Below are 139,314 nucleotides of genomic sequence, written 5' to 3' on the forward strand. Positions count from 1 at the left end.
ATTGGTCGGTCAAGAGAGCGAACGATGACCTGCTCATTACTTCTCGTGGTGACGGGGCTCCAGTGACAATTGGACGGCGGGAAGAGGTAGCGGGCGTGCAGCCTGGCAACGTGGAGCTCGTCCCGGTGACGGACTTCGCTGACGATGCCCAGGTCCGGAGAATCAGCGGTGGCGCTCAGCTCTCCGACAGGTGCTTGCGGGTGGCAGAGATTTGGCCGACGTTGGGTGGCAGAGCAAAGGACCAGCAGGCGGCGCAAGGAGGGCGCTCTCCCTTTATAGGGTTGCATGGAACCCTAGTGGCGCGCACACCGAGTGAGGCCGGTGGTGGCATCGGCCTTGCTTGGCCTGGGAGGCACGGGCCGCGATGGACAGAGATGACGAAAACAGGCGCACCTTCAATGCGTCTTGTGTGCCTGCTTCACCACACTAGATGATGAACCTATTTATGTGCTCCACTGTAGAAGTATCATCTTGGCCCGAGAACTTGGTGAAGTCAGGCTCCTTATAGCGGTGTGGGAACGGCAGCAGATCGTACGCCGGTGGATATGGCGTTCTGTACATGTACGTCTGCACCTTTGGCTTGAGCCCGAATTGATCTTGCATCACTTTGGCTATCTTGGAAGTCCAATCAACCTGCTGTGATTGTTGTCTGGCTTGCGGCAGGATGATGGGTTGCATAGGTTGCGCCTGGTAGTGGATGGCCGACGGGATCACTTGCTGAGCGATCGACATTGGCTGTAGTGGTGTAGACGGAATGATCGGCCGAGGGGCCGATATCTGACGCTGGTATGGGTTCTCCTGGTGAGGTATGTTAATAACCCCATCATACACGACTCCCGAGGACTCAGCCTTGTACGGACTTGTAGAATTCACCTTCCGATTGGCCTCCGGCGCGGCCTGCTGTGTCATTGGCTGAAGGGCCGATGCTGATGGACTCTGATGTATCATCGGCTGGGAAACCGATGTAGAGGTGCTCTACTGGTACTGCTGGATCATCGGCTGAGAAGCCAATGGTGTTGACATCTGTGTAGGATCCCTTGATGCTATGGTGAAAGATCCAGGTGGCATCTCGTAGCCTGTGGTTGGGTCCCACCCCAGTGACGATCCTGCTGCCTCCCATGGCACCGATGATGTCAACAGCGGCTGCATCGGAGGAACAGGTGTAGGCTAAAGTGGTGCTTGTGATGGAGAAGGTGGTGAACCACCGTAGCCCAAGGGCGGTGTAGCGTTGTATCGTCCACTTTGCATCTGCATCAGCTGAGGAGCCGATTGAAACACATCGGGTGTCACCGAAAGGCTTCCGAGCGGTGCACTAATAGGAGGAGCGTAGACTGGCCTGCGGTACCCCTGGGCCACGCCATTGGCCATAGAGCTGATGATCGTGTTATACACGGTGTTATTAATCACTTTGGATTGGTCAATGAGAGCTTGGCACACAGACTGGTGGATCATCTCAGACATCTTCCCCGAGTCCTCAGCGATGGTGATGTGACGAGGACTTGGGAGAGTGTTTTTCTTAATGGGTTCGCCATTCCTGGTACGGCTGTAGGACTAGAGGAATGCCTTCTTGAACTCTTCAATGGCCTTCACCATCTCAGCCCTATAGTCATCCTTGAGATCTGCCTCGGTGACTCTAATGACGTTGTCATCTGAAACTTTTGCAGCCTTTCCCTTAGTCATGTTGGATCTTCATTCTTGCTCCCACCGGGCGTGCCAAAAGTGTGTTGGTGCAAAAATTGAATAGTCGGCCCGATCCTCGCGTCAAACACACGACCCAGGAGAATCTTCTTAGCTCCTGTTTGGGTTATTGTCCTGGTGCGGTTCGCGCGGCGTGCCAGTCAATCTGACTTGTTGATTGACAAGGAAGAACATGTGTCAGATAACGAGAGCCGATTGGCTAGTGTTCCAATATGCTCTAAAGACGTATCGGCAGAGTGGCCGATAGGGTAAAGAGACGATTGGCCAAGAGATCGGCCGATAGTCATGTAGCAAACTGTAAAGGAAACTGTGAAAAGCGAGCTAAACAGCGCTACGTGAACAACACCTGGAATAGATCTAATTGGCTGTAGCACAATAAATTGATATGAAAAGTAAGGTAAAAGCCGATCGGACGTGTTCTAAGCTAGATAACTAGTGATAAAAACTAAAACAATAGGAAAACCTATAATTCTAGCAAGTATCAATAACTGGTGAATAAATCTAAACCAGACGATAGCGATGCGCCCGAAGTCAAAGCTTAGATGTTACTCGAGAAGCAGAACTTATGTTTTGGCTGGAGATCGAGTTGATGCAGTCCTGCCAATTCGCACGAACTCGTGAAAAAAGAAAAGAACTTAGCGAAGTCGCCGACTTGAAAGTAAATGCGTGAAATAGTAGATTTGTATTGATTTGATGTGTGGTTTTTTACAAGCCCCTCGGGGCACCTATTTATAGCCTATTACAATACACCTCCTGGTCGATCATGACTTGACTCTATCTCTAATTTAAAGTAATGAATCTTGAATCTTTACATACAAATTTGACTCGCATCGGAGTCGAACTCCACCTAGGCCTTCACGGGCCTATCCTGCTTCTATCCTCCAAGCGGCCTCCTTGGCCCATTCAAGCCCTTATCGACGCATCGGCCGAATCACTTTGGCCACCATCGGCCGATCCTTACTGATGCTATCGGCCATCACATATGGCTCCTATTGGTCAAATCCTTTAACCATTGCTTCTCATTCAATTTCATCGGCCATTTCCCTTTCTTCTTGACGCCGAGCCAGCATGTGTCAAAAACCGGCGTCAACAGTTGTATTCTTAGTTGCCGAGTGTTTTTTTACTGCACTCGGCACAGATGTTTTTTGCGGAGTACAATATGTTTGCCGAGTGCTGCTCTCGAAGCAATGCACTCGGCAAACCCCTAGGCACTCAGCATATATATTGTTTCCGGTAGTGCTGTAATAGGACCTGTTTTCTTTATTTCCTTTTAATTTGTTTCTTGAGCTGTACTTGTTACTTCTCTTCTTCCTTTATATATATATATATATATATATATATATATATATATATATATATATATATAAAAGCAGGAGGGGATTACCCCTCCTGTAAAACTGGCTGCTTTGGCAGCTCTCGTACGAATACAGATTTCAGGTTGGTGTCTCGGCGCCGTTGTTTCGTCGAAAAAAAAAATCTTGAATGAGGGACACGGTTTGCCGATGAATACTGCTGAAATCAACAAGCTGGCCAAGAGCTTTAAAAAGTGGTTGACTGTTGAAAGCTAAAGAAACAAAGCGCACTCAGTCAAAGACACAACTTCCACAAATTAAACATGAGCGCGAAGCAGTTCATCACGATGGAGACACACGACTGTGCGGACATGAAGCTGTTGATGCATGCGGTCTCCTGATCAAGTACCAGAAGGTGATGTACCATTACCTGCTACTGCTGGCGGAGGAGATGGTGCCGGCGGAGGGTTCTGCCATGAGACCTTGTACTCCAAATCTTCTTCCGTCTTGCAAGCGACCTCGCCGCCGTCAGGGATGCTTGGATAGCTGCGGAGGAAGGTAACCGGCCAGCAATAATAGGTCTTGTTGATGCTCTTCTCCGATAGCGCTGGCTTGTAGGTGGTCTCCACCACCACCATTACGGGGAAGCCGAGGCTTCCGTCGACGAGGTGCCTGTCGTAGAGGTAGTACAGCGATGCATTTTGTCCTTGCTGTGTGAGGCTTATCCACCTTCTGTATCTGTGCGAGCTGTGCGGCTGCAGCTCGAAGCTGACATTCCTCTCCGGATCCGGCTTGAACCAGGAGAGCTCCACCATCTCCACGAAGGACGCATTGGGGATGTCCATGATCCTGACGATGTTGATGTTGCCCTGGATCTGGCCGCGGCCGCTGGGGTTGAGGGCGTGGATGATGATCAACATCTGCACCTCTTTCGCTGGCTCGTACACACGCGTGGTGTTGTTATAATTCCACCACCATTCTATTGTCTGGACATAGCCGTAGCTCTGGAAGCCCATCTCCACAGGGCGGTGGACGAAGACGATCACCATCACCACCACTGCAACGGCGAGCACGGAGACCACAATGGCCACCAGTGAGCGCACCGTGGCTAGGAAGGGGAATGTAGTGTTCTCGCCAGCGCGGCATGCTGCCATTTTTTCTGTGTCGGTTCACGTAGGTAGGGTGGATGGACTTGTCCAGGGACCTGCCATATATACCCATAAACTACTGTCCGAATGTCCATTCCCTTTGATTAGATGACTCAGATTAATTATGACTTTGCTAATGGCCGAAGCTAGCTAATTGTTACTTTCTCTGTCCCAAATTATTAGTCCCACATTTTTTTTCTAGATATATATTTTTTACCTATGTATCTAGATGCGTAATAAAAAACTATGTATTTAGGAAAGTCAAAATGATTAATAATTTGGGAGATGACTAAAATTAGCACTACGCTGTTTGGATAGTACATGGGCTAATAGCTCTGGCAAACTTATTTATTCTGCACTTGGTTTCTACTGCTCCAGCTTGATTTTGCGTGCGTGCGGGAAACGGATTAGGTGGAACAGTTAGGGGTGTTTTTATATTTCTTGATATGATGGTTGCTATTAGCCCCAACTAGCTATGTTTGGCCAGCTAATAAATGGGCTACTGGTTAACAGTGGACTTTGGCTAACAATTAGGCCGCCTATTAACCTCTCATGTTAGGATCAGCCATGGCTAAGTTTTGCACACACACATGTACACACACCAATCTTCAAAATTTCAGCCGAACTCCACCATCTCCAACAGAGTTTTGGAATTTTGGAACCAGCAGAACTCCACCATCTCCAACAGAGTTTTGGTGGTACTAATATTTTTTTAGATTAAGGAAAATCATCCGGCCTCGGTCATCCACGAGTGAATGCATGCCTATAGCCAAACTTACACGATCTTAACAGAAACTTAGCGCTTTGGCTGCTCTAGAAGTACTCACTACTAGAAATACAACCTCTCGTCATCAGGCTTTGTACCCGTTCAATTTGGACCCGGTACTAAAGGTATCACTAGTACTAAAGGATTTAGTACCGGATGGACCGGATGGAGCCTCCATCCAGTACTAGAGGCTCTCCACCGTTCACAGAGCCAGTTTTCTCCCAACACACCCAACACTTTTCCTCCTCCTTATTCTCCCTCTGCTTCCTCCTCTCTCTCAATCTCCTCCTCTACTGCGGCATAGGTGGCTGGGCGGGTGGAGGCGGCCGGAGCGGCGGGGGTGGTGGCGGAAGGGGGGTGGCGGGGTGGCGGAGGAGGAGGGCCGGGGCGGCAAGGTGCGTGGCGGCGGAGGGGGCCTAGGCCGGCTGGGTGGCGGCGGAGGGGTGGCGGAGTGGGCCGGGGCTAGTGGGGAGGGACAGCTGTAACAAATGAGCTCAAATTAAACTTCATTAAGGTCAAGTGGAACCATTAGAGCCTAATGGAACCTTTGAACAGCAACACATCCAAGTAAAAAGACACTTTTGACCCTCACAAGCTAAACTAGTATTTGAGCCATAACTTGAATTTTTGTTTAAGAACTTCAAAATCTGTCCAACTAAGAGTTGTAGAACTCATATTCACTAGAAACTTTAGTATTTAACATTTGCTTTGAATCTGAACATAAAGCATTCAAAAACTCGATTTTCAATTCGGTGCCGATTTGTGCAAAACGTGAAAAACCCAAATTTTGGAGCCCTTTTTCTCTCATTTTCATATGTAATATAAAGCCAAACCTTTTATAAAATTTTTAGAAATACGAGCCATGAACAATTTTGATTAAAAGAGTTAGGCCAAAATCTACACAAAAGGGTTTCGAAAATGCAGTCAAACATAGCCAAATTGGTCAACCGGCGCGAAACTGAAATCTCGTCTAAAGTCTGAAATTCCAGACTTTTCACTGAACTTTGACTCGATTTATCTTCAAATCCGTTTGAGATCTGAACAAAACCTTTTGTAAAGTTTTAAGTCGAGTCGTAGATCTACAAGTTTGACAAAGGGATATTTGAATGTTTAGTTCAGAAATTTTGAACAAATCGCCCTCAAAACTGGCCCTTTCCCTGCCCTTTCCTTGTCTCGTGGTAGACTCGCCGGAACGCGACGCGACGCGCATCACGCCTGACGGCCACCGCGTGGCGTGCCTTCCCCGGCAAGCCGGCTTGCCGCTGCCCAACCGGCACAACGACAAGACAAAACAGAGCGCCGTCCTAGCCAACCGCCCGCCGAGGCCATCTCCCACCCCTGCCCGCGATCCCGACCAACCCCTACGCGTGCGCCACGCCATGGCTGCCCGTTGGTCAAGCCGCCTCTGCCAATCCATCGCCAGACAACGACTACACGAGCACCTCGCTCCGCCAACCGTTGGTCGTGGAAAAGCCGCGCTTGCGCGCTCCGTATCGCGTCGGCCTAATACGGGCGAGATTGCATCCCGCGACCTCCGCCCCGTGCACCAATGGCGTCACCACCCCATCTCCAGGTGCCAGCGCACCACCGCGTCCTCTGGCCCCAGCCTCCAGCGCCTCAAGCCTCGCCTCGTTGCTCCGCTCCCGCCCTGGCCCCATAAAGGGACCAGCGCCCCCGCCGGAGCCCCTTCTTCCCGTGCCATAACCTTCGCCGCCCCTGTTCCACTGTGCCGCCACCGAGCTCCTAGTGAACCCCCTGCTCCGCTGCTCCCCGCCCCTCGCCACCGCCACAGCCAGCTTCGTCGCACCCCCGCGGAGCTCCCAAGCCCGCTCGTTGGACTCCCGAAGCCGCCGGAGCACCGGAACGCCGTCCGCACCACCATCGCCGAGCCCGAGTCGCCGCCGTCCGCGTTCCGCCCCGGTGAGGTTTCCCCCAACGCCCGAGACCTCTCCAATCAACTCACGTTGAGGTTAAGCTCCTCCCGACCCATCCTTAGCTCGAAGACGCCGGCGCATCGCTAGGATTCCAATCGCCGCCGCCGTGCGCACCGTGGGGACAACATTGCGCCTCCCCCGTTCTTTCCAGGGTCTCCCGTGCAAAGTGCAGGGGCTCATTCGTAATAAGTGAAAAACCCGAGGGCTTAATCATGAGTTTGCACGGGAAAAGTCAGCCGAGGGCATATATGTGAAGTGGAAGGGTATGGTTGTGAATAAAAGAAAGTCAGAAGGGCCTATATGCAAATGTGTTTCGGTTAATTAATAAAAATCGGCAGAAAATAGGAGAAACATTGTAAATGCACCATAAATCGTAGAAACCTCAGAAAACTTCCAAACAAAATTTGATGGACTCAGTGAACTATCTACTTTCATAGAAAAATAATTTTGCACCTGTCACTGTAGATATTTTGCAGTTATGAATTAATCCTTGCATGTGCTAATTAATTCACCATAAATCACAGAAAAATGCTAAAAGGGTAAAACCAACTCTGTGAGGAGCACAGCCTAGCCTTTGAAGTCCCTGTTTCGCTTTATTAAGTGAAATCTGCACTAGAATCTTTCTTTTTGCACAGTAATTAATCCAGAGATGAGAAAACTGTGAAACTAGTTGGGTTGGTTCTGTTTTGGAGTATAGTTTGCAGGAAAAATTAAGCCCCTTACCAGAAACAGAAGGAAAAACCTTTTTCTTTTTAGAGAAAGATAACTAAGGATAATATATGGAAAATAGATGTCCTTGTCTGAAAATTATGAAAATTTCACCAAATCATGTAAGCCATTCTTGGAACACCCTGGTAAAGTTTCATGACCAGAGCATCTGTAAATTGCAATATAAAAATTATTAAGCCCTTTCTACCTTAGGGTGAGAAGGAGCTTTTAATTAATTTTGTATATCCTTAGTGAACCTCAAATTTTTACAGTAGCCCAGCAGTGACAAGGTTAGGGTGCTGGTGAAGTTTCACCCTCTTTCGTTGCTGTTTGGTTGGTTAATTAAAATTTGGAAGATGAACCGGTTAAAGGAAATAAAGAAAAGCCTTAATTAAAGAAAAGAAGAGATAAGGTATATTGGAAGAGCTACAGAAAAATATTTAGAAACAGGATAGTTTTCCGATCTTAAATAATTAATAAGTTAATAAATGTGTACACAATCACCGTATTGAAGCCGAGGGTTTTAATGGTATAAGCTTGCTTTCTACGCCAAGTGAGCTGTCTGTGATGATCTAGTGTTAACTAGTGTGCAATCAAGTTTACTTTGTAATAATGCACGAAATGTCATCCAGACTCTTGAATACAAGTTTTCATATCCTTGCATTGCATCTTGTAGAGCTGAACATTGCTGACGAGACGTACGAGCTACACCCGGCGACCGAGGACGACGTTGCCGCAGAGCTGCACCACGCCGAGGTTGAGCCCGTGACCGAGCAAACCGAAGACCCGCCTGCTAACCCCGAGTTTGAAGGCAAGCCCCGGAGCATAAATTCCTATGTTTTAACTACTTGCAATCTACTTGATTATCTTGCTTGTGCATTTACATTTTCTAGGAGTTGCAATGAAACCTTAGATGCATAAAGTTAGTACCCTTGATCTGAACACTAGTATGATAGGCCGAGTAGTTGCAATGCTTAATAGGACTCGGTAAAAGTCGAGTGATTTCCTGTCACTCGCAAGTTATAGGAGTTGATTGCTTCCTTTTTGCAACAACTATAAGGACGATGGACGGGACAGGGCTATTTGCATTATTTTGGTGGTCGGTGGATTGCCCCGTCTATCTAAATTAAAATGGACTAAGGTCGAGATGTGATAGTGTTCGTGATCAAGTGTTTAAAAATACTAATCTCATACCTAGTATGGGATAGGGAAGCCTAGTACCTGATTGAACCGGGGTGGACCTTTCCCCCGCTCTCCCTGGAACGTAGTTCCCATGGTGCATCATGTGGGTACAAGTGCAGCCTCGATACGGCGGAGTCCGGGACCGTTGGGGCATTGTATGCCAAGGGAAGTGGGATCTAGATAAACGCCGCGAATTGATGGGGACGGCATGATATATGTGAACCTGTTGGGTAGTAGAATATGTCGTGGGATTAGGTTCACCATGCATGGTTAAGAAATTCGAATCGATTCATCTGCCTCTCACAGTTTGGAACTACTTGATCGCTATGCTACACTGAGTAAGAATGGAAGATGATGATGTTAATATTGATGCTTGCTATTAATTGTTTGGAAAACCATGCTTGCTTAGTATAGTGCTAATGTAGACTGGATAATGAACTTAAAATTTGTGGCTAAAATATTGAAAGTAAGGACCTACACTAGTCGCTTTTGGCAAAAACAAACCCCTCTAGCCAATAAGCTTGCATGTCTAGGTGTTGGTGGAGTAGATACCACCCGTCGGGTAAGTCTTGTTGAGCGTAGTCGCTCAGCCTTGCTTGTGGCATATCTTTTCAGGTATTGATATTGATGAGTTCGCTGCAAGTGTTACTTGGCCTGCCCAGCTCCCTCCGGGTTGGACGGTCGAGTGGGATCCCTCCTCGGACGGCGAGGAAAGGGGTGATTGATGTCGTGATTAGCTTCATCATGATATCCTGCATCGATATCTAGTTATTGTTCATTTTAAATTCCGTTGTTTGAACACTCTCCAACTTTATGTTTGAATTTCGAACTCTGTTGTTGTAATAAATCAATGAACTTGTTTTAATTTGAATGGATTGTTGTAATCTTTGTAACTGCTCACCTTTGTGTGAGTTGCTTTTCTCGATCCTATCATGTGGTTTTATCGAAATGAATCCGACGGACGACCGAGTTGACTTGCTTAAAACACATGATCGCGTATTAGGAGACTTAAGTGTGTTTTAGTCGAGTTAATCCGGGCAGTTCCACCACAGCAACGGGTTGGTGGCAGAGGAGGATGGGGTCGGCGGGGTGGCCGTCGGCAGAGGGGGGCAGGGTCAGCAGGGGATTTTCATTTTCTTTATTTTTTAACACCCTCTAGTACTGGTTATTCCAAACTTTACTAGAGGACCCCCTCTAGTACCAATTGGCCAGTACCGGTTGCACAACCGGTACTAGAGGGGGGTTTCTAATTGGTACAAGAGGCACTTTTTCTAGTAGTGACTACACTTCATACTCAAAGTTCGCACGCCAAAGATAAATCTACTTTTAGGACCCCCTAACACCCAAGCACCCGAGTGAACATCCTGCTACTGAAGAATCCTTCTCCTGAAGTTCCAGCCATATTTGTTGAAGAACTCAAAGGTAGTGACTTCAAGCCTATTGTAGTTCTTCTTCAGATCAATTTTCTCTTCCTCCTTAGATAGCACCGCCCATGCTCTTGTCCAATAAGTCCCTCTAAAAATTACCTGCAAAAAGGAATTAGTGGTTGTGCCTTTAAATAGTAAATTATTTCTATTCAACCATATAGCCCAGCAAAGTGCAATAGCTCCTACAATCATCTGGCTTCTAACCTTCCGAGGATACCCTCTAGTCCAAGAACCCAACATATTAGGAACACTAACAGGCAATTGAATTCCAAACGAAAACAACATTGTACTCCAAATAAATCTGGCTAAATGGCAATCAAAGAAGAGGTGTTGCACTGTCTCTTATGAATTGCAAAAGCAACGCTTGGTACTTCCTTGCCATCTCCTCTTAGCAAGGTTGTCCTTTGTTAGAATCACACCTATTTTCAAATACCATAAGAAGATTTTGAACTTTAATGGTGATTTTAACTTCCAAGCTACACACAAGGATGGTATTCCTTCAGCTTGCATTATCTCTTTGTACATTGACTTCACTATGATGTCTTTGTTTTTATTCAGATTCCAAATAAATTCATCTTCCTGTTCCTCCATACCATGTGCTACTATCTCAGCCACTAACTTAGCCATTCATTTAATTTGTGGCATGTCAGTGCTCTTCTGAAAAAAAACATTCAGAAGGACAGATCCACAAACTTTGGCCACAGTGTCATCTTTCCTTCTAACTATATTATACAAAGATGTATATCTTTCCCTCAAGGTTTTCTTTCCAATCCATACATCTTCCCATAACCTAGTTTTCTTCCCATTGTGTACCTCAAACTTACCAATTGACAAGAATTAGTCCTTTATTTCCATGAGGCTAGCCCAAAAGTGTGAATCACCTCTTTCTTCATCACTTGGGATAGAGTATTATTAACTAAATAAAAATTTTCTTCTGAGTAACTTTTTCCATACTCCTTCCTCGTTTAGAAGTTTAAATAACCACTTGTTTAGCAAGCATCTATTTAGAACTTCCAGATTGGAAATACCCAAGCATCCTACATTCTTTGGTGCACAAAGAATACTCCACTTGGCCAGCCTATATTTCTTTTTGTGTTCATCACATTGCCAAAAGAATCTAGACCTATAATAATCCAATATTTTAAGAACACCTTCAGTACTAACCTTGGTAAGCTAGAGAGGACATTGGTAAGCTAGAGAGGACCCTTAGAAGCTATACCTAGAGTTTCATTCAAATTCATTGGCTACATTGTTGGGATTCGTGATTTAAGGTTGGACTGCCTAGACCAGTTTGACCGGTCAGGTAGACTGGTCTGACCGGTCTGCACAATCAAACCCTAAATCATGTCTTTTTGTTGTATGATCAATGTATCTACATTGGAATACCTCATGAACAAAAATTTCCACATCTTAAGTGATCTAGCTACTATGTTTGGTCTCTAGAACCATTGGTTCTACTCTGGGCCCAACCGGTCTAACCAGTTGCTCATATCGGTATGACCGGTCTAGTTCAGAGTTGCCCCAATTGTTTTTAGTCCTGGTTGTTCAGCACCATAGTGGCAAGGGGCCAGCTGATAGTGATGAGAGAAGCAGTGATGGTGATCCCAATGGTGGAAATGGTAATGGTGATGATAATAATGATGATGATGATGGAGATGATGGTGATAATGGTGATGAGAATGTGGGTGACATAGCTATGCCCACCATTCGTAGGCCAACCTAACCCATTCATAGAGGACCTACAAATTATTTTGGGTATGGGATGACTGAGATGGCAAAAACGCTAAGAAGATAGGATACATACAATGTGCCTAAGACTGCTCAAGAATATAGATTTTGGAATTCTTTCTGGCAGGACTTCTATACCACAGTCATTCTAAAGAATTCCAAAATCACTCATGAGGCACAGTGGGTAGATTGGGATTACATGAGGAAGAAAAATGATCCCATCTTCAATGAAGTCATGGAGGCTTGTGCTAGCAAAAGGATAAAAAAATCTCATGGGCTTCAAGCATAGCTGGAATAGGAAGATCATTGCCCAGTTCTATGCCACTATTTATTTTGGACATATTGCAAATGAGAGGGCAATGTTTTGGATGACAGAGGGTGAAAAGCATCATATCACTTATTCTGCCTTCACAGCATTGTTCAGAATCAAAGATGATGACACTCTTCCTAAGCTTCATGATGAAGGTGTTCTTGAGAATTCAAAAATGTATTTCATGTATCCCAAGAATAGGACAGGAGATTGGGGGAAGGTCAAGAGCCTTTACACCAACTATGCCATTCTTAACCGGCTATTAAGGAAGACCCTCACTCCTAGAGATGGGAATCCCTCACATGTAACTCTTTATAGAGGAACTTGATGGCAGTGTTGAAACTAGGGGAACCTCAATTTGATGTGGGTGACTTCATTTGGCTAGAAATCAAGAATTTAATAGAAAATCCTTAAAAGATTTGTAGCTACAGTCCCTACATCATATACATGATTGAGAAGGTGACCAAGAGCAAGTTTCCTAGAGATGTCAAGCACAAGCCTTTGAGACCTCCAGTGAGCAAGACTCCTACGATCCCATCTCCACCACCAGAAGAACCTAAACTGCAAGAACAAGGGGGCAGAAAGGCATGAGCAATAGCAATTTCAGCAGCCAGCTGGTGCCCAGGCAAAGACCGATTTGTGCCTGGGAAGCGCAGCCACTTGTAGAGGTAGCATGAGAAGCCCTCTTCTCCAATGAAGAAGTTTATAAACTTTCTGGTTGGCATGTGCAAAAGTTAGAGAGACATTGAGGTTGAACAACGGCGACGATGGATGGCTAGTAAAAAAGAGAGAGATTTGATTAAGATGATGCATAATCACATGAATCTTCAGCCTCCTCGCTCTCCCATTTCTCCTTCACCTCTAGAAGTTGAAATTCCATCAGTTGTGGCTAGGATTGGAGAATACATGGCACCTGGCTACTTTGACCAATATGGCAATATGTTTTATCTAGATATGGGAGGCTCAACCTCAACTCCTCCACCTTTTAAGCCACCTCCAGCCGGAGGATTTGATGCTTTTGTCTCAGATCTTGGTCCCAGCATTCATGGTGGTGCCTATCCCTTCTATCCAGGATCCGCTTTTATGCCTTTCACAGGATCTTCTTCTTTGGCAGTGGCTACTGGCACCATTCCAGGTCATCCTCCTGTAGCGGTACCTCTATCTCCTACAGACACAACCGAGTTTGCTGCATAGGCTATCTTTGGTCCTCCTCCTCCTCCATCTACTCAGGGTATGTCTGACATCACTCTTGCCCCTCTCGAAGATATCATATTGTCAGATTCTATATATCTTATGTCTCCTATGCCTTGGTTGGATTAAGGACTTCATTGGCCTGAGGACTCACCGAAGGATAGTAGAAGTGGATACGGAGATCAGTGACTTCAGTTGCACCTTCTCCAGGCCCTTTTATGGATGCTTGATGACAAAGGTTGAGAAGAAATGGATTAAAACTTCATCTTCAAGATTTAGTGTAGCTAAGCAGTTGTGACCGATATGACCGTTGGCCATTACTAGCCATTACAATCAGGACTAAAGATCCCCTTTAGTCCTGATTGTTATTACCAACTAGGACTAAAGCTCCCGTCTCGGTGGTCATTGGTGGTGGCTGTTTGACTTAGGACTAAAGGTCAAGGTGTGACAGCCTTAGTAATTAAGCAGCTAAATTAGGAAATCATCGAAGTGATTAAGAAACTAAATCAAAGAATCAACAAAGGGATTAAGGAATAAGTTAGAGCTAACTCTAAGTTGCTGAGAGTTAAGAACCCAAAAACACCTTAGATTTTGGCTAGATGTTAAAAATTTCTCCTATTGAGAATAACTTGTGAGGCCGATAGAAACCAACTTCATATAAAAACTTAAAATTTGAACAATATAAAGATAGTAGATCTTTTCAAAGTGAACAACCTTCATAATTAGTACCTTTCTTCATCTTGAGCAAAGGGTATTCCCAAAATCAAGTCGAAGTTCGGTCAAATTTCAAATCTGATTCAAAAATAGCTTTGACAGACTTCCACCAAGGACCCTACCATCCTATCTCCAACTTCGTTGAGCTTCTCCTTGTTGATCTTTATAAAAGTCATAGTGCATACCTTGTTTCCTTTTGAAATTTAAACCGCGTAGTTCGAACTTGGAGTGAGAATACACGTTAAACCTGACACCGTCACCACGATGCGCATCACGAGCATCATCATGCATATTTAATCATCATGAATATCTATTTGTGCATAGTCTACCATCATGAGCATCATTTGTGCATAGATGAACATTTTAACCACACATTAATAAGTGCCCAGAATTTTATTATTTATTAGTGAAAAATCAAATTTGTGAAGGAACCCCAATTTCTTCCATTCCACTATGCCCCAAAATATTTTATTCAAATACTATAAACCATTTAGTGATTTTAAAATATTTTTACTAAATTTTTCAAAGATGTTTGATTGGGTTAAAAATTCATTTAAAATTAAATTATAGCTATTTTGTTTTGATGATTGTGTGCAAACCATAAAATATTTTTGATTGATTCTTGTGGCATTGGATTCTTGGTCATTTCTTCTTTCCAACGAGTATTTTTGGAGAATTTTTGAACACCGTTAGCTAGGTCGTTTAAGGGGACAAAGTTGGCACGATGTTTTTCTTGGCCGGGCCCACACGTCAGCACCTTCTTCCATCTCCCTCCTCTGCCTGGGCGCCAGATGCACACGCAGCCCCAAGATCCCTGGTTGGCCGCCCCCTAGCCCCTGCTGGGCTCCTCCTCCGCCCATAGGCCGCCCAAACTCCTCCCACATGCCCTTCCCCTCTCTCCCACGCCTCCTATCGCCCCTGGTTGGGTAGCCCCTCCATTGAACTAGCATGGCTGCCACCAAGCGCAGCACCTCCGGCAACCCCCTCCCCTCCAATCCTTGCGCCCGGTGCTGTGTCACCTCGTCCGTGCTTATCCTCGACTCGCCCCGCCTATAAAACCCAAGCCCCTGCCTCCCCCGGACCGCACCACCCCCAATCCTCCATGGAGAGTACACCGAGCTTCAAAAATCCCCATCCTTTGCGGACCAAATTCGTCGTCGTTATTGAGTCTCAGCTCGATTCCTCACAGCCACACGATCCCCTCGACATCGTGCTTCCGTTTTGCTACCTCCCAGCCATTCTCCCTCGCCGGAGAGCCCTCTCCACGGGAGCCCGCGTCTGCCCCTTCCTATTGCCCGGGAGCTTCCTGCGCCGCCCCGTCTTCCTCGTCGCCACGCCGCTGGTGAGCACCTACTCGGCCCCGTGCGCCGCCCCTCTTCTTCCCCAAGCCGCCCATTCCTTTCCCCGCCGACGGCCCCCAAGTGCATGGGCATGTCGTGCCTGTTCCGTGCGCCTGTGATCTGTTGTTTGGGGGGGGGGCCTCATTGGAGAAGAAAAACGAAGTGTAGGGGGTTATGGGGAAGTTCCAGGAAGTTTTGCGCAATTAACCCGTAGATCCAGGAGCTAGATTGCAAGAATGTCTCGATTTTCTTTATTTTCTAGATCTAAAAAGGCTAAAACTTTGGAAATTCATAGTAAATTGTAGAAAACTCGCAAAATAGCAAATGAAGATGTTTTGGATTTCTTGTGAGTAGGACTATGCATTAGTTGTATAATATGATACATTTTAGTAGAAAATGTTTGCGGTAGATTTATATCTATGCTTTTTAGGGTTAAACTCATATCTGTAGTTATGTTGCTCTATTTGCTGTGAAATTTTTATGGTAGGCTATAAATGATGCTCTTTTGCTGTGGTAAAACTTTCATACCTATTGGTGCATGTATGACTGAGTTATTAATTTAACTTGTTTAATGCTTGTTAGGTGATTTATAAATATTAGGAGTGTTTAAAAATAGAAAATATGGTTCAACTACCTTTATATGATGTTTTTATATAATAATAACACATAATATGGCTATGTGTTTATAGAAAATGATGATCTTTAAAAATTATTTTGTTTTTACATGTTTTCTTGCATTAGTAATTAGTCTTTTTCATAGCAATTAAATTATAAAATCTGGGCATGTGAAATTTTTACAGTAACCATGTTTTGATAGCATATACCACTCATAAAAATTTTAGCCCCAAACTAGTTGTTCTCATATGGCACTAAAAATAATATATGTACATGTCATTCAATGGGAGTTAATAAAAGTTAATAACAAATAGACATATTTCTAAGCCATGAGATGCCACTTCAATTATACCAACTTTGTGAAATGTAGTTGAGCTATATGAATGTTTGTTTGAGCCTTTGAATGATTTATGTATGAAATCTCGGTTGGGAGAAACACGTGAAAACCAATAATATGCTTGCTATCCCTCTATAATAGGTTGTGTGATGTATAGTTAAATAACTCTAGGTGCCTATGTATTGCATGATCTTATGTTTGCCTTGAATGTTTTTACGTGATGCATCTTATGTGACCATTCTTCGTATTCATATACTTGCATCTTGCATCTCATCTAGATATGCTAGATAAACCACATAAAGGACGTGATGATGGAACCAAACCCGAAGACGGTGTATGGTGGAACTATCCCGAAGATGGAAGGACTAATAAAGTGCCAAGATGGGAGATGCTCGCCAAGCGAGTGTCGTCTAACAAACACTAACCTAGTGTTGGATTCCAGGCAAGCCCCGGAGCATAAATTCCTATGTTTAAATACTTGCAATATTTTGGTTGTTTTGATTGTGCATTTACGTTTCTAGGAATTGATTGAAACCGTAGATGCATGAATATAGTGCCCCTTGATTTGAACATTAGTATAAGAATGTCGAGTAGTTGCAATGCTTAATAGGACTCGGTAAAAGTCGAGTGATTTCCTGTCACTCGCTTGTTGTAGGAGTTGAATGATTTTCATTTCGTTGCAACTATAAGGACGATGGACGGGGCCGGGATTATGTTGGTACTCGGTGGTTTGCCCTGTCTATCTACTGGAAATTGGCTAAGGTCAAAAAAGTGGTGGTGTTCATGATCAAGTGTTTGAAAATACTAATCTCATACCTAGTATGGGATGGGGAAGCTTAGTACCTGATTGAATTAGGACGTGGCTTATACCCCTGCTGTCCTTGGAATGTCGTTCCCATGGTGCATCATGTGGGTGCAATGGCGGTCACAGTACGGCAAAGACCGAGACCGTGGAGCATTGCACACCAAAGGCAGTTTGGACCTAACACGTACTTAGGGGTCGATGGGGACGGCTGACAAGTGAAGTGACCCTTCGTGGTGCACGGATGTCGTGGGATTAGGTTCGCCATGCATGGTTAATAAATTCGAATCGATTCATCTGCCTCTCACAGTTTGGGACTGCTTGATCGCTATACTGCAATGAGTAATAAGTGGAACAGTATGATGATAATCTTGATGCTTGTACTTAAATTGTATTGATCACTATGCGTGATTAGAATAGTTAATCAACTAGAATGGTTAATCAACTAGAACCTGATGCTAAAACTTGAAAGTAAGGACCTACTTTAGATGCTTTTGGCAAAACAAACCCCTCAGCCAAAAAGCCTTGCATGTCTAGGAGTCGGTGGATTAGTTACCACCTGACGGGTAAGCCTTGTTGAGTATTAGTATACTCAGCTTTGCTTGTGGCTATCTTTTTCAGGTGTAGTTGCCGGTGTTGACTTGTTTAGGAACCGTCCTCGGTTGGCGAGGATGGTGATTGTTGATGTTATGATCGGCTTCGTCATGATGTCGTGTATCGACGTTTAGCTTCCACTCGCCTTTTATCTTTCGTTGTTGAACACTTGCAAGCTTTGTTTGGATTTTCAAAACTCTGATGTAATAATTGTTGAACTATGTTTAATGTGATGAAAATGTTGTAATCTCTGTGTAACCACTCACCTTCGTGTGAGCTTGCTTTCCCGATCCTATGTAAGTGGTTTATCGGATGAAATCCGACAGACGACCAAGTTAACTTGTTTAAGATGCATGATCGCGTGTTAGGCGACTTAATTGTATTTTAGCCGAGTTAACTTGGGCGGTTCCGCCACACAAAGCCCTTTAGTCCCGGGTCCAAAAATGATCGGAACTAAAAGTGCTGGATGGAAGGTCAATTCTCTACTTAGTGCAAGAGCCTCACTTCCGGACATGGGTCCCTATGATCCTTTATATACTCCAAATGTCTTATTGGCTTGCTAGACAGACTCATACTTGCCATGGCGATGTGTATCCCTCCTCTCAAAGGATGGAGCAGCAAGCACCTTGTAGTTGCGGCCATGATAGGAACCCTGGTCGTGGTCGCCATCGCCGCAGTCATCATCGTCGACCTCACTCCGCCTCAAGTCTTCTTCTCCATCGAAGATGCAAGCCTCCAGAATGGGTCGTACAAACAGCAAAAATTCTACAACTTCACTCTCTCTGCCAACAACACCAGCCGGCGCATGGAGGTGCATTATACCACCCTCAACACTGAGATATGGATAACCCCGTCTGATTGGTATTCAGCCGAGTTGAGCATGAGCGGGTTCACGCAGCAGCCACCGGACAACGTGACCAAGTTCGCCGGGTGGGCCGAGTTGTATCAGCTGGATAGCATGATGGCGTCGGCGCAGGGCAGCGGCGCGGGGAATTGGCCAAACTGCACCGTGGTGGTGATAGCCAAGGTGTTGTTCAAGGTCGGGCTGGCACGCACACGGCCGTACCACATCAGGGTGTCCTGCTTCCCCGTCAACTTCCGCGATAAGACTCGGTACGCCAATTGTACCTACTGATCTCTCCAGTTTAGGAAGGGGAGAAGAGCCGAGGCTTTCTTGGGAGGTTGCCGGAGGAGGAGCTGAGGAAGGATGGGGCGCGGCAAGATCGAAATCAAGCGGATCGAGAACTCTACCAACCGCCAAGTGACCTTCTCCAAGCGCCGCAACGGGATCCTCAAGAAGGCGCGGGAGATCAGCGTGCTCTGCGATGCCAAGGTCGGCATCGTCATCTTCTTCGCGATTTGCTGGGCGCTCGATCTGCCCCGCCCTCCGCCCTCCCAGCCTTGCGTCGCCCCTCTCACCCCTCCCCCGTGAACTTCCTCAATACGACTCGGTACGCCTCCCAAGCAAGTAGCTGAAGCAAACAGGCTGAAAGAAAGGCTTACCTTAAATTCTGTCAGTCTCTGTATGGCTGTTGTCTGGAGGGCTCCAGTACACCTTAGATCTGCTGTTGTTGGTGTTGTTAATGGACTCCTGATATCTGCTTCCGTTCATGTTCCAGTTCCATTTGGTCTCGAAATTAAAGATATATTCTTCATCATATCGGTAATGTCGCGCGGTTCTTGGTTTCAAGTACTGCCTGCATTTGTTTTTTCTTTTCCTTGTCATTTGGTCCGTCAGAACTAAGTTTGTTGAATTCCTTCTGAATAAGCTTGAGACGCTGGTCGTGCTTGTTTGTTGGTGTGCCTACGTGCCGCATAGTTTGTCGTAGCAAATACTTTCGGTTCCATATCGCCTGTGTACTACTGGACCGGGATGTTCTTCAATCTGTTATGACCCTGTATTCTGTTTTTATATAGATCCCATGTATGTATTCTGAATGCACAGCCCCTGCTGGGAAATTGGTTTCCCTACTGCGTGTCTGTGTTTACATGCATCTTCTAACTGTGGTTCCAATGGCCCGTCTAGGCCCATACAGGCCTATCAGGTGGACGGGCCGGCCGGCCTCCTGGATCAAAAAGGCCGGTACCCATCCCTTCTTGGCCCACAAGTCATGGAGGCGCGCGAGGAGGGGTATCGGTTTCACGATGATTAATAAAGAAAGGCCCAAGACACGTCACGCTGTGGAGGGGGACAAGGGAAGACACCGGCACACCGCACCGCATGCACCTCCACCACTTGCGTTGCCTTTGCCTTTGCTTTTCCCCGAGCTCGCCCGCCTAGGAGCTCCAGCAGCCGGTCCGCTCCGCCGCCGGTGCGGCAACCACGCCGCCGTCAGATCGCCTCGCGCGGCCACGCGGCCACCGGTCGTCCCCGCGATACACCGCCGCCGGTGCGCCGTGCGCGGCGGCGCTGTCCCGCCGCTCCTCCGCCTACCGTCCGCCTGCGCCACCACCAGCGCACCGGCAGCACCGCGAGCTGCTGCGCCGCCCCGACGTTGGTCCTTCCTGAGCCCGGTGTCGTCACCAGCGTCGCGGAGAAGCTAATTACCTGAAGCAATTTGTAGAAACAAATAGTACTGGTTCGTTCACTTATTTCTTTGCTCAAACTTAATTTCTGCTTAGAGTTTGTGCCTAAATTAGCTGCTTATTCTGCTGGTTGCATGCAGGAGATCGAGCTGCGGGCGTACGGCCGGATCGGAGGAGGACATATCAGCCGGGTTCCTGTTGGTTGTGTACTTGTGTTCCTGCCGGCGGAGAAGCAACCATGGCCAAGTTAGTGATCGGGCCACTGATCTCCATGGTGAAGGAGAAGGCATCCAGCTACCTGCTGGACCAATACAAGGTGATGGAAGGCATGGAGGAGCAGCGCAAGACCCTGGAGCGCAAGCTGCCAGCAATCCTGCACATCATCCAGGATGCGGAGGAGAAAGGAGCCTCCCGACCTGAAGTAGCTGTTGCTAAATCCGACCCGCCACCTCTTTTTATCAATATATGGTGGTAGTCATGTTTTCGAGAAAGAACAAGTTACAAGTCTACGTTGTTTTCGACAACTCTTGGGTACTCCCTTGATATATCAAAGTACACTTCACTGCGAGCATTACACCTTCCAGCATGTTTAGGACAGCAACAGCTTACAGGACACATACACCACCTAAGGTATCTTAATCTGTCGTCACATTGGTTCGAGAAACTTCCTGAAGGTATAAGCATTATGTATAATCTACAAACGTTGGACCTCTCTCATTGCATAGACCTTCGTCAACTTCCAAAGGATATGAAGTATATGGCAAACCTCCGACACCTCTATACCCATGGATGCATATCATTGACATGCATGCCTCCAGGACTTGGACAGATCACTTCTCTGCAGACTCTAACATATTTTGTTATTGGTGATGGCTTGGGATGTAGTACTATCGGAGAACTTCAAAACTTAAACCTTGGTGGAGAGTTAGAGTTAAGTGGTCTGCAAAATGTAACAGAAGTGCTTGCAAAAGCAGCCAATCTTGAAAAAAAGGAGAAACTCACACACTTATCTCTCAAGTGGAATGATGATGCCCGTGAGAAACCAGATTCTCATAATGAGGTGTTAGATGCCCTTAAACCTCATCACCGGCTAGAGATGCTAAGAATAAAGTCCTACAAAGGCACCAATTTACCGTCATGGATAACAGATCTTAGTCTGTTGCAGCACTTGACTGAGCTCCATCTACTTGGTTGTACGCTGTGCGAGGAATTTCCTCAATTCTGCCATTTCAAAGCCCTTGAAGTTCTGTATTTGGAAAAGTTGGACAAATTGCGAAGCCTATGCAGCCATATGGTGTGTACGCCATTTCCAGCACTGAAGCAACTCCGGTTACATGATTTGGAGAGCTTGGAGAGATGGGTCGCAATAGAAGGAAAAGAAGATGAATTAACCTTTCCTGTACTTGAGGAGATTGATATAAACAACTGTCCAAAGTTGACTAGCCTACCTGAAGCACCAAAGCTCAAGGTTCTGTATTTGCTGTGTGTCCGTGACACAGAAGCACTGCCTCAGATAGATTATAATTGGGATTCATCACAGAAACTGGAACTATCCTTGGGTGGCACAGAAGCCGCACCTCTGTCACATCTGAACATATCTGGCTGCAACTTTTTCTTCGTATCAAGCCAGTCACAGATAACACCTGGGGTCTGGAAATGGTTTGAACATCTTGTAGATTTAGAAATTGAAAACTGTGATGTGCTCATCTACTGGCCAGAAGAAGTGTTCCAAAGCTTGGTATCTTTGAAGGAGTTGTGGATTCATTCCTGCAACAAGCTAATAGGGCCCACACAAGCGAAAGGTGGCGAACCTACACAAACGACAGATCAACTCCTGCCACATCTAAACAGGATATTTATATGGAATTGTAAAAGCATGGCACAGCTCTTCATTCTTCCCCCATCTATCAGGTTTATTGATATTTGGGCATGCCCTAAGCTTGAGTTCATATGGGGAAACGAGGAGCATCTTGACACATATACATCGCTGGAACATTGCCGCGGCCCTGCATCCACCACTGGTACCCTAGAGCAATCGCCGTCTCCAATTATTCATCGTCCATGCCTCGTATATCTAACAATAAGAAGCTGTGATAGCCTGGTAACACTTCCAAATCTACCACCGTCCCTCAAACGTTTATACATCTACAGCTGTGAGAAGCTCTGCTCTGTGTCAGGAGACCTGTGTGCACTCGAGGAACTACATATTTTTAACTGCAATAAGTTACAGTCAGTCAATTCCTTGGGAGACCACCCATCATTAGAAACACTGTATCTTTATCTCTGCCGATGCCTTGCATCTTTAGGGTGTGATGGTGGTCGTGGGTGTTACTCTGCTCTTCAGTGCCGTGAGATCGAATACTGCCCAGCCATAGACATGAAGCAGTTTTACTAACGCCATCAAACAGCTGCTTGACAGCTTTGAATATGAAGACGTATCACACGTTCATTCAAGCAGCTCTGATGAAGGCACGACCTTTCACTTTCCTCTTATTCAATTTGTTTCCTTCAAATTTCCCTGCTTTGCATGCCCTCCTATTTTGTTGACTAACTGGTGTAACCCCACATATTGGTGTTGAGATCAGTTGATGCGGAATCACTGAAGTACTACTGAAACGAGATCCTGATCGGTCTCAGTTTTGGAGAGCAATTTGTGGTGAACGGAGGCAGTCCAAGGCTTCAAGAACTCATGGAGTCGTGCTGTACCATTCTGCACTGCCAGGGCCAAAACAACACAATTCCTTTATATAAGTTGGGTAAGTAAAAAACCATGCCTCTGTCTGTGTTAATCAAATCTCATTTAGCACATATATGGGGACGTGTTGTTAACTTGTTACCCCATGCTTTTCATTTTTTCTGTGCAGACATGACCCATTTGTCCTTAAAAAGCATAAAGGAGGGCACTCACATGTACACACGACCGCTATCTAGAGATCAGGAGAAGAAGGAAATCGTGGGGATGCAGATTTGCTTTCAACGGTCAAAACAGAGCTACAAATGATTAGTTGTAGTCGTGTGTGGTCCTTCCATCACGAGTCGGTTTTTTCTTTTGCGCTATAGAGAAGCCTTTCTTTTTCTTTGGCTATAGTGTTATAGTGTTGTGTTAGTTGTCCTCCTCCCCTCATGTTATTGATCCCGTTTGTATGTGTTGTGTTCTCTATGTCGTCTGTCCAAAGCTTTTTCAGTTGTTGTCTCTTTTACGGTTGCTTTGGTTCTTTTTTCCTTTCTATTAATATAACATGAAAATCCTCTTGCCATCTTTTTGAAAAAAAAAATCGTGGGGATGCTGCTTGATGAAGCTAGCAACATGGATCTCATGGTTCTTCCGATTGTTGGAATGGGTGGGATCGGCAAGACCACCTTTAATTTGTGCAACTCATTTTTTCGGCTGTCAGATGAGCATTCGACGCCTTTCCTTCATCTTCTAGTAAGTATATATCTAGGCGCATAGCAAAAATCATATATCTAGAAAAAATAACCTACAATGGAGGGATTACGTTGGAACATCAACCAAACAAATGGACGAACCTGTTTAATTATTTGGCCTCCAAGAATGCCATACGACCTGAATGAATAACTGAAGGCTAACAAGGCACTTATTGTTGTACATAGGAGCTGAGCTTGACTTAGATATATTTATTTGCAAACAGGTGTGAAATGTGATACAATAATTCAGAAAGCTAGACGTCGTGAGCCATGCGAGAGATAAGAAGAAGCTTCTCATTACGGTGCACATCCATCCCATACGACTGTGACATTTCGATGCCTGTCAACCCTGGCGGAAGCTCCCAGTTGAAGTGGTAGATGAGGTTGGCAAGAATGATTTCGAAAGTGGCGGTGGTGAAGTTTATACCCGGGCACATCCTTCGCCCAGACCCAAACAGCAAGAAACAGAAGTCGTTCCCCCGGAAGTCGGAAGCAGCATCCATGGCTTCTTCCATGAACCGCTCGGGCATGAACTCCTCTGCACTCTCCCAGTAGGTGGTGTCCCTGCATAGAGCCCACGCGTTGACGATTACACGTGTACCGGAGGGTATGGTATAGCCCTCCACATTGCATTCCGACTTTTTTATTTTTTGAACTTTTTTTTGAAAGATTCTTACAAATAGGTCCCTGGTGAAAACATTTCAAAATCTGGACCCTTAGCTTGGCGCCACCATCGTACACGTCTCGGCGCTAGCGGCTCTGGCGCCTAGGTCATTGCGCAGCTGGTGACGTGGATGCTGACATGGCGGGGACTTGGCACCAAGGTGGATGAGGCCAAGCTTCGTATTTCAACCACCTGCCTCCTTCCTACCCGAGCCTTCTTCCTCTTCTTTCTCCTCCCTCTCGGATTTTTTCTCTCCCCACTTCACCCTACATCACGAATCGGCCTATTGGATCTTGGAAACTTTGATTTGATCCGTGGATCTTCGAGAGCAAGGTATCCTCGCTCCCTCATAGTTTTTTTTCACGTCGATTCGGTATATATTAGTCGGAGTTTTGAACTTAGGGCTCATGCAACCGTAGGATGTCAAGGCGTGGAAAAGCTAGGAAATTAAGGTAACCTCAACGCACGTTGTTATGTTATGGGTTCATTGTTGTGGATCGAATGGGAAACCCTAGGTATAGGTTTAATGTTAATTGCTTTCGGTTCTTACAACGAAATGGACTAAATTGTAGTTATGGCGGGATGACCGGAAATGCCTTCGACCCATTGCCTCTGCCAAGTGGTGTTCCAGTGCCCATGTGCTTTTACAGCGATCCTTGCAAGGTAGCCAAGTCCGATGCAGAGGACACGTATAGGAAGAGGTATTGGTTGTGTTCCAATTTTGCGTTTGAGCCTACACTTCGTCAGCGCCGCATTAACAAGATGGTGAGAAATTGATGTTGTCTAATAATTATTTTGTTTCATATGACATCTTGCATGATTTTTTTATTTTCTAACAATTGCATTTGTTGCAAACCCCTCTACTGCTCTGTGATTTTGAGCAGTGGATTGACGCTGAGATCAAGCCTGAAGATAAGGAGGAGATGCAGGAAATGTTGCGGTGGGAGGTAGAGAAGAAGGAGACAATGGAGAACAGACGCAGAGAGGAGGCTGCAGAAAAGGAGCACAAGGAAAAGGAGAAAAAGAGGCATGCTGCTGCGAACAGGGAGGAGAGGGAGAAGAAGCTTGAGCGTGCACGCTGAGCGAAAGCAGCGATTGAGGAGAATCCCAATGCCCTGAGGAAGGGAAAGTGGCCTCGTTGCACATGGTAGTCTTCAGTACTTGCTAGTTCTATGGTTTATTCATGAATAATGTTATCTACTGTTGGACTTTTCATTGTGTTGTCATGTAATGGACTTTAAGTATGGACGATGATAAAAAGAAGTACCGACAGATGCTCATCACTGAATCAACACATGCCATCGAAATTTTGGCAGAATTTCCCCTATTTTTTTTACACAATCCATACATGTAAGTGAGATGAATTTTTAACCTCAATACAACATGTTCAAACATACAAATATATGCCACATTCATAATGAAAGTCCACAAAATGCATAATGAAAGTCCACAAAGTTCATAATGAAAGTCCACAATAGTACATATACACAATAGTTCATAATAAAAGTCCATATACACATTAGTTCATAATAATAGTCCATATACACAATAGTTCATAATGAAAGTCCACAAAGTCCATGTTATTACATAATAACATCTACCACAAACCTTCACTACCTCCTAGTCTTACCCTTACCCTTGTGACCAAGAGTGTCGGTGCCTGGAGTGTAAGGGGAAGGTGGACGACGTCTCCTAGTGCCTGCAAGCTGTGTAGGCTGAGTCAAGGGAGCGTCCTGGAGCTGAAACGGGCCAAGCTCTTTGTGCCTCTCGTCATCCTCATCCTTGTATGCAATGCCTTTGGCCTGTGTAGCTGCTTGGCTAGACGAACCTATGCCTCCTCTGCTTGAGGAAGGAACATGCATGTCTCGCATTGTGGCTGTCCTGCAACCACAATGAGCAGCCGCACGGCGTAGCCGACGTGATAGTCTCTATTGTACAAGAAATAGGTTAAGTGAAAGAATTTAACGTATTAATAACATATTTGAAAGCATATTTAGAATCTTATGTCTAGGAAGCTATGCGTCTCGTCGTCTCTGACTCTCGGACGAAACTGCTCAATGTCTTCAACCGAGGTTTTGAGGGTATGGCCCTGCAACAAAGTAAATGTACCATCACTAAATCACTAAGTCACTATCTACCTAAATCACTAAGTCAGTATCTACCTAAATCACTAAATCTACCTAAATCACTTAAGTCAACTAATCACTAAGTCACTTAACATAGAAAAATAAGGCAATTGACTTACCACTCTATCCAAGATTGGTCCTGCCTCCACTTGCCTTCCTACATAAGTACTTCGGTCGTACGTCGTGTCTTCATCGTCGAAGGACTCGATGTCGCCGTAGTCATCTTGTGTCCATTGTAGCCTCAGCCTGCAACGGCTCGCACCTTGGTACCAAGCTTGGTATCGCATGTACTCACTGTTTGTGTGCAGCTCGTTGTTCTCATCCACGTTGTCGTGGAACTCCTCCCATTGCTCAATGTAAGGCTGGTGGTATACATGTCACTCAAAAACCTTCCTATTCTTCTTATGATCCAACCTGCACGTCACGTAAGATGTTATAACTTGTCCATAGTCCTATAACCTGAGTTAATGTAAGGGACCATCATGAGATAATTGAAATAGCAAAACACTTACTTGTGTAACTCTACGCCAGTCGAGAATGGAGCCGTTGGCCAAATCTGTCTCATGCCAAATTAGCGTGCAACTCGATCAGGCTGGTGGAACTCGACGGCATAGAAACATATAAGAGGGCACCTCATCCTGTATAAGTCATCATCGCTCACACACATGGTGCTCAAAGGAAAAGTAAGTGCCCCCTCTCCTATGTACGGCTCCCACGACACCTGCAACATGTCCAAACAAGATGTTAGATGATATACTAAACCAATTGAAATCAGCATGGGAAATAAAATGTACTTACACTAGACACCGTGAGCGTGTCTAGCTCGTTTGTGAAATCACGGTACGCCCACTCCAACCTCATGTGTAGAACCCTAACCTGGTCCCAAAGGTACGCCCACGTAGGATGCTGTCTCGGAGGCTGACCTGGGAACCACTCACGGCGAGATAGAACCTCGGGACAGCCAACTGGTAGACGCGCCCACATCCACAACTGCTGTAGGTACACACATCCACCAAGTGACGCTGAGGACGAAGACCGACGACAAGCCTCGCACAGCTGCAGGTAGAGAAAACCCAACATTGCAGAGCCCCAGCTGTACTGACCCGCCTGGTGCCAGTCGGTGAGGCAATGGATCCACATCCACAATGTAGTGTCACCCGTGGCATCGGGGAAGAGAACGCATGCAAAGAGGTGTAGGATCCATGCCCTGCAGTAGTTCTCAACTGTTTGCTCATTTGCATCCTCGGGGCATTGTGCAAACTGTTGCCGGAGCCAGGAGATTAGAACACCAGAAGTGTGAGCACCTTGCTCGTCAACCTCATGCCCAAGGAAGGCTGCTACTCGTTCTCTCCAACCATCTGACCTGCACGGCCCAGTCACTGCGTCGCCGCGAATCGTCAAACCTAACATCTTCTAACAGTCCTCGAATGTAACTATCATCTCTCCGAAAGGCAAGTGAAAGGTATGAATCTCAGGCCGCCACCTACAGTTTAGACAAAGGAAGATTACATGTCAAATAGGCTAGGGCATGAACGATTGGCTATGAATGGACGCAATGATTGAAGATAGTACCTATCAACCAACGCTGTTGTGGCTGCTGAGTTGAACTTGGGCAACCCATGACGAACCTGAAATGAGATGAGATGACATCTAGGCCAGCAGCTTGCAGCAAAGGAGTGTACCGGTCGTCGTACCGCATGTCCAAGAACCCATCGTGGGTTCTAGAACCAAGGAGCGGAAGGTCATGCATGCAATGAAACAGAGTCTTCCGTTATTTCACGAACAACACATGTACGCTTATAAAAAATCAATCAACACGTACATATTATTACTACCCCCCGCTATGAGACATCCTCGATGGGTCTGGTCGTACATCGGGTCGAGCAGGTGGAGTTGCGCCATCCTACAAAAAATCAATGAAATATAAATTAAGTATGCAATGAAACATAAACTTAGAAATGTACAAATAATTAACACAATTGCAAGTATAAATTGAGACATGCATAATTAATTGAATGGATACGACATATATGAAATAATGAAAAGAACCACTAGTCGCACCTCACTAATCTGCCAATGGCACGTGTATGAACTGTGGTCCAGTCTACCGCACTTGCCGCACTTGTTCTGCTCGGGTCAGTAAGAAATGGGGTTGCCCTACCACGCCTCGCTCTTCCGGGTATTTGATCCATAACCATCATGTGCCTCGTCCTCTTTCTTGATCCACGCGTGTTCCAACAGTAAGCTGGATCCGCAATGTACTTTAGCCCATCATCAACATGAGGGACATGACTAGTATTCCAACAGATGCGCTCCTATTCTTTCTGCACTTCTGCTCCCATCTCCCTGTCAAATTGTATTACGGGTGTAGTTTAGCACTGAACAACATGGTTTTGTGGTGCTGGGATTGAATCATAGGAGTGCTATTTGTGTATCCGGAGCCAACTTTGACTGATCTGAATTTTGGTAAATTTTCATCCGAATTTGTTTAAAATCCAGTTGAATCCAGGCCCGAAATTTCCTGAATTTCCGAATTTCGTCCATTTCGGAAGGCTCCGAATTTTTTCAACTTTTGAATCCCAGAACCTTGGTTGAGAAGCGGAGAGATGGGAGACCTAGTTTTCATCTTCGTTGGCTCGTTGGAGGGGAATACTGCATCTGGAGGAATCGCGCGGAGGACAAGCTCATGGAAGGCCCCGCTTTCGATTACAGAGAAAATCTTCGTTGGTCCGTGGGATTTGATTACAGCGAAGTCGAAGCAAACATGTTTAACCGGTATCTGATTACGGGGGTGTTTGAATACGAGGCGTTAAACTTTAACAGTGTCACATCGGATGTTCGGATGCTAATTAGGAGAACTAAATATGAGCTAATTATAAAACTAATTGCAGAACCCTGTGTTAATTTGCGAGACGAATCTATTAAGCCTAATTAATCCATCATTAGCAAATGGTTACTGTAGCACCACATTGTCAAATCATGGACTAATTAGGCTTAATAGATTCGTCTCGCGAATTATACTCCATCTGTGCAATTAGTTTTGTAATTAGTCTATGTTTAATACTCCTAATTAGTATCCAAACATCCGATGTAACGGGTGTTAAACTTTAACAGCTGGTTGCCAAACGGGCCCTACATGGTACCAGATACAGAGCGATTTTTACTGAAACAAACATCACCTAGAGCTGATTATTATATTCATATACTGACAAAAAGTAGAATACTTCTCAGACAAGCCAGCCATTACAACAATAACAACACAACAACTGGATTACCGGCGTGTCACAATAACACACAACAAGAAGCTACGTACCACGAAGCAACAGAAACAGCACTCTTGCAAATTAAGGGGAATTCAACACCCCCAAGGAAACGGCGATGAAATTAAACCAGGCCCCGCCAGCAGAGCTTTGAGCACCTACACATATATAGCAGGTGCATGCAGCTCTCTATTACAGAAACAGTAGATCGAAAACGATGAGCAACCAAGCATCGAGCAGCAACACTGCTTACTTCTTCTCTCAATGCAAGCAGGAAGAGAAGGCAAGCTAGCGAGCTGATCAGCAGAGAAGTCGCCGGGATTCATTCATTCAGATGGCCGCCCGCGGTCGGCGTGCAGCGGCGCTCGCAGAAGTTTCCAGCAAAATACGGAACTTCAAGCGGGCCGGGGCTCCTAGATAGCATGTACATCTTTGATCCGACAGCAGCCCAGTCCCGCCCATGAACAACAAACAGTAGCAGCAGCTAGCGTATGAGGGTGGTGTGTGGTGGGGCCAAAGGCCAATCTTGCAAGACAGCAGGAAGGAGCGTAACATGCATGCCCGTGTGCAGTACTGCCGTGGGTGTTGAGCACTTTTTTTCTTGCTCCCGTTGTACTCATGGAAACATTTCAAAAGTATAGATTCAATATTTTGCATATTATTTAAACATTTCAAACATTTATGGAAACCACATTTTAGATAAACTGGTTCAATATTTTGCATAGTATTGTTGAAATAGTGTACCTTAAACGTTGAGCTAAATATATCTAAAATGATGAAACTAAGAAAATAAAGATGAAAAAAATATATACAGTCATGTGGGATCTCAATCCGTTAGAAAAATTTCGAAAAGGCTCATAATTTAATTGGAATTAAAATTAAATGCACCGTTAGAGAGATAAGTAAGTTGAAAAGTTCGAAATCAAAACTCACATCACCCAACAAGTAGCTGACACCTATCCGTCCTTTCAGCAGCTCCACCCACCTCGCGCCAGCATACTAGCACATGGTGGTCCCCAGCCACCTCTCGCCAGATCGCAGTGCCCGATGGGAGATCCGGCGATGCCGTTGCGTCGAAGGAGAGGGCGGAACCGACGAGGGTCGCCGGCGGCTCCCACCCCGGCCGAACGCGTCCTGACCGACTCCGGCAGGGGGCGGCAGGGCCTCCCGCAGGTGAGCGCTTCCATCCGTGGTCCGCAGCAGTAATGCCTGATTTTTCGCTTTCTTCTCCAGAATTCGTCGCATATACTTATATGTCATCGTTCTCTGATTTTTCGCTTTCTTCTCCGGAATTCGTCACATATACAAAGCTTTCACGATTTCGATGAGAGATTTGGTCATGTTTGTGGCCACGGAGACACAGTCTAGCTAGCGTAGTGAAAAGTGCCACTAGTGATTGCAATACGCACGGAAATTGGTTTTTTGTCTGTTCTTTCTCCATCTCAATCATCAATCAAATGGGGGTAGTTGTCCTGTACCTATCTTTCTCCATCTCAATCATCAATCAAGCAAAATGAAGATTCCCCATCACATCAAACTTGCGGTACATGCATGGAGTACTAAATGTAGACGAAATCAAAAACTAATTGCACAGTTTTGTTGTACTTTGCGAGACGAATCTTTTGAGCCTAATTAGTCAATATTTTGGACAATAATTCACAAATACAAACGAAACGCTACAGTGTCGCATTTATGGCAAAATGCCAATTTAGCACCTCCCAACTTGGGAAGTAAATAAGAGCCAAATGGGGTGGTTGTCTGTACGCCGGGTGGGCCGAGTTGGCCAAACTGCACAGTGGTGGTGGTAGCCAAGGTGTTGTTCAAGGTCGGGCTGGCACGCACACGGCCGTACCACATCAGGGTGTGTCCTGCTTCCCCGTCAACTTCCTCCAAAACTGTGGTGGGAGCCGCGTAATGGAGGAGGGTGGTGGGCCAAGCGACAGCTAGCTGTGGTGTGGTGGGCATCCAGCAGGCGCGCAGGGCCCAGCCGTGGCCCACTTTTATGCTGCCAAGAAAGATGCCTTTGTGATTATGCGCCGGGGTGAGAGAAGAAGACACGGCACCTAATACTTTCCTCACCTTTGCAGTGCCGTGGGCCCGCCACTTCCCTTCTGGCCCACATGTCATGGAGACACGTCAGGCTGTGGTGGACAAGGGAAGACACCGCACCGCACGCACCTCCACCACTTGCCTTCGCTTTTCCCACTTGTGCTGTGGGAAGACACCGCATGCACCTCCAGCTCGAGCTCGCCCGCCTAGCTAGGAGCTCCAGCATCCGGTCCGCTCCGCCGCCGGTGCAGCAACCACGCCGCCGTCAGACCGCCTCGCGTGGCCACCGGTCGTCCCCGCGATACACCGCCGCCGGTGCGCCGTGCGCGGCGGCGCTGTCCCGCCGCTCCTCCGCCTACCGTCCGCCTGCGCCACCACCAGCGCACCGGCAGCACCGCGAGCTGCCGCGCCGCCCCGACGTTGGTCCTTCCTGAGCCCGGTGTCGTCACCAGCGTCGCGGAGAAGCTAATTACCTGAAGCAATTTGTAGAAACGAATAGTACTGGTTCGTTCACTTATTTCTTTGCTCAAACTTAATTTCTGCTTAGAGTTTGTGCCTAAATTAGCTGCTTATTCTGCTGGTTGCATGCAGGAGATCGAGCTGCGGGCGTACGGCCGGATCGGAGGAGGAAATATCAGCCGGGTTCCTGTTGGTTGTGTACTTGTGTTCCTGCCGGCGGAGGCAACCATGGCCGAGTTAGTGATCGGGCCACTGATCTCCATGGTCAAGGAGAAGGCATCCAGCTACCTGCTCGACCAATACAAGGTGATGGAAGGCATGGCGGAGCAGCGCAAGACCCTGGAGCGCAAGCTCCCAGCAATCCTGCACATCATCCAGGATGCGGAGGAGAAAGGAGCCTCCCGACCTGAAGTAGCAGCTTGGCTCAAAGACCTCAAGACAGCAGCCTATGAGGCCAACGACGTCTTTGATGAGTTCAAGTATGAGGCGCTTCGGCGAGAAGCCAAGAAGAAGGGCCACCACAGCAAGCTTGGAGCAGAGGTAGCAAGACCATCGAGGCGCTTCAGCGAGGCGCTTCGGCGAGGCGCTCGTAATCCCATTGTATTCCGTTACAGGATGGGCAAGAAGCTACGCCGGATTGTGCAGACCATCGAGGCCCTAGTCACCGAGATGAATACATTTGGTTTCAGAAACTTGCAGCAAGCACAGCCATCAAGGCAGTGGCGACAGACAGATTCCATAATCATTGACTCCGACACAGATATTCTTAGCAGATCTAGAGATCGGGAGAAGAAGAAAATCGTGGGGATGCTCATTGATCAAGCTAGCAACATGGATCTCATGGTTCTTCCAATTGTTGGGATGGGTGGGATGGGCAAGACCACCTTTGTGCAACTCATTTACAATGACCCTGCAATCGAGAAGCACTTTGAGTTTCGGAGGTGGTGCTGCGTGTCAGATGATTTCGATGTCAGTACCATTGCAAGCAACATCTGCCAGACCAATGAGAAAGGTCGTGAAAAATCATTGCAGGAGCTCCAGAGTACAATAAGTGGGAAAAGGTACCTCATTGTGTTAGATGATGTCTGGAATCGGGATGCTGATAAGTGGGGAAAACTAAAGACCTGCCTTAAGCAGGGTGGCAAGGGCAGTGCAGTACTAACAACAACTCGTGATGCAGAAGTGGCTCGCATTATGACCATGGGTGTAGCTGAAGCCCATAATATCGAGAATCTGAGTGACGAGCATTTAAAGGAAATTGTCCAGAGCAGAGCATTCAGCTTGCAAAATCCAAATATGGAAGAGCAAGATGGCATTCTCAGTGGATTTGTTCGTCGATGTGTTGGATCTCCCTTGGCTGCCAAAGCCTTTGGCTCTATGTTGAGTAACAGGACTAGTATAACTGAATGGAAGGATGTATTAGCTAAAAGTGACATTTGTAGTGAGAAAACCGGAATTTTACCGATCCTCAAGCTCAGTTTTGATGACCTATCCTCAGATATGAAGCAGTGCTTTGCATTTTGTGCTTTATTTCCTAAAGATTATGAGATCCATGTGGACCTCTTGATTCGACTGTGGATGGCACATGACTTCATACCTTTGCAGGAGGATGACAATCCAGAAACCGTAGGAAAATATATTTTCGAGGAGCTAACTCGGAGGTCATTCTTTCAAGATGTCAAGCAAACACTTACATATGGCTCTTTTGGAAGTCTTCGTAGGTCATTCTTTCAAGATGTCAGGCAAACACTTTCACTTGGTGTCCTTGGAAGGTTGTCGCTTCGTAAGTCAACCATATGCAAGATACATGATCTCATGCATGACATTGCTCTATCTGTTCTGGGGAAAGAATGTGTCACTATAGTTGGTAAGCCGAGCATCAACAAGCTGATGCTAAATCCAACCCGCCACGTCTTCTTATCAACATATGATGCTACTACTACTTTCTGGAAAGAACAGGTTACAAGTCTACTAGATCATCTATTGAAGGAACAAACTGCAATGCTCCATACGTTGTTTTTTACACGTTATGATGCCCCCATTGATATATCAAAGTACACTTCACTGCGAGCATTACACCTTCCAGCATATATACCATGTTCAGGACAGGAACAACTTACAAGACACATACAACACCTAAGGTATCTTAATCTGTCGTGTCATGAGTTCGAGAAACTTCCTGAAGGTATAAGCATTATGTATAATCTACAAACGTTGGACCTCTCTCATTGCATAAAGCTTCGTCAACTTCCAAAGGATATGAAGTATATGGCAAACCTCCGACACCTCTATACCAATGGATGCGGATCATTGACATGCATGCCTCCAGGACTTGGACAGATCACTTCTCTGCAGACTCTAACATATTTTGTTATTGGTGATGGCTTGGGATGTAGTACTATCGGAGAACTTCAAAATTTAAACCTTGGTGGAGAGTTAGAGTTAAGTGGTCTGCAAAATGTAACAGAAGTGCTTGCAAAAGCAGCCAATCTTGAAAAAAAAGAAAAACTCACACACTTATCTCTCAAGTGGAATGATGATGCCCCTGAGAAACCAGATTCTCATAATGAGGTGTTAGATGCCCTTAAACCTCATCACCGGCTAGAGATGCTAAGAATAAAGTCCTACAAAGGCACCAATTTACCGTCATGGATAACAGATCTTAGTCTGTTGCAGCACTTGACTGAGCTCCATCTGATTGGTTGCACGCTGTGTGAGGAATTTCCTCAATTCTGCCATTTCAAAGCCCTTGAAGTTCTGTATTTGGAAAAGTTGAACAAATTGCGAAGCCTGTGCAGCCATATGGTGTCTACGCCATTTCCAGCACTGAAGCAACTCCTGTTATATGATTTGGAGAGCTTGGAGAGATGGGTCGCAATAGAAGGAAAAGAAGATGAATTAACCTTTCCTGTACTTGAGGAGATTGATATAAACAACTGTCCAAAGTTGACTAGCCTACCTGAAGCACCAAAGCTCAAGGTTCTGTATTTGGATGAAGGCAAGCCGCTGCTCTCCTTAGGAATATTTAAATCAAGGCACATGTCTTCAATTTCTAAGCTAGTGCTGCGTGTCCGTGACAGAAACTGGGATTCATCACAGCAACTGGAACTATCTTTGGGTGGCACAGAAACCGCACCTCTGTCACAACTGAGCATATTTGGCTGTAACTTTTTCTTCGTATCAAGCCAGTCACAGCTAACACCTGGGGTCTGGAAATGGTTTGAACATCTTGCGGATTTAAAAATTGAAAACTGTGATGTGCTCATCTACTGGCCAGAAGAAGTGTTCCAAAGCTTGGTATCTTTGAAGGAGTTGTGGATTGAGTCCTGCAACAAGCTAATAGGGCCCACACAAGCGAAAGGTGGCGAACCTACACAAACAACAGATCAAGTCCTGCCACATCTAAACATGATACGTATACACAGTTGTGAAAGCATGGCACAGCTCTTCATTCTTCCCCCATCTATCAGAATTATTCTTATTGACGAATGCCCTAAGCTTGAGTTCATATGGGGAAAGGAGGAGCATCTTGACACATATACATCGCTGGAACATTGCCGCGACCCTGCATCCACCACTGGTAACCTAGAGCAATCGCCGTCTCCAATTATTCGCCGTCCATGCCTTGTACATCTATATATAAGGAGTTGTGATAGCCTGGTAACACTTCCAAATCTACCACCGTCCCTCAAACATCTAATCATCGACAGCTGTGAGAAGCTCTGCTCTGTGTCAGGAGACCTGTGTGCACTCGAGGAGCTACATATTTATAAATGCAATAAGTTACAGTCAGTCAATTCCTTGGGAGACCACCCATCATTAGAAACACTGTATCTTAAGCGCTGCCGATGCCTTGCATCTTTAGGATGTGATGGTGGTCGTGGGAGTTACTCTGCTCTTCAGAGCCGTAAGATCGAAGACTGCCCAGCCATAGACATGAAGCAGTTTTACTAACGCCATCAAACAGCTGCTTGACAGCTTTGAATATGAAGACGTATCACACGTTCATTCAAGCAGCTCTGATGAAGGTACGACCTTTCACTTTCCTCTTATTCAATTTGTTTCCTTCAAATTTCCCTGCTTTGCATGCCCTCCTATTTCACTCATGTAACCCCACATGCATTTCATTTTTGCTGTGCAGACATGACCCATTTGTCCTTAAAAAGCATAAAGGAGGGCACTCACATGTACACACGACTGCCATCTGGAAGCTTCATTATTGCGAGCCTCTGCTAATGATGACAGGCCTGCAGTGGATGACAAAAACGACAAAGTTTGTTTTCACGGCACTACCAGCTGCTGGTAATGCTCTTGTCACTAATGTACAGTACTCCATTCTGTCATCCATGAAAGTCGTGGAGAATGGTCTATGATGTTACTCCATTCTGTCATCCACGTGAGCCGATGAAGCAGAAACAAATGATGATGATGATGGATGATATAGCTGCCGGGACCCACTGCAACCTCGTGCATCAATCATGACGATCTCTAACGGCAAAGGCATGCATCCAGTATGGCCTGATGAAGTAATTTAGTCTGCCAAATTTCTTTCTGCTCGTTGCGCATAGAAGGCGTATTTTCTTTTCCTTTTTTCCACCCGAGAAGGAAGAAGAAGAAGAAACTGCTGTGGCCAATTCAATCCGGATCATCAAAACAACAGCCCATTCCAGACTAGAAGAATTTGGTCACCAAATTCGGATGGAGGTAAAAAGTCACTAATTACCTGCAGCACCGAATAGTACTGGTTCGTTCATTTACTGTTTCCAAAAACTTTCTGCTGAGAGTTTGTGCATTGTAGTGACACTAAATTAGCTGCTTAATCTGCTGCTTAACTTTCTGCTGGTCCTCATTGTGATTCCTGTTGGTCGTGTTAATTCCTGCCGGTGGTGGAGAAGGTGATAGAAGGCATGGAGGAGCAGCGCAATGTTGCACATTATCAAGGATGCGGAGGAAAGAGGATCCTCCCGACCTGAAGTAGCAGCTTTGCTCAAAGACCTCAAGACAGCTGCCTATGAGGACAACCGCGTCTTTGATGAGTTCAAGTACGAGGCACTTCAGCGGGAAGCCAAGAAGAAGGGCCATCACAACAAGTCAAGAAGAAGGACCTACAATTTGAAACAGAGGGATTATATTGGAACATCAACCAAACAAATGGACAAAACCGTTTATTTAGCGTACAAGAATGCCATACGACCTGAATAATTGAAAGCTAACAAGGCACTTTATTGTTGTACATACATAACAGCTGAGCTTGACTTAGCTACATTTATTTGCAAACGGGTGTGAAATACGATACAGTAATTCAGAAATCTAGACGTCCATAGCCACCCGTGGGATAAGAAGAAGCTTCTCCTTTCGGTAGAGAGAGAGGAAGGGAGGATAGGAGAAAGAATAGGAGAAGAGAAAAGTAGAAATAGAAAAGGAAAAGAAGAGAGAAGGGGAAATAAAGAGTTGAGAAAAAAGAGAAGAATATAGAAAAAAACGAAAAAGAGAAATAAAAAGGATAAGGACGTTATAGGCATTTCATTCTTTTTATCCTTGTTACGTAGCCAGATGAAGCTATTTTACCCAATGTTTTTCTAACCAGACAAGCCCGAGCCAAAAAAACCGCTTCATCGGAAAAGCCACAGCCGCAGCTTTGCCAAACAAGCTCTTATAATAGCGGCCATCTTATCTTCATGCAAGAACTCATAGAGATTGTCGTAGTCATGGACGACCGGAAATGTGAATTGTCATAATCTAGAGCCAGTAATCAACCCAACCAAGGTCTTCAATCTGGAGTCAATTTTTTTTCTTCCAAATAGTGACTTCTTCAGTTCAATAATTCACGGTAAACCATGGGTTTTCAAAATCATGCATCTTGAAAGAAGAATTAAGGCGATGAATATTAGATTGATTATATGGGAGAATAGGCTACAACTATATATAGGCCTAGGGAGACAAGGCAGGGGCGGCTAGGGTTGGGAACCCTAGCCGCCACCCTAGGCACGCTAGGTCCGGCGGCGCCCACAGGTGAGCTGCTAGCCGGCCCACTAACACAGCAGGAGCCGCAAGCCCACTAGGATTAATACAATCTAACACCCTCCGCAGTCGGAACGTCGGCGTAGTGAACGTTCAGACTGGATCTAAACTCAGCAAACACTGAAGATGGCAATCCTTTGGTGAAGATGTCAGCGAACTGAGATGATGTCGGAACATGGAGAACGCGGACATCACCAAGAGAGACGCACTCCCGAACAAAATGCAAATCAATCTCCACATGTTTGGTGCGTTGATGATGTACGGGATTGGACGCCATATAGACTGAGCTGTTGGCCGGTCCTAGGCGGCTGGCTGCCCGAGCTCTACTGGCCGGCGCCTCCCTATGTAGGCCGAGCGGAGGCAGAGCTCAAGGAGCCGGTGTCGGGACTGCCTAACGAGGTGGTGACGAGGGTGGTAGCTGTCGAAGTCTTGGCCGTGGTGAGCTCCTCCAGGAGCAGATCGACGCGAGCCTCTAGGAAGGAGGAGAATGGGAGGGCGCGACGAAGATGCAGTCCGATGGAGGAGAAGCGCTCCCCGAGGCCGCGGATGAGGTTGAGGACGAGGGTGTGGTTGGAGACTGCCTCGCTGAGGTCACCGAGAGCATTGACCATGTTCTTCATGCGGCAGCAGTAGTCGGTGACGCTGAGATCGCCCTTGCAAAAAGTGCGAAACTCGGTTTCTAGAAGAAGAGCACGAGTCTCACGGTTACTGACGAACTAGTTCACCAGGGGAAGCCACACAACACGAGTAGTGGTGTGCGGGGAGACGGTGGCTTCCTCAAGGTCAGCAGAGATGGTGCCGGAGAGCCACGTGAGGACGACGCAATCCATCCGGACCCAGTTGGGATGGGTGCTGACGGTGTCGGTGAGGACGTGCCTAGAGAGCAAGTACTTGCTAAGGGTGAGGAGGAACTGGCTGTGCCACCACGTGTAGTTGCCGGTCTTGATGTCGAGGACGATGGTGATGAGGGCGTGGATGTTTTGGACGGCGACAGCCTGGACATGAAGCGCTAGGAGGGCCGTAGCTTCATGGTGGAGGAGGGCGCCGTCGATGTCGTCGCCGGGGCGGTGCTGGCCGGTGGCGCAATCCAACACCTCGCGCTCTTGGGCAGTGGTGGCGATGGCTTCCTGTTCCGCCGCGGCGGATGCCTCGCGGGCAGCCATAGCAGCGGCGACAGCGCGCTCGGCGGCCTCGACCCATGCGCAGGTGTCAGCAGCAGAGGTGGCAGCAGCCTCGCGCTCAGCCGCATTGCGCTCAGAGGCAGCGAGGACGATGGCAGCGGTGGCGGCTGCGCTAGGGGTGGTGGAGTGATCGCGGGAGAGGCTGAGAGAGTTGGCCATGAGAGAAGCGCGCGAGAAGCGGAAGCTGGTGACCTAGGATGAAAACCTACACTCGTAATACCATGAAAGAGGAACTGAGGCGATGAATATTAATTAGATTGATTATACGGAGCACAGGCTACAACCATATATAGGCCTAGGGAGACCAGGCAGGGGCAGCTCCAACCCTAGCCGCCACCCTAGGCGCTAGGGCCGGCGGCACCCACAGGCGGGCTGCCAGCCGGCCCACTAACACAGAGGGGCTGCAGGCCCACTAGGATTAATACAATCTAACACATCCCAATCTTAAGGAAGTGCACTAGTAGGTTCTTTTGTATCACTTTTGGATAGTCATCGAATTGCCGAACCTTTGAGCAGCGGATCGACCGCATTCCCTCATTCCCTCATGAAACTAAAAGGGAAATCCTGTTCTCATAGCTGGATAATAGCGCACGGCGACAGAAAAGCCAGCATTGTTTCTGATCTCATTCACGTATACAGCCAGTTGCTCGCTTGTGACCATGCCGCTGCATGAAGAATATGGACCGGATGTTTAGAGTAGTCAGTAAGCAGGGATCGATTTCCACTACTTTCCCCCACCGAAAATGCCGGATTTTGGGTGGATTTGGGGGTGGGGCGGCGGGGGGCGGCGCAAGGAGCTCGAGCTCGGGTGTGTCTGGAGGAGGAAGAAAGGAGGGAGGGAGGAGGAAGGGAGCCGGCGCGTGGATCTAGTGCTGGCCCTGCCGCGCCAGGCGGGCTGGCGCGGCGAACGCCCCGCCCACGTCAGCGCCCACCTGGCGCCGCGACTCGCCGCGCCAGCGTGGCAGGGGCCGCCGCGCCAGTGCATGCGGCGCGGCAGCGTGTTCCTGCTGCGCCAGGCGGTCTGACGTGGCCAAAAGGGTCACGCCGCGCAAATTAAACCCGGGTGAGGTTATTTTTAAAAATAAAGAAAAAAAGGGTTAAAAATAAAAAAAAAGTTCTCAGTAAGCAAACACTGCCTAAAGTAAGTTTACAGAGCTACATGCTGGGCATTTCAGACTGCTGGGCATTTCAGACTTGTTTAAACAGAGGTTAGTAGTCTTAGTAACGCTGCACACACGGGTAAAATAGTGTATATATGTAAACCAAACCAACGGCGTCGTCGGCAGTTTCCTGTGTAAGCAAGGGGGAAGATGACAGCTCGCCAAGAATTAGCAGCAGATGTCCCTCGTCAAAACTTCAAGCCAGTAGTCTGTAAAATAGAAAGAGATTTGTTCCACTTAGGCTGCTACGCCTACAACAATAACGACTGGGGAGCTAGGAAATAGCATCATGCTGATAAGCCCAACATCATTGGAATACAGTAACAGCAAACTGAAAACAAAAGAGGGTACATCATGGGCCAACTGAAAGTATGTTCTCCATAACATTTTCTTTAGAAAATCCTCAGCGATCAACACACACAACCAAATTATTACAGAATCTTAAGCTCAGTTGCTGATTAAAAAAATAAAAAGAGAAAATAATTATAAGCAATGTTTAATGTTGCTTATCCATCCATTTTTAATGAAAACTTTCCAAAGCTTCCATTGCTCTGCTATCGAACGGACGGTCACCCTTATGTCCTCACACCACGTTAATAAATCGCGATCAATATGTTCCCCCGAAGGTAACCTTCAAAGCGATGAACGCACATCACAAACGAGCAGCCGAGCACGAACAGAGGATGCTGAAACACCACATGGATCTCCACGACAACACCTTCAACAAGAACACAACGTCAACGACGCCATCGTCATTGGCCCAAGTATTGGGCTGGGTTTACACCCGAAGAATCAAAACATCACCATACGGGGGAGGTGCAAACAAAGTTGCCTCCAAGGAGGCAGTGGCACTCGCAAGTGTCACCGTCCATGCTTTCGCCCTGGCCTCCACCACGTCATGCTGGCAGCAGCCTGGGCAGAAATGCACTCACTGAGCTGCTGATGGTGCTGAGCACGTTCATAACTGCCATCCATCATTGTCGAGAGCTGCTGCCGCTGCGAACTCAGGCCCACAGCAAGGCCTAGATGCATGTGTCGCATCATGGCTGACACCACACTAAGCCCACCATGTCGCCAGACTGTCACAGCCGGATAAGGGCGCCGGTCGTCAGATCCGATCCGACCCTCAGCGCATGGAATCCACCACCTAGAGGCTACTTGTACATTCTCAACTCTACTTGTAAATTCTCAATGTGCTTTATCTTGCTCCAATCATCTCCTGACTCGCTGCATCTTTGCTTAAACCTCTTTGTGCATTGTGATAGTGTCAAGGTATGCAAAGAGGTCAGTCTCTCAATGCACGGAGGCAAAGTTTTCATCCAGTAGGTCTCTACTTTGAGCTCACGGAGAGATGCCATATCTCCCAACCATTCTGGCAAGGTTTCCATGTCCTCACAGTTCAGTATCTCTAGCTTCCTGAGGGATTTCCAGCCTAGAATGCACTTTGGCAAAGGTACAGGATCGATGCAACTGTCAACAGTTAATTCTTCAATGTCAAGCAGTTGAAGAGAATCGGAGTCAGAAGATATATCTTTGATGTACTTGATTTCCATTTTGGATGATAAAGCAGATGTTGCTAGCCCCATGACTTGGTAGAATGATGGCCAATTGAATAAAAATGGATATTGTTTAATTCCAGATATGATATACCTGGCACTCCAAGGAATTGATGGTTCGAATCTTACGTTCAAACAACAGTCTATCTCTAAATATTGAAGTCCAGGAAATATTGTGCGCTTGTAGGAGGATTCCCTGCCAGTATCACTGTGTCTTCCTTCCTGCTCTCTTTGAAATATGTTCTTATCATCCTTCTGCTCAATACAATGCGACGTCGATGTTTTCCACAGTAACTTCCCAACTCTTACTATTGTAACTCTTCTGAGATTTTTCACTGGCTGTGTGCTCAAGATGCATATTGATGATTTGTCATATAGGTTCAGGTCATTTGGCCTATTAATCACCGGGAAAGACGAGATATACAATTCTTCAAGAGATTGTAAATAATCTAGATGGAGGTGACCAGATTGAACATCGAAAAGCTCAATCTTACAAGATTTGGTAGCAAACGTAACCAGTTAGGAAAATCACCACCAACATAGTTCTTTATGCAAAGCCTTTTAAGGTTTTGATGAGGCCGGAGCTCTTCTAATGCGACCTTGTTGAACACTGGCCCACTCCACTCCAAACTTAAAAATTGGAGCTCCTCTTTTTGCGCCAATTCAATTATGTTTGCTTCTGAGCTTGATAGACCTTCGAGATGTTTAATATTAAGTTCAATAAGCTGGTGACTTGTAGTCTTTTGCAGAATAGCCATGTCGTCTGATGAACTGACGGCAAAACTAGGGCCCTGCTATTTTACAAAAACATAGAAAATCAAAAATAAAACATTCTGCTTTAGTCAAGATGGCATGCATACTATATAAAACTCTAGATGCAAACATGCAGCTTAGAGCATCTCCAATAGTCATCTAATAAATGTTTCCAGATAACTAGTTAATAGGGATATCCCGAGTTGCTTTTGCAGTCTTCTATAACCTCATCCCAATCCAACTACCGTGTTGGGAGAGTCACAACTCCTTTATTTGGAGAGTTGGGGTGAATTATTCGTTGAATAATTATTGGAAAAAAGGAAAGGTAAAGGGAGTGTGTTAGAGCCCTATTTTTTCACAAACTCTCCAAATATGGTAGTTGTATTGGAGAATAGGGATCTGCTGGAGATACTATGTAAACCATTGGACAATTGAATGCTGATGAGGCTTATGGAAACAGAGCCAGCCAAGGATCCCTACCTAACTCTACCAATCACGGGTATGCACAGCAGATATGCTGGCAACAGATCCTACCACGTACATAGCACAAAAATACAATTCTAAAAAATTTGATGTTCGTCTGGTATATCCCAAAAGTTGCTTGACTATTTTAATTTGGAACTTGCTTGGCTACTCCTTCCATCCCATATTATAGGTCATTTTGGCATTTATAGGTTTATGATTTTTTGCTGTGCACCTAGATATATATTATATCTAGAAGCTATGAATCTAAAATTGCCAAAACAACCAACAATTTGGGTAATTTGGGATGGAGGGAGTATTTTAATTTGGAGAATCAGGTCTACTATAAGTGCCACAATTAAGCAAGGTAGTGGCATATCAAACAATAAATTAAATATTTATGTTAGAAAGGAATTCCATTAATTCATTCATATATACGATATTCACTCCCTAGAATTAATGAAAATACATTAACAAATCACATGCCTGCATGATAGATTGAGCCTCTTGTTATGCAACCGTAATTTATAGTATACATTGTAGAACAAAACAGTAATAATTAAAAACAGTGCATATTACCTCATGTGCATCTACATGTTTGATGTGATTAATCTTGTCGTAGTCCTCTCCTAAACGGCTGCAGCATTCACGCAGTTTGTAATTGCACTTCTTAAGAGTTAATGTCTTCAAGGAGGTTACATCCTTGATGGAGTGAGGCAAATGCTGCAGTTTGGCAGAATAAACTTCTAGATGCTCCAGAGATGCCAGATCCCCCAACCAATCTGGGAGTGCCGCAAAATTACAACAACCGTCCAATATCCGCAAGCTCCTAAGGGAGTGGCAGCTCCGGATGATCTCCGGCAAGGTGATCAGATCACTGTCAGATTGAATAGTTAAATACCACAAGTCGGTGTTGTATTGGAGAAATTCTGAAGCGTCAGAAAAGCCAAAGATATTTGGTTTCACTTCAAGTCTAAAAAGGTGTGGAGATCCAACGAGTATCCCGGGTGATAGTTCTACCTTACTGCATGATGCAACTATACGCCCTATGTATCCTTGAAAAGCTGAACTGAGGGTCAACCTAGGGCATCCCGTAATAACGAGGTGTGCAAGGCGTGGAAATATTTCATCTCCTTGCACCTTCTGTTCATCATCATCCCAAGACATCTCTCCAGCAGACAGCTCCAAGTTCGTGGACAACACCTCCAAATTCTCCATCTTATCAATACAAAATTTCCTTAATTTCCTGAATGGGTCCCTGCCTCCATAAAAACTAGCATCCACTTCTCGAATATTAGGCATATCTGAAATGTGCAGTTCTTCAAGGTTTGCTAACTGTCCTAGTGAAGGGAGGCGTGCGCACCTTGGCATGCCCATCAGCACTATCTTCACAAGATTTGGAAGATAGAGATTTGGATCGCTCATCCAGCCACAAAATGTGGCATCTCGATAACCTTCTATTTGAAGTGTTAATAGGTTAGGATGAGGATGGAGTCTTTGGAGAACTGAAGAATCATCAGCTCTGGAGAATTTTATGCTTAGATTAAGATATACATTGTTAGGCCTATCGCCTGATCCAGATAAACCATTGCTGGAATAAGAGTTTGCGTCATGCGACCATACCAATCTCAGCGTGCGCAGCTTGTCATATGTAGCCAACTCTCCAAGGCCAACTTCATCAGCGCTATTCACCTTCTCAAGATTTGAAATAAATAGGTCTGTGATTCCAAAGTCTGTATTTTGACGGAGGAGGAGAAAATCACTTTCTTGCACTGCAAAATACATTCCCTGTGAAGGGAGAGACAGAGTTAGACTATTACCAAATACAACGAAAATATTTATGCATCCATTCTGTTCTAGATAAGAATTAGAAAATGTCCATTGTAAAAGAGGAGTAATGAAGCACAGCCAAGAGAAATTACCTCATTTATCTTGATGCATTGAATGTGAGGAATAGCCTCTAGGATTGCAGCTTTGTCTCTGTCCAAGAAATTCAGAGATGACAAAGTTAGCTTCGCCAAATGATCCATGCATCTCAATTCATCAAAACGGTCAAACACCTTGGAGCAATCAATTTCAAGCTCACGTACTGATTGAATGCCAGGCAGTTTCTGAAGATCATAGCTCTTACAGTTCGATATCTTGAGTTTTTGGATGGCTTGTGTCAATATGGGGGTTGATGACCACGTATCATTAGTCATGGATAAATCACTATTGTTGATGAATAACTCCTTGCTGTTGGGGATTCTTGGACATAGTTTCAGATTCTTGCAGTGTTTTATCTTCAGATAGCGAAGCGGAGGGAATTCTTCTTCGGCTGGACATAGTGTGGAAGAAGATACAGGAACGTGTGTCATCAGTGTTCTCTTTTTAGTCACTCCCAGTAATGTTTCCATCATGTTCCTTGCCATTACTGTAATCTTTAATTTCCCTTTTCCTCGGGAAGGATCAAGCCTCTTGAATTCTTCTAAAGGATCTAATTCCATGCCATGTATGTCTTCACAGCTTCTATTTGTTCTCAAAGACGAACCATTGGCAAAACAACAAGGTGCATCCGGATGCTAGTTTAACAAGCAACAGTCGCTTTAGGTTTCTGCATGGTGCTAAACATGCTTCCATAAGTTTAGGCATATTACAAATTGTAAGCTCCTCTAAGTTTGATAGATTTCCTAGAGGTGGAAGCTGGTCACACTCTACGAGACCAGACAATACCAGTTTCACCAGATTTGGGAGTGTAGAACATATCTCCCACATCCAACTAGGAAACATACTGTAATTATAGCCCCTTATAGTGAGATGCTTTAAAGCTGGATGAGGCTTCAAATTTTCTAGCACATCCATTGTCATTGCTTCGGGTTCCTCTGACCATTCTAGTAAGGACCACTCCAAACTCAAAGAAGCAAGCCGATGTCTCCTTCCCAGTTGCACCCCCTTTGCTTCCTCTGCAGACTTTACAACCTCAAGGCATTTGATATTTAGTTCACTGTTTGTAGAATGAAGGATATTCTGTAGAAGGATAATGTTGCTGCAATCACCACTGCTGCCACTTTCTGAGACCACAAAATCCGGTAGGGTTAGTAGGTCACTGGAGATGCCTTCCTTTGAGAACAGTGACATCCCTCCAACTGAAAGGTACTCAAGGCGATGCATGTTTTTCAATGTGTCATGCAGCATTTTCAGGCTCAACTCCTCACCAGAATAATCAGTGGAATGCTGTGTAGAGGAGCTTGGAGCTTCAGAATCTTTTCTTACATCAAATCCTGGTAACGCTGATAGGTTTAGGTACTCCAAATTTACAAAATTACCAAGAAAGCAGATAATTTTCGGAATGCAAGGACAGCCAGATAAATTCAGAAATCGGAGTTTATTTAGTCTGGCAGAAGATTCAGAAAGATCAATAAGCCTCGCACAATCAGATAAATCCAAAATCTCCAGGTTCAGGCAGCCATCGTTGCCGACACAAAATTCAGGAAGTGCCGCAAGGCAAGTACAACCAGACATATTAAGATAAAGAAGTCCCTTCATTCTCTTGAATGACAGGGTATGCAGTTGATTAAGCTGGCAGCAGGAGGACAGATTCAGATGTTCCAAATTTTTCAGTAGACTGAAAGAGTCTGGAAGCATCTCAAGCTTTGAACAACATGATAAGTTGAAGAACGAAAGCTTTGGCAGCTCTCCAAATTGTGAAGGTAGCTTTTGTAGGCTGGTACATCCTGATAGATCGAGGTGTTCCAAATTTTCCAGTAGACTGAAAGAGTCTGGAAGCATCTCAAGCTTTGAACAACATGATAAGTTCAAGAACGAAAGCTTTCGCAGCTCCCCAAATCGTGAAGGTAGCTTTTGTAGGCTGGTACATCCTGATAGATCAAGATGTTCCAGGACTTGGAGTTTGTTAATGGGACCTGGAAGTTCACTAAGATTCGAGCAGCCATGTAGATCCAAATAGTGAAGCTTCTGAAAGTCACAAATGGAAGTGGAACTATGGAGCTTTAATTTTTCAGAAAAGGAGCTATGGAGTTTTTTGAGGCTGGTATTTTCTGAAAGGTTTAAAAACTGCAGGTGGTGCAAGTTTTCCATAGAACTGGGTAGCTCGACAGTTTGCATGCGTGGGAAGTCCAATACACGCAGCCATTTAGTTTCTGAAAAGGCACCCTTCGAAGGCTCACATCCTGTGCAGCCACTAAAATGAGCAGCCCTTGCTTTGAGAGGCATATCTTTGCATTTTGGGTACTGACCTTTGAAATTCAACAACAACGTGTATCGATAGTTGTCCTCTTTACCAAAGCTTCTTTGTTTGCCATCACAGACGGCAACTTCCTCAATAGCAACTGACCTAGCAAGTTCATGAACTAAATCGTGCATTTTGAATAATACATTATGAGGGTTATTAAGCTTGGAGTATCTTGCAGAAATCTGAAAAGCAAATTTGCAGGTCGATTAGTAGTGCACTAGATATTTTCTTCAAGGACTCAACGGTAGGTCAAAACAAAAAAATAAATATAAATCAGCATGCCAATTTCACATTTAGAAACGAGATTGATCATTGCCACATCAGCCGTCCTGCATGGAGATGCTAGACCAGTCAAAGGGAGTGCAAGAGGTTTAAAATTGCAACGAATGAACATTATTTTCTCTCCAGTAGCAATTGTGTCAAGACAACCAAGTTGACGTTTCTTCTATCTGAAATAAAAGAACATTGCCGATTTATTTATTGCTATATCCAATTTATGGAACTTATATACCATTTAATTGATATCTTTTGGTAAAAATGAAACGCATAATATGCATCCACCTTTCAGCTTCAGAATTTTACTGGATAGAGATACATGATCTAGGCTATTAAGTAGCAACTCATAAAAGCTAAATCTTGTAACCAATGGTGGGTCAATAATGATCATTTTTGTATATATGTATCGACTGTTGTAAAAAAGTGAGTCCCTTTTCCTATGCAGTAACCTTCTGCTCCTAAAGAATGCCGGGTTTGTGTTTTTATTATTGCAATTACTATTCACTTGGTAACTTAACTCGCTATCTTGGCAATGTTGCAGAGCTTAAGACAAAAATACAGCACAGCCCTTTTTGCACAGATTCCATGACCTTATGCAGCGAAAACTCGACTTAAAACAAAACTTAGGCTATGTTACAAGTAGTTTGCAACCTCAGGGAGTTTACTTGTCATGTTTATTTGCTTGGTTGATTTCAGTAAGCATAAATCTGGCAACTTAAGAAGTAATGTTCGTGTCACTATATTTATCTTTTATATAACATTGACTCAAATATTTATAAGGTGTTAGAATTGAGGAACCAATACAACCATGTCCGAATTATTCATCGTAGGATCACTCCATGAATTTTACACCGCGATCGATATGCTTGTGCAAAATGAAGTGGATTATTCAAAACTAGAATTAGAGGATTTATGACTATCTCAATTCTTCAAACCAAAGATTATATTGAATAAGTAGTAGATGAACACCATATTCTGAAATAAGATTAAAATACTACTCCCTCCGTTCCTTAATAAGCCATATAGATTTCTAAAGAAAATTCCAAAATATAGGTACATATCAGCTCCCACGCCAGCTTCCCATGATATGTTAGGAAGCAATCAGATCGGGAGAGAGAAGATGGCCCGAGTTCCTTTTTTTTCTCGGTCTCACGTCCTTCCCCAAGGGCCATTCATGTACAAAAGCAACGGATTTTTTCCTCCCAGGCCGTGCATTAATATTTGTGCTAAAAACTATATGGCTTATATTAAGGAACAGAGGGAGTAATAAATCATGCGAGAAATGACAGCACAACTCGATACAAGGAAAAGAGTTAACTGTACCAAGCCTGTGTATATAATATAACTCACCGAGATAGAGTCACTTGTAGCCTCCAGGAATGACATCTGACAAAGTTCTTGTAGGTATTCCTCAGCACGATGTGTGGTCAGAACAAATCTCAGAGCAATCCACTTATGAATTAGTTCTCTCTTCTCTATGATGAAGCCTTTTGGGAAGGCAGAAAAGTATACAAAGCAAGGTCTCAGATAATATGGCATGTGGTAGTAACTAATCTTCAAGGATGGTAATATTAAAGTAGATGTTGTTCCAGTCGTTGGATCGCGTTCGTCTTCCCACAGGTCACTCTTCAGTGTTTCTTCCCATTTGTGCATCGGCATATCTAGCAGACGATCCCCAAGAGATTTGACTGCCAAAGGCACTCCACCACATTTCTCTACTATTTTCTCCCCCATATGTACCTTTGCCATTTCAGATTCTTTAATTCCATTTGGAAATGCCTTAGCTTTGAACAGCTTCCAGCAGTCATCGTACTGCAAGGCACCCAACTTGAATGGCAACTCACGATTCAGCCGCTTAGCAACCTGTTCACTTCGAGTGGTCACAATTATCTTTCTGCCCGGTGCACCACCTTTCAACATCGCTTCTATCTTTTCCAATTGTCCTGTGTTTTCTTCCCATAAGTCATCTAAAACAATAAGATACTTCTTTCCACGGAGGATCATCTCCACGCGCATCTGCACGGAGGACAGGTCATACTGGTTACTCTGTCCATCTACTTGGGAGATAATTGATCGACCAATCTTTTCATCGCTAAAACTTGTGGAGACATAAACCCAAATCTGGATATCAAAATCTCTCTTAGTTGTATTGTCGTCAAAAACCATTTGGGCGAGAGTGGTTTTACCCAGACCACCAAAGCCATATATAGGGATGATGGTGTGCTTGCAATCTTCTTGCAGCAACTTCATCAACTCTACCTTATCCTGGTCCCTCCCAAGTATACCTTCTACAAGGCAAGGGCCTGTAGCCCGCATCTGGATCACATCCTGGTCGTCAGAGCTTGTGTCCACCATCAAGTCGAACCGCCTCAGCTTTTCTATGTTGTCCAATCTTTGTTTCATGTCCTTCAACTTGCTAGCCATGCTTCGCCGCAACATCAGAGGAATGGAGATCTCCTGCAAATCCATGTCGTGAATTAGAAAAGGGACGAGAAATGGAAATGGACATATCGACATCAAACACACTCGAGACCTACCGTTGTAGATTTGTTATTCTGAGAGCCATCTTTATTACTCAGGATATCACCTTCCAATTCCATAATAATGTCCTCCATGTCATAGGCTGCTGCCTTTAGCTCCCTCATCCAGACGCAGACGTCACCATCTTTGTTCAACCGCTTCTCCACCCTAACCATGCTATTTTGGATGGTATCCACAGTATCCTTGAGGCCTTTGAGCTCGTCACCTAGCTTCAGCTGCGAGGCGATCGCCTCCCAGATGGCACTACCTAGCATGCCGCCGACCTGCTTCAATGCAGCCGAGGCAAGAAACTCCCCTACCCCCACCATGTGGCTGAAGGGGACGCCAATCACACAGTGTGATGAGTGCTTGACGTCAGGCCGTGTGAGGAACAGTCCAAGAGAAAAACTGGAGAAGACACAGCGAGAAATTGTCAGAGTCTCTGTTTTTGACCTGAAAATCACAACCCTTGCAGCAAACTCTGTATCAAGGACAGGCAGGAAATATTTACAAGCAAGGAGGAAAAGGGGAAATATTTCAGTCAGAATTGAGACAAATAATAGCACCCGAGGTGCGCTTTAGATCGTACTCTGTTTCAATTAAACTGACTCGAGATGGAAACCCCAATTCGGATGCGAGATGGAAGGAAAGAAAGGTGATTAGTTCTCAGCTTTTACCGTGAGGGTGGTGTGTTGTGTCCAGCACCCATTTGGCAGGGCTTCAGCTTCGACTTCTCCACTGGCCGAAGCTCGAGCCCTACCAAACGACGAGATGGCGAAAGGCTTCAGTGGAGAAGCTCCGCGAATCGCGCTGACTGAAGCCGATTGAGGGAGCGGGAGCTAAAAAAAATTGGCTCCCCGCGGCTTCTCACGTCGTTGGACACCCTTGTACTCCGGTGGGGCCCACGGGCGGAGGTGGCCGGCGGCGGGCGCAGACGAGGCACGAGGACGGCGGCGCGGGAGCAGAAGTGGCCGGCTGTGGACAAGCCACGACGGAGGACGGCCGAGGACGACCGGTGGCGGCGGGCGCGGGGCGGAGGACGTCCGGCGGCGGCAGGCGCGGGGCGGAGGTGGCCGGCAGCGCGCGCTGGGGCGCGGGGCCGGGCGGGGCGGAGCTGGGGCGCTGGGGCGTGGGCGCGTGAAAAGGGGAGGCGACGGCGCTTGGCAGGGTCGTCGGCGGGCAGGGGAGGCGGGGGCGCTAGGGACGGATCTCAGACGGCGGCGGCGAGATTCAGCCGGGAGAAGGAGGCCGGGTCAGATCCTTCACCGGGTGAGAGAGGGGCGCGGCGGATGGAACGGTCGGCGGCGGCGGATGGAAGGCGTCGGGGCGCGATCGATCCTACCTCAACGTAGGCGTAAGTAGAAGAATGCAGTGGCGAGAAATGCGTATGCGATGGAGAGGGCTAGATCCAGAAGTGCAAGTTGCCGTTCGTAGATCTCGAGTGGCATGATCACATGCTATTCGTACGAGTCAGAATTTTATTCCGTACCTGAGCCATTCCCGCGAGCCCGCGAGCGAGCGCCCCTCCACCACGCACCGTTCCGTCTTGTGGCATCCGTTTTCCTGCCACAAGCCGTTCCGTATCTGACGTCCGTTTCCGTTTTTTTGCGCTGGTCCTTTTTTTTCTGCGAGATGCGCGCGCACGTCCGGCTCATGGCGTTGCCCAACGACATGAGGAAGGACTGGCTGGTCATGGAGATCGGCAACCAGTGAAGAAGAGCGAGGCTTGCTATGCCTGCCTGTCTGCTCTGCAGGGCAAGTATCTGGCAGCAATGCCGGGACAAGTATCGTCAGCCCAATAATGTTCTGTGCTTAATTAACTAGTAGTAAGTTGTAGGTTATGGTAATTTAGTTTTTGTTTTGGGTGTTGTTATGTAAACTCCTTCCAGGGCTGTGCTTTCTGCATGTATGCCGAAGGAACCTGCTCGCCTGTTCGTATTACAGCTTCAGTCTTTCAGACACCCAACGCAAACGAATGCAAATTTCCAGCCACAACACCTGGAATCAAACTTCCAGCTATTTCTGGACAACAAATTCAGGATCACAATCAGCCACTAATGAACTTGACCACGACATGATGCAAAGGGTCCAAATTTTTCCACAGGCCGCAGCGCACAACAAACATCTTCACTAGCTTGTGGAAGAGCAAAGAAATCAATAAAATGTTCCCTGTCCAAAAATGAATTACAATCGGCAACGCTGTGACACCGTAAACTCTGTTCTCCCACCATCCTAATTACTTTTTCTTGTGACTAACAACAACCCATTCTCGGTCAGGACCCAGTCAAAGAGTTCTTTGGTCTCCATCATTCAGTTCTTTGTCTCATACTCAAATAACATCTGATCGTACCTGAGATTAACAGCCAGGGCTCAACTTTGGGTCAAAATTGTACACCGCAACTTATAAACCAAACTTTTTGTGGTGCTGTGCATCTTGAAAAAATCTAAAGGAACAACTTCCGAGTAGAATTCCGCAGTTTAGGGTAAGTTCAAGTCAATGAATTGTAAACAATGAAAATGCACTTACTCCCTAACGGCAGCACAAAAGATTACAGCATTAACACCTTCAAAAAGATGAATCCACTTCCTTCTCTCATTTCTTTGGCCTCCTACATCGTACAACCTATAGACCTCTCCACCTCTTTTGCTCTCTCCTAGAGGGCTGTAGGAAATTAAAAACTTACTAATTAGAAGATTAAAGCTATCTGTTACTCGATAATACCAATTTAGTTTGACATCCGGACATCCGGATAGAGTATAACAAAAGAAATATGCAAATACCATGTCAGCAGCTTACCTAAACTGAGTTTCTACCACACCATTCGTCCGTACTCTTGCATGAAGCACGTCCTCCTGCAAAGAACCAGCCCAGATAAGTACAATAGATAAAGTGCAAACCCTTAAGACCTATTATCAAATAACCATGTACAGAAACCAAAATAATATGATGGAACATTCACGTAAAAGAAAATTAAAACAAAAGATAAGTTTTTCTATACACCTTGAGGATGACTTGACCAGAACAAGATGATTCCATGGTATCTACTTTAGAGGCTGCTTCACAATGCACCACTATAATGATTCAACAAATAAAAACAATTTAACCATTTTTTTTTGCTTAGGAGAAGGGAACGTCATTACAAAAACTGAAACATAGTCTGGGTAATGTAGCCAACTAGCCATGCTTATGTTTTGGAAGTTGCTAACTCCTAAGGTCTTCAAAAGAAAGGGGATATCTATATATCTTACATTTGACCCCAGCCTCTAATGCAATTCGGCAACCTCAAACACAATCAAAAGGAAATAGTATACTAATATCAAAAAACCTGTAAATAAGGCTGACAAGATTTAAATTGGGCATAATTGCATACCTTTGTTGGTACATAATCTACTTCAGCTAATCGGTCCAAATAGCTCATGAAGTACTGTGCACAGTCAGGGACTTGCAGAATACTTCCGCGTGAATAAGTTTCCTACAAATGCTTTTCTCAGTAATCAAGATTTCTGTTCAACGGTCTATAAAATTTCTTTAAATAAAGCAGCAATATTTTTCACCTGAACGACTGGATCTTGCCATAATTTCCTTACATCCTGTACAAGTTCTTTGTTCAGCAATAGGTAATCCAATTTTGCACCAATTTCTGACAGTTTCTCCCCAATCTCCTGAAGTTGGGATAAAGTTACAGTATAAATAAACAAAACATTTTGCTAGTTCAACAAGGTGGATGATGAGAAGCTTCTATGCGCTAGCAAAGGCATCATCGCAAGGCTTTGCCAATAGTTGTAGCAGTCAAGTCACTACCACCCCTGCCTAAAGTAGTAACAGCACATGATTTACATCCCTGAAATTTATGTGCACCATTATGAATCCAAACAAAGTAAACTTGACACCCTGAACTCCAGCAGATTCCAACCTTATATGTTCATCCAATGCTTGCTCCTGGAGATTAAGATTTTCAACTTCATTCTGCAAGAAGGTTACACCAAGTCATACTTCAATTTGGATCCTAACATGTCTGAGGCTCTAAGCACGGATACACTGACCATGAGTTTGATAATATGGAAATGATTACACGAAATGAAAGAGGAATATACAGAAATAAGTACCTTCAGAACTGAAAGAGCATCATCCAAGTTAGTTCCTGATTCATCCAAACCCCTAAAATTCCATGATGTTAGCATGATGCACCATAACCATACAAGCATAGAAGGGTAAGCAGAGAAGGAAGACAATATTGGCAATCATAGGAGAAACTCAAAATTCAAGTTCACTATATGCAGAACTCTATGCATGAGCAGATAAAGCCAGTACATGCCTCACACGCTACACTAGGAATCCGGCACAACTTCTGGTAGGTGAATTTGCCACAACAAACTGAGAAAGTATTGAATAAATAAACAATCAAACAATTGTATTTTGGAAAAAAAACAAATACGAAACTTGGGTATGGCTCACATAACAAATGATTGTTTACATAGTATAATTATTAATGCCCTCAGATCTGATCGAGGCAGATACTAAACATGGATATAGCTCACCTACTGCAGCTCTCATCGTCTACAGGGGCCACTTGCATCGAGGCAGCTTTAGCCACCGGCGGCCATGGCCCGTCTCGTTGAACTCGCCGCGTGTGCCAGCGAAGGTGGGCGGACAGAAAGCCTGAAATTGCACCCTAATCTCGAACGAGAATGAGTGGATTCGTTCATAGGAAGCAGAAGAGGCTGCAGGTAAGATATCTTGCACGAAAAAAAATTGAAAATTTGATTAGGGATGGAGGCATGCAGTTGGGACTAACCTGGAGCGCCGTTCGTGTAGGTGGATGTGCTTGGGACGCAGAGGTCGACACCTGGGTAAGCTCCAGCTGCACATCGAGTGCAGAAAGGGGGCACCACCGTGCTGGGCTGGATCCGCCCACCCAGATCGTCGTCCCCGTCACTCACCCCCATGCGCCCGTAGTCTGTCCCGTCGTCTACCTGGGTGAGCTCTGCTGGGCCACCATTCGCGCTGCCTGAGGTGCTCACAGCCGTGCATAGGAGGGGATGGGGCCGCCATAGATCCGAGCCGAACCAACACGAGGGCAGCTTCCTTGGATCTGCACGGCGAGGTGAGGATGACGCCGAGGCTGGAACTGGGAGGAGGAGGGAGGGGCAGCCATCGCGCTGCCACCGTCGAGAGCAGAAACGGGATTGGAGGAGGCAACCGGCGACGAAATCAGAAGCTCGCTAAAAAAAAGGCCTCTCGGTCCATGTGGCTATTGGCGGCAGTTTCGGTGGGACGTCGTGCTACGAACGGAAAGTTGGGGGAAAAACTAACCGCGAGCTGGGGGCCCAGATCCGAGCTGAAGCGACCGGACACAGGAGCGGGTTCCCGCGCCGCGGGTGCGTCAGTTTGGCTCGGGTACGGAATACCTTATTCTGTACCCAGGGTATTGTATAGTATACTCCTATATATATATATATATCTCCCGATGATCCCTCCAGCACTAGTATGCTTTTACTTTTGAGTGAGTGTATTTTAGGATCTGTTTGGATCCAAGGGTTAAATTTTAGCTCTGCACTTTTAGCCCAAAATTTAGCTCTTAGGATCCAAACAGGTGGGCTAAAAGTGACAAATAGCTAAAATTTTGGAGCTAAATTTTAACCCCCAAAGAGGCCCTAAAAGGAGCTAAAAGTGATCCTGGACACTCCTTACCCCTCCCCTCGCACAGCACCCTAGGCACGTGCCCCTCACCCTCATTCGCACCTGCCCCTTGCCCTCATCCGCAACTCTCTCCTCCCCCCACACTCTCTCCCTCCCTCCCCGCGTGCTCCTCCCGGCCCCGCCTCCTTCGCCCGCCGCCGCCGCCTCGCCGGCCCCGCCATCTCTGCTCGGCCCCACGGCGCCGCTGCCACCTCCTCCGCCTCCGCACCTGCCCTCGCCCTCATCCGCATCTCCCTCCTCCGCGCAGCCCGCCGCCAGCTCTCGCACACCCCTCGCGCCGCCCCGCTCGCCAGATCTCCACCGCCTCCGCCCGTCTCGCCCAATTCCCCCTGCCTCCCCTTCTTCTCACATCGCCGCCGCCACCCCTCTCTCCCGCATCGCCGCCGCCGCCCCTCTCGACGCCCCTCTCGCCAGATCTACACCGCATCTGCCCCTATCGCCCGACTCCCTCCGCCTCCCCTTCCTCTGACACGCTCCCGCATCACCACCGCCACCCCTCTGTGCTGAGTTCATCTGCCACCGCCCCTCTTGCTAGATCTACATCCCGTCCCCTTCCCTTCGCCACACCAGTCGCCGGAGGACCTCAACCGCCTACAAGCTACAAGTTTCACATCCGCGCGCCGCCGATGGACGGATTTGGCGACGACGGCACCAAGGACTTCTTCTCCGGCAACTTCGACCTCTTCGCCGGCGAGGGCAGCCAGTATCCGGGGTCGGGATCTGTCAGTGGTCCCCGGATTGGCATTGAGGCACTCGACCTCAACTCGCAGGCGAATGACTGGTCGTCGATGGCGGCGTATCAGGGGATCTTGCAATCCGGCGCACTAGTGGCATCGGAGAGCACGAGGCCTCATCACTCTCAACCACGCGGTGGCAGAAGAGGTAGCTCTCGCACACTCGGTGTACGCAGTGCTCGGAGCTGTGGCGGAGCCGAAGCAGGCCGCGGCAAATGGTCGCCGTCCAGTCGCGGCCGCCGCGGTCGGTTGCCACCAGTTTCGGCCGCCGGCCGTGGGATGCGTGGAGCTTCTTCGGCGGCAGCTGGTGCATATGTAGGCCGTGGCCGCGGTCGACGTGTTGGACGGCAGGGCAACGACGACGACGACATTGAAGACAATGAAGTCGAAGAAGTTTTTCCAAGCCGTCACGTATTTGTCCTAAACCCTTGATCTCAGAGAAGTGCATGAGGTTCACTATTGCTGTTAGAGTAATATGAAATGCTTGTTCTTGTGATGCATATGGTAGAATAAATTTGACAGAGGAAGTTGGTCATCAGAGCAGAATAACAACTTGGTGTGTCAATTACTTGTTGATCAAATTGATATGGGTAACTACATTAAAGGGACTATGACAGCAAGAGGGTATAAGCTCATCATAGAAAAGTATTACTGCGGTTCAGGGCTGAGGCATGATAGGAAACAGATATCTAATAGGATTAGGTAGCTCAAGGGAATGTATCAGTTCATAAAAGACATCCATTCCGACAGTGGTTTAGGTCGTGATGAAAATGGGTGGCCTACTGCAACCTTGGAGTGGTGGGAGACTGCAACAAAGGTACTTATTGATCTATTATATGTGCAGGCTGCAAGGATCCATCTGATTGCAATCTAACTTCAGCTACTACATGTGCAGAAACATCCAGAATGGATAAAACTAATGTATGGGCCTCCAGAGTATCTACCACTGCTTGAGCATATATTTGATGGTGTAGTTGTGGATGGTTCAAGTTCTTTTGTGCCAGGATACACCAATGCAGATGATCAAGAGCCTGAAGAGCCTGAGGAGCCTGAAGAGCATGAAGAACCTGAGCAAGAGATGCCTGAGCAAGAGCTACCTCCAGAGTATGCACACAGTCCTATGAGTACAAGCAGCCGCAAGAGAACAAGTAGTACCAGCACAACAGCTTCAAGTACAAACAAGAAGACCAAAAGCCCAATGGTCAAAATGACGAAGGATTACATTAGTTTCTCTTCTAAGCAGCAAGCTGAAAGGAATCAGTTCATCAAGGAAGCTGTATGTAATAGGCAAGACAAGAAGCAGGCTCAGTTGTCCAACACCATTAAGCAGGCTCAGAAATTGGTTTTGGAGTGTGGGGTGGATGAAACTAGTACTGAGTACTATGCTGTTTCTCAGATCTGCTTAAATGATTCCTTGAGGGAGTTCTTCATTAACATACCCACAACTGAAGGAAGGCTGACCTTCTTGAGGAGATATTGCAAGCAGCACAACCTAGATTAGGATTATGTCTTTGTGATGATGCATTTGTGTTGAACTGAACTATCTATACTAATTGAAGTTAGATCTGAAATAAATTTGTTTGAACTGTTTGTGCTGAAACGAATTTGATTTGACCTGTTTGTGATGAAATGAATCTGATTTGACCTGTTTGTGATTAAATGAATTTGATTTGACCTGTTTGTGATGAAATGTATTTGATTTGACTCTGTATTGAAGTGCAAGTAGTACATACAATTGAATTTAACTGATTAATTTTTTGTATTATGTCTCAGGATATGGATGTGGACAGTGAGGCAAGTGACGATGAAGTTTTGAGGCTTATTACTGAGGAGGACATTGAATATGAGAGGCAATTCACGGAGGATCTACTTCTATTTGGTATGTACAATGACACCTACTTCAATAAAGCTAAGAAGAGAAAGACGGTTGAAAGTGGTCATGATTGGCAGATGAGAAATCTAACAGCTAGTGTGCAATGCTATAATATGTTTAGAATGAGTAGAGAATTGTTTGATCGTCTGCATGATCTATTGGTGCAATCTTATGGCCTAAAGTCCACATCAAAGAGCTCTTCAGTAGAGGCCTTAGGAATGTTTCTTTGGATGGTTGGTGCATCTCAGTCAGTCAGACAAGCCAAGAACAGATTAGAGAGATCATTAGATACAGTTCACCGCAATTTTGACAAAGTTTTGAAGTGTATCATCAAGCTAGCAGCTGACATAATTAAGCCGGTCGACCCTGAATTTAGAACAATGCACCGTAGGTTACAGAATCCTAGATTCTCTCTACACTTCAACAATTGTATAGGAGCAATAGATGGCACTCATATACCAGTTGTCGTGCCAAATAACAAGGTGGTGCAACATCTTTGTCGAAAGGGCTTCACTACACAGAATGTGCTTGCGGTCTGTAACTTTGATTTGAGGTTCACATTTGTTCTTGCGGGCTGGCCTGGTTCAGTACATGACATGAGAGTTTTCAATGATGCAACAGTCAAATACAAAGACAAGTTCCCACATCCCCCTCCTGGTATGTTATGCCTAAGTTTGCACATTCAGTACATATGTCACTTTGGTTGTATCTTTTGTTTGTAACAATAATGTTTGTATTTGCAGGGAAGTTTTACCTAGTGGACTCTGGATACCCCAATCAGCTTGGTTATCTTGCACCTTACAAGGGAACGAAGTACCATCTTCCAGAGTTTAGGTAGGGGCCGATGCCCAAAGGTATGAAAGAGACCTTTAACTTCGCTCATTCATCTCTTAGGAATTGTGTCGAGATGTCATTTGAAGTTCTTAAGATGAAGTGGCGGATTTTGTTGAAAGTGCCAAGTTATCCAATGCCGAAGCAAAGCTAGATAATTGTTGCATGTATGGCGCTTCATAACTTTATTAGAGAGAGTCATATGGAGGATGAGGACTTTGATCGTTGTGACCGTGATGAGAACTATGTTCCTCATGAAGCATCAACCTATCAACCGCCAACACAAAATACTCATTCAAGGGACGAAGATACAAATATGAATGCATTCTGTGGTCAAATAGCCTCAAGTTTGTATAATAGATCCTAGAGTATTTTATTTCTTGTATTTGATCGTAGAGTATTTGAATTGTATGCTTGAACGATGATGTAATTGAACGAATAAAAACTATTGAATGTCCAGGAGGAACAACAACGTGTTCCTCCTGGCCGGCGCCTGTGCATGGCCGGAGGAAGCTGTCTGTATTGTAGAGGTCTGGCCGTGCATGTGCATGTGCATGGAGTCAATAAAAATGAATTTGAGACATGCATGTGGTTTGAATCACTAAATGAGGGCAAATCAGTCATTTCAAGGAAGAGTACCTTTTAGCTCTTGGATCCAAACATCCCACAAGGACTAAACTTTAGGGGTTAAAATTTAGGGACTAAACTTTAGCCCATCAACTTTGGATCCAAACACCACCTTAGAACAAGTATAATAAGGAGCTGTAAGCTGGCTGGTGAGAGAGGAGAAGCGGGCTATAAGCTTACAGCCGACTTGGGCACAGGAACCAAGAAACTTTGTGAGAATGACTTGTGGGTCATGTATTGATGGTGAAGAGCTAACCATTGTACGAGTGGGTTAGGAAAAGGCTGAGAGAAACCTTGCAGCCCGCTTGCTAGCTGCGTTATTAAACTTGCTCTTAGTATGTCCAGTGAATTACTTGTCCTTTGTAGTGTATTTATTTGCACGGCTTGTCCCCTGGGCTGGAAAGTCACATGCACGCGCTAAGGTAGAATTAATAATCCTAGATCTCGAGCGCCGTTGTTTTAATTTTAAGTCCATAGCTTATAATTTTAATTTCTTATTGTTTATTGCGGCCCGTCTTTTGACGGTCTAGGGACACAGTCGTCGTAGATCTCGGGACTGGCCTCTCGATGCTGGCGAAAACAGATCAGCTTGCAGTTGTTTATGCAGAGTCTCTCGAGACAAGGCATGCATGGCTATACTCGCACTCACAAAAAGCCCAAACAGTGCCAGCTCTAATAGTTTAGTTAATAATGTTTTAAGTGACTTTTGCCTTTGCAGAATAGCCCATTCTACTACGGAGAGGCGACGAACAAGCTGACCATGTACGTAGCTGCCTGCTTGTCGTCGACCACCACCGCAGATTCTTCTCTTGCCATGCATGTACTCAGCAAAGGAGCGGACCACATCGTCGTGCATCTCCAGTTATCCAGTTGCTCAGGCAGTCCAGCTACTGACCATGCAGGACTTGTCAAAACAACATTCCACTCACGCTCGCCTTGCGTATCTTGTGCTTAAGAGCCCTCCAATCGCTTTAATTGCAAGTGGTAATTATGCCTTCACACTTCTCAAGAATTTCCATCCCAATGTTTTTTAGGCGGTCAGTTCCGACTACCTGCCAACAGTTAATTATTTATTGGATTATTATTTCTGACTACAGTAAGGTCGTCGCGGCACTACTTGCTTAAGTACATTTTCTTACGTTCCTGTTGTAAAAAACAATTGGTCATCATTTTTTTCATCCCTTGCACAAAGCATGAACAGACGATCCAATTTCAAATGGGCTTTACAAGGATTTTGCATAAACCGCCACAAAAGTTGTAACGATCTTATGTAAATCCTGCATTTCAAATGGGGCCTAAACATTTCATTTGGGACCTTGGAATGCAGACTAGACTGTGTTGCAGTAGTTTGTATCGTCTTTCATAATCACGTTGCCTTTTGTTTTAAAAGCTACAATTTCAACAAATAATGCCATAAGATCAAATTTGTCTACTCCATCTCATTTCAAATATAATTCAGTCGAGCTTGTGCACAAGAATTCATAAGGTAGGTGGTGAAGTGACACTACTTGCTTAAGTACATTTTCGGGCAAAAAAGATTTGGGTACGTTCCTGTTGTAAAATAAAACAATTGGTTCACCCTCAGCATCAGTTCAACAATGGCCGACTCATCAAACTCGGACGTCATCTTCTGTATAGAACTTGAACTTGAACCCGGACTCAACAGTTAGCATCCTCGGCTCCGGATTGAACTTGAACTTGAACCTGTCTGCCTCCTTGTGGATGCCATCAAGCCTCTGGTTGACGTCCCTGATGCTGCTGCCTATCTCGTGGGCGAACACGGGTTACGCAGGCAGAAGAGCAATCGCTGGAAGAAATCCTGCATCTTTTCTATGCTCCTGCACGTGAGGTGAAGATGGGGTTCCGTAGGCACATCAACCTGCACTCATCAGCCTTGAGTTGGCACAGGTCTAGGATGTCTGTGTGGCATCGTACATGGCGTCCTTGAGCTTCCTCACCCATCTTTGCACACTCTTGTCAGTGACGCGCACCTCCTCTCTGCATCCGCGAGGAAAGCTTTGAGGCATCCGGGATGGCGGCTATGGCTCCAGAGTACGATCTAGCTAGTACACAATACATGATCCCTCCGTTTCAGTGGGATCAGCTCAACCGGATCTCAAAGGAATATACTATAAGGGTTGGGATTCAACTCACACTCTTTGCAACCAACTATGGGTTGAAGTGGGTCGAATCCATCCCAACCCACTTTGACCCCAGAACCAAATACATGGAAAAAGACTGCACGAGGAAAAAGAAGGAAAGAGAAATCGGCGACTCGCAGCAGGGACGACTGTATTTTGATTTGGTTGGTTCGGAGCTAATGTCTCAGAAGAAATATCTCTGTAGGACAAAGGAGAGAAAGTATTTTTATTGTGTCACGGCATGAATAGAGCATTTGTCTAACGCGTTAGTACCGGACGCTTTTTCATCCTGTATGAACGCGCAACGTTAGTACCGGTCATCACGCACAGTGCCACCGGAGCCCCTATAGTCCTGGTATGTAGCCTCAGCTAGTACTAAATGCGGCACGTGACCGCATGGCCAGCAGCTAGATTCTCTAGAAAGCCACTTAGTATCGGTCGGTAGCTTTAGCTGGTACTAAATAGTGAGAATGCTATTTAGTACTAGTTAGTAGCTTCAACCGGTACTAAGTGATTTGTTCCTTAACTTTCGATCGGTACTAAATTCAATGCAAAATAAGGTGAGATTCTGTGGCTGCCTAGGCACGCTTATGCACTGGGCGGCGGGGTATCGTGGCGCCTAGGGGGTAGCGTGGTGGTGGCAGAGGCCAGGGATGGGCGGCGGAGGAGGAGGAAGCAAGGGTGGCTGTGGGTGCATGGAGGAGGAGGAGGAGGCAGGGGATGGAGACCGCGGCAGCGATGGAGGTCAGGATGGCGGGGGCAGAGGAGGCGGGGGCGATGCAAGGGCGAGCGGTGGGGTCAAACGAGGGAAGGGGAGGCATCGAGGTCGGACATATAAGGTGGGAGGTGAGGATAAGTGGGCCGTTGAGATAGTTGGGCTGCTTTCATGGGTCTTTCTTTTCAACTCAAGGCCTACCAATTTCCTGTTTCTCCTTTTCTTAGAGTATGTGGCAAAGTATATAGAAAAACGCCTTGAAACGTCTAATCTCGCCTAGACGGTGGGTCACCGCCTAGAGAGCACCTGGCGCCTTTTGCAACCTTGACTAAATTGAAGCTACCAGTCGGTACTAATGTTAACCATTTGCTCCATATATAAATGAGTTGCTTCCTTAGCTTCCTCTTCGAGCAAGCTCACCATTTACTCAGGCTTTGTTTTTTTTCACTCGACCAGCTTCTTCACTAGACCATAGACCAGTTAGCAACTTTATTCTCCATCCTCTATTCATAGTATTCTAGATTTTTTTGAATGATTTAGTTTTATATTACAAATGGAGTACTTGTTGCTTTATTATAGTGAGGAGAATGGAGAGCTTTTGAGAATGTGATTTATGTTACAAATGACATAATTGTTGATATTTTAGAATGAGGAGAATGGAGAGTTTTTTAAAGTGAGGTGAATGAGAAGTTTTTAGAATGATTTTTATGTTTCAAAATGGAGTACTAGCTTGCTGATCTTTTAAAACGAGAATAATGGAGAGTTTTTTAGAGCGAGGAGAATTGAGAGTTTTTTAAATGAGTTTTATGTTAGAAATGGAGTACTTTTGATATTTTAGAATGAGGAGAATAGACAACTTTTTAGAGCGGGTACTAAATATTATAAACACATTTACGAAGCTCTATATTAATTTTTCATGTAATACGATTCAGATGGACTGGTAATGGATGTAACACCTTCAATTCAAAAAACAGAAGAACTTCGAGTCCACAAACTCTAACTGAACATCATAAATCGTGTTCTTGTCAGAGTGTACTTAAGCTTTTCGAGATCTTTTTCATAGATCTTTTACCCCTTGAGGTTTTTCATAGATCTTTTACCCCTTGAGGTGGTGAATCTATGGCTCAGGTTTTGTCATGAATCGTTGTGTAGAGGGAGGATTTTTCGGGTGAAGTTTAGGCTTTTGGTCTTTTGGGTGTGTTCTTGTTCTGTGCTATCTGTTCTTGCGCAGGAGCGTCGAGTGCAGTCGAGCGCTGCTCACGGGCGCAGGGCAGGCAGGAGCGCACGTGCGCAGCGCGTGCTTGCGCATCGGGCCAGGCCAGCGACGCATGCGAGGCGCGTGCGGCGCGCGGGGCAGTCCGTGTGCGAGGCGCGTGCAGCGCGCGAGGGAGTTCGCGTGCGAGCAGCGTGTGCCAGCAGGCCGAGCGGGCCGCGTGCGTGCAACAGGCCAAGTGCTAGCGTGTGGGCCGCCTGCAAATCATACTTAGCTCTGTTAATACATTAAATGCATAATACCAATCCCTTTGAAGGTGCAGTGTAGTAGTATGGCGCAGTTTGGTCCCAAAGACCTAGGTTCAAATGCATAATACCAATCCCTCTGACACTCTCTTTTTCTTCCATCTTTTTGTTAAGCGCCTCTTTTTTGTATCGTCAATTTTTTCCCCAGTCGCAAGCATACTATGAGAGGCTGCGGAGGATTTTTTCTTCCATCACACACGTACAAAACAAAGGCGTCATACTTTTTTTCTTTTTCCCTACCTAGCACAATAACCTCGTTTTTAAGAAAAAAAGTAACCCATTTTATTTTCTTTAAAGTAAGCGACATATTTATTTTGTCAAAATTGAGGTTGAGGAAGCACAGTGTAACACCCAAATTTTTAAAGAATTTAAATTTACTAAAATTTGCTCAATTAGGATGTCCTTTAAATTTATAGGTATTTAATTTCATTTTCTCAACTTAAATTTCATCATAGGAGTTATTTGTGCATTTCATGCTGATGCATTTATTTTGCTTGCTTGTGTTAGAATCAAATTCAAATTTCAAATTGAATTTCAATTTTCAAAACCTTTTCTTTTCTCCTTTTCTTTTTCCTTCTCTTGGGCTGCATCCTTCTCCTTCTTTTCTTCCAGCCCAAACGCCACCTTCCCTCGCGGCCCAACATCATCAGCACCACCGGCCACTCCATTTCTTTTTCCGTCAGCCCAGCTTCCCTCCCGCTTGGCCCACCTCTCCTTTCCTCTGCGGCCCGCGAAGCAGCGCTGGCCCGCTACCTTCCGCCGGTCTGATGGGTGGGACCCACCCGTCATCCCCGTCCTCCAGCCGTATCCGGCCGGGACTTCCTCTCCCGACCGCGCCGGACTCCGCCCGCCTCCCGCAACCGCCACGCGAGTTCGGGCGGCACCTCGCCCACCTTGCTGTGTGCTACTATTTGCACACAGGCTCAACTCCGGAAAATCAACAAAAGCACGGTGGACTTCAATGTGAAATTGTGAGCTATCAAAATCGACATGCCATGTGCCATGCATCAGTGGAGCTAAATTATACAAAGTAGTGGGGCAGTTGGAAAGTGGTGACAACTTGCTGCTAAAAGCAGTCTAGGAAATGTAAACTAAGGGTGCGTTTGGTTGGGCTGTGGCTTTTGGAAAAGCTGCTGTGAGCTGTGGGCTGTGGAAAAGCAGCTGTGAGAAAGCAGCTGTGGGAAAAGCAGAAGACCGTTTGGTTAGAGGAGCTGTGAAACTGTAGGCTATGTAAGAAATACCTGTAATGCCCCTAAAGATCTGTGAGTGTGTTTATATGCAAATTGCTCGTAACAAAATAATGCGTTCACTAGTTCAAATGTAAACCACTATTTTAGGAAGAAGAAAAAATAAATTTTATATGTTTTTCATCCATTAAAGTAATTTGTCCACATAAATAGAACTATATCCATCAAAAAGTTCTATACAAGGATGCCATCCCTCAACATTACTCTCCTCCTCTCGCACTAACCAAAGCATCAGCTATCCTAGTGCGAATGGTATTCATGGTATCCTCATTCTCCACATCGTCACTATCATCTCCTTGTGTTTGTCTCGTACCACATGTATGTTGTACCAAGTAGTCCTCATCATCATCACATCTCTTGAACTCCTTATCTCACAAATTGCTATCACGAATAAAATTATGCAATGCAAGACAAGCCATAATGATATGTTTCTCAGTACGAGGTGAGAAACTTGGCATGTCCTTCAAAATACGCCACTTCTGCTTTAAGACTCCAAAAGATCTTTCAATGACATTACGAAGAGATGAATGCAAAAAATTGAACATCTCGTACTTTCCTTGAGGAGGCCCTGAACGATGCTGAAATTCTGGTATATGGTATGTGCTTCCTTTGAAAGGCACAAGATATCCAATTCGGTTTGGGTAACCTGAGTCCACGAGATAATACTTTCCTACAAAATCAAGTTAGTAAGGTACATAATAATACAAATATTGCTAATTTGTTGAAAGAACCATGTATACCTTTAGGAGGCATGGGAAATGAAGGAAAATTTGCCAATGCATGATTGAGGATACGTGTGTCATGTGCAGAACCCGGCCACCTGGCAACCGCAAAGGTGAACCTCATATTAAAGTCACAAATAGCTAGCACATTTTGAGATGTATATCCATGACGGCATGTGTGGTTAACCACTTCGTCCACTGGTACTACCACTTTGACATGTGAACCATCTATTGCTCCAATTGCGCCTTTAAAGTATGGCCAAAAATGGTCCTCTCTCACCCTTTCATGCTCCGTAGAAAAAGTAGGATCCCTTGGCTTAATATTGTCCTTAGCTAACTTGCGCAAACATTTTAACACTTCGTGAAACTTCATGTGAACTGTCCAAAGTGACCGTGTGAAACGATTTTCAGCTTGTGAAAAAGATTGTGGTCCTCCGATGATCCACAAGAACATTGTGAATGACTCAATAGACGAAACATTGTTGGTTGAGGTCAATCCATAAGTAGAGACTAGCAAATTATGAAGTTCATTGAAAATCTCGGTGCTCATCCGAAACATCTTATAAAAATATCTCGGACGTGACATACACCTCATCACCCATTGAATTCCAGTTTCTGACATTTCCCTGTATTCAGCTTTGTGCAAATACCGCTCAGTATACAAGTTGCCCATTTCTCCAATAGCACCAGCATGCTGTGCAAGTTCAGCTAGCAGTAGTAGTCCTTTTTGCCCTCCTTTAGCCACATCTCCCAATCTATCATCCATCTACATGAGACATTAGTACATTAATAATTAAATACAACAAATATCTTGACAATACTAAATGAAAAAGCTCAACATAACACACTAATAGATAAATAATGTTTCAATATAGGGTAACAAATTATGGTTCAAGATAGGGAAATTGTTGTCACATATGACAATAAATAATTTGACAAACAGGCAAACAAATCAGTGGCGCTTCATCATCTCCTTTTCTAGCTCCCTCTCAATCAAATCCAGTCTGCCTTTAGCTGTTTCTAGAGAGCTAAAGAGCTCCCTAAATTCAGGTTTAACAATTAGGGAAGCGGCTGTGTGCATTAGAGAAGTTCTTTCTTGCACCCCACATTCTTTCACCATCTTCATAGTCTCTGTAATGGTAGGAACTAGGTTAGTTGGAGGAGCTGATGATGCTTCAACACTTGTGGAGATCCTCTCTGCAGCATTTTCTATCTTCAAACAAGTGGACTTGTACAAACGAAAGAATGGGCTCTTCTCATCCTTCTCTTCAACACCAATAGAGGTACCCTTGCGTTTCCTTTTTCCTAGGTTCACTGTCATATCCTTCTGCGTAGGTTTCACTACCTCATCCACATTATCATCACTTGCCTCATCGGATGATATATCTCCAGGACAGGATGCAGAAGACCCAAGTTACATGTGCCTTGCCAAACAAGATATGCAGGTCATCGAGAAACTTGGGTCCTTGTTTTCGAAACTTAGTATGGTGGCATTTGATTCCTTTCTCACGATTGTTGCATCTCTACAATTATAAAAAAAATTAGCAAGGCACACCATAAGAAAGAATGGGAAGAATATAATTATCAAGAAACATAGTTCTTACAGCAAGGTGTTCGTCCCACCATTCGTCTGAGCAGTCAACAGTTTGTTTTGCCTCATCCCATCCAAGACCAGTTGCACAATTCTTGAACTCCATAAACGTGACATACTCCTTTTTCAGAAGATCTAACTTGTTCTTCAATTGTTTTTTTGTTCTCGTATCACCAGATTTTTCTGCAAACTTGGAAACAACGTTCTTCCAACCGGTAGTAGTGAAAATTCGCATCGGCCTATTCCCTGCTTCAATCTCTTCTTTGCAAGCATCAATCAAATGCCTTAAAAAAGTATCACCCCAATCCGCCTTATCATCCATTCTTCAACCAATCAAAGAAAACTCATAAGAACTAAGCTAAGACATAACTATGAAGCCAACTATCCAACTATTAAACTAATGGGAAACAAATAAGCATAGATGTCAAAGTACAAACGTTCATCCATTATATAGTTTTGAATAATCACTTTGCATTTAACCATACTGATAGCAGAGAAGTGCTTTATCTCATAAGCAAGCTATAGTGGATGTTGATAGGTAAGTCAAATACCAGTACAATTGATTGTTCATACCTCAAGAAATTCCTTTTTGCAGGTAGCTTCCTATTTGATTTTGTGTTGTAATTGTACCTGACAACATAAAACAATTGAATTAGTGTAAATAATTTACCCTAAACAAGTGTTATAAATTATAAAAAAAATTAGTTGATACATACCACTATATGCTCCTGGTCAGTCACCAGGAGCAGGGGCAGGAGCCGGCGATGGGGGGCGCCAGCGATGGGGAGCCCTCCTCTTCAAGGGGGCGGCGGGTGCTCGGGGGACGCTCAGGGCCCGGCGGCGGGCGCTCAAGGGGCAACGCGGGCCCGGTAGCTGGCGGCGGCCAGGGGAGGCGGCGGGCATCGGGGGGCGGCGATGGGGGCCCGGCGGCGGGCGTCAGGAGGAGGAGGCGGCCGTCAGGGGGGCGGCGACGAGAGCCCGGCGGGAGGCGTTAGGGGGCGGTGGCGAGCGTTGGGGGGGCGGCAATTAGGAGGCGGCGGCGGCCGTCAGATGGCCTGGCGACGGCGGCCCGGCGATGGGGGACGGCGGCGGGCGTCACTGGGGCGGCGGCGGGGGCCCGACGATGGGGGCGGCATCAAGCGTCGGGGGGGGGGGGAGGCGGTGATGGGCCCGACGGCGGCAATTAGGGGGCGGCGGCGGCTGTCAGATGGCCCGGCGACGGCGGCCCAGCGATGGGGGACGGCGGCGGGCGTCACGGGGCTGGCGACGGGGGCCCAACGATGGGGGCGGTGGACGGCCGTCAGGGGGCGGCGGCGTGAGGCCCGGCGGCCAGGGGCGGCGATGGTGCCCGGCCGGCGGCCAGGGAGGCGGACGGCCGGCCGGCGGCCAGGGGAGGAACGCCGGCGGGCGACGGGTGGGGAGATGGCGCTGTGCGGGTGAACGCAGGAGAGGAGAGGTCTGTGCGTGCGGGAGAAAAAATAGATCTGAAAGGGTACATCATAACCAATGGCAGGTGGGTAATTTTCTACCCGAAAAGCACTTGAAAGCAGGGGGGAGGTGCTTTTGATTTTGTACTAGAGCAAAAGCAGCTTTTGGGCAAAAGCACGTAGAGCTTTTAGGCCCTTTGGTTGGCTTTTGGCTTTTGCAAAAGCAAAAGCAGGTTGGAAAGCCCAACCAGCTTGGCTAGAGCCTTTGTAGCGAGCCCAAGACCTTGACCGGGAAATTCTTGGTGAGCAGGAGCATGTCCTTGGTGGAGCTCGAACGCATGGACTAGGGGTGGCATTTGGCTACCGATACCATGTGATAAATCGTCGTGCTGGGTTTGCATCTTTTTTAACCCACTCCTTTACATTTCCGCACTACATTCTCGCAACTTGAGTGCCTTTAATTACTTTCCAGAGTAGTACCTTGTTAGGTTGGCTCTAGGTTGCAAAACTCTTTGTGGGTGGGAAGTTTCACTAGATCAACCATAGATGCACATGTAGATAGCATGATCTAGTTTATGTTTGGAAGCAAGTAGTGGAAGTCATAGGCCAAGGATTTTAAGCTAGCCTAATTCACCCCTCCCCTTCTTAGGGTACGAGCACCGATTCCTTTCAATTTGCTTTAGCACCATGAAGGCAATAGTCATCCATCTGCACCATGATCATAGAGCAATGCAAAACCACGAGAGAAACGAAACGGCTGCTCTTCCTTCATTTTATTCCAATTTTATTCCAATTAGTATGGACGTGGAGGTTACAGGACACACCATGCTAGCTGTAGCGCCGGCAACAGGGAAACAAACCCAAGAAAGCAATGTGGACATTTTATTCTACTTTTTTATGCAGAATATATGGAGGCACCAGCCAGCCCAGCAACAACGACAATGGCGGCTACTTGGTATACTCGATGGCCCAGAAGTTGGCGTAGATGTAGGTGGACTTGACGCTGGTAAACCCGGCGCCCCTGGCGAGCTCCACAAACTCCCTCTCGTACCTCTCCTTGCCGTCGGGGCTTTACGCGAGCAGGCACACGTCGACGCCGATCAACCCCTGCGCGCTGTTTGTGGCATCCGGGTTCACCGGCAGGATGCACTCGACACTGATGAGCTTGCCGTGCGGAGGCAGCGCCTCGTAGCAGTTCTTGAGCAGCTTGGCGCAGTGGTTGTCGCCCCAGCAATTGAGGATCCACTCCATGAGGATGGCGTCGCCGGAGGGCACCTTCTCAAACATGTCGCCTCCCACGTGCTGCACCTGCACGTCGGGGTAGGCCGGCGCCTCGGAGATGACGTGGGGAAGGTCGAAGTTGATCCCTTGAATGGTCGGGTACCTGGAGGTGATGGCATGGATGGTGGAGCCGAGGCCGCCGCCAACGTCGACGAGGGTGCGGACGCCGTCGAAGCCCGTGTAGAGCTGCAAGAGCTTCTTGGTGAGGATGACGGAATGCTGCTTCATGGCCTCATTGAAGACCCCGTTGAAGCGTGCGTCAGTACCGGCGTAGTCGAACTAGGAAGGCGTCCCAAACGCCCTGTTGAATGGGCTGCCACCCTCAAGGACCGCGTCCGTCATGTAGCTCCAGGCGTGCATGAAGAGCTTGTCGTTGGCGAGGAGGTGGAACCGAGCCATGGAGACAACATCCTCGTTGGGGGTGAGCCACTTGCACAGTGGCGCGGCGCTGTACTGGCGGCACAGGCTGCCATCCTCGCCCTCCTCCAATAGAAGTCATGGACAAAAACAAGCTCTTCCTCGATGACCCTAAAGGCCCTCTGATGTGGCCTGTCCCCGGCGAGCAGGCCTTTGAACACAAAGTCATGCGTTTTCTCATGCCCCGCTTCTGAGAGCCTGAAGCCAACAAACCTTCGGTTGAGCATCTTGGAGAGTGCCATAGAGAGGCACAAGTCCTTGAGCAGCTTGCCCCGCTCAAGGACCAGCAGCCTTCCTGTGCACTGCCAGATCTTCTCCACGGTGATAACCATTAAGTCGCCCCCCTTGTAACATGGTGTGCAACCAGGCCACCGCTTCATGTAGTACTTCTCGCCAGCGACAATGTACCGGTAGCCTTCCATGATTACAGGATCAAAGGGCACCGCCAGGTTGTCCTTGTGCTGTTGCTGCATATATTCGGCGATCACCTTCACCTTCTTGCAGAGGTAGGATTTGCTCACCATCCTCATGGAAGCGATCCTCACATACCCCTTGAGGATGACGACCAACACGATGGCATACAACGGATACCTGTAGGGAAGTTTCTTGCCGTAGATCCAATCCTCATTATTGCTAATCCTCAGAATGATTACCACCAGCCAGAATCCCTTAAGGATGTGTTTGACGTGGATGCTCTTCCAGTTGTCGACATCGCTGAGGCGGCAAACCGTGAGGTTGTCCGTGGTGCCGAGGAGCAGAAGAAGGAACACTGCCCACACAGTGAAGTCTTCGTAGTACAAACTGGAAGATTTCATCAGCCCAACGGTATAGCCAACCAGGGGATAGGAGAACGTGTAGACTCCCATCACGATAGAATGGAGGAGCGTGTGGCTCGACCGCCGGCGTAAGGAACCCAGTACGTGCAAGAGGAACATGGCGAGAACGGCCAGGATGACATACGTTTTTACGGTATCTGTATAATCTTTAAGGCACTGATCTTTGGAATAGGGACTGGGTGTGGGAGGACTCGGTGCCAGATCCATGTTGGCTGCAGATTTGGTTTCTGAAGGCTCTGTACACTTCTCTACCTAGCTCACTCCAATGGAATACACAGTTTGTGTCCTTGAGAACACTGAGGCTGTATGTATATATAGGGAAAAGGCAACGCTCGGTGGTTGTTGAGCTACAGAATGTGTGAAGTTAAGATGAATACCAAAGTGAAAGCGGTTCAGTTAAAGATAAAGAAAACAAATGAACACGCAAAGCATTATAATAACCCGCTTCACCTAGTTAAGCCAGATATTGACTAATATGCTCATAAGTAGTTCGGTTATGCTCGCCACTAAATTTGAAAAAATCGGGCATGCGCCAATCGACAGGGTAGGGAACATAGTTAAAATGAGCTTGGTATGACTTTTGATATAATTTTGAACTTCCGGTATCTATGCCGTACTTACTTTGCATCAAAGCCAACACCTCCTCTCTTAATTTTCTAATCTCGTGAAGGGAGGGTATCTCTGAGTGCTCTTAGGCTGACATATTCACATTACCCGCATGGGGTGGGTTGTTGTTCTAAATACGGTGCAAATCAGAAACCACGGCATTTGAAATCCGTCTAGACATGGAAATGATCATTGTCAGGTGGTGCTGCAGCCCGTGTCAGGATACGTAGCAAGCTTGCTCTCTGGTTGTCAGGACACAACTTTGTAGGACGCCAGAAGTCGCAGCAAGCGATCCACCATGGACGGCGCGGCGGGGTTGGCCTTGGAAAGCAGCTTCGCGGCCACCTCCTTGGGAGTGAGAGCCTTCCCGCTGGCGCCCACAAGGGTCTCGAGCAGGCCCAGCTCAATGGCAGTTCTTAGCGTCATCGGCAGGATGGCCGTCGACACTAGCTGCAGAGCGTGCGTGCATGTCTCGTCGTCGGCTATGGCCATGTCCGCGGCGGGATTGGAGCTCAACTAACTGATGAAGGTGTGTGTACCTTGTTGTTGTGATTGCTGGTGTCTGACTGATCGATGAGGCGAAAGGGGCCGTTTATATAGAGCTTCGAGCTAGGCTTTGTTCACCAACCTGAAAATCATGCATTCTTTGACAAGTATGGGATTGCTTGTATGGTGTGACGTGACCTGTGAGAGCTAGCAGCTAGCGTGGTAGTGATTGTGTACCCCATGCAAAACCTCCCTCCTAATAAGATCGTGATGCACGAGGCTGAATACTATATTGTTTTGTCTGCAGTCTAATCGATTTTGAATCTGCAAATATAATCAATTCACGACATTGGAGATGGTCGGCGCACGAAATGCGGCCGGGACACAACGAGGAGTGGCAGGTTTCAGAGAAGCACCTTGTGCCCTTTGAGAATCTGTTTTGCATTAGATCAAGGTTGAGATGGTTTCTTTAACCCTTGAGATTCAGCGCGAGGGTCCACGTGCGTGATGGACATGGCTTCGCTACTGCACAACTGTTTTTCAAGAATCAAGATATTCTGCATGGGATGTCCTGCGTCTCTAGTGTCGGTGCAATCTGTCTCCTGTTGAACACATACACTAGCGTCTGATGCCAGAGTGAGGTGGATCGGGTGGATCAAGGCTACGGCGTAGCACGTTATCATGGCTCGGGCGGCCGGGGCAAGACCACGAGCTGGCCGACCGTAGAGGGAAGACGCAAGCGGCACTCGCAGAATCTACGTGGCTCCCCTTGGTCGTTCTTTGTCTCACCCTATGGGTATCGTGGAGGCACGGCGCCAGGCTGGCGGCACGGTGTAGCCTCAATTCAGAACTTTCCTAGTCAGGGCGTGCCCGAGGGCGATTGGTTGCTCAACCTGATGAGAACTTGGGTGGGTGCTCCTACATGGGAGAGAATAGGGTGACGGATGAGAATGCAGATGAGAGACGGGGCTCAGACGAGGGGTGGGTTGGAGACATGTTTTCACTGTTGAACTCTTAGCGTCAAGATGAGAGGTGAGATGAGATACCGGTAGGACCTGCTCTTACCGTGGCACTTCAGCAACCCCACCCCAACCCCGCGCGCAAGTCAAAATTTGAGGAGCATATGTACAATACGTGTGCAAACAAAACCATAATTTTACTAGTATTGAGGGATTTTAGTTATTTCTTCTAAAAAATCTCTTGGGAAATCGTATTTTTGTAGTACAACATATATAGAAAATAAGTATTACTCACAAATAAACTGCCCTTTTCTTTAGTATTCTTGGTTTTTGTTATTATTTTATTTAATCTTAAGATTTATATATGCATAAAAAAGTAATTTAGTATCTTCAAATATGGAAACGTGGTCTTAGGAATAGGGCTCATATTTTATTCTTGAGTATGCCTAGTGGAAAAATACTATCTAAAAAACTGCAAAGAAATTTAATACCTAAGCCTTCGATCCACTCTACTTTTTGTATACTAGTTTACCTGCAATCCACTGGCTTGCATATTATATTTCATCATATGGAAATGTCTGAGATTGTGAACGGAAGCAATTTCATCTGTCTGCAACCCTGCATAGCATGTGACACCCAGAGCTCCTGACACAAGCGCGTGAGCACCTTCTCCGACATGCGCACATGAGGACCGCATGCACCCATATTATACATAGTTTATTATATTTTTGGCTGGGATATGATAATCATTAATTATTACTTGTAAAGATTGGAAACGTTACAAACGATTGTAGAAAAAATGCGAGTCACCAGGAAGGTAGGTAGTAGAGCATGCCGTCAGTGTCTTTCCTGTGACCTGTGTTCGTGGTGCACATGGCAGAATGCACAGTCTATACATAGGAACCAGAAGTTGGCTTCGAAACCAAATCACTCATTAGTCCTTCAGTACTGCAGTGAACGCTATCTAGCTAGCTAATTTCCCCTTGAAATCAGTTTTCTTGCGTGGCCATGGGTAGCCTTCCACTTGAAGCCATGATGCCACTGAACCCCGATTCATTCGCTGGGGAGTCCAGTGCCGTGGTCGACTTCCTCGCCGACTACTACCGCAACGTCGATAAGTATCCGGTCATGGCCAACACCCAGCCAGGGACCATCCGTAAGCTTCTTCCGGAGGCAGCCCCGGAGTTGGGCGACTCCCTGGATCGCATACTGGATGATGTGCAGCGGGATATCCTCCCCGGCCTCACACATTGGCAGAGCCCTAGCTTCTTTGCCTATTTCCCGGCGAATGCAAGCACCGCAGGGTTCGCCGGGGAGATGTTGTCGGCTGGTCTCAACGTCGTCCCGTTCGTCTGGACGGCGTCACCGGTGGCCACTGAGCTGGAGCAGGTCGTGGTTGACTGGATGGCTAGCCTCCTCGGCCTACCGGAGCGCTTCCACTTCAAGGGAGGAGGAGGCGGTGTCCTGCATGGGAGCACGTGCGAGGCGGTGGTGTGCACTCTCGCTGCCGCGCGCGACCGTGCACTCAGCAAGCTCGGACATGAGGGCATCCTCAAGCTTGTCGTGTATGCCTCGGACCAGACCCACGCAACCTTCCAGAAGGGCGCGAGCATCGTCGGCATCCCTCCAGCAAACTTCCGCATCCTGCGGACTTCGGCAAACTCGGGATACGGCCTGACCGCCAGCATCGTCCAAAGAGCAATCGAGGAAGACGTCGCCCGCGGGCTGGTTCCCCTTTACCTCTGCGCCACCGTCGGCACTACTGGTCTGGGGCCATTGACCGAGTGCGCGAGCTCGGCCATGTTGCCCGGCGTTATGGTAATTCATTCAACCTCCCTCTCTTATACGCTAATCACCCATACGGTGACACTAAATACGTAGAAATGGAATGCGCTATGCGGTCACAAGTCACGATTCATGCTCACTTAACAATCAACAATCAGTTCCTATAACCATCTGACAAGAATACATGTTTTACAGGAACCTGGCTGCACATCGACGCAGCCTACGCCGGAAGCGCAGCCATTTGCCCGGAGTTCCAAGGTCACCTCGACGGCGCCGAGCTCGCGGACTCGGTGAGCATGAACCCACATAAGTGGTTCCTCACCAACATGGACTGCTGCTGCCTCTGGGTGGCGAACCCTACCACCATGACCGACGCACTGTCCACTGACCCGGAGTACCTCAAGAATGTCGGCACCGCGTCTAAGATGGCGGAAACGGTCGACTACAAGGACTGGCAGATCGCGCTGTCACGCCGCTTCCGTGCCATCAAACTCTGGGTGGTGCTACGGCGCTATGGAGCGGCGGGAATGCGCGCGCACATACGGAGGCACATCCAGATGGCAGAGTGGTTCGAGCACGTCGTGGCGGCGGACGAGCGGTTTGAGGTCGTGGTGCCAAGGAACTTCTCCTTGGTGTGCTTCCGCCTCCGCCCGCGGTTCATGGCGGATAAAGCTGTGGAGGCCCTCAACCGCGACCTCCTCGCAGCGGTGAATGCAAGCGGCCGGGCGTTCATGACGCACTTCGTCGTGGACGACAAGTTTGTGATCCGCCTAGCCGCTGGTGGGTCAATGACAGAGATGCGGCACGTCCGGGCCGCGTGGGAGCTTCTCAAGGAGAAGGCCAACGACTTGATCGCCACCGGTTGTTAGTTATTGCTCATTGCTAGTGCTATACCATGCATGGCCAGCAACAGAAGCTGAGCATTCTATTATTGCTTCCATTCGTAGTTAGAGCACACCATGAATGCAATAGTCAATCCATCTGAACCATGAACATTCACTATGACCATGTATGCGACACAATATACATAAGTGCTAGTGCCGATATTGGATTCTATTGCTGGAGAAGCGGCTGCTTCTACGGAGCAGGCCGATTGAATTTTAAGTATGTTATGATACTTGTAAAAAATCGATGCTAGGCATGGATTCCTGGAAGGGGCCCGTCACAACTCACAATGGAAGGGACCCGTCATAACCAAGCTCGTTAATACAAAAGAAACATCAGGCGAAACAAATGGACGCTAAGCCACACACCTGGACAAATTTTACCCGAAATTTGCAACACGTCAAGAATATGCTTATCACTCAACCGTCTCACATCTCTTTTGTTTAAGGAAACCAGGCTCGTTACTACAAAATGAACACCAAGATGATAGAGCTCTTTTACGATACACAATACTACTACTTAGTAGTATATAGTATATATATAAGATCTAACTGTTCATTATTATGGATAATTTAGTAATTATTACAATGTAAAAAGTGATATTTCAAATAGAATGGTCTTTTAAACTTTCTGCTAGTATCAAAAATAAAATTATAGTGGTGCCATTTGTGTTTTCTTACCATGATACCCTTATACTACCTATACTACTCGTGTATACTACCCATACCACAGGCGTAGGTTTCAGTAGTATGTAATTAATCTTGACCGTCGGATATGTTTATACTAGTCATTTTCGAACACAAGTATAGTCTAGTGTTGTATTTCGTAAAAGAGCTCATATAATATGTTATAAAACTTATTTGTGAAAGCTAAAGGCAGCAACTGGGGATAAATTCCAGAATAGGTAAGAACAGAAATTTAAAAGGGCAAAATTTGTTGATGCATGGAAATGCATAGAATACTTATTGGAGCCAAGGCTCTTTTAGGTCCATGGGCTATTTATGCCCCCTCCACTCGCCCATTCAGAGTTGCTGGAGTGTCCATACATCTATTGAAGACCAAGGCTCATCAAGTGACCAATGGAGAAACCACACATCCACCGTGATAATTTTAGAGCATCCACGTGACGATATTCAATGCGCTCAAATGGTGGTATTCAACTTAGAAAAAATAGTAGCACCAGAAGATCTGAGAGTCATCGGAGCAACCATCGAAGCAATTGGTACAACTGAGAAGTAAGCTTGAGTTGCAGCAAGCACCAGATGATCCGACGGGGTCCTTTTCACAAGCGTCGGAGCAATTTGTAAAGAAGACGGAGAAAGACCTATAGCACCAGATATTCCGATGGCTAGAAGATGAAGGAATCGGACCAAGCATATTTACTTTGAAAACGTCAAGAGAGTTTTTAGGAAAAACTCCTTCAGCACCGGATGATCCGACGTTACGTTGGATGAATTTAGGTAGAGGTCCAACGGCTATATACGTCAGCAGGGGGCGTGTCACACCCGATTTTAAGGACAAAACCGAGTGCTTTCAATACATGTGCGCCAGGAACAAGTTACACACATGTACAACATAAGTGAATAACAAAGGCAGTGCCAAAGTGAATAAAGAGAGTATTAAACTTTATTACATGACGGAAAGTCTTAATAAAACACAAGCCTAACTTATTACGCAGCGGATTCCGAAGACGACGATGACACCACAGGCTGCTGACTGAAGAACCGTATGCCTAGAACTCCTCAAACTCGTGCAGGTACTCCTCTAGATTGTCTTGGTCTGAACAACGGTTTTGCAAGGGTGAGTACACTCATGGTTGGTACTCAACAAGTCATGGGGAATAGTGTAGTGTAAGGCCAACCAAGGTATAGCTAAAGCTAAATAGCATCAGCTTTTAATTAGCTTGGTCAAATTTTATTAGCAATTAACTAAGTATAAATTTATACCACCCCAAATTAAACATGAACATAAATAAAGTAAACAAAATATGCGCGGTATGACAACAATTTAAGTCCATCTTTCGTTAGTATTATCATGTGAGGGTCCAGGCCGCTCTTAACCGTGAGCACGGCTGATCGATCAGTTTTACACTCTGCAGAGGTCGCACATCTTTACCCACAAGTCGCGTAAAAGTTCAAAAGAACTTTGGACCCAACCATGCGGTGTTTGCAAGGCACCATACCACACTTCCGAGGTGTGATTGCATAGGGACGCTACGAGGCCTTTACAAAGATTCATTAGTCAGTGGTAACCCGCTAAGGTTTCGGTGTCTGGCGTGCACAACCTATCTATTGGGGGAAAATATTAACGACCTCCTAATGCCGCTTAAAGCAACAGTCATGAAAGCCCAGGCCCACTAAGGTAACGAAATTGCTGTCGGCCCAACATGGAAGGGAGAGGCCACGTTCCGCCTCGCCCGACCCGGGGTCCCGGGGTCCGACGCCCCCGACTCCTTGAAGACTAAACTCCGCCTCGCCTGACCTTGGGCGCGGGGGTCGGACTCGCTCGGGTCCACAAGACGAATATCCGCATCGGGCGCGGACTGGAGTATCAGGATGATGATCTCGTGGGTCCCCCTATCGACCTCGCCATAAATGCTTCGCGACCCTGTCAGGACGAAAGGGAGTGGCGCCCCCAACGCAACCAGTCCCGAATACCGGTGCGCGGCCGTGCGGCGCGGGCTGCAGTGGCCACGGCTCCTTCTGATTCGCCACAAGGTACTCATGAGCCGCGCCGAACGACACAGGAGGGCGCATCGCTTGCTCTCGCGCCCCGTGCTCCCAACGGCAGTGTCAGGGACGCGACGTGCGGGTCTTGCGGTAATTGGCGGGGCAGCAGAATCGGACCTCCTCCCTGGCGGGCACGGATGCCGAGGCTGAGGCTCATCATCACGCTCAACGGCGATGGCGACCAGGGAGATCATTGACAAGATTTGGAAGGAATCACCCTCCCTCGCCGGACGCGCTGATAGGGACCGGGGGCCGGAACGAGAGCGGCGGCCTCGGGACCCTCCCCTTGTATCATTTTACTACTTGGCTTATCCTTTCTACCTCTTCTCTAGATGCCCGGCTCGACTGTAACCTCGAGCTCCCTCTTGTGATATAAAAGGAGGACCCGGGATCCTGGGACGGGGGACTCAGAATTTTTCCCTCAAGCCAACAGTACACTCTCGCACGCCCTTAGAGCACCAGCGCACTCAAGAGACCTGGGATCAGTTCCCTCTCTCACCCATCTGTAACCCCTACTATAGAACCCCGCGTGGGTAATACGAGCAGCCTCGATACTGGACGTAGGCCTTCCTTTGCCCAAACCAATCTAACCCCGTGTCTCCAACACTAGTCTAAGTCTTGATCCGCAAATCTTGACAACGACAGTTGGCGCACCAGGTAGGGGACCTTTGCGCGTACGTCTCCGGCTTCAGATGGCCAACCACGACATCAGCTACGCTCCGGGCTCCCTGATCCATTTCGGGAGTCTAGACTTCCTCACCACCGGGGAGGGGATCGAGCTGATCCCTCTCCTCGTCTTGCCTGCTCGTCCCGCCATCCCGGGCCCCGGCGCCGGGACAGCGGCGAGCGGCCAGGCGCGCGCCAGAGGGTCCTTCCCAGGTGGTTGGCTCTTCGGGCTGCGCAATGCCGCGGTGACTTACGGTCGCCTCCTGACGCAGTCCATGACCGTGTCACCCGCGAGCAACAAGCTCGCAGGCGTGGCGAGGACGATCTCCGACGCCGGCTCCAGCAACGGGAGCAGCCACCCCTCGCGTGAGTGCTTCTTGGCCGACGTGCACTCCGAGGGGTCCAACGACAACGGCGCCGAGGGGAGACAGAGGACTCCCCCCCCCGCGCGCCGCGGCTATGACCGGGGCCTTACCAAGGGCCCTGGAGCACTTTCGGCAGCCGGAGGCGCGCGCGGCGTCCCGCCAGGAGGTCGGGCGCCCCCGCCACGAAGGCGGAGCGCGACAGCGGGCGCGCGACGTCCAACAGCGTATCTGCGCGGACGAAGAGCGCCCTCAGCTCTTTGCTCATGCCAGCCAGAACGTCGCAGCCGTGGCGGCCCTACTCTGGCAACTCCCCGAGCCGGCAATGCCCGAGGAGCGACGGGCGCGCCAAGAGATGCGCGACTTGCTCGAATGCGCCGCCGTCCAGCAGGCGGAAAGTTCCGCGTCCCGACGACGCGGACAAAACGCCAGCAGGGCGGCGCCCGATGCGCCCCCGGAGAGACGGGGGGAGTCTGTCCACCAGCCTCCTCCCAGGGCAAACCAGGCTGCGTCCACCCAGCGGACACCACCACCCGTGGGAGGCGGGGCTCGATCCGTTCATCGACGCGTCGGCCCTGTCCGCGACGCCCGCGACACCCTGGACGCGCGGAGGCGCTCCCGCGCGGATAGGGAGGACGGGGTAGATCGCGGCTACCACGTCCACCACGGCGGGCACTACGACAGCGAGGAAGACCGCAGCCCGAGCCCCGGCCCGGCGGGGCCACGGGCCTCTTCCGCGCGCATCCTGAACGCGACTTTTCCGCCGCGCTTCAGGCAACCGACGAATGTAGCCAAATACTCGGGGGAGACAAACCCTGGGGTTTGGATCAGCGATTACCGGCTCGCATGCCTAGCCGGCCGGACGGACGATGATCTGTTCATCATCCGCAACCTACCACTCTTCCTGGCCGACTCGGCACGAGCCTGGCTGGAACATATCCCTTCGGGACGGATCCGCTGCTGGAATGACCTGAAGGAGGTATTTATAGGAAACTTCCAGGGCACGTACACGTGCCCCGGTAACTCCTGGGACCTCCGGAGCTGTCGCCAGGGATCAGACGAGTCCCTCTGGGACTACATCCGGCGCTTCTCGAGGAAGCGCACTGAGCTCTCCAACGTCGCGGATGCTGACGTCATAGGGGCCTTCCTAGCGGGAACCTCCTGCCGGCCCCTCGTCCACTAGCTAGGGCGCCGAGGCTCGCGAACCACGGAGGAGCTCCTCAACATTGCCACCAGCTACGCCTCGGGCGAAGAGGCCGTTGGAGCGATCTTCGACCGCTCCAAAGGTAAGGCAAAGCGGGAGGAGGATGCCGATGAGGGCACCTCCAACCGCCAGCAGAAGAAGAAGGGCAAGCAGCGGCGCGAGGCCCCCCTCGTAGCTGCTGTCGAGCGCAAGCGAGGACAGCCACCCCCGGAGGGCACTCCTGGCTTCTTCGACAAGCTGCTTAAGGGACCGTGCCCGAACCACGAGTTCCCCGCGAAACACGCCTACAAGGACTGCAACCTCATGAAGAGGTACTTCGTAGGCAACCCAGTGAAGGGCGACCGGAAGCGGAAGCCTAATGAGGAGAAGAAGGGCGACGACGAGAAGGAAGATGGCTTCCCCAAGGTGGACGGCTGCTTCATGATCTTCGGCGGCCCGACGGCGTACGACTCCAAGCGACATCAGAAGCTGGAGCGCCGAGAGGTTTACGCGGCCGAGCCGGCAACGCCGGCCTTCCTCGACTGGTCAGGATCGGCCATCACCTTCGACCGGTCCGACCACCCGGGATGCGTCCGGCATCCAGGATGCTACCCCCTTGTCGTCGACCCCATCGTCGGCAGGACGCGCCTCACCAAGGTGCTCATGGATGGGGGCAGCGGCCTCAACATCCTCTACGCCGAGACCCTCGACGCTATGGGGATTGACCGCTCCCGCCTCCGCCCCAGCAAGGCACCGTTCCACGGCGTCGTGCCAGGAAAACAGGCGATGCCCCTTGGGCAAATCTACTTGCCCGTCACTTTCGGGACCCCTTCCAACTACAGGAAGGAGGTCCTCACCTTTGAAGTGGTGGGGTTCCGCGGAACCTATCACGCCATCCTGGGGCGACCATGCTATGCAAAGTTCATGGCCATCCCCAACTATACCTACCTCAAGCTCAAGCTGCCGAGGCCCAACGGGGTCATCACCGTTGGCACGTCTTTCCAAAAGGTGTATGAGTGCGACGTGGAGTGCTGCGAGTACGCCGCAGCCATCATCTTCACGGGGGATCTGGTGGTCCAGCTCGCGGAGGGCGCCGAGGACCAGCCCGACTCCAAGCAGTTGACCACCTCCTTCGAGGCCACTGAAGGCGTCAAGGAGGTCCTCCTCGACCCCAGCAGCTCCGACGGCAAGACCGTGCGGATCGGTGCTACCCTATCTCCCAAATAGGAAAGCGCGCTCGCTCGGCTTCCTCCGCGCGACCAGCGACGTCTTCGCGTGGAAGCCCTCGGACATGCCCGGCATTCCGAGAGAAGTCGCCGAGCACTCCTTGAACATCAAGGCTGGCTCCAAGCCAGTGAAGCAAGGACTGCGCCGCTTTGACGAGGAGAGGCGCAAGGCCATCGGCGAGGAGCTCCAGAAGCTTTTGACGGCCGGATTCATCAAGGAAGTGTAGCACCCCGAGTGGCTAGCTAACCCTGTTCTTGTATGAAAAAAGAATGGGAAATGGAGGATGTGTGTTGATTATACCGGTCTCAACAAAGCGTGCCCAAAGGATCCATTTCCTTTGCCACGCATAGATCAGATAGTCGTCTCGACCGCCGGGTGCGAAACCCTTAGCTTCCTTGACGCGTATTCTAGCTACCATTAGATCGCGATGAAAGAATCCGACCAGCTCGCCACCTCTTTCATCACCCCCTTCGGCCCCTACTGCTACGTTAAGATGCCATTCGGCCTCAAAAACACGGGGGCTACATTCCAGTGATGCATGCTGAAGTGCTTCGGGGACCTCATCGGGCAGACGGTTGAGGCTTACGTTGACGATATCGTGGTCAAATCCAAGAGGGGCCACCAGCTTGTCCCTGACCTCGAACTAGCCTTCGAAAGGTTGAGGGATAAGCGTATTAAGCTCAATCCCGAAAAATGCATTTTCGGAGTTCCAAGGGGCATGCTGCTAGGCTTCATCGTCTCCGTGCGGGGCATCGAAGCCAATCCGGAGAAGATAGCAGCCATCAGCGACATGGGGCTAATCCGAAACATGAAGGGAGTCCAGCGCGTCATGGGATGCTTAGCGGCCCTGAGCCGCTTCATCTCGCGCCTTGGCGAACGGGGGCTTCCTCTCTATCGACTCCTGAAGAAGACAGACCGCTTCGAATGGACCGACGAGGCCCAGGAGGCACTTGACAAAGGACCTCCTAACGAAGGCCCCGGTCCTGGTCCTGACGACCGATAGCGAGGCCCTCCTGCTCTACATCGCGGCGACCACCAGGTGGTTAGCACGGCCTTAGTGGTGGAACGGGAAGAGGAGGGACACGCTCTCAAGGTACAACGCCCGGTGTATTTCGTCAGCGAAGTCCTGTCCGAGTCCAAGGCGCGTTACCCGCAGATCCAGAAGCTCATCTACGCCGTCCTCATCACGAAGAGGAAGCTGCGCCACTACTTCACCTCCCACCCGGTAACGGTTGTTTCGTCATTCCCACTAGGCGAAGTAATCCGGAACTAGGACGCCACGGGACGGATCGCGAAATGGGCGCTCAAGCTCATGGACCAGGGTATCACCTATGCCTCCCGCACCGCCATCAAGTCCCATGTACTTGCCGATTTCATAGCAGAGTGGACGGAGATCCAAATGCCATCAGCGCCGGAGAAGCAGGAGTACTGGACAATGTACTTCGATGGATCGTTGATGAGGGCCCATCCCGGAGCAGGCCTCGTCTTCGTCTCTCCTCTAGGCGTGCGCATCAGGTACATGATCCGCCTCCACTTTCCAGCATCCAACAATGTCGTCGAGTACGAGGCCCTCCTCAACGGGCTTCGCATCGCCATCGAGCTGGGCATCCACCGGCTAGACATCCGGGGCGACTCCCAGCTAGTCGTCGAACAAGTCATGAAGGAGTGGAGCTGCCACGACCCCAAGATGGCAGCCTACTGCAACGAGGTTCGCAAGCTTGAAGACAAGTTCGACGGGCTGGAGCTCAACCACATCGCAAGGCGCTTCAACGAAGCTGCCGACGAGCTGGCGAAGGCAGCATCCGGCCGAATGCCCGTCCCCGACAGTGTCTTCATCAGTGACCAGTTCAAGGCTTCGATCCATTACCCAAAACCGGCGGGGGTTGGCGAAGCACTACCGGCCCCGGGATCAGGCCCCGACCTAGGAGAGGTTGGCAGCGCGCCACCCGTCTCAAGCCCTGACGCCAGCCCTGACGGGGTAGGCGTCGCTTCATCTGACTCAGCCCCGGAAGTCGATCCCTCCGGCCCCTTGGTCATGGAAATCGCGTCGGACCCCGCGGAGGGGCCCGACCCCCCGGCCGACTGGAGAGCCCCATACCTCGACTATCTCGTCCGCGACACGCTCCCGGCGAACAAAATGGAGGCCCGTAGGATCGCGCGTCGTGCCAAATCCTTCACCATTATCGATTAGGAGCTCTACAAGAGAAGCCACACCGGCATCCTCCAGCGCTGCATCCTGATCGAATAGGGAAGGGCACTGATCCAGGACATCCACGCCGGAGCCTGCGGCCACCACGCTGCGCCAAGGACCCTCGTCGGCAACGCCTTCCGGCAAGGCTTCTACTGGCCGACGGCGGTCGCCGACGCTACCCAAGTAGTCCGTACCTGTGAGGGGTGCCAGTTCTTTGCGCGCCAAACCCACCTGCCCGCGCAGGCGCTCCAGACCATCCCCATCACATGGCCGTTCGTGGTCTGGGGGCTGGATCTCGTCGGGCCCTTCAAGAAAGCGCCCGGGGGCTTCACCCACCTACTTGTCGCCGTCGACAAGTTCTCTAAGTGGATCGAAGCAAGACCGGTGGTGCAAATCAAGTCCGAGCAGGCGGTACAGTTCTTCACCGACATCATCTACCGCTTCGGAATCCCCAACTCCATCATCACCGACAACGGCACGCAGTTCACCGGGAAGAAATTCCTCCAGTTCTGCGATGACCACCACATCCGAGTGGACTGGTCGGCCGTGGCACACCCCCGCACGAACGGGCAGGTCGAGCAAGCCAACGGCATGATACTCCACAAGCTCAAGCCACGGATCTTCGACCGCCTGAAAAAGTTTGGCGGACGGTGGGTCGCCGAGCTTCCCGCGGTCCTTTGGAGCCTGAGGACAACCCCCAGTCGGGCGACTGGCTTCACCCCGTTCTTTATGGTCTACGGGTCCGAGGCCATCTTGCCGACCGACCTGGAATACGGATCGCCGAGGGTCAAAGCGTACAACGAACAAGGGAACCAGGCATCGCTCGAAGACGCACAAGATCAGCTCGACGAGGCACGCGACGTGGCCCTGCTGGACTCGGCTAAGTACCAGCAGGCCCTACGGCGTTACCACAGCCGCAAGGTGCAAGGCCGAGCCTTTAACGTAGGCGACCTGGTGCTCCGCCTCGTCTAGGATAACAGGGGTCGGCACAAGCTAACTCCCCCGTGGGAAGGTCCCTTCATCGTCGCGCAAGTACTACGGCCAGGCACCTACAAGCTAGCGACCCCCGACGGGCAGATCTTCGGCAATGCTTGGAACATAGAACAGCTAAGGCACTTTTACCCCTAGTTTTCATTTCCAAGTTCTGTACGTAGACTCGTCTATAAATTTCGAAGTTTTCTTTTTGCGGAACAAGAAATTTCGAACCAGTTTTGTTTAAGATTTTCCCGTTGAGCTCAGGAATATCCAACCCTAGCTTCGCTCCAGGGTCGCATATCCCTCGAGGGCTATCAGGGGCTCCGGTGCAAGCCACTTGGCACCATCTGAAAAACGTTTTTTCTTCCGAACCGAGCCCCCCTTTCTGAACTTTTGGGAACAAAAAGGAGAGAGTGCGCAAACGGTGTTCAGGCAAGATTGATTGGACTGCGAAAAACCTACGTCCCAGCGGCTACGGTACCTTCGCTCATCAAAGCTTACTGACATGCCCGACAACGCACTCTAGACTTTCCAAGTCCAAAAAAAAGAAAGGGGATTGGAAACTTTTGCACGACAGGTTATAGGAAAGGCCTCTATGGCCATCTCAAAACAAGTCTGAAACTAATGTATTTACATCTAGGGCGCCAGCCCGACACAGTTAGCTCGCCGGGGGATCTTCGGGAGGGACGGCCTCATCCTCCAGGAGCTTCGCCAAGGCCTCCGCCGGGGTAAACACCAACGCGTCGATCTCGTCCAGCTCAGCCTCGGAGTAGCCGGCGGCGTACCCCCGCTCATCCCGGCGAAGTTGATGCCAGAGTAGTGGGAGCCGAAGACCCCGAAGGCTCGCCTCACGCCAGTGTGGAGCGCCTCCAGGGCGATCTCGTGGGCTCGGCGGTAGGTCCCGAGGACACGAGTCGCCAGCGAGCTCGTCTCCTCCTCGTGGACCACGCTGAGCCCGTCACAGACGACGCGGACCGCATCCTGCAGGTTGCCGTGCTCAGCACGTTTCGTGTCGAGCACCTCCCTCAGTAGGGTGAGCTCGCTTGCAAGGATCACCCTGAAGAACCCGCTAAATCGAAAATCACCGCAACATCACAAAGACAAAGAAATGAACAAAGTCTTACCCTCGGACTGGGCCTTCAGATGGCGCTCCCGGTCGATCCCCTGGGCCACGGAGGCCTGAAGCTCCCGCGCTTGCGCTTGAAGCTGACCAACCTCCGCCCCAAGGTCGGCCGCCGCCTTCTTGGCCTCCTACTTCCGGACCTTCTCGGCGTCCCGGTCCTGCCAAGCCTTTTGCCGCTCGCGCCGGATGCGCTCGACGGTCTTCTGGAGGGCTTCATGCTCCCCCTTCACCCGTGCGAGCTCCTCGGCGTCGTGGCGGGCCTTTTCGGCAGCGGCCTGGAACTCCTCACGGTCGAGGCGGGCCTTGTCGATGACGGCTTGGAGTTTGGCTTCCGACCACCGCACCTCCTCATGCGCCGCCTGCTCGCGCCTCAGCAGGTTGTTAATGGCCCCCTGGGCGGCGGCAACCTGCATGGTTAGGTCCCTGGTTCGCTCCCTCTCCAAGTTGAAGCGCTCCCAGAGCCCCCGCTCCAGCCGGAGGAAATCAGATTTCCCCCGACTGCACTCTTGGAGAGCCTACAAAGCAATACACCATCAGGGGCAAGGCAACGGGAAAGGGACAATCACCGACAGAAGGGGCAACGTACCTGGCTACCAGGGAGGACGACGTTGTCCAACTACCCCAACACCGAGGACAGAGCCGCGCGGGCATTGGTGAGGCTGCCCTGCACCGCTTGCCACTTGCGCTACTCCGCGGCATCGTCCAGGGTAAAGAGGTGCCTCGGCGGGTCCTCACGAGACGTCCAACGCAGGACAGAGCCCCTCCACGCCCTGGGGATGGAGGTGGCCAAAGCCAAAGTGGGAGCCGACCCGGAAGCCGCCGGGTTCGCCGACGGTCCTGGCGCCTTCGCATCTGTCGCTGTCAGGGCCACCGTGGACCCGCTCGATGGCGCCACCGCCTCCGACACAGGCGGCGGGACAAGTACCCCCGCGGCCATCTTGCCCTCCGCCGCAACCGACGAGGCAAGCTCCTCCGCCCCTGCCGGAGCCCCTCGAGCGGGCACCTCCGCCTCCGCCGCCGGCGCCGCCTCTGCCGGGACCTCCGGGGCGGAGGTCCCCGCCTGCGTCACCGACGCCTCCTCCGCCGTGGCCGCGGAGGCCGGCACTCCCTCCTCTGTCGCCGCCGCCGATCCCGTCGCGGCTGCTGGGACACCCGTCCCTGCTCGCGTCACCGCCGTCCCCTCCGCCTCATCGGCGTCGAGGTCGATCACCTCCCTGGCCTGAGGGCCCTGGGGAACGATGCTCTGCACCGAAGGGTAGACCAGGGAAGCGGAAGGCGGAACGGGGTCCACGCCCTCTCCCGCGCCCGATGGTGCCGCCACTCCACCGGTCGCCGTCACGGGGGCCGCTTCCGCGGCAGGATCCGCGACCTCACCGGGGACCCCGCCGCTCGCCGCGGGCGGGACCGCGGTCCGCCCCGCAGAGGCGGACGACACCCGCAGTGCCTTTTTGGGTGCCAGCTGCAGGACGAGGCCACGGGGGGCGGCGCTGTGGAACAACAAATAAATGTTAGCCGAAACGAACGCAAGGTAGGGAAAGGAGCAAGGTTCACGAGGAAATCCAACTTACGTTCCTCCGGAGCAAGGACGGCACGCGCGCTTCGCCTCAGAGCCGGACGCCGAACCCGGGGCATCCGGCAGCGGTCGCTTGTCGCCACTCCTCTGCTCTTGGGTCTCAGGCGCGACGGCAGGGGTGGGCTCCGTGGACCTCCTGGGAGCGCTCCGCGCTGACTCCTGGGGGGTGCCCCGCGCCGGCTCCTGGGCGACGGCGGGGGTGGGCTCCGTGGACCTTCGGGAAGCGCTCCGCACGGACTCCTGGGGGGCGCCCCGCGCCGGCTCTGGGGCGACGGCAGGGGTGGGCTCTGAAGACCTCCAGGGAGCGCTCCGCGCCGACTCCTGAGGAGCGCCCCGCACCGGCTCCTGGGGGGCGCCCCGCGCCGACCCCTGGGGCATGACACCGGAACCTTGCGGAACTAAGCCCAGGGCAGACGATCGCTCCACCTCATCCCTCACGGCTGTTTGCGGGCGCGCCTCCCGGATTACGAGCGCACCCGACCGAGGGGATAAGACCAGCTCTTCCTCCTCCTCATCATCATCCTCATCTTCCTCCTCGTCATCATCATCATCATCGTCATCGTTGTCCGACACGACCTGCCCTCTCCGCCGCCGTTGGAACTCCTTGGCGGCCTTCTTCTTCTTTTTCGCCGTCTCCTTGTCCTTACAGCGCTTCTGCTCTTCGGCAAGGAGACGGTTTTGCGTCCGCTGATCGGCATCCTCCGGCACCGGCGGGTGCGAGTCCACGACCCGGGTCAGCATGCCCTGCAAACACAAAATGGCCCCGCATCAGAGCGATGACCAAGAGACACGAAAAAAGAAGGTCGGCGCCCCAATCCCTTACCAGGTCGACGAAGCCCTCGTCCGGGCGCATCGGCGGGTGCCCGGGCATCGGGTAGTCAGCGTCCTTGTCCTCCAACGCCTCCCGACTCCGCTGTCGGATCTCGAAGGCGGCGAGCGCGCCTGCCGCCAGGACGGTGCCCTCGGTCGGCGCACCCGGAGTCATGGCGGCGAGCGAACAAACCCGGAGCATCAGCGGCGCCACCCGCCGGGCATGGTACGCCCTAATGACCCCGGCGCCGGTAAGCCCTCTCCTCTTCAATTGCTCGATGGCCTGCAGCAGGTCGAGGATCCGCTTCTTCTCCTTCTCAACCGGTCCGTACGACCACACCTCCGGCGCCACGTCGATGGTGCGGCCGGTGAACCCCGGCAGGGGGGAGTTCGAGTAGTTCTTCACATAGAACCACTGGTTGTGCCACCCCTTGTGGGACGCCGAGGTCTTCATCGCCATGTACTCCTTGGAGCGAGTATGGTGGAGGTGAATTCCGACGCGCCCGATCGGCACCGGGGGCGACCGCTGCTGGTTCCCCCTCCTCTCCGTCTTCTGGTACAGGCTCACCGAGAAGAAGTACTTCCACAGCGAGAAGTTGGGCTCGATGCCCAGGAACCCCTCGCACAGTGCGACAAATGCCGTAATGTGCTGGATCCCGTTCGGGTTGAGGTGCTGAAGCTCAAGCCCGTAGTAGTGGAGGAGCCCGCAAAAGAAGCGGCTCGGCGGAGTTGCGACCCCCCGCTCGTGGAAGTGAGCGAAGGAGACGACGTAGCCGGCGGGAGGCGTCAGCACATGCTCCGACCCCGGCAGCTCCCACTCGCCCACCTCCGTCCTCTCGCAGAGGAGGCCTTTCCTCACCAGGCCTTCGGTGCGTGAGGAGTTGAAGTGAGAAATCCCCCAGGATCCCATCGCCGGAGGAGGAAGGAACTTGACGGGGATGGGAAGAAAGGGCGTAGCGCTGAAGCGGAGGAAGGTGAAGCGGGCGCGGATGAGCTGAGGGCGAGTTCGGAGGGCAAAAAGACTTGAAAGCAGAAGGCGGGCGGAACCAGCGAGGCGGAGCCTTCATTTTATAGGGAAGGCGTGAAGGGAGCGGAACCGACGCCCTTGTCGCCATAAATGCGGCGCCCGGTACGCCCCCGTCACGCCCACTTTCTTTTCGAAAACCGCGCGCACGATCGGCCGCAGAAACATCATCTCCTCCTCGATTCGCGGGTCGGCACCCTCCATAACTCCGCCTCCCGGAAGACGCGCACACGACGTCCCCCACGTTCGGCCCAGGACGTAGCATCCGCCCCGATTTGGCCCAAGGCCCACTGAAAGGTAATAAGGGATACGGGGCTGAAAACGCCCCTACGGCCCATTACGATCCAGAGGTTCGAAGGCTGGCCCGCTACGGGTTCAACAGCCGCCTCAGGATGCCCACGAGCGAGGGGTGAGAAGGGACGGGTCCGCTAGCGACCATAACCCAGGCGCGCGACGGCCCCAGGTGTCTCAAACTCACATTCGAGTCCAGACCAGCATCAAAGTTCATGGTTTTTCCACGAGGAAAGGCAACGAGCCCCCGGATCCGACCGAACGGACTCGGGAACTATATGAACCGGCCGGCTAGAGCCTGGGGTACGCCACCAGCTTGGCCCTAGCCGGACCCCCCTGAACGGGGACCGGGACTCCACTCGAACCGACCCGTTCGCAGCTCAACGAGCACCACGATTCGTCCAACGAGGATAGCGTGGCACGTCTCATCCCCTCCGTCCCAGCGAACGGATGCGTGAGGGGTAACGATCAAAAGCCGATCTAGCCTCCCGATCGGTCTCCGGCAACGCGCGGGGGCTCGGGGGCTAGCATCGCAACCAATAACCACGCGTGTGGTCGCGATTTGGAGACTCGAGGCGGTAGCGCCCCACGGAGCAATGAGGAGTCTCGCCACGCTAAGTCATCCACAGGACACCTCTCCTGATCGAACTCCCTGGCCTAGTCGGACCAACAACACTCCCCATCCCTGGTCAACTACGGCTTGCAGGGCAAGCAGAGAACCCTGGCGGGCGGCGAAAAAAGCCTCTGGAGGAACATCTTTGCTCCACCACAGGCTCGGGGGCTACTGTTGGGGGAAAATATTAACGACCTCCTAATGCCGCTTAAAGCAACAGTCACGGAAGCCCAGGCCCATCTAAGGTAACGAAATTGCCGTCGGCCCAACATGGAAGGGAGAGGCCACGTTCCGCCTCGCCCGACCCGGGGTCCCGGGGTCGGACGCCCCCGACTCCTTGAAGACTAAACTCCGCCTCGCCCGACCCCGGGGACCGGGTTCGGGAGCGCCTGACCCCTACCACGGAAATTCCACCTCGCCCGACCCTGGGCGCGGGGGTCGGACTCGCTCGGGTCCACAAGACGAATATCCGCCTCGGGCGCGGACTGGAGGATCAGGATGACGATCTCGTGGGTCCCCCTATCGACCTCACCATAAATGCGCCGCGGCCCTGTCAGGACGAAAGGGAGCAGCGCCCCCAATGCAACCGGTCCCGAATACCGGTGCGCGGCCGTGCGGCGCAGGCTGCAGTGGCCGCGGCTCCTTCTCATTCGCCACAAGGTACTCATGAGCCGCGCCGAACGACACAGGAGGGCGCATCGCTTGCTCTCACGCCCCGTGCTCCCAATGGCAGTGTCAGGGACGCGACGTGCGGGTCTTGCGGTAATCGGCGGGGCAGCAGAATCGGACCTCCTCCCCGGCGGGCACGGATGCCGAGGCTGAGGCTCATCATCACGATCGACAGCGACGGCGACCAGGGAGATCATCGACAAGATTTGGAAGGAATCACCCTCCCTCGCCGGACGCGCTGACAGGGACTGGGGGCCGGAACGAGAGCGGCGGCCTTGGGACCCTCCCCTTGTATCATTTTACTACTTGGCTTATCCTTTCTACCTCTTCTCCGGACGCCCGGCTGGACTGTAACCCCGAGCTCCCTCTTGTGATATAAAAGGAGGACCGGGGATCCTGGGATGGGGGACTCAGACTTTTTCCCTCAAGCCAACAGTACACTCTCGCACGCCCTTAGAGGACCAGCGCACTCAAGAGACCTGGGATCAGTTTCGTCTCTCGCCCATCTGTAACCCCTACTACAGAACCCCACGTGGGTAATACGAGCAGCCTCGATACTGGACGTAGGGCTTCCTTTGCCCGAACCAGTCTAACCTCGTGTCTCCCACGCCACTATCCGAAGCCTTACGTACATAAAATAAAATTTACTAGTCTAAGTCTTGATCCGCAAATCTTGACAACGACACTATCACAGGACAACGATGCAACAACTCAGTCCCCCCTCTTGCCTCGTCACGAGTAAGGTTTCTAATTATTTAGCCAAGACCAGAGCCAATTAGTCTTGTGGTAGCATTGTTTTCCTGGGTGGCTCTCCATGTTCCGATTAAACGTTTGTGATCTTGTATTAATGAAAGGTATAACAGAAGTAAAGCAAGATTAATCATTGAGTTCAATTAAACCAACTTATCCCAAGTAGGAACTAAGGATGAGCTACCAAACATAAAAGTACACCCGGTTGGTCAAGGCAAAGGTAAATTAAATCTAGGGAAACCTTAATTGGGACCCATCAATTTAATCTTAACAAGGGCATAGCATAATTGTTGAGTACGAGAAAGTAAAAGTGTATAGGACTGACAAGTAGTGATCAAGGACACGACTTGACTTCTTGGCCTTGCTCTTGCTGTTCGTACTCCTCGAAGGCTTGATCTTCAAATCCCCCGAATTGTTGAACGTCTATACGCGTCACATGAGCACATACAAGCAAACAAGGGCACAAAGTAAGAAAACAGTACACAAATCACAACTAAACAGAGAAAACAAGCTTGAAAAATTAATCGACACTTTAAAACAAACACGTGGATATAAAGAACGCGAAAAACGAAGTTAAGATGCAAAAGATATGATTAAAACAAGATCCAGGGGCTTTTCTGCGAGAAAAACAAAACTTCTAGGGTCGAACTGCGAAAAACCGAGGGCTTATACATGATTATGCATATAAACCGAAGGTTTAACATGCAAAAATGCAACTTAGGATGGCGGGTTGATTTAGAGAAACTCAGGGTCTAAACCGAAAGAAAGCAGGACCAAAACACAATTATTTTTGAACTAGATTGGACTGCGGGTTGATTTGCGGAAAAGGTAAGGGCTTCAGTGTAAAAGAGGCACGGTGCGACGCGATTGAGTACACGATCTGGTTGACTCGCTGCGGGCCGTCGGATTTGGATCCGACGGTCTCGGTCATCGGCGACACCGAAGCAACGGCGGACCAGGCGGCGGGCGGCGACGAGCGGCGGCGGTTCGCCGGAATTAGCCGATACGGCGCTACAGGGCTCGGTTTCGCGCGCGGCAAACACTAGAAGCATGAGAAAAGCAAGGCAATCCCTTTTCGGTGGTTCACGGTAACCGAGGCTCACCGGAAGGCGGAGATAGGGTGGTTGCGCCGGAGCTCGGATGGCGGCGCTTGCTAGGGTTTTGGGGGCGCTGTTGCGGGGTGCTCGAGGTGGGGGGGCGGCTTATATAGGGGCGGAGTCGGGGCGCGGTCGGAGTGGAGTTCCGACTGGAGGACGGGGATGATGGGTAGGTCCCACCCGTCAGACCTGCAGAAGAAGGCTGGTGCCGCTGGGCAGGCCGACGGAGTGGGCCGAGCGAGCGACATGAGCTGGCGAAGGGAAAAAGGGAAAGCGGCAGCTTCGCGGGCCGGAGGAAAAGGCAGAGCGGGCCGGGGGAGCTAGCAGCGCTGGGCTGCAGGGAAATAGGATCCGGGCTGAAAGAGAAAGGAGGAGGAGAAGGATGTAGCCCAGGAGGAGGAAGAGAAAAGAGGAAAAGAAAGATTTTTAAGATTGAAATTGAATTTGAGATTCAATTTTGATTCAAACACAAGCAATCAAAATAAATGCACCAGCATGCAATGCACAAAGAACTCCTATGATGGTTTAATTTAATTTAGAGAAAATAAAATTAAATGCCTAGAAATTTAAATGACATCCTAAATGAGCAAATTTTAGTGTATTTAAATTCTTTAAAAAATTTGGGTGTTACAGGGCACCAGATGATCCGATGCCTATCTCAAGTGACCATCGGATCATCCAATGCTCACATATTTTACTAGCCGTTGTAGCAAAGGCTCTTTGAGGTCCATGGGCTATTTATGCCCCCTCCACTCACCCATTCAGAGTTGCTGGATTGTCCACACATCGATTGAAGATCAAGGCCCATCAAGAACACATCCATGCCACCAAAAGTGCAAAAGCGATAATCCAAGGCTTAGCACGAGCTAAGAGATTGATTAGTGCTAGGATAGGCCTAGAGAGAGTAGTGCAAGGTGCTGCTACCTTGTGATTGGTTCAAGGAGTGATCCACTATTGTAAGCTTGGGGTGCCGGCGCCTTGGGGTCTTGATGGCTCTCCGGCAAGTCTTCGACCCCCCAGCTCGGTATGGAGCAGCGTCGACAGCCGGATGTGGGGGACAAGAAGACTCCTTCCTTCGTGGAGCAGCTCCGTGGTGGAGACGACGTCAAGGTGACCGAAAGGGGGTAGTAGTGAGCCTTGCGTTTGTGGCTAGCTTGTCATCCAGCTTGGCTAGAGCCTTTGTGGCGAGCCCAAGACCTTGACCGGGAGAGACTTGGTGAGCAGGAGCATGTCCTTGGTGGAGCTCCAACGCATGGACTAGGGGTGGCATTTGGCTACCGATACCATGTGATAAATCGTCGTGCTGGGTTTGCATCTTTCCTAACCCACTCCTTTACATTTCCGCACTACATTCTCGCAACTTGAGTGCCTTTAATTACTTTCCAGAGTAGTACCTTGTTAGGATTGGCTCTAGGTTGCAAAACTCTTTGTGGGTGGGAAGTTTTACTAGATCAACCATAGATGCACATGCTCTTCCTTCATTTTATTCCAATTAGTATGGACGTGGAGGTTACAGGACACACCATGCTAGCTGTAGCGCCGGCAACAGGGAAACAAACCCAAGAAAGCAATGTGGACATTTGATTCTACTTTTTTATGCAGAATATATGGAGGCACCAGCCAGCCCAGCAACAACAACAATGGCGGCTACTTGGTATACTCGATGGCCCAGAAGTTGGCGTAGATGTAGGTGGACTTGACGCTGGTAAACCCGGCGCCCTTGGCGAGCTCCACAAACTCCCTCTCGTACCTCTCCTTGCCGTCGGGGCTGTACGCGAGCAGGCACACGTCGACGCCGATCAACCCCTGCGCGCTGTTTGTGGCATCCGGGTTCACCGGCAGGATGCACTCGACACTGATGAGCTTGCCGTGCGGAGGCAGCGCCTCGTAGCAGTTCTTGAGCAGCTTGGTGCAGTGGTTGTCGCCCCAGCAATTGAGGATCCACTTCATGAGGATGGCGTCGCCGGAGGGCACCTTCTCAAACATGTCGCCTCCCACGTGCTGCACCTGCACGTCGGGGTAGGCCGGCGCCTCGGAGATGACGTGGGGAAGGTCGAAGTTGATCCCTTGAATGGTCGGGTACCTGGAGGTGATGGCATGGATGGTGGAGCCGAGGCCGCCGCCAACGTCGACGAGGGTGCGGACGCCGTCGAAGTCCGTGTAGAGCTCCAAGAGCTTCTTGGTGAGGATGATGGAATGCTGCTTCATGGCCTCATTGAAGACCCCGTTGAAGCGTGCGTCAGTACCGGCGTAGTCGAACCAGGAAGGCGTCCCAAACGCCCTGTTGAATGGGCTGCCACCCTCAAGGACCGCGTCCGTCATGTAGCTCCAGGCGTGCATGAAGAGCTTGTCGTTGGCGAGGAGGTGGATCGGGTGGATAAGGCTACGGCGTAGCACATTATCATGGCTCGGGCGGCCGGAGCAAGAACACGAGCTGGCCGACCGTAGAGGGAAGACGCAAGCGGCACTCGCAGAATCTACGTGGCTCCCCTTGGTCATTCTTTGTCTCACCCTATGGGTATCGTGGAGGCACGGCGCCAGGCTGGCGGCACGGTGTAGCCTCAATTCAGGACTTTCCTAGGCAGGGCGTGGCCGAGGGCGATGGGTTGCTCAACCTGATGAGAACTTGGGTGGGTGCTCCTACATGGGAGAGAATAGGGTGACGGATGAGAATGCAGATGAGGGACGGGGCTCAGACGAGGGGTGGGTTGGAGACATGTTTTCACTGTTGAACTCTTAGCGTCAAGATGAGTGGTGAGATGAGATACCGGTAGGACCTGCTCTTACCATGGCACTTCAGCAACCCCACCCCAACCCCGCGCGCAAGTCAAAATTTGAGGACCATATGTACAATACGTGTGCAAACAAAACCATAATTTTACTAGTATTGAGGGATTTTAGTTATTTCTTCTAAAAAATCTCTTGGGAAATCGTATTTTTGTAGTACAACATATATAGAAAATAAGTATTACTCACAAATAAACTGCCCTTTTCTTTAGTATTCTTGGTTTTTGTTATTATTTTATTTAATCTTAAGATTTATATATGCATAAAAAAGTAATTTAGTATCTTCAAATATGGAAACGTGGTCTTAGGAATAGGGCTCATATTTTATTCTTGAGCATGCCTAGTGGAAAAATACTATCTAAAAAACTGCAAAGAAATTTCATCATACGGAAATGTCTGAGATTGTGAACGGAAGCAATTTCATCTGTCTGCAACCCTGCATAGCATGTGACAGCCCGGGCTGCGTGCCAAGAAACACCCAGAGCTCCTGACACAACCGCGTGAGCACCTTCTCCGACATGCGCACATGAGGACCGCATGCACCCATATGCAAGGTTCACAAATACGTGCGTGCTTAAACTATATGCGCACGTTACAAACGATTGTAGAAAAAATGCGAGTCACCAGGAAGGTAGGTAGTAGAGCATGCCGTCAGTGTCTTTCCTGTGACCTGTGTTCGTGGTGCACATGGCAGAATGCACAGTCTATACATAGGAACCAGAAGTTGGCTTCGAAACCAAATCACTCATTAGTCCTTCAGTACTGCAGTGAACGCTATCTAGCTAGCTAATTTCCCCTTGAAATCAGTTTTCTTGCGTGGCCATGGGTAGCCTTCCACTTGAAGCCATGATGCCACTGAATCCCGATTCATTCGCTGGGGAGTCCAGTGCCGTGGTCGACTTCCTCGCCGACTACTACCGCAACGTCGATAAGTATCCGGTCATGGCCAACACCCAGCCAGGGACCATCCGTAAGCTTCTTCCGGAGGCAGCCCCGGAGTTGGGCGACTCGATGGATCGCATACTGGATGATGTGCAGCGGGATATCCTCCCCGGCCTCACACATTGGCAGAGCCCTAGCTTCTTTGCCTATTTCCCGGCGAATGCAAGCACCGCAGGGTTCGCCGGGGAGATGTTGTCGGCTGGTCTCAACGTCGTCCCGTTCGTCTGGACGGCGTCACCGGTGGCCACTAAGCTGGAGCAGGTCGTGGTTGACTGGATGGCTAGCCTCCTCGCCCTACCGGAGCGCTTCCACTTCAAGGGAGGAGGAGGCGGTGTCCTACATGGGAGCACGTGCGAGGCGGTGGTGTGCACTCTCGCTGCCGCGCGCGACCGTGCACTCAGCAAGCTCGGACATGAGGGCATCCTCAAGCTTGTTGATGCATGGAAATGCATAGAATACTTATTGGAGCGAAGGCTCTTTGAGGTCCATGGGCTATTTATGCCCCCTCCACTCGCCCATTCAGAGTTGCTGGAGTGTCCATACATCTATTGAAGACCAAGGCTCATCAAGTGACGAATGGAGAAACCACACATCCACCTTGATAATTTTAGAGCATCCAGGTGACGATATTCAATGCGCTCAAATGGTGGTATTCAACTTAGAAAAAATAGTAGCACCAGAAGATCTGAGAGTCATCGGAGTAACCATCGAAGCAATTGGTACAACTGAGAAGTAAGCTTGAGTTGCAGCAAGCACCAGATGATCCGACGGGGTCCTTTTCACAAGCGTCGGAGCAATTTGTAAAGAAGACGGAGAAAGACCTATAGCACCAGATATTCCGATGGCTAGAAGATGAAGGAATCGGACCAAGCATATTTACTTTGAAAACGTCAAGAGAGTTTTTAGGAAAAACTCCTTCAGCACCGGATGATCCGACGTTACGTCGGATGAATTTAGGTAGAGGTCCAACGGCTATATACGTCAGCAGGGGGCGTGTCACACCCGATTTTAAGGACAAAACCGAGTGCTTTCAATACATGTGCGCCAGGAACAAGTTACACACATGTACGACATAAGTGAATAACAAAGTCAGTGCCAAAGCGAATAAAGAGAGTATTAAACTTTATTACATGATCGAAAGTCTTAACAAAACACAAGCCTAACTTATTACACAGCGGATTCCAAAGACGACGATGACACCATAGGCTGCTGACTGAAGAACCGTATGCCTAGAACTCCTCAAACTCGTGCAGGTACTCCTCCAGATTATCTTGGTCTGAACAGCGGTTTTGCAAGGGTGAGTACACTTATGGTTGGTACTCAACAAGTCGTGGGGAATAGTGTAGTGCAAGGCCAACCAAGGTATGGCTAAGGCTAAATAGCATGAGCTTTTAATTAGCTTGGTCAAAGTTTATTAGCAATTAACTAAGTATAAGTTTATACCACCCCAAATTAAACATGAACATAAATAAAGTAAACAACATATGCGCAGTATGACAACAATTTAAGTCCATCTTTCGTTAGTATTATCATGTGAGGGTCCAGGCCGCTCTTAACCGTGAGCATGGCTGATCAATCAGTTTTACACTCTACAGAGGTCGCACATCTTTACCCACAACTCGCGTAAAAGTTGAAAAGAACTTTGGACCCAACCATGCGGTGTTTGCAAGGCACCATACCACACTTCCGAGGTGTGATTGCATAGGGACGCTACGAGGCCTTTACAAAGATTCATTAGTCAGTGGTAACCCACTAAGGTTTCGGTGTCTAGCGTGCACAACCTATCACAGGACAATGATACAACGACTCAGTCCCCCCTCTTGCCTTATCACGAGTAAGGTTTCTAATTATTTAGCTAAGACCAGAGCCAATTAGTCCTGTGGTAGCACTGTTTTCCTGGGTGGCTCTCCATGTTCCGATTAAACGTTTGTGATCTTGTATTAATGAAAGGTATAATAGAAGTAAAGCAAGATTAATCATTGAGTTCAGTTAAACCAACTTATCCCAAGTAGAAACTAAGGATGATCTACCAAACATAAAAGTACACCCGGTTCGTCAAGGCATAGGTAAATTCAATCTAGGCAAACCTTAATTGGGACCCATCAATTTAATCTTAACAAGGGCATAGCATAATTGTTGAGTACGAGAAAGTAAAAGTGTATAGGACTGAGAAGTAGGGATCAAGGACACAACTTGCCTTCTTGGCCTTGCTCTTGCTGTTCGTACTGCTCGAAGGCTTGATCTTCAAATCCCCCAAATTGCTGAACGTCTATACGCTCACACGAGCACATACAAGCAAACAAGGGCACAAAGTAAGAAAACAGTACACCAATCACAACTAAACAGAGAAAACAAGCCTGAAAAATTAATCTACACTTTAAAACAAACATGTGGATATAAAGAACGCGAAAAACGGAGTTAAGATGCAAAAGATATGATTAAAACAAGATCCAGGGGCTTTTCTGCGACAAAAACAAAACTTCTAGGGTCGAACTCCGAAAAACCGAGGGCTTGTACATGATTATTCCTATAAACCGAAGGTTTAACACGCAAAAATGCAACTTAGGATGGCGGGTTGAATTAGAGAAACTCAGGGTCTAAACCGAAAGAAAGCAGGACCAAAACACAATTATTTTTGAACTAGATTGGACTGCAGGTTGATTTGCGGAAAAGGGGAGCGCTTCAGTGCAAAAGAGGCGCGGCGTGACACGATTGAGTACGCGATCCGGTTGACTCACTGTGGGCCGTCGGATTTGGATCCGAGGTCTCGGTCGTCGACGACACCCAAGCGGCGGCGGACCAGGCGGCGGGCGGCGACGAGCGGCGGCGGTTTGCTGGAATTAGCCGATACGGCGCTCCGGGGCTCGATTTCGCGCGCGGAAAACACCGGAAGCATGAGAAAAGCAAGGCGATCCCTTTTCGGCGGTTCACGGTGATCGAGGCTCACTGGAAGGCGGTGCTTTGCGGCGGAGAGAGGGTGGCGGCACTTGCTGGGGTTTCGGGGGCGCTGTTGCGGGGTGCTCGAGGTGGGGGCGGGCGGCGGCTTATATAGGGGCGGAGTCGGGGCGCGGTCGGAGTGGAGTCCCGGCCGGAGCACGGGGATGACGGGTAGGTCCCACTCGTCAGACCTGCGGAAGGAGGCCGGTGCCGCTGGGCAGGCCGACAGAGTGGGCCGAGCGAGCGACATGGGCTGGCGAAGGGAAAAAGGGAAAGCGGCAGCTTCGCGGGCTGGAGGAACAGGCAGAGCGGGCCGGGGGAGGTAGCGGCGCTATGCTGCAGGGAAATAGGATCCGGGCTGAAAGAGAAAGGAGGAGGAGAAGGATGCAGCCCAGGAGGAGGAAGAGAAAAGAGGAAAAGAAAGATTTTTGAAATTGAAATTGAGATTCAATTTTGATTCAAACACAAGCAATCAAAATAAATGCACCAGCATGCAATGCACAAAGAACTCCTATGATGGTTTAATTTAATTTAGAGAAAATAAAATTAAATGCCTAGAAATTTAAATGACATCCTAATTGAGCAAATTTTAGTGTATTTAAATTCTTTAAAAAATTTGGGTGTTACAGGGCACCAGATGATCCGATGCCTATCTCAAGTGACCATCGGATCATCCAATGCTCACATATTTTACTAGCCGTTGTAGCGAAGGCTCTTTGAGATCCATGGGCTATTTATGCCCTCTCCACTCGCCCATTCAGAGGTGCTGGATTGTCCATACATCGATTGAAGACCAAGGCCCATCAAGAACACATCCATGCCACCAAAAGTGCAAAAGCGATAATCCAAGGCTTAGCACGAGCTAAGAGATTGATTAGCTCTAGGATAGGCCTAGAGAGAGTAGTGCAAGGTGTTGCTACCTTGTGATTGGTTCAAGGAGTGATCCACTATTGTAAGCTTGGGGCGCCGGCGCCTTGGGGTCTTGGTGGCTCTCCGGCAAGTCTTCGACACCTCAGCTCGGTGTGGAGCAGCGTCGACAGCCGGATGCGGGGGACAAGAAGACTCCTTCCTTCGTGGAGCAGCTCCATGGTGGAGACGACGTCAAGGTGACCGAAGGGGGTAGTAGTGAGCCTTGCGTTTGTGGATAGCTTGTCATCCGGCTTGGCTAGAGCCTTTGTAGCGAGCCTAAGACCTTGACCGGGAGAGGCTTGGTGAGCAGGAGCATGTCCTTGGTGGAGCTCCAACGCATGGACTAGGGGTGGCATTTGGCTACCGATACCATGTGATAAATCATCGTGCTGGGTTTGCATCTTTCCTAACCCACTCCTTTACATTTCCGCACTACATTCTCGCAACTTGAGTGCCTTTAATTACTTTCCAGAGTAGTACCTTGTTAGGATTGGCTCTAGGTTGCAAAACTCTTTGTGGGTGGGAAGTTTCACTAGATCAACCATAGATGCACATGTAGATAGCATGATCTAGTTTAGGTTTGGAAGCAAGTAGTGGAAGTCATAGGCCAAGGATTTTAAGCTAGCCTAATTCACCCCTCCCCTTCCTAGGGTACGAGCATCGATTCCTTTCAATTTGCTTTAGCACCATGAAGGCAATAGTCATCCATCTGCACCATGATCATAGAGCAATGCAAAACCACGAGAGAAACGAAACGGCTGCTCTTCCTTCATTTTACTCCAATTAGTATGGACGTGGAGGTTACAGGACACACCATGCTAGCTGTAGCGCCGGCAACAGGGAAACAAACCCAAGAAAGCAATGCGGACATTTTATTCTACTTTTTTATGCAGAATATATGGAGGCACCAGCCAGCCCAGCAACAACGACAATGGCGGCTACTTGGTATACTCGATGGCCCAGAAGTTGGCGTAGATGTAGGTGGACTTGACGCTGGTAAACCCGGCGCCCTTGGCGAGCTCCACAAACTCCCTCTCGTACCTCTCCTTGCCGTCGGGGCTGTACGCGAGCAGGCACACGTCGACGCCGATCAACCCCTGCGCGCTGTTTGTGGCATCCGGGTTCACCGGCAGGATGCACTCGACACTGATGAGCTTGCCGTGCGGAGGCAGCGCCTCGTAGCAGTTCTTGAGCAGCTTGGCGCAGTGGTTGTCGCCCCAGCAATTGAGGATCCACTTCATGAGGATGGCGTCGCCGGAGGGCACCTTCTCAAACATGTCGCCTCCCACGTGCTACACCTGCACGTCGGGGTAGGCCGGCGCCTCGGAGATGACGTGGGGAAGGTCGAAGTTGATCCCTTGAATGGTCGGGTACCTGGAGGTGATGGCATGGATGGTGGAGCCGAGGCCGCCGCCAACGTCGACGAGGGTGCGGACGCCGTCGAAGCCCGTGTAGAGCTCCAAGAGCTTCTTGGTGAGGATGATGGAATGCTGCTTCATGGCCTCATTGAAGACCCCGTTGAAGCGTGCGTCAGTACCGGCGTAGTCGAACCAGGAAGGCGTCCCAAACGCCCTGTTGAATGGGCTGCCACCCTCAAGGACCGCGTCCGTCATGTAGCTCCAGGCGTGCATGAAGAGCTTGTCGTTGGCGAGGAGGTGGAACGGAGCCATGGAGACACCATCCTCGTTGGGGGTGAGCCACTTGCACACTGGCGCGGCGCTGTACTGGCGGCACAGGCTGCCATCCTCGGCCTCCTCCACCACGCAGGACACAACTTTGTAGGACGCCAGCAGTCGCAGCAAGCGATCCACCATGGACGGCGCGGCGGGGTTGGCCTTGGAAGGCAGCTTCGCGGCCACCTCCTTGGGAGTGAGAGCCTTCCCGCTGGCGCCCACAAGGGTCTCGAGCAGGCCCAGCTCAATGGCAGTTCTTAGCGTCATCGGCAGGATGGCCGACGACACTAGCTGCAGAGCGTGCATGCATGTCTCCTCGTCGGCTATGGCCATGTCCGCGGCGGAACCCATCTACCTCCCGGGATTGGAGCTCAACTAACTGATGAAGGTGTGTGTACCTTGTTGTTGTGATTGCTGGTGGCTGAATGATCGATGAGGCGAAAGGGGCCGTTTATATAGAGCTTCGAGCTAGGCTTTGTTCACCAACCTGAAAATCATGCATTCTTTGACAAGTATGGGATTGCTTGTATGGTGTGACCAACCTGTGAGAGCGTGGTAGTGATTGTGTACCCCATGCAAAACCTCCCTCCTAATAAGATCCCTAATAAGATCGTGATGCACGAGGCTGAATACTATATTGTTTTGTCTGCAGTCTAATCGATTTGGAATCCGCAAATATAATCAATTCACGACACTGGAGATGGTCGGCGCACGAGGAGTGGCAGTCCTATTGAAACTTTCAGAGAAGCACCTTGTGCCCTTTGAGAATCTGTTTTGCATTAGATCAAGGTTGAGATGGTTTCTTCAACCCTTGAGATTCAGCGCGAGGGTCCACGTGCGTGATGGACATGGCTTCCCTACTGCACAACTATTTTTCAAGAATCAAGATATTCTGCATGGGATGTCCTGCGTCTCTGGTGTCGGTGCAATCTTTCTCCTGTTGAACACATACACTAGCGTCTGATGCCAGAGTGAGGTGGATCGGGTGGATAAAGGCTACGGCGTAGCACATTATCATGGCTCGGGCGGCCGGAGCAAGAACACGAGCTGGCCGACTGTAGAGGGAAGACGCAAGCGGCACTCGCAGAATCTACGTGGCTCCCCTTGGTCGTTCTTTGTCTCACCCTATGGGTATCGTGGAGGCACGGCGCCAGGCTGGCGGCACGGTGTAGCCTCAATTCAGAACTTTCCTAGCTAGGGCGTGGCCGAGGGCGATTGGTTGCTCAACCTGATGAGAACTTGGGTGGGTGCTCCTACATGGGAGAGAATAGGGTGACGGATGAGAATGCAGATGAGGGACGGGGCTCAGACGACGGGTGGGTTGGAGACATGTTTTCACTGTTGAACTCTTAGCGTCAAGATGAGAGGTGAGATGAGATACCGGTAGGACCTGCTCTTACCATGGCACTTCAGCAACCCCACCCCAACCCCGCGCGCAAGTCAAAATTTGAGGACCATATGTACCATACGTGTGCAAACAGAACCATAATTTTACTAGTATTGAGGGATTTTAGTTATTTCTTCTAAAAAATCTCTTGGGAAATCGTATTTTTGTAGTACAACATATATAGAAAATAAGTATTACTACTCACAAATAAACTGCCCTTTTCTTTAGTATTCTTGGTTTTTGTTATTATTTTATTTAATCTTAAGATTTATATATGCATAAAAAAGTAATTTAGTATCTTCAAATATGGAAACGTGGTCTTAGGAATAGGGCTCATATTTTATTCTTGAGCATGCCTAGTGGAAAAATAATATCTAAAAAACTGCAAAGAAATTTAATACCTAAGCCTTCGATCCACTCTACTTTTTGTATACTAGTTTACCTGCAATCCCCTGGCTTGCACATTATATTTCATCATACGGAAATGTCTGAGATTGTGAACGGAAGCAATTTCATCTGTCTGCAACCCTGCATAGCATGTGTCTGAGATTGTGACACCCAGAGCTCCTGACACAACCGCGTGAGCACCTTCTCCGACATGCGCACATGATGACCGCATGCACCCATATTAATTATTACGACATGCGCACGTTACAAACGATTGTAGAAAAAATGCGAGTCACCAGGAAGGTAGGTAGTAGAGCATGCCGTCAGTGTCTTTCCTGTGACCTGTGTTCGTGGTGCACATGGCAGAATGCACAGTCTATACATAGGAACCAGAAGTTGGCTTCCAAACCAAATCACTCATTAGTCCTTCAGTACTGCAGTGAACGCTATCTAGCTAGCTAATTTCCCCTTGAAATCAGTTTGCTTGCGTGGCCATGGGTAGCCTTCCACTTGAAGCCATGATGCCACTGAATCCCGATTCATTCGCTGGGGAGTCCAGTGCCGTGGTCGACTTCCTCGCCGACTACTACCGCAACGTCGATAAGTATCCGGTCATGGCCAACACCCAGCCAGGGACCATCCGTAAGCTTCTTCCGGAGGCAGCCCCGGAGTTGGGCGACTCGATGGATCGCATACTGGATGATGTGCAGCGGGATATCCTCCCCGGCCTCACACATTGGCAGAGCCCTAGCTTCTTTGCCTATTTCCCGGCGAATGCAAGCACCGCAGGGTTCGCCGGGGAGATGTTGTCGGCTGGTCTCAACGTCGTCCCGTTCGTCTGGACGGCGTCACCGGTGGCCACTAAGCTGGAGCAGGTCGTGGTTGACTGGATGGCTAGCCTCCTCGCCCTACCGGAGCGCTTCCACTTCAAGGGAGGAGGAGGCGGTGTCCTACATGGGAGCACGTGCGAGGCGGTGGTGTGCACTCTCGCTGCCGCGCGCGACCGTGCACTCAGCAAGCTCGGACATGAGGGCATCCTCAAGCTTGTTGATGCATGGAAATGCATAGAATACTTATTGGAGCGAAGGCTCTTTGAGGTCCATGGGCTATTTATGCCCCCTCCACTCGCCCATTCAGAGTTGCTGGAGTGTCCATACATCTATTGAAGACCAAGGCTCATCAAGTGACGAATGGAGAAACCACACATCCACCTTGATAATTTTAGAGCATCCAGGTGACGATATTCAATGCGCTCAAATGGTGGTATTCAACTTAGAAAAAATAGTAGCACCAGAAGATCTGAGAGTCATCGGAGTAACCATCGAAGCAATTGGTACAACTGAGAAGTAAGCTTGAGTTGCAGCAAGCACCAGATGATCCGACGGGGTCCTTTTCACAAGCGTCGGAGCAATTTGTAAAGAAGACGGAGAAAGACCTATAGCACCAGATATTCCGATGGCTAGAAGATGAAGGAATCGGACCAAGCATATTTACTTTGAAAACGTCAAGAGAGTTTTTAGGAAAAACTCCTTCAGCACCGGATGATCCGACGTTACGTCGGATGAATTTAGGTAGAGGTCCAACGGCTATATACGTCAGCAGGGGGCGTGTCACACCCGATTTTAAGGACAAAACCGAGTGCTTTCAATACATGTGCGCCAGGAACAAGTTACACACATGTACGACATAAGTGAATAACAAAGTCAGTGCCAAAGCGAATAAAGAGAGTATTAAACTTTATTACATGATCGAAAGTCTTAACAAAACACAAGCCTAACTTATTACACAGCGGATTCCAAAGACGACGATGACACCATAGGCTGCTGACTGAAGAACCGTATGCCTAGAACTCCTCAAACTCGTGCAGGTACTCCTCCAGATTATCTTGGTCTGAACAGCGGTTTTGCAAGGGTGAGTACACTTATGGTTGGTACTCAACAAGTCGTGGGGAATAGTGTAGTGCAAGGCCAACCAAGGTATGGCTAAGGCTAAATAGCATGAGCTTTTAATTAGCTTGGTCAAAGTTTATTAGCAATTAACTAAGTATAAGTTTATACCACCCCAAATTAAACATGAACATAAATAAAGTAAACAACATATGCGCAGTATGACAACAATTTAAGTCCATCTTTCGTTAGTATTATCATGTGAGGGTCCAGGCCGCTCTTAACCGTGAGCATGGCTGATCAATCAGTTTTACACTCTACAGAGGTCGCACATCTTTACCCACAACTCGCGTAAAAGTTGAAAAGAACTTTGGACCCAACCATGCGGTGTTTGCAAGGCACCATACCACACTTCCGAGGTGTGATTGCATAGGGACGCTACGAGGCCTTTACAAAGATTCATTAGTCAGTGGTAACCCACTAAGGTTTCGGTGTCTAGCGTGCACAACCTATCACAGGACAATGATACAACGACTCAGTCCCCCCTCTTGCCTTATCACGAGTAAGGTTTCTAATTATTTAGCTAAGACCAGAGCCAATTAGTCCTGTGGTAGCACTGTTTTCCTGGGTGGCTCTCCATGTTCCGATTAAACGTTTGTGATCTTGTATTAATGAAAGGTATAATAGAAGTAAAGCAAGATTAATCATTGAGTTCAGTTAAACCAACTTATCCCAAGTAGAAACTAAGGATGATCTACCAAACATAAAAGTACACCCGGTTCGTCAAGGCATAGGTAAATTCAATCTAGGCAAACCTTAATTGGGACCCATCAATTTAATCTTAACAAGGGCATAGCATAATTGTTGAGTACGAGAAAGTAAAAGTGTATAGGACTGAGAAGTAGGGATCAAGGACACAACTTGCCTTCTTGGCCTTGCTCTTGCTGTTCGTACTGCTCGAAGGCTTGATCTTCAAATCCCCCAAATTGCTGAACGTCTATACGCTCACACGAGCACATACAAGCAAACAAGGGCACAAAGTAAGAAAACAGTACACCAATCACAACTAAACAGAGAAAACAAGCCTGAAAAATTAATCTACACTTTAAAACAAACATGTGGATATAAAGAACGCGAAAAACGGAGTTAAGATGCAAAAGATATGATTAAAACAAGATCCAGGGGCTTTTCTGCGACAAAAACAAAACTTCTAGGGTCGAACTCCGAAAAACCGAGGGCTTGTACATGATTATTCCTATAAACCGAAGGTTTAACACGCAAAAATGCAACTTAGGATGGCGGGTTGAATTAGAGAAACTCAGGGTCTAAACCGAAAGAAAGCAGGACCAAAACACAATTATTTTTGAACTAGATTGGACTGCAGGTTGATTTGCGGAAAAGGGGAGCGCTTCAGTGCAAAAGAGGCGCGGCGTGACACGATTGAGTACGCGATCCGGTTGACTCACTGTGGGCCGTCGGATTTGGATCCGAGGTCTCGGTCGTCGACGACACCCAAGCGGCGGCGGACCAGGCGGCGGGCGGCGACGAGCGGCGGCGGTTTGCTGGAATTAGCCGATACGGCGCTCCGGGGCTCGATTTCGCGCGCGGAAAACACCGGAAGCATGAGAAAAGCAAGGCGATCCCTTTTCGGCGGTTCACGGTGATCGAGGCTCACTGGAAGGCGGTGCTTTGCGGCGGAGAGAGGGTGGCGGCACTTGCTGGGGTTTCGGGGGCGCTGTTGCGGGGTGCTCGAGGTGGGGGCGGGCGGCGGCTTATATAGGGGCGGAGTCGGGGCGCGGTCGGAGTGGAGTCCCGGCCGGAGCACGGGGATGACGGGTAGGTCCCACTCGTCAGACCTGCGGAAGGAGGCCGGTGCCGCTGGGCAGGCCGACAGAGTGGGCCGAGCGAGCGACATGGGCTGGCGAAGGGAAAAAGGGAAAGCGGCAGCTTCGCGGGCTGGAGGAACAGGCAGAGCGGGCCGGGGGAGGTAGCGGCGCTATGCTGCAGGGAAATAGGATCCGGGCTGAAAGAGAAAGGAGGAGGAGAAGGATGCAGCCCAGGAGGAGGAAGAGAAAAGAGGAAAAGAAAGATTTTTGAAATTGAAATTGAGATTCAATTTTGATTCAAACACAAGCAATCAAAATAAATGCACCAGCATGCAATGCACAAAGAACTCCTATGATGGTTTAATTTAATTTAGAGAAAATAAAATTAAATGCCTAGAAATTTAAATGACATCCTAATTGAGCAAATTTTAGTGTATTTAAATTCTTTAAAAAATTTGGGTGTTACAGGGCACCAGATGATCCGATGCCTATCTCAAGTGACCATCGGATCATCCAATGCTCACATATTTTACTAGCCGTTGTAGCGAAGGCTCTTTGAGATCCATGGGCTATTTATGCCCTCTCCACTCGCCCATTCAGAGGTGCTGGATTGTCCATACATCGATTGAAGACCAAGGCCCATCAAGAACACATCCATGCCACCAAAAGTGCAAAAGCGATAATCCAAGGCTTAGCACGAGCTAAGAGATTGATTAGCTCTAGGATAGGCCTAGAGAGAGTAGTGCAAGGTGTTGCTACCTTGTGATTGGTTCAAGGAGTGATCCACTATTGTAAGCTTGGGGCGCCGGCGCCTTGGGGTCTTGGTGGCTCTCCGGCAAGTCTTCGACACCTCAGCTCGGTGTGGAGCAGCGTCGACAGCCGGATGCGGCGGACAAGAAGACTCCTTCCTTCGTGGAGCAGCTCCATGGTGGAGACGACGTCAAGGTGACCGAAGGGGGTAGTAGTGAGCCTTGCGTTTGTGGATAGCTTGTCATCCGGCTTGGCTAGAGCCTTTGTAGCGAGCCTAAGACCTTGACCGGGAGAGGCTTGGTGAGCAGGAGCATGTCCTTGGTGGAGCTCCAACGCATGGACTAGGGGTGGCATTTGGCTACCGATACCATGTGATAAATCATCGTGCTGGGTTTGCATCTTTCCTAACCCACTCCTTTACATTTCCGCACTACATTCTCGCAACTTGAGTGCCTTTAATTACTTTCCAGAGTAGTACCTTGTTAGGATTGGCTCTAGGTTGCAAAACTCTTTGTGGGTGGGAAGTTTCACTAGATCAACCATAGATGCACATGTAGATAGCATGATCTAGTTTAGGTTTGGAAGCAAGTAGTGGAAGTCATAGGCCAAGGATTTTAAGCTAGCCTAATTCACCCCTCCCCTTCCTAGGGTACGAGCATCGATTCCTTTCAATTTGCTTTAGCACCATGAAGGCAATAGTCATCCATCTGCACCATGATCATAGAGCAATGCAAAACCACGAGAGAAACGAAACGGCTGCTCTTCCTTCATTTTATTCCAATTAGTATGGACGTGGAGGTTACAGGACACACCATGCTAGCTGTAGCGCCGGCAACAGGGAAACAAACCCAAGAAAGCAATGCGGACATTTTATTCTACTTTTTTATGCAGAATATATGGAGGCACCAGCCAGCCCAGCAACAACGACAATGGCGGCTACTTGGTATACTCGATGGCCCAGAAGTTGGCGTAGATGTAGGTGGACTTGACGCTGGTAAACCCAGCGCCCTTGGCGAGCTCCACAAACTCCCTCTCGTACCTCTCCTTGCCGTCGGGGCTGTACGCGAGCAGGCACACGTCGACGCCGATCAACCCCTGCGCGCTGTTTGTGGCATCCGGGTTCACCGGCAGGATGCACTCGACACTGATGAGCTTGCCGTGCGGAGGCAGCGCCTCGTAGCAGTTCTTGAGCAGCTTGGCGCAGTGGTTGTCGCCCCAGCAATTGAGGATCCACTTCATGAGGATGGCGTCGCCGGAGGGCACCTTCTCAAACATGTCGCCTCCCACGTGCTGCACCTGCACGTCGGGGTAGGCCGGCGCCTCGGAGATGACGTGGGGAAGGTCGAAGTTGATCCCTTGAATGGTCGGGTACCTGGAGGTGATGGCATGGATGGTGGAGCCGAGGCCGCCGCCAACGTCGACGAGGGTGCGGACGCCGTCGAAGCCCGTGTAGAGCTCCAAGAGCTTCTTGGTGAGGATGACGGAATGCTGCTTCATGGCCTCATTGAAGACCCCGTTGAAGCGTGCGTCAGTACCGGCGTAGTCGAACCAGGAAGGCGTCCCAAACGCCCTGTTGAATGGGCTGCCACCCTCAAGGACCGCGTCCGTCATGTAGCTCCAGGCGTGCATGAAGAGCTTGTCGTTGGCGAGGAGGTGGAACGGAGCCATGGAGACACCATCCTCGTTGGGGGTGAGCCACTTGCACACTGGCGCGGCGCTGTACTGGCGGCACAGGCTGCCATCCTCGGCCTCCTCCACCACGCAGGACACAACTTTGTAGGACGCCAGCAGTCGCAGCAAGCGATCCACCATGGACGGCGCGGCGGGGTTGGCCTTGGAAGGCAGCTTCGCGGCCACCTCCTTGGGAGTGAGAGCCTTCCCGCTGGCGCCCACAAGGGTCTCGAGCAGGCCCAGCTCAATGGCAGTTCTTAGCGTCATCGGCAGGATGGCCGACGACACTAGCTGCAGAGCGTGCATGCATGTCTCCTCGTCGGCTATGGCCATGTCCGCGGCGGAACCCATCTACCTCCCGGGATTTGAGCTCAACTAACTGATGAAGGTGTGTGTACCTTGTTGTTGTGATTGCTGGTGGCTGAATGATCGATGAGGCGAAAGGGGCCGTTTATATAGAGCTTCGAGCTAGGCTTTGTTCACCAACCTGAAAATCATGCATTCTTTGACAAGTATGGGATTGCTTGTATGGTGTGACCAACCTGTGAGAGCGTGGTAGTGATTGTGTACCCCATGCAAAACCTCCCTCCTAATAAGATCCCTAATAAGATCGTGATGCACGAGGCTGAATACTATATTGTTTTGTCTGCAGTCTAATCGATTTGGAATCCGCAAATATAATCAATTCACGACACTGGAGATGGTCGGCGCACGAGGAGTGGCAGTCCTATTGAAACTTTCAGAGAAGCACCTTGTGCCCTTTGAGAATCTGTTTTGCATTAGATCAAGGTTGAGATGGTTTCTTCAACCCTTGAGATTCAGCGCGAGGGTCCACGTGCGTGATGGACATGGCTTCCCTACTGCACAACTATTTTTCAAGAATCAAGATATTCTGCATGGGATGTCCTGCGTCTCTGGTGTCGGTGCAATCTTTCTCCTGTTGAACACATACACTAGCGTCTGATGCCAGAGTGAGGTGGATCGGGTGGATAAAGGCTACGGCGTAGCACATTATCATGGCTCGGGCGGCCGGAGCAAGAACACGAGCTGGCCGACTGTAGAGGGAAGACGCAAGCGGCACTCGCAGAATCTACGTGGCTCCCCTTGGTCGTTCTTTGTCTCACCCTATGGGTATCATGGAGGCACGGCGCCAGGCTGGCGGCACGGTGTAGCCTCAATTCAGAACTTTCCTAGCTAGGGCGTGGCCGAGGGCGATTGGTTGCTCAACCTGATGAGAACTTGGGTGGGTGCTCCTACATGGGAGAGAATAGGGTGACGGATGAGAATGCAGATGAGGGACGGGGCTCAGACGACGGGTGGGTTGGAGACATGTTTTCACTGTTGAACTCTTAGCGTCAAGATGAGAGGTGAGATGAGATACCGGTAGGACCTGCTCTTACCATGGCACTTCAGCAACCCCACCCCAACCCCGCGCGCAAGTCAAAATTTGAGGACCATATGTACCATACGTGTGCAAACAGAACCATAATTTTACTAGTATTGAGGGATTTTAGTTATTTCTTCTAAAAAATCTCTTGGGAAATCGTATTTTTGTAGTACAACATATATAGAAAATAAGTATTACTACTCACAAATAAACTGCCCTTTTCTTTAGTATTCTTGGTTTTTGTTATTATTTTATTTAATCTTAAGATTTATATATGCATAAAAAAGTAATTTAGTATCTTCAAATATGGAAACGTGGTCTTAGGAATAGGGCTCATATTTTATTCTTGAGCATGCCTAGTGGAAAAATAATATCTAAAAAACTGCAAAGAAATTTAATACCTAAGCCTTCGATCCACTCTACTTTTTGTATACTAGTTTACCTGCAATCCCCTGGCTTGCACATTATATTTCATCATACGGAAATGTCTGAGATTGTGAACGGAAGCAATTTCATCTGTCTGCAACCCTGCATAGCATGTGTCTGAGATTGTGACACCCAGAGCTCCTGACACAACCGCGTGAGCACCTTCTCCGACATGCGCACATGATGACCGCATGCACCCATATTAATTATTACGACATGCGCACGTTACAAACGATTGTAGAAAAAATGCGAGTCACCAGGAAGGTAGGTAGTAGAGCATGCCGTCAGTGTCTTTCCTGTGACCTGTGTTCGTGGTGCACATGGCAGAATGCACAGTCTATACATAGGAACCAGAAGTTGGCTTCCAAACCAAATCACTCATTAGTCCTTCAGTACTGCAGTGAACGCTATCTAGCTAGCTAATTTCCCCTTGAAATCAGTTTGCTTGCGTGGCCATGGGTAGCCTTCCACTTGAAGCCATGATGCCACTGAACCCCGATTCATTCGCTGGGGAGTCCAGTGCCGTGGTCGACTTCCTCGCCGACTACTACCGCAACGTCAATAAGTATCCGGTCATGGCCAACACCCAGCCAGGGACCATCCGTAAGCTTCTTCCGGAGGCAGCCCCGGAGTTGGGCGACTCCATGGATCGCATACTGGATGATGTGCAGCGGGATATCCTCCCCGGCCTCACACATTGGCAGAGCCCTAGCTTCTTTGCCTATTTCCCGGCGAATGCAAGCACCGCAGGGTTCGCCGGGGAGATGTTGTCGGCTGGTCTCAACGTCATCCCGTTCGTCTGGACGGCGTCACCGGTGGCCACTGAGCTGGAGCAGGTCGTGGTTGACTGGATGGCTAGCCTCCTCGGCCTACCGGAGCGCTTCCACTTCAAGGGAGGAGGAGGCGGTGTCCTACATGGGAGCACGTGCGAGGCGGTGGTGTGCACTCTCGCTGCCGCGCGCGACCGTGCACTCAGCAAGCTAGGACATGAGGGCATCCTCAAGCTTGTTGATGCATGGAAATGCATAGAATACTTATTGGAGCGAAGGCTCTTTGAGGTCCATGGGCTATTTATGCCCCCTCCACTCGCCCATTCAGAGTTGCTGGAGTGTCCATACATCTATTGAAGACCAAGGCTCATCAAGTGACGAATGGAGAAACCACACATCCACCTTGATAATTTTAGAGCATCCAGGTGACGATATTCAATGCGCTCAAATGGTGGTATTCAACTTAGAAAAAATAGTAGCACCAGAAGATCTGAGAGTCATCGGAGCAACCATCGAAGCAATTGGTACAACTGAGAAGTAAGCTTGAGTTGCAGCAAGCACCAGATGATCCGACGGGGTCCTTTTCACAAGCGTCGGAGCAATTTGTAAAGAAGACGGAGAAAGACCTATAGCACCAGATATTCCGATGGCTAGAAGATGAAGGAATCAGACCAAGCATATTTACTTTGAAAACGTCAAGAGAGTTTTTAGGAAAAACTCCTTCAGCACCGGATGATCCGACGTTACGTCGGATGAATTTAGGTAGAGGTCCAACGGCTATATACGTCAGCAGGGGGCGTGTCACACCCGATTTTAAGGACAAAACCGAGTGCTTTCAATACATGTGCGCCAGGAACAAGTTACACACATGTACGACATAAGTGAATAACAAAGTCAGTGCCAAAGCGAATAAAGAGAGTATTAAATTTTATTACATGATCGAAAGTCTTAACAAAACACAAGCCTAACTTATTACGCAGCGGATTCCAAAGACGACGATGACACCACATGCTGCTGACTGAAGAACCGTATGCCTAGAACTCCTCAAACTCGTGCAGGTACTCCTCCAGATTATCTTGGTCTGAATAGCAGTTTTGCAAGGGTGAGTACACTTATGGTTGGTACTCAACAAGTCGTGGGGAATAGTGTAGTGCAAGGCCAACCAAGGAATGGCTAAGGCTAAATAGCATCAGCTTTTAATTAGCTTGGTCAAATTTTATTAGCAATTAACTAAGTATAAGTTTATACCACCCCAAATTAAACATGAACATAAATAAAGTAAACAACATATGCGCAGTATGACAACAATTTAAGTCCATCTTTCGTTAGTATTATCATGTGAGGGTCCAGGCCGCTCTTAACCGTGAGCATGGCTGATCAATCAGTTTTACACTCTATAGAGGTCGCACATCTTTACCCACAACTCGCGTAAAAGTTGAAAAGAACTTTGGACCCAACCATGTGGTGTTTGCAAGGCACCATACCACACTTCCGAGGTGTGATTGCATAGGGACGCTACGAGGCCTTTACAAAGATTCATTAGTCAGTGGTAACCCGCTAAGGTTTCGGTGTCTAGCGTGCACAACCTATCACAGGACAATGATACAACGACTCAGTCCCCCCTCTTGCCTTATCACGAGTAAGGTTTCTAATTATTTAGCCAAGACCAGAGCCAATTAGTCCTGTGGTAGCACTGTTTTCCTGGGTGGCTCTCCATGTTCCGATTAAACGTTTGTGATCTTGTATTAATGAAAGGTATAACAGAAGTAAAGCAAGATTAATCATTGAGTTCAGTTAAACCAACTTGTCCCAAGTAGAAACTAAGGATGATCTACCAAACATAAAAGTACACCCAGTTAGTCAAGGCATAGGTAAATTCAATCTAGGCAAACCTTAATTGGGACCCATCAATTTAATCTTAACAAGGGCATAGCATAATTGTTGAGTACGAGAAAGTAAAAGTGTATAGGACTGAGAAGTAGGGATCAAGGACACAACTTGCCTTCTTGGCCTTGCTCTTGCTGTTCGTACTGCTCGAAGGCTTGATCTTCAAATCCCCCAAATTGCTGAACGTCTATACGCTCACACGAGCACATACAAGCAAACAAGGGCACAAAGTAAGAAAACAGTACACCAATCACAACTAAACAGAGAAAACAAGCCTGAAAAATTAATCTACACTTTAAAACAAACATGTGGATATAAAGAACGCGAAAAACGGAGTTAAGATGCAAAAGATATGATTAAAACAAGATCCAGGGGCTTTTCTGCGAGAAAAACAAAACTTCTAGGGTCGAACTTCGAAAAACCGAGGGCTTGTACATGATTATTATTATAAACCGAAGGTTTAACACGCAAAAATGCAACTTAGGATGGCGGGTTGAATTAGAGAAACTCAGGGTCGAAACCGAAAGAAAGCAGGACCAAAACACAATTATTTTTGAACTAGATTGGACTGCAGGTTGATTTGCGGAAAAGGCGAGCGCTTCAGTGCAAAAGAGGCGCGGCGCGACACGATTGAGTACGCGATCCGGTTGACTCGCTGTGGGCCGTCAGATTTGGATCCGACGGTCTCGGTCGTCGATGACACCCAAGCAGCGACGGACCAGGCGGCGGGCGGCGACGAGCGGCGGCGGTTTTTCTGGAATTAGCCGATACGGCGCTCCGGGGCTCGATTTCGCGCGCGGAAAACACTGGAAGCATGAGAAAAGCAAGGCGATCCATTTTCGGCGGTTCACGGTGATCGAGGCTCACTGGAAGGCGGTGCTTGGCGGCGGAGAGAGGGTGGCGGCACTTGCTGGGGTTTCGGGGGCGCTGTTGCGGGGTGCTCGAGGTGGGGCGGGCGGCGGCTTATATAGGGGCGGAGTCAGGGCGCGGTCGGAGTGGAGTCCCGGCCGGAGCACGGGGATGACGGGTAGGTCCCACTCGTCAGACCTGCGGAAGGAGGCCGGTGCCGCTGGGTAGGCCGACGGAGTGGGCCGAGCGAGCGACATGGGCTGGCGAAGGGAAAAAGGGAAAGCGGCAGCTTCGCGGGCTGGAGGAACAGGCAGAGCGGGCCGGGGGAGGTAGCGGCGCTGTGCTGCAGGGAAATAGGATCCAGGCTGAAAGAGAAAGGAGGAGGAGAAGGATGCAGCCCAGGAGGAGGAAGAGAAAAGAGGAAAAGAAAGATTTTTGAAATTGAAATTGAAATTGAGATTCAATTTTGATTCAAACACAAGCAATCAAAATAAATGCACCAGCATGCAATGCACAAAGAACTCCTATGATGGTTTAATTTAATTTAGAGAAAATAAAATTAAATGCCTAGAAATTTAAATGACATCCTAATTGAGCAAATTTTAGTGTATTTAAATTCTTTAAAAAATTTGGGTGTTACAGGGCACCAGATGATCCGATGCCTATCTCCAGTGACCATCGGATCATCCAATGCTCACATATTTTACTAGCCGCTGTAGCGAAGGCTCTTTGAGATCCATGGGCTATTTATGCCCTCTCCACTCGCTCATTTAGAGGTGCTGGATTGTCCATACATCGATTGAAGACCAAGGCCCATCAAGAACACATCCATGCCACCAAAAGTGCAAAAGCGATAATCCAAGGCTTAGCACGAGCTAAGAGATTGATTAGCTCTAGGATAGGCCTAGAGAGAGTAGTGCAAGGTGTTGCTACCTTGTGATTGGTTCAAGGAGTGATCCACTATTGTAAGCTTGGGGCGCCGGCGCCTTGGGGTCTTGGTGGCTCTCCGGCAAGTCTTCGACACCTCAGCTCGGTGTGGAGCAGCGTCGACAGCCGGATGCGGGGGACAAGAAGACTCCTTCCTTCGTGGAGCAGCTCCATGGTGGAGACGACGTCAAGGTGACCGAAGGGGGTAGTAGTGAGCCTTGCGTTTGTGGATAGCTTGTCATCCGGCTTGGCTAGAGCCTTTGTAGCGAGCCTAAGACCTTGACCGGGAGAGGCTTGGTGAGCAGGAGCATGTCCTTGGTGGAGCTCCAACGCATGGACTAGGGGTGGCATTTGGCTACCGATACCATGTGATAAATCATCGTGCTGGGTTTGCATCTTTCCTAACCCACTCCTTTACATTTCCGCACTACATTCTCGCAACTTGAGTGCCTTTAATTACTTTCCAGAGTAGTACCTTGTTAGGATTGGCTCTAGGTTGCAAAACTCTTTGTGGGTGGGAAGTTTCACTAGATCAACCATAGATGCACATGTAGATAGCATGATCTAGTTTAGGTTTGGAAGCAAGTAGTGGAAGTCATAGGCCAAGGATTTTAAGCTAGCCTAATTCACCCCTCCCCTTCCTAGGGTACGAGCATCGATTCCTTTCAATTTGCTTTAGCACCATGAAGGCAATAGTCATCCATCTGCACCATGATCATAGAGCAATGCAAAACCACGAGAGAAACGAAACGGCTGCTCTTCCTTCATTTTATTCCAATTAGTATGGACGTGGAGGTTACAGGACACACCATGCTAGCTGTAGCGCCGGCAACAGGGAAACAAACCCAAGAAAGCAATGCGGACATTTTATTCTACTTTTTTATGCAGAATATATGGAGGCACCAGCCAGCCCAGCAACAACGACAATGGCGGCTACTTGGTATACTCGATGGCCCAGAAGTTGGCGTAGATGTAGGTGGACTTGACGCTGGTAAACCCAGCGCCCTTGGCGAGCTCCACAAACTCCCTCTCGTACCTCTCCTTGCCGTCGGGGCTGTACGCGAGCAGGCACACGTCGACGCCGATCAACCCCTGCGCGCTGTTTGTGGCATCCGGGTTCACCGGCAGGATGCACTCGACACTGATGAGCTTGCCGTGCGGAGGCAGCGCCTCGTAGCAGTTCTTGAGCAGCTTGGCGCAGTGGTTGTCGCCCCAGCAATTGAGGATCCACTTCATGAGGATGGCGTCGCCGGAGGGCACCTTCTCAAACATGTCGCCTCCCACGTGCTGCACCTGCACGTCGGGGTAGGCCGGCGCCTCGGAGATGACGTGGGGAAGGTCGAAGTTGATCCCTTGAATGGTCGGGTACCTGGAGGTGATGGCATGGATGGTGGAGCCGAGGCCGCCGCCAACGTCGACGAGGGTGCGGACGCCGTCGAAGCCCGTGTAGAGCTCCAAGAGCTTCTTGGTGAGGATGACGGAATGCTGCTTCATGGCCTCATTGAAGACCCCGTTGAAGCGTGCGTCAGTACCGGCGTAGTCGAACCAGGAAGGCGTCCCAAACGCCCTGTTGAATGGGCTGCCACCCTCAAGGACCGCGTCCGTCATGTAGCTCCAGGCGTGCATGAAGAGCTTGTCGTTGGCGAGGAGGTGGAACGGAGCCATGGAGACACCATCCTCGTTGGGGGTGAGCCACTTGCACACTGGCGCGGCGCTGTACTGGCGGCACAGGCTGCCATCCTCGGCCTCCTCCACCACGCAGGACACAACTTTGTAGGACGCCAGCAGTCGCAGCAAGCGATCCACCATGGACGGCGCGGCGGGGTTGGCCTTGGAAGGCAGCTTCGCGGCCACCTCCTTGGGAGTGAGAGCCTTCCCGCTGGCGCCCACAAGGGTCTCGAGCAGGCCCAGCTCAATGGCAGTTCTTAGCGTCATCGGCAGGATGGCCGACGACACTAGCTGCAGAGCGTGCATGCATGTCTCCTCGTCGGCTATGGCCATGTCCGCGGCGGAACCCATCTACCTCCCGGGATTTGAGCTCAACTAACTGATGAAGGTGTGTGTACCTTGTTGTTGTGATTGCTGGTGGCTGAATGATCGATGAGGCGAAAGGGGCCGTTTATATAGAGCTTCGAGCTAGGCTTTGTTCACCAACCTGAAAATCATGCATTCTTTGACAAGTATGGGATTGCTTGTATGGTGTGACGTGACCTGTGAGAGCTAGCAGCTAGCGTGGTAGTGATTGTGTACCCCATGCAAAACCTCCCTCCTAATAAGATTGTGATGCACGAGGCTGAATACTATATTGTTTTGTCTGCAGTCTAATCGATTTGGAATCCGCAAATATAATCAATTCACGACACTGGAGATGGTCGGCGCACGAGGAGTGGCAGTCCTATTGAAACTTTCAGAGAAGCACCTTGTGCCCTTTGAGAATCTGTTTTGCATTAGATCAAGGTTGAGATGGTTTCTTTAACCCTTGAGATTCAGCGCGAGCGAGGGTCCACGTGCGTGATGGACATGGCTTCGCTACTGCACAACTGTTTTTCAAGAATCAAGATATTCTGCATGGGATGTCCTGCGCCTCTGGTGTCGGTGCAATCTTTCTCCTGTTGAACACATACACTAGCGTCTGATGCCAGAGTGAGGTGGATCGGGTGGATCAAGGCTACGGCGTAGCACATTATCATGGCTCGGGCGGCCGGAGCAAGAACACGAGCTGGCCGACCGTAGAGGGAAGACGCAAGCGGCACTCGCAGAATCTACGTGGCTCCCCTTGGTCGTTCTTTGTCTCACCCTATGGGTATCGTGGAGGCACGGCGCCAGGCTGGCGGCACGGTGTAGCCTCAATTCAGAACTTTCCTAGCCAGGGCGTGGCCGAGGGCGATTGGTTGCTCAACCTGATGAGAACTTGGGTGGGTGCTCCTTCATGGGAGAGAATAGGGTGACGGATCAGAATGTAGATGAGGGACGGGGCTCAGATGAGGGGTGGGTTGGAGACATGTTTTCACTGTTGAACTCTTAGCGTCAAGATGAGAGGTGAGATGAGATACCGGTAGGACCTGCTCTTACCATGGCACTTCAGCAACCCCACCCCAACCCCGCGCGCAAGTCAAAATTTGAGGACCATATGTACAATACGTGTGCAAACAGAACCATAATTTTACTAGTATGGAGGGATTTTAGTTATTTCTTCTAAAAAATCTCTTGGGAAATCGTATTTTTGTAGTACAACATATATAGAAAATAAGTTTTACTCACAAATAAACTGCCCTTTTCTTTGGTATTCTTGGTTTTTGTTATTATTTTATTTAATCTTAAGATTTATATATGCATAAAAAAGTAATTTAGTATCTTCAAATATGGAAACGTGGTCTTAGGAATAGGGCTCATATTTTATTCTTGAGCATGCCTAGTGGAAAAATACTATCTAAAAAACTGCAAAGAAATTTCATCATACGGAAATGTCTGAGATTGTGAACGGAAGCAATTTCATCTGTCTGCAACCCTGCATAGCATGTGACAGCCCGGGCTGCGTGCCAAGAAACACCCAGAGCTCCTGACACAACCGCGTGAGCACCTTCTCCGACATGCGCACATGAGGACCGCATGCACCCATATGCAAGGTTCACAAATACGTGCGTGCTTAAACTATATGCGCACGTTACAAACGATTGTAGAAAAAATGCGAGTCACCAGGAAGGTAGGTAGTAGAGCATGCCGTCAGTGTCTTTCCTGTTACCTGTGTTCGTGGTGCACATGGCAGAATGCACAGTCTATACATAGGAACCAGAAGTTGGCTTCGAAACCAAATCACTCATTCAGTACTGCAGTGAACGCTATCTAGCTAGCTAATTTCCCCTTGAAATCAGTTTGCTTGCGTGGCCATGGGTAGCCTTCCACTTGAAGCCATGATGCCACTGAACCCCGATTCATTCGCTGGGGAGTCCAGTGCCGTGGTCGACTTCCTCGCCGACTACTACCGCAACGTCGATAAGTATCCGGTCATGGCCAACACCCAGCCAGGGACCATCCGTAAGCTTCTTCCGGAGGCAGCCCCGGAGTTGGGCGACTCCATGGATCGCATACTGGATGATGTGCAGCGGGATATCCTCCCCGGCCTCACACATTGGCAGAGCCCTAGCTTCTTTGCCTATTTCCCGGCGAATGCAAGCACCGCAGGGTTCGCCGGGGAGATGTTGTCGGCTGGTCTCAACGTCGTCCCGTTCGTCTGGACGGCGTCACCGGTGGCCACTGAGCTGGAGCAGGTCGTGGTTGACTGGATGGCTAGCCTCCTCGGCCTACCGGAGCGCTTCCACTTCAAGGGAGGAGGAGGCGGTGTCCTGCATGGGAGCACGTGCGAGGCGGTGGTGTGCACTCTCGCTGCCGCGCGCGACCGTGCACTCAGCAAGCTCGGACATGAGGGCATCCTCAAGCTTGTCGTGTATGCCTCGGACCAGACCCACGCAACCTTCCAGAAGGGCGCGAGCATCGTCGGCATCCCTCCAGCAAACTTCCGCATCCTGCGGACTTCGGCAAACTCGGGATACGGCCTGACCGCCACCATCGTCCAAAGAGCAATCGAGGAAGACGTCGCCCGCGGGCTGGTTCCCCTTTACCTCTGCGCCACCGTCGGCACTACTGGTCTGGGGGCCATTGACCGAGTGCGCGAGCTCGGCCATGTTGCCCGGCGTTATGGTAATTCATTCAACCTCCCTCTCTTATACGCTAATCACCCATACGGTGACACTAAATACGTAGAAATGGAATGCGCTATGCGGTCACAAGTCACGATTCATGCTCACTTAACAATCAACAATCAGTTCCTATAACCATCTGACAAGAATACATGTTTTACAGGAACCTGGCTGCACATCGACGCAGCCTACGCCGGAAGCGCAGCCATTTGCCCGGAGTTCCAAGGTCACCTCGACGGCGCCGAGCTCGCGGACTCGCTGAGCATGAACCCACATAAGTGGTTCCTCACCAACATGGACTGCTGCTGCCTCTTGGTGGCGAACCCTACCACCATGACCGACGCACTGTCCACTGACCCGGAGTACCTCAAGAATGTCGGCACCGCGTCTAAGATGGCGGAAACGGTCGACTACAAGGACTGGCAGATCGCGCTGTCACGCCGCTTCCGTGCCATCAAACTCTGGGTGGTGCTACGGCGCTATGGAGCGGCGGGAATGCGCGCGCACATACGAAGGCACATTCAGATGGCAGAGTGGTTCGAGCACGTCGTGGCGGCGGACGAGCGGTTTGAGGTCGTGGTGCCAAGGAACTTCTCCTTGGTGTGCTTCCGCCTCCGCCCGCGGTTCATGGCGGATAAAGCTGTGGAGGCCCTCAACCGCGACCTCCTCGCAGCGGTGAATGCAAGCGGCCGGGCGTTCATGACACACTTCGTCGTGGACGACAAGTTTGTGATCCGCCTAGCCGTGGGTGGGTCAATGACAGAGATGCGGCACGTCCGGGCCGCGTGGGAGCTTCTCAAGGAGAAGGCCAACGACTTGATCGCCACCGGTTGTTAGTTATTGCTCATTGCTAGTGCTATACCATGCATGGCCAGCAACAGAAGCTGAGCATTCTATTATTGCTTCCATTCGTAGTTAGAGCACACCATGAATGCAATAGTCAATCCATCTGAACCATGAACATTCACTATGACCATGTATGCGAACCAAGTTACTGTCTTGTACGGAATATTCTTGGGATGTAGTGGTTGAGTATGGGTATAACGGGGATGCGGAAATGTAACTTTATGGCTCTATAAAGGGAGGCGAACCGTCCTCCCTAAGGACACGAATCTTTGTTAGGATAGCCACTGTAATGTCTGTATGAACCACTGTTATCTTCGTTCACTGTATTCTCATCATTGTCTGGGAATCCCCCAACATTTGGCGCCCACCGTGGTTTAACTCGTTAAACAGCCCACGATGCCACCACAACGCAAAAAGAGACCTGCAACTCAGAGGGAAGACAACACAAAAGAAGCCAACCAGCTCACAGCCCCCGAAGCCACACATCAAATCCTCCCCGACAAGGCGGAGCATCTTGCAAGAGTCGAGAAAGCCCTAAGGGCCAAGGCAATGAGCAACCAGCCTGCAAACGAAGTCAACCACCAAAGCCACCAACCTATGGCAAACGAAGCTGCCAACCGCGTTGATGCTCACCAGTCTCCGAGAGATAGAATAGGTCAAAAGAAAGAAGGAACAGTTGGCACGACAAGTGCAACACCAGAAAGAGGCTGCGGCCAGGCTATCAAAGTTGAACGAGGCTAGGCGGCAACTAGAAGCACTACAGAAAGAAGTCGCAGAGCTCGAAAGCCCCCTCGAGAATGCAAACCAGGCCGCAACTTATTTTTATCAAAGTCCCACTGTCGATCAAGCACACCTTCAACCCAGCATCAACTTCGGCCAAGGCATCCAGCACCACTCACCAGGGGTGTCCCTTGTTGTCGACCCAACTTCACCACTCTCAATAGGGCTACAAACTGCACCATGGCCGACGACCTACAAACCAACCACCTTGCCCAAATTCAACGGGCGCACCGACCCGCGGCAATTCTTAATGAGTTATGAAGCTGCAGTAGCTTCGGCCGGAGGGGATGATGTCGTCCTCACCAAATCCTTCATAATTGCCTGCGAGGGCGCAGCGCTAAATTGGTATTCGCTGCTCCCTCCACACACGGTGATCAGCTGGCACGACCTCAAGACGAAGGTCACTCAAAATTTCCAGGGTTTCCACCACCCTCACACGGCCCAGGCAGACCTCTTTCAGTGCAAGCAAAAGGACAAGGAACCGCTTGCAGAGTATGTAAGAAGATACGTTCAACTTTGTTCTCAAGCACCGCACATTGAGGAGTCTGTAACAATATCCGCTTGCATCGCGGGCCTAACCCCCGGCCCAACAGCCTCAAAACTGTCAAGGAAGGAGCCTAAAACCATGACTGCCCTCTTCAGCAAACTCGATGAATACATCAGGTCCGACGAGGACCACCGCAGAAGAGTGGCGGAACGTAACAAAGAGAGACAAACAAACCAAAACCGAAGCTGGCAACCTTCGCCTTACAACAAGCCTCAAAACCCAAACCAAAACCAAAACCGCATCATGAACATCGAGGGAAGCTAAAACCAAAACCAGAGCCAAAGCCAAAACAACAGCACCCAAAGATGGGGCCACTCTGGCAAAGGACGAGGTCGAGGCAAACAACCAAAGTCGTTTTACTGTGTCAACCACGGCCATCAGAATCATCACAACACAGAGTGGTGCCCCAAAAAGAAGCAGGAAGAGAGAAAAGCTGCAGAAGAAGCTGCAAGGACAGCCGCGCAGACACCCAAAACAATCCACCACACAGCCTTTTACCCACACCCAACCTTCTACCACAATCAACCCAGCTTCGCCAACTTCCCGCAACCAATAAATTGGCCTCTTCCACCGCACATACAACCCTACCACCAAACAATTCCACAGCACCCCAATCCCAACCCGCCTTAGAAGCCCCAAGAAACTCTACCTCCACCCCCAAGCATGACAGCTATAATGCCCAAGCCAGAACCCAACATGCAAAACAGCAACCAAAATTCCTTGCCCTCCTTCGGGATGATAATGCCAATCACCGGGGGATCATTCCCGACGGACCTCCAGCAAAGCCAGAATGGGCACACATGCCCATAACCTTCACCGGAGAGGATTTCAACCTCAAGACAACCTCGCACAACGATGCGATGGTCATCAAAGCACTGATAGCAGGCTGGACAGTGGGGAAAGTCCTGGTAGACACAGGCAGCTCCGCGGACATTCTCTTCGCAAATGCATTCAGAGAAATGAATATTGACATGAACACGCTCGACCCAGGGGATGTCCCGCTCCTTGGCTTCGGCGGAAAGCCCGTGAAAGCCTTGGGAAAAATCGCCCTCCCAGTCTCGTTCGGAGACCGAGATAATGCGAGGACAGAACACATCACCTTCGACGTAGTGGAAATGCATTATCCCTACAACGCAATACTCAGCCGTGGCTTCATCACCAAAATGGATGCAACAATCAGGCAGTTGTACCTATGCATGAAAATACCCGCCCTCAAAGGGGTCATAACGGTGTACGGTGATCAGCAAATGGCAAGGAACATAGAAAAAGGGGTAGCCCCGGGCCAAAAGAATGTCCACCATCTAGCCTCGTCAAACGAAGCCGAAAACATAGCAAAGCAAAAGGCCCACGACGAGCCTAAGAGAGATAAAGAGAAGGTAAAAATCAGTGCGGATGGCAAAACAAAGCAGGTACCTCAAAACATAGCTAAGCCACACACCTGAACAAATTTTCCCCGAAATTTGCAACACGTCAAGAGTGCTTATCACTCAACCATCTCACATCTCTTTTGTTTAAGGAAACTAGGCTCGTTACTACAAAATGAACACCAAGATGATAGAGCTCTTTTACGATACACAATACTACTACTTAGTAGTATATAGTATATATATAAGATCTAACTGTTCATTATTATGGATAATTTAGTAATTATTACAATGTAAAAAGTGATATTTCAAATAGAATGGTCTTTTAAACTTTCTGCTAGTATCAAAAATAAAATTATAGTGGTGCCATTTGTGTTTTCTTACCATGATACCCTTATACTACCTATACTACTCATGTATACTACCCATACCACAGGCGTAGGTTTCAGTAGTATGTAATTAATCTTGACCGTCGGATATGTTTATACTAGTCATTTTCGAACACAAGTATAGTCTAGTGTTGTGTTCCGTAAAAGAGCTCATATAATATGTTATAAAACTTATTTGTGAAAGCTAAAGGCAACAACAGGGGATAAATTTCAGAATAGGTAAGAACAGAAATTTAAAAGGGCAAAATTTGTTGATGCATGGAAATGCATAGAATGCTTATTACTCAATCGACTCACATCTCTTTTTTCTAGGAAACACAATAATTGTTGGAAACAAAGCACTTATTGTTGGAAACAAAGCACTTATTGTTGTTCATAGCAGCTGAGATTGACTTACATATATTTATTTGCAAACAGGTGTGAAATGTGATACAATAATTCAGAAAGCTAGACATCCTGAGCCATGCGAGGGATAAGAAGAAGCTTCTCCTTACGGTGCACATCCATCCCATACGACTCTGACATATCGACGCCTGTCGACCCCGGCAGAAGCTCCCAGTTGAAGTGGTAGATGAGGTTGGCAAGAATGATTTCGAAAGTGGCGGTGGTGAAGTTTATACCCGGGCACATCCTTCGCCCAGACCCAAACGGCAAGAAACGGAAGTCGTTCCCCTGGAAGTCAGAAGCAGCATCCACGGCTTCTTCCATGAACCGCTCGGGCATGAACTCCTCTGCACTCTCCCAGTAGGTGGAGTCCCTGCCTAGAGCCCACGCGTTGACGATTACACGTGTCCCAGAGGGTATGGTATATCCCTCCACCTCCCATTCGGCCATGGACAAGTGGGGTATCAAAAGAGGCCCCGGCGCGTGTAGCCGCATTGACTCTTTCATCACCGCCGTCAGGTAGCTCATGCCGCTCAGGTCTTGTTCAGTGACCAGTTCCTTCCCCCTGCTTGCGCACCCCCGCACCTCAGCTTGAAGCTTGGTCATCACCTTGGGATTCCGCATCAGCTCAGCCATGGCGTAGTCTAGTGCTATGTAGGTTGTGTCCGTCCCAGCTTCAAACATGTCCTACATGAACATATCGGTAAGTAGAACTCCAAATCAAATTTAACCAAGCTAGTCCATGAAACGTCTCATATGTACCTCTCGTGAAAAATAAACATACCATCAGTATTGCCTTGACGTTGTCTCTGGTCAGGCCGTACTCTTGTTGAACGGAGAGCAGCACATCGATGAAGTCCTCCTCGTCCTCACCATCGACCGGCTTGGTCTTGTGCTTGTCGATGAGGCTGTCCAAAAGGTCATCCCATATCTTCCTGTGCTTCACGGCCTTGGCCGATACCAAGTCCAACCTCGCCAAGCTCGGGAAATAGTCGTCCAGGTTAAATCCCCCCAGGAGCTTGGCGTTCGTCTCTAACAGCTCCCGGAACAGCTGGTTCCGACCTTGTTCCCTGGGGAGCCTGCCCGTCACGGCCTGGCACACGATGTCGTTGGCGAAGAAGCTGAAGAGCTTGCTGACGTCGACCGCGATGCCCATGGCGGCGGCGGCCGTCACCTTGGCTAAAACCAGCTGGACCTCCTGCTCGCGGGCGGCGCGGTTGGACCGGACCTTGGCCGCGGTAAGGAGGTGGGTGGTGATCACCTTCCTGGCCTGGCGCCAGTACTCACCGTAGGGGGCGAAGCCGACGTCGGTGCAGCCGTAGAACAGGACGTCGGCCACCGCGGAGTGCGGCCGGGAGGCGAAGACGTGGTCGTGCGTGCGCAGGACGGCCTTGGCGGCGCGTGGGGAGGAGACGACGAGCGTTGGCACGGCGCCGAGGCGGAGGAGCATCACGTCGGGCCCGTGCCTCTTGGCGAGGTCGCGGAGGGAGTGGTGGGGAAGGGATCCGATGAGGTGGAGGTGGCCGATGATCGGGAGCTTGAACGGAGGCGACGGTAGCTTCCGGAGCAGCTTTTCTGTTCTTGACCTTGGTGTTGCCAAGTGCACGGCGACGAGGAAGAGGAAGAAGAGGAGGGCTAGGGACTCTGGAGATGCGTGTTCGTAGAGGTGCGCTAGCGCTGGAGCCGCCATGGCTGATCAACTAGTGTGCACAACACACGGCTTGCTAGCGCAACAAGTTAGAACCAGCTCGTTGCAGTTTTTGTAGACCTCGGAAGTCGTGATCCGTCAAACAGCAAGAAGAGTATGCTATTTTTTTTCTTTTCTGCATCATCACTAGATCAGATCAGACAGGACCGACCAGATCTGATTTTTATGAGAGAATCCTATCGAATAATCATCCTTTTTATTAAACTGCACCCGACGCAGACTTTCTTTATTTGCCCATGTGCTATTATATTAATTTTTATCTCGACTATATACCACTGTCCTCATGTATGTTGTGTACCAAGAGGAACACGAGACGATCGAGATTCCAATAAAATATGTGTTTGGTGCTGGATTAATTGGCATGCTTTTCTCTCAGATGAGCTGCGTGTAGTGACACGGCGCTCGCAATAGTTGGTCGGCGCACTGGTAGACGGGCAGCTCATGGATGCTACCGACGGCTCTGCAACTTGATGCAGTTCATGCACGCTGCTGGGTGGCACCCATGGTGCGATATGGCATTGGCATTGGCACTGTGGCGGCGGATCCGACCAGTAGCAGAAGCTCGCACAAGTCTAAATGTATCTAACTTTGATGAATTTTGATTTCAAATCTATGGAGGCTTTTGAGCTCGAACTAATTGAAATGGATCACACTTTAGTAGTGCTTTCAACATAAAAAATTGACACAAATTATGGCGGTCATTTGTGCCACTGGAGAAATTAAAGGGAAAAATAGAAAAGATGGTGTTTTCAATACACTTTCTTGCTAGCTTGCTAGCCTTTCCCCACGGTGCTGAAATCGTGGCGGGGCAAAAGGGGAGGTGCATGAACTCGTCGCTGGCTGGCGGAGGACAGAGCTAGGGGCGGTTCAGGCACAACGGTGCGTAGGCGGGGTAGCGGCGAGGAGTGGCGGTGAGCAGTCTGCCTAGCCCAGGCAGAAAAACAAAGGTTTGAAACAAACAAGCCCTTGGTGTGTAACTGATAGGCATATGTTCGAAACTCCGATCCTGTCGCCCTTGATTAAAATTCATAGTAGAGACCCATTGAGGATTAGCCCTGGCATCGATCCGGCCACAGGAGAGACCGGGAGCCAAGAAGTGAAGTAAGTTGCGTGCGTGCCTGACGGCGAGGAAGCACCTCCATTGAGCCACGAGGTGGAGTACGAGGCAGAGGCGAGATGGGATGTGTTGGGGACAGACTCACATGACGGAGAGCGGTGCATCTCCTACCTACCATCTGCCATTGCCGAGGGCCTTTCACCGTGCACCACTCCGGTTCGCTCTTTTGCGTCGCTGGGAGGAAAGGGACCGCCGAGCGTTGGGTGCCGCCACCGCTCCTGTGTAGTTCACCATGGCCACCTCCTCCGATAGCGCCCACACCAGCGCTGCACCTCATTCCAGGGATGGGGCAGCCGCTGCTGGGTCACATCCACCCGGGGATTGGGCCGTTGCTGGGGAATGCGCGGCAGAGAAGAAAAGGAGAAAACAGAGGAGACGTGACTGACAGGGACGGAGGAAAGATGATGAGTGCGTACGGTGGGGCGGGTAGGAAACGCATCGGTAAAAATGGAATTGGTTTTTTGGTAGAAACATTTTCTAACTTGTGGTTTTTATGGGTCTCCACCTTATCCTCTCTCAATTGCATGATAGGTGGGTCCGACATGAGCGGTAAGGTGGTTCTGGTTTGGGTGAGAAACGTTTCCAATTATGTTGGAAAACAGGCTTCGCGGAGGCTCAAACACAATGAGGTTTGAGCAGTCCTTGCAATTCAATTCCAAAGAAATGAACATATGTTTACATCGGGGTAGGGCTCTCCTTTTATAGTATCTCGGAGGACATTTTGCATTCCGCAATTACCCTCACTCACCCACTACAATCCTAGAATATGCTTTACATGGAGGTAACTTGTATAACTTGGTCTCCTCCTTGGATCACGCTTCTCACGCCTTTAGTCAGCTCCATGATTCACGCTCTCACATGGTTCCACAAATCACGCCTTCACATTTCCAACGCCTCCACGCTTCCTGACCTCGTGACCGAAGCCATCTTAGCTTCGGGAGTCATGATCGCCATAGATTCGCACCTAAGAGACGCTAGCCTCGCGCCCTGCTCCTTGACCTGATTCAGCGATCCTGCATGAGACACTAAATAACTCAGCACTCGAGGTTAGCTTCGACTGCTCGAGGTCAAGCTTGGTTAGTGTCTGGCGATCTGTGTGCCTCCGGGCTTCAAGGTAAGATTCAGGATAGCGAGGCTATGATTACTTTCCACGCCAGATTAACCACCCAAGGTTAGGGGTCCTCACCCGAGGTTAATTATTTTGAGGGGCTAAGCTGTTGACGCTAAATGTAACGACCTCGAGGGTGACCATCTTTTTGGGCGATCCCCAACAGTAGCCCCTCGTGGGCAAGGCTCGACACCGACAACCGAACCCGCGACTTAAGGATCTGCTCCCAAAAAACGTCACCCTCAAGCATCGGTTAGAAATGAGCCGACAATTACCTTTTTGGTCTTACGTGTTGATTTCCTATTGGGTGACCCTTCGTATCTAGCTCGTGGTTACAGGCGCCATTTCACGCATTTTACCATGCCTATAAAAGAGGGGGGTGGGGTCGCTTTCGTTTTTACCCTCGCGGCTAAAACCCTTGCGCTCCTGCTTTTGCTCGCTGCTTCCGTGCTTTAAGATTCATGCATTGTATGCTGTTCTCCTTGGTCTCGAGGATCTCAAAGGTAACAATGTTACTTGTGTCTCTCTTTTAGTGTGAGATTTTCCCTTGCTTGTCATTTTGGAGATGATGTTTCGATGCCTTGCAGCTGGCTCGTATTATGCAAACCGCTAGGCCCATGACATCAGAAGAGTTCACTAAACAAGTTGGGCTTCGCAATGAGGCTGCGGAGGACCAGGATTTGTACAAGGCTGACAAGAAGCAAGGAATCAAGAGGATTGAGCTTTCTTATGCCCAGAACAATAGGTGAGAAGACAATTGGCTAAGCTACTACTTCTATATCAAGATTGACAGGGCCGATGCGTCTGGTATCAACCGATCTTTCTATCCTTCTGTGCACCCCTGGGCCCTATGGATATTGCTACTACCCCTGCATTTACAAGGTCCAAGGCAGACAAGGAGTGCAAGGGCGCTTTCCTCCCGGACTCGAAGTCGATCCCCGGCTGGATCTTGTTGAAGAGTTTTTGGCAGCCAATATTTGGCCCCTTTCTGATGGGTGGAGTCCATTGGAGATTGTGCCAAAAGACGTTTTGTGGAGTACTAGCCCGCTCCTCTACCCTTGCTTTGGAGTGGAGCTGCCCGTGGATGCCAACCCCGGTCTTTTTGCAGAGGATGTTGAGAGGCATGCTGTTGATATAATTGGCCCGAGTACTGAGACTGAGCTGATGTTAGCTCGAAAGATCATTGCACACGAGCTTCGGGTCAACCGTGTGTTCGAGGAACTTGGGGTCGATGTTAAGCCTCATCCCAAACCTCGCAAGACCTTGAAATGGGCACGAGAGGCTGGCGCGACAGGCTTGGAATAGGTTGGCAGCAGTGGCAGGTGGAAAAAGAGAAAGGCCGAGAGCACCGCTCCTAAGGCCGCGGCAGTGACTTCAAAGAAGGATGACAGCCAATCAAGGGTCGTGCTCGAGGTGCGAAAGCAAAATTAAAGACCTCGAGCCTCGAAGCTTAGAAGAAGTAAGAAAAAATTGGACAAAGTTCCTCAAGCGAGGCTGCAAAATCCTCCACGCCCCTGTCTCTAAAGCCATCCGAGTTGCGACCAAGTCCGAACTCGAGGCTGCCGGCGCACTGGCCGGTATGAAAGAAAAGAAGTCTACGAGGAAGTCTCACGTCGGCAAAGCCTTTGATGATGATGATGATATTGTTTTGGATGTGGACTTGTCTATGTTCCCTATATCGGTCCCCAAGGCTAGTGTTCCTTCAAAGGAGACTGAGACTAAGGTTGCTGCACCCCCTCTACAGCACAAGGCCAAACCTTTGAAGGAGAAGATCGTGGATACCATTGCTAAGGAGATTAAGGCATCTACTTCGAAGGTGACAAAGCCAGGTAAACATGTCGTTGTACATTTGCCTAGGATGAGATTTTATGATTGTGGTGATGCGTCATTTAGATTTCTGATGGAGCTGGAAAAAACCACTGGTGCACCTTGGGAGATATATAGGGAACCTCCTCTAATATTTAGGGTAAAACCTTATTCTGCAGATTCTGAACTGTCACCCTCTCTGGAACGTTACAACGAGGCCTACGGCACCAACCTTAGACAGGAGCTCATTGCTGTTCATGTGCCGGGTTCAGGTGAGGACGATAATCGCTACAACCTACCCTTGTTGTGGGGAGCTAAGGATGGGATGCGTGGTGTAGATAGAGCAGCCAAGGAGGTTTTCAAGATGTCTGAGGGGGTTGTCGGCGAGGTTGGTGGGCAGGGAGAAAGGGAGGAAGGCGAGGTTATCCCTACTCGAGGTCTTGGGAAATCCACTGTGCCTTTTGAGGTTGATTACGAGGACAAGTCTTTTAATCCTGAGAGTAAGCGCTTGCTCCTTAGTTTGTTTTGTCTGTACTTAATTTCTACTTTGCTATGCTTTGACGTGCCTTTCTTTTGACAGAGTATGAAAAATCAGTTAGGCGTTTTGAGCAAAAGGACTTAGCTAGGATGTCAGCTACCATCGGATACAAGGTATTTTGTTCGACGCTTGCTATTTGTTTCTTATCTCTCTTTTTTTATGAGTCTTTTCATTTTGGTGTTTTGATTTTGCAGTCCATCATCCTTGGGAAGATGCTATGGAGAAGGCTGCGGCTAAGGAAAAGAGCATGCTAGCCGAGAGCACGAAGATGATGCAGCTAGAGGCTAGAGTTGCAAAGCTTGAGGAGGAAAGCAAGGTTTTATATGCCTTGAAGAACGAGCTCGCCGATTCTAACTCTGACCTTAAAAAGAACAACGTGCTGCTAACAAATACCTACAGCGAGCTCGTGCAGCAAGTTGAGAAGCTGGAGAAAAGACCCGAAGACAATCTTGGTGTTTTGGAGAAACTCCGAAGCGCCACAGAAAAAGACGTACAGACTGTCATAGAGCAGGAAAAAATGATTCATACCCTTGGTCAGGATCTCAAAGAGCAAAAGACCTTTGTTGTGGAAGCAGAGCGGGCTCTCAAGGAAAAGTTCGTTGAGATCTATGAGGTGTACAAAACTGCTCTTGCAAAGTTTGGCACAGAGCCTCTTTTGTTTCTGGGTGATGAAAGTGTAAAAGAAATATTTGATTGGGTGGAAGAGGAGTTCAAAGGCCTGCCCGAGGTTATTACTGGTAGCAGCAACTTTGCTACTTCCTTCTGCCTTGATAGCGCATTTCAACTCCTTGAAAAGAACAGCTACTCTCATTTCTTAACACTTGCGGCTCGCACCTATATGTTCCCCTCGGCCTCGGAGCTTGATGAAGAGGAGAAATCTAAAAATTTGAGAGCCATGAAGATAAATTTCTTCAAACAGCTTTGGGCTACCTCCGGGCGAGAGTACACAAGGCTGGTTGCTCAAGAGCGGCTTGCACAGGTTAGGGTTCACATAACTTTGTATTTCATAAGGTTTGCATTTTTTCTGTTGATTTCCTGATGTTGTTCCTCTTGTGTTCGTAGGCCAAGGCATAGGAAGCAAAAGGCGAAGGTGGGAGCGAGAACGATGATGCTGATCAAGGAGGGCAGTGATTATCGAAGCTAGTTAGAGATTTGTTTTGTGGTTTGGGATGTTTTGATAAACTTGATACTTAGTTGGCTGCTTTTGCGGGCCAGATTGTAAATATTTGTTGCTCAGCCGGAACTTACATGCTCGAAGCTGGTTACTTTTGGCGTTTGTACCTTCACGGATTTCTTTTTATCTTAACGTTTTTATGTTTGAGTTATTCTACTCAAATGGCAACAAAGCTGTAGCTTAAAGAAATGAGCAATGTTTTAGTTTAAAACGTCACCCCTGCCCTAGTTTCTTTATGCGTAGGTTTTTGTTGACTTTGCACGCTTGTTGTCTAAGCTCAAACGGAGCTTAAAAACGTCACCCCCTTCTTGGCACGTGGGTCTTACCCAAGGCAATTCTCTCATGGAAAGAGGATGAAAACGATTTTTGTTTGCCAAAAAATGTCACCCCCGCCCTTTTATCCTTTTTCCGAAAAAACATCCAACCTCGCCCTTTTCTTTTGCATGAACGAGGTTAAGTGAGTATTGACAAACCACAAGATAAGTCAATAGAAAAGTTGTTTTCGAGTTATGTTGACTTAAAAAATATGATAGTTTGGTTGAAATCGCAACCCTTAGGATGTATTTGGTTGGGCTGTGGCTTTTCAAAAAGCTGCTGTGAGCTGTGGGCTGTAGAAAAGCAGCTGTGAGAAAGCAGCTGTGGGAAAAGTATAAGGCCATTTGGTTAGAGCAGATGTAGCTTTTGAATAAATTTTCGAGTGGACCCTGCATGTCATCCACAGTCCACCCCACTCAACTCTCTCCCTCTCTCACTGACGAGCGGATCTAACCCTTCTTCTTCCTCCCGCTGGCTTGTCCACCCCATAGCACCCCGAGTAGCACCAGGGCCGCAACGGCATCCACGATGATGCAGTCCACAATCAGGGCGAGGTCCATGATGGCGATGGCCTGCGCCTCACCTCCTCCACCTTGCACCACGTGGCAGGCACCGTAGCACCACCGGCATCTAGGAGGCAGTAGCACCCCGCGGGCACGCATGCGTCGACATAGAGGTTGAGGCTGGTCTGTGCCGCCAAGAGCCTGCCGCCCGCGCAGGCGAGCCCCGCCTCCATGGTGCCCTTCGGTGTGGAGGCGGAGAGTGATGAGGAGAGGGATGCCATGGCAGCGGCGAGGAGGAGGAGACGCGCGATGATGAGTGTGTGCTGCTGGAGGTCGGAGGCCGGGAGCGAGACGGCAAGGAGGCCTGCGGCATGGTCGAGGAGGAGGAACGACAGGGAGAGGAGGAGCGGGAGGTGGGGCGGGAGGAATGGGAGCAGCGGTGGGAGGAGCAGCAGTGGGAGGAGCGTCATGGAAGCCAGTGGGAGGAAGGCGAACAGGAGCACGAGGAGTAGCGAGAGGAGGCAGAGGAGCGGGTGGCGGAACAGGCGGAGGAGGTGGTGGTGGAGGGAGGACGGGGAGAGGTAGGAGACGGCGGCAATGAGGTGGTGGGACTGGGAGGTCGTGATGAGGGAGAATATAAGGGCATGGCATGCGAGCAGCAGCGCCTCCACCATTGGGGTTGGGCAACGCGGTCGGGGAAGTCCCGAGGAGGAGGAGCACCAGGCGGCGGGCCACTAAGGTGATGGTCGGGTGGGGGGACTGGTGTGGGTGATGGGGAGTGGACGGGAATAGAAGGGGAAAACGAACCGTTATCCTCCATAACAAGTGGTAGGTGGGTAATTTTTTGCCCCAAAAGCAGCTAAAAGCAGGGGGAAGGTGCTTTTGATTTTGAGCAAAAGCACGTATGGCTTTGGTCAAAAGCACGTATGGCTTTTAGGCCCTTTGGTTGGCTTTTGGCTTTTGCAAAAGCAAAAGTAGGTTGGAAAGTCCAACCAAAGGCACCCTTAGTTGCTTCAACCATGAAATTTTGCGAGGTTGAGAAAATAGGGAAATAGGGTGCCTTTTTTGAAAAAATGTCAGTCTTTCTATTCTATTGTGAGAGCTTTGGCTGAGGCTAGGGCCTTCGTGCGAAAGGACAAAATGAATTTTCAACTCTGAAAAACGTCACCCCCCTTGTCCTTTTGCGCAGAGGGGGTTTAGACTCAGCATGGCTTATTCCGAGTGTTATCGCTGCCTTTGATCGCTTGCTGCAGTCTTTCTATTCTCTGAGTTGCAAGTTCAAGGCCAATCACTGTGGTGTTTGAGTGAGAAAATACGTTTATGTGCATATAGTGTGCGTTCAATGTTAGACTATGCAGCTTATTGCTGCTTTAAAATATCTTGCGCAGAAACGTAGGTTTTCAGCACGCAGAAACGTGAGGTTAGGCAAGTTGTTGTTGCATCTGAGACTTGTGCAGACACGCAAGTTTTCAATGCACAGAAACTCGAGGTTAGGCAACTTGTTGTTGCATCTAAGACAAAGATCATAGGGGGAACTTCATTTCATTGAATAATGGAAATTTTACAAGGATCTACCTCTTCCGACATGGTTGCCTCTTTGGCCACTTCTGAAATTGGGTTGATGTTGGTGGTATCGGTTCTGGTTTTGGCCTTGGTTTTGGTTTTGGGTTTGGTTTTTGAACGAGGGTTGGTTATCCTTGATGGCCAGCAGTTAGTTTGGGTGCGAGTGGTGCTGTTGTTGGTGACTGTATCACGAAGCTTGCCAGTTTTGACCTTTCTCTGCTTGCCTTTGGCGGTTTCTTTCCACGACCCTTCTTCTATGGTCTTCATCTGATCTGCAATATTTATCCATCTCTGCGAACAGGGCTTCCATTCTTTTTGGCTTTTTCCTTGATAGCTTTGAGGCTGTTGGCCTCGGATTAAGCCCCTTGATGCAGATCTCTATAGCCATGCTATCCTCCACATCTGGGGTTTGTGCCTTAAGTTGGACAAATCTTCTCACGTAGCTTGCTAAAAGGCTCTTTATCTTTTTGCACACAATTGAACAAATCCCCCTCATTAGTCATGGCTCTATGAAAGCCTTGAAAGTTTTGTATAAGTTTGGTTTTAAGATCGACCCAGCTGTATACAGATTGCAGCAGGAGTAGAGAGTACCAATTTAGTGCTGCACCCTCGCACGCTATAATGAATGACTTTTCCAATACTACATCATCTCCCCCTGCCGAGGCGATGGCTGTTTCATAACTCATGAGGAACTAGCGGGGATCTGTTTGTCCATTGAATTTTGGTAGTGCAACTGCCTTATAGGTTGTGGGCCATGGGGCTTTTTGCAGGCCTAAGGACAATTGGGAGATTTTGTCGGTAGTTGTGTATGCGCTCATTGTCACTCTGGTGTTGTGCCCAACGAGGCTAGGATTCGGGTATATGATGGGTGTGTCATTGGTGTTGAAGGTTTGAAGTGGTGGCTGCTGCGGCTGTTGCGGTGTGTTACACAAGTATTCCAATTCGTTCAACTCTTGCTGCAACTCTGCCAGCTGCCTTTTGGCCTCATTTAGCCTCACTAGCTTGTTGGTTGCTAGTCTTTGAGCCTGAAGCTCTTGAGCAAATTTTTCTTTTTCTTTTTTAATGCCTCTAGCTGCTTGAGTGCGGAGGCCAACTCTTCTTCTATTTCACTAAGGGGTTCATCTTGCGTGCTTGTTTGCTGCAGAGTTTGGTTCGAGGTCCCCGCCTCAACCATGCCTTTCTGTGATCTTGTTCTTAAATTAGCCTCGATTCTTTTAAACTTTTTCTGCCTTCTCCGTGTTAACTTGTTCGACTGAGACAAGCTGCCTTTCTTGTCCAGCCTCATCTTCGATGGTTCTCTTCTTCTTTTGAGGTGGCATCATGGGTTTCTTAGTGGCTCAGAATACCTGCTGTTACCATGGCACTTCAGCAACCCCACCCAACCCCACGCGCAAGTCAAAATTTGAGGACCATATGTACAATACGTGTGCAAACAAAACCATAATTTCACTAGTATTGAGGGATTTTAGTTATTTCTTCTAAAAAATCTCTTGGGAAATCGTATTTTTGTAGTACAACATATATAGAAAATAAGTATTACTCCCAAATAAACTGCCCTTTTCTTTAGTATTCTTGGTTTTTGTTATTATTTTATTTAATCTTACGATTTATATATGCATAAAAAAGTAATTTAGTATCTTCAAATATGGAAACGTGGTCTTAGGAAATTGTCTAATATATACTAGTTTACCTGCAATCCACTGGCTTGCACATTATATTTCATCATACGGAAATGTCTGGCATTGTGAACGGAAGCAATTTCATCTGTCTGCAACCCGGCATAGCATGTGACACCCAGAGCTCCTGACACAAGCGCGTGAGCACCTTCTCCGACATGCGCACATGATGACCGCATGCACCCATATTATACATAGTTTATTATATTTTTGGCTGGGATATGATAATCATTAATTATTACTTGTAAAGATTGGAAACGTTACAAACGATTGTAGAAAAAATGCGAGTCACCAGGAAGGTAGGTAGTAGAGCATGCCGTCAGTGTCTTTCCTGTGACCTGTGTTCGTGGTGCACATGGCAGAATGCACAGTCTATACATAGGAACCAGAAGTTGGCTTCGAAACCAAATCACTCATTAGTCCTTCGGTACTGCAGTGAACGCTATCTAGCTAGCTAATTTCCCCTTGAAATCAGTGGCCATGGGTAGCCTTCCACTTGAAGCCATGATGCCACTGAACCCCGATTCATTCGCTGGGGAGTCCAGTGCCGTGGTCGACTTCCTCGCCGACTACTACCGCAACGTCGATAAGTATCCGGTCATGGCCAACACCCAGCCAGGGACCATCCGTAAGCTTCTTCCGGAGGCAGCCCCGGAGTTGGGCGACTCCATGGATCGCATACTGGATGATGTGCAGCGGGATATCCTCCCCGGCCTCACACATTGGCAGAGCCCTAGCTTCTTTGCCTATTTCCCGGCGAATGCAAGCACCGCAGGGTTCGCCGGGGAGATGTTGTCGGCTGGTCTCAACGTCGTCCCGTTCGTCTGGACGGCGTCACCGGTGGCCACTGAGCTGGAGCAGGTCGTGGTTGACTGGATGGCTAGCCTCCTCGGCCTACCGGAGCGCTTCCACTTCAAGGGAGGAGGAGGCGGTGTCCTGCATGGGAGCACGTGCGAGGCGGTGGTGTGCACTCTCGCTGCCGCGCGCGACCGTGCACTCAGCAAGCTCGGACATGAGGGCATCCTCAAGCTTGTCGTGTATGCCTCGGACCAGACCCACGCAACCTTCCAGAAGGGCGCGAGCATCGTCGGCATCCCTCCAGCAAACTTCCGCATCCTGCGGACTTCGGCAAACTCGGGATACGGCCTGACCGCCACCATCGTCCAAAGAGCAATCGAGGAAGACGTCGCCCGCGGGCTGGTTCCCCTTTACCTCTGCGCCACCGTCGGCACTACTGGTCTGGGGGCCATTGACCGAGTGCGCGAGCTCGGCCATGT

At 49.1% G+C, this 139,314-nt stretch overlaps 15 protein-coding genes, 1 long non-coding RNA gene and 7 pseudogenes across 18 annotated transcripts in view; 11 read left to right on the forward strand and 12 right to left on the reverse strand.

Moving 5' to 3' along the window:
• The first annotated feature begins 18,327 nt into the window (after positions 1 to 18,327).
• On the forward strand, positions 18,328 to 23,470 carry LOC117833546 (uncharacterized). The gene is made up of 4 exons (XR_004635495.2): positions 18,328 to 20,365; positions 20,453 to 22,781; positions 22,898 to 23,068; positions 23,177 to 23,470. It is a non-coding gene; the product is annotated as an uncharacterized lncRNA (long non-coding RNA).
• A 522-nt stretch (positions 23,471 to 23,992) lies between these two features.
• LOC117833547 (protein MAIN-LIKE 1-like) lies at positions 23,993 to 28,617 on the reverse strand (annotated as a pseudogene).
• Positions 28,618 to 31,975: 3,358 nt separating this feature from the next.
• LOC117833540 (putative disease resistance protein RGA4) lies at positions 31,976 to 34,151 on the forward strand. The gene is given in 3 exon segments (XM_034713091.2): positions 31,976 to 32,341; positions 32,429 to 33,905; positions 33,908 to 34,151. Coding segments are annotated over 2 exon segments (1,491 nt in total). The 5' UTR covers positions 31,976 to 32,341; positions 32,429 to 32,524; the 3' UTR covers positions 34,018 to 34,151.
• An 8,490-nt stretch (positions 34,152 to 42,641) lies between these two features.
• LOC117866978 (uncharacterized) lies at positions 42,642 to 45,915 on the reverse strand. Its single transcript, XM_072295793.1, has 3 exons — positions 45,352 to 45,915; positions 44,009 to 45,217; positions 42,642 to 43,005 (listed from the first exon to the last, which is right to left on the reverse strand). Exons 1-3 carry the CDS (start codon positions 45,913 to 45,915, stop codon positions 42,664 to 42,666), a joined length of 2,115 nt encoding a protein of 704 aa, XP_072151894.1. The 3' UTR covers positions 42,642 to 42,663.
• Positions 45,916 to 45,937: 22 nt separating this feature from the next.
• On the reverse strand, positions 45,938 to 50,849 carry LOC117834648 (putative disease resistance protein RGA3). Of its 2 annotated transcripts, XM_072295792.1 has the most exons (3): positions 50,474 to 50,849; positions 49,287 to 50,393; positions 45,938 to 47,842 (listed from the first exon to the last, which is right to left on the reverse strand). In XM_072295792.1, the coding sequence occupies exons 1-3, from the start codon at positions 50,783 to 50,785 to the stop codon at positions 45,938 to 45,940; spliced, it is 3,324 nt and encodes a 1,107-aa protein (XP_072151893.1). In that variant the 5' UTR covers positions 50,786 to 50,849. The 2 variants fall into 2 exon arrangements, with proteins under 2 accessions (XP_072151893.1, XP_034570075.2); XM_034714184.2 differs by lacking the exon at positions 45,938 to 47,842 and having other exon boundaries at positions 48,535 to 50,393.
• A 1,662-nt stretch (positions 50,850 to 52,511) lies between these two features.
• Positions 52,512 to 55,880, reverse strand: LOC117834649 (guanine nucleotide-binding protein alpha-1 subunit-like). 2 transcript variants are annotated; one of them, XM_072295569.1, is made up of 10 exons: positions 55,253 to 55,880; positions 54,996 to 55,129; positions 54,564 to 54,615; positions 54,371 to 54,423; positions 54,012 to 54,119; positions 53,828 to 53,929; positions 53,458 to 53,528; positions 53,254 to 53,309; positions 52,984 to 53,118; positions 52,512 to 52,806 (listed from the first exon to the last, which is right to left on the reverse strand). In XM_072295569.1, exons 7-10 carry the CDS (start codon positions 53,491 to 53,493, stop codon positions 52,767 to 52,769), a joined length of 267 nt encoding a protein of 88 aa, XP_072151670.1. In that variant the 5' UTR covers positions 53,494 to 53,528; positions 53,828 to 53,929; positions 54,012 to 54,119; positions 54,371 to 54,423; positions 54,564 to 54,615; positions 54,996 to 55,129; positions 55,253 to 55,880; the 3' UTR covers positions 52,512 to 52,766. The 2 variants fall into 2 exon arrangements, with proteins under 2 accessions (XP_072151670.1, XP_072151669.1); XM_072295568.1 differs by lacking the exon at positions 53,458 to 53,528 and having other exon boundaries at positions 55,253 to 55,835.
• A 903-nt stretch (positions 55,881 to 56,783) lies between these two features.
• Positions 56,784 to 59,749, forward strand: LOC140220319 (uncharacterized; annotated as a pseudogene).
• A 7,768-nt stretch (positions 59,750 to 67,517) lies between these two features.
• Positions 67,518 to 68,478, reverse strand: LOC140220320 (uncharacterized; annotated as a pseudogene).
• A 1,989-nt stretch (positions 68,479 to 70,467) lies between these two features.
• On the reverse strand, positions 70,468 to 73,227 carry LOC117834650 (tricetin 3',4',5'-O-trimethyltransferase-like; annotated as a pseudogene).
• Positions 73,228 to 74,996: 1,769 nt separating this feature from the next.
• On the forward strand, positions 74,997 to 77,007 carry LOC117833846 (tyrosine decarboxylase 1-like; annotated as a pseudogene).
• A 5,434-nt stretch (positions 77,008 to 82,441) lies between these two features.
• Positions 82,442 to 83,005, forward strand: LOC140220158 (uncharacterized). The gene has a single exon (XM_072290161.1). The coding sequence runs from the start codon at positions 82,442 to 82,444 to the stop codon at positions 83,003 to 83,005; it is 564 nt and encodes a 187-aa protein (XP_072146262.1).
• A 12,727-nt stretch (positions 83,006 to 95,732) lies between these two features.
• Positions 95,733 to 96,620, reverse strand: LOC117866325 (tricetin 3',4',5'-O-trimethyltransferase). Its single transcript, XM_034750515.2, has one exon. The coding sequence runs from the start codon at positions 96,618 to 96,620 to the stop codon at positions 95,769 to 95,771; it is 852 nt and encodes a 283-aa protein (XP_034606406.2). The 3' UTR covers positions 95,733 to 95,768.
• A 634-nt stretch (positions 96,621 to 97,254) lies between these two features.
• Positions 97,255 to 99,613, forward strand: LOC117866329 (tyrosine decarboxylase 1). Its single transcript, XM_034750517.2, has one exon. It carries the CDS (start codon positions 97,731 to 97,733, stop codon positions 98,400 to 98,402), a length of 672 nt encoding a protein of 223 aa, XP_034606408.1. The 5' UTR covers positions 97,255 to 97,730; the 3' UTR covers positions 98,403 to 99,613.
• A 2,936-nt stretch (positions 99,614 to 102,549) lies between these two features.
• Positions 102,550 to 103,908, reverse strand: LOC117866327 (tricetin 3',4',5'-O-trimethyltransferase-like; annotated as a pseudogene).
• A 1,667-nt stretch (positions 103,909 to 105,575) lies between these two features.
• LOC117866330 (tyrosine decarboxylase 1) lies at positions 105,576 to 107,520 on the forward strand. The gene has a single exon (XM_034750519.2). It carries the CDS (start codon positions 105,638 to 105,640, stop codon positions 106,307 to 106,309), a length of 672 nt encoding a protein of 223 aa, XP_034606410.1. The 5' UTR covers positions 105,576 to 105,637; the 3' UTR covers positions 106,310 to 107,520.
• Positions 107,521 to 110,349: 2,829 nt separating this feature from the next.
• On the reverse strand, positions 110,350 to 111,810 carry LOC140223691 (tricetin 3',4',5'-O-trimethyltransferase-like). Its single transcript, XM_072295804.1, has one exon. It carries the CDS (start codon positions 111,625 to 111,627, stop codon positions 110,542 to 110,544), a length of 1,086 nt encoding a protein of 361 aa, XP_072151905.1. The 5' UTR covers positions 111,628 to 111,810; the 3' UTR covers positions 110,350 to 110,541.
• Positions 111,811 to 113,479: 1,669 nt separating this feature from the next.
• On the forward strand, positions 113,480 to 115,296 carry LOC117866328 (tyrosine decarboxylase 1). The gene has a single exon (XM_034750516.2). It carries the CDS (start codon positions 113,545 to 113,547, stop codon positions 114,214 to 114,216), a length of 672 nt encoding a protein of 223 aa, XP_034606407.1. The 5' UTR covers positions 113,480 to 113,544; the 3' UTR covers positions 114,217 to 115,296.
• A 2,967-nt stretch (positions 115,297 to 118,263) lies between these two features.
• LOC117866324 (tricetin 3',4',5'-O-trimethyltransferase) lies at positions 118,264 to 119,702 on the reverse strand. The gene has a single exon (XM_034750514.2). The coding sequence runs from the start codon at positions 119,539 to 119,541 to the stop codon at positions 118,456 to 118,458; it is 1,086 nt and encodes a 361-aa protein (XP_034606405.1). The 5' UTR covers positions 119,542 to 119,702; the 3' UTR covers positions 118,264 to 118,455.
• A 1,648-nt stretch (positions 119,703 to 121,350) lies between these two features.
• On the forward strand, positions 121,351 to 123,118 carry LOC117833839 (tyrosine decarboxylase 1). The gene is made up of 2 exons (XM_034713437.2): positions 121,351 to 122,220; positions 122,383 to 123,118. Exons 1-2 carry the CDS (start codon positions 121,410 to 121,412, stop codon positions 123,054 to 123,056), a joined length of 1,485 nt encoding a protein of 494 aa, XP_034569328.1. The 5' UTR covers positions 121,351 to 121,409; the 3' UTR covers positions 123,057 to 123,118.
• Positions 123,119 to 125,192: 2,074 nt separating this feature from the next.
• On the forward strand, positions 125,193 to 126,531 carry LOC140220321 (uncharacterized). The gene is made up of 2 exons (XM_072290339.1): positions 125,193 to 125,628; positions 126,458 to 126,531. The coding sequence occupies exons 1-2, from the start codon at positions 125,193 to 125,195 to the stop codon at positions 126,529 to 126,531; spliced, it is 510 nt and encodes a 169-aa protein (XP_072146440.1).
• LOC117833647 (indole-2-monooxygenase) lies at positions 126,488 to 128,283 on the reverse strand. Its single transcript, XM_034713225.2, has 2 exons — positions 127,314 to 128,283; positions 126,488 to 127,216 (listed from the first exon to the last, which is right to left on the reverse strand). The coding sequence occupies exons 1-2, from the start codon at positions 128,217 to 128,219 to the stop codon at positions 126,593 to 126,595; spliced, it is 1,530 nt and encodes a 509-aa protein (XP_034569116.1). The 5' UTR covers positions 128,220 to 128,283; the 3' UTR covers positions 126,488 to 126,592.
• A 5,050-nt stretch (positions 128,284 to 133,333) lies between these two features.
• Positions 133,334 to 135,623, reverse strand: LOC140220173 (uncharacterized; annotated as a pseudogene).
• Positions 135,624 to 138,432: 2,809 nt separating this feature from the next.
• The window catches only part of LOC117866230 (tyrosine decarboxylase 1), a 1,919-nt gene continuing 1,037 nt past the window's right edge, over positions 138,433 to 139,314 (forward strand). Inside the window, exon 1 of the mRNA XM_034750385.2 lies at positions 138,433 to 139,314. This exon is cut by the window's right edge and continues 14 nt beyond it. Coding sequence (XP_034606276.1) covers positions 138,518 to 139,314 — 797 coding nt within the window. The 5' untranslated portion in view covers positions 138,433 to 138,517.

The sequence above is a fragment of the Setaria viridis genome, chromosome 8 (genome assembly GCF_005286985.2).
Source record: "Setaria viridis chromosome 8, Setaria_viridis_v4.0, whole genome shotgun sequence".
NCBI lineage: Eukaryota > Viridiplantae > Streptophyta > Magnoliopsida > Poales > Poaceae > Setaria > Setaria viridis.

Bases quoted from the DNA above. Each gene is read 5' to 3' on its own strand.
- LOC117866978 (XM_072295793.1), bottom strand. From the start codon at position 45,915: ATGGAATTAGATCCTTTAGAAGAATTCAAGAGGCTTGATCCTTCCCGA. The intron at 45,218-45,351 runs GTAATTTCTCTT...CTCCCTTCACAG, and splicing joins AATGCATCAAGATAAATGAG to GGAATGTATTTTGCAGTGCA. The intron at 43,006-44,008 runs GTAATATGCACT...GTAAAATAGCAG, and splicing joins AACATGTAGATGCACATGAG to GGCCCTAGTTTTGCCGTCAG.
- LOC117834648 (XM_072295792.1), bottom strand. From the start codon at position 50,785: ATGGTGGGGGTAGGGGAGTTTCTTGCCTCGGCTGCATTGAAGCAGGTC. The intron at 50,394-50,473 runs GTAGGTCTCGAG...ATGGATTTGCAG, and splicing joins AGAATAACAAATCTACAACG to GAGATCTCCATTCCTCTGAT. The intron at 47,843-49,286 runs GTGAGTTATATT...TTTGCTTTTCAG, and splicing joins CTACAAGTGACTCTATCTCG to ATTTCTGCAAGATACTCCAA.
- LOC117834649 (XM_072295568.1), bottom strand. From the start codon at position 53,875: ATGAGCTATTTGGACCGATTAGCTGAAGTAGATTATGTACCAACAAAG. The intron at 53,310-53,827 runs GTATGCAATTAT...GGTTCTTTGCAG, and splicing joins TAGATTATGTACCAACAAAG to GAGGACGTGCTTCATGCAAG. The intron at 52,807-52,983 runs GTAAGTGCATTT...TGTTAATCTCAG, and splicing joins TTTTGTGCTGCCGTTAGGGA to GTACGATCAGATGTTATTTG.
- LOC140220158 (XM_072290161.1), top strand. From the start codon at position 82,442: ATGGATGGGGGCAGCGGCCTCAACATCCTCTACGCCGAGACCCTCGAC.
- LOC117866325 (XM_034750515.2), bottom strand. From the start codon at position 96,620: ATGACCAAGGGGAGCCACGTAGATTCTGCGAGTGCCGCTTGCGTCTTC.
- LOC117866329 (XM_034750517.2), top strand. From the start codon at position 97,731: ATGGGTAGCCTTCCACTTGAAGCCATGATGCCACTGAATCCCGATTCA.
- LOC117866330 (XM_034750519.2), top strand. From the start codon at position 105,638: ATGGGTAGCCTTCCACTTGAAGCCATGATGCCACTGAATCCCGATTCA.
- LOC140223691 (XM_072295804.1), bottom strand. From the start codon at position 111,627: ATGGGTTCCGCCGCGGACATGGCCATAGCCGACGAGGAGACATGCATG.
- LOC117866328 (XM_034750516.2), top strand. From the start codon at position 113,545: ATGGGTAGCCTTCCACTTGAAGCCATGATGCCACTGAACCCCGATTCA.
- LOC117866324 (XM_034750514.2), bottom strand. From the start codon at position 119,541: ATGGGTTCCGCCGCGGACATGGCCATAGCCGACGAGGAGACATGCATG.
- LOC117833839 (XM_034713437.2), top strand. From the start codon at position 121,410: ATGGGTAGCCTTCCACTTGAAGCCATGATGCCACTGAACCCCGATTCA. The intron at 122,221-122,382 runs GTAATTCATTCA...CATGTTTTACAG, and splicing joins CCATGTTGCCCGGCGTTATG to GAACCTGGCTGCACATCGAC.
- LOC140220321 (XM_072290339.1), top strand. From the start codon at position 125,193: ATGCCCATAACCTTCACCGGAGAGGATTTCAACCTCAAGACAACCTCG. The intron at 125,629-126,457 runs GTGATCAGCAAA...TCTTTTTTCTAG, and splicing joins AGGGGTCATAACGGTGTACG to GAAACACAATAATTGTTGGA.
- LOC117833647 (XM_034713225.2), bottom strand. From the start codon at position 128,219: ATGGCGGCTCCAGCGCTAGCGCACCTCTACGAACACGCATCTCCAGAG. The intron at 127,217-127,313 runs GTATGTTTATTT...ATGTTCATGTAG, and splicing joins ACGTCAAGGCAATACTGATG to GACATGTTTGAAGCTGGGAC.